Source organism: Hordeum vulgare, chromosome 6H, assembly GCF_904849725.1.
Source record: "Hordeum vulgare subsp. vulgare chromosome 6H, MorexV3_pseudomolecules_assembly, whole genome shotgun sequence".
Classification (NCBI taxonomy): Eukaryota; Viridiplantae; Streptophyta; class Magnoliopsida; order Poales; family Poaceae; genus Hordeum; species Hordeum vulgare.
Window position 1 is genome coordinate 537,432,806 of NC_058523.1, and position 144,179 is coordinate 537,576,984.

Genomic DNA, 144,179 nt, shown 5'->3' on the forward strand with positions numbered 1-144,179 from the left:
CAGCAGGCGGGTGCTGTCGGACAATTTTGTGAAGATGCTGGACGGCCATCGGCCACATAACATGAAGCTGAGGCAGGCCGGCTACGGGCTTCGCAAGCTGTGGGACGTGGGGTGATGTTCGACACCGATGGAAGCATGTACCTAGATCATGGCTGGAAGCAGTTCGTCCGTGCCTACGTCCCGCGGCACGAGCACTTCCTTGTCTTCAGGTACGACGACAACGCCACGTTCGCCGTGAAGCTGTTCGACACGACTATGTGTCGGAGGCGCTACCAGGACGACGACGATGCCAGTACGCTATGTCTCTTCTTCCTCTCCATTAGGCTATGTCTCACACCCATTTAAAAAAACTTTTTTGCATTTGGCAAGGCAATGGGAGCAGGAGCAGCGAGTACTGTGACAGGTGCTATGTCTACGGCAGCAGCGACTCTGGCTACATCAAAAGTAGCAGCGACTCTGGCTACAGCAAAAGTAGCAGCGACAATGGCCTCGCGATGGTGATCCCACAGCTGGGCGTCAGGGCCATGCCAATTGTGGTAGAGGAGTACATCCCACAGCCTGGCCTGGGGCTTCGCCGCTCTAAGCACATCAGGATCATGAAGGAGAAGGTGAAGAAGCAGGAGTGAAGATCTTAAGAACCTGATGGAGCTTTAATATTTATAGTGTAAACCTTTTAAGTACGACAGTGTTGAACTGCTACTGCATTTTTAAGTATGATGGTGGTGTGCCTGATGAAATTTTATGCATGCTCATCGATGAAAGATAAAATTATTTTTTTTGTGCTTGCTCATGGGTGCTCCTTGGTTGGTGTATATAACAACCTAAATTAACCCCTAAACCAGCCCCTTTCAAAAAAAACCTCAGCTTCAGCTAGGTGCTGACGCGTGGATGCCTTTTGATCCCGGTTGGTGTCACCAACCGGGACTAAAGGCCCCCTGCCTGGCCTCGCTGCAGCGGCCACGTGGAGGCCCATCTGTCCCGGTTGGTGTAAGAACCGGGAATAAAGGCCGAGGGCATTAGTAACGACCTTTTAGTCCCGGTTCCAAAACCGGGACAGAAGGCCCTTACGAACCGGGACAAAAGGCCCTTTTTCTACTAGTGTATAAAGCGAATGACGGCCTTTTGGCGTGCTGTTTCGAAAATATTGCCTAAACTTAAACCCCATTCTTGAGCTCAACTTACTCAAGCTAATGTTTCCGTTTGAAGTTCTTCCTTGTGTACATTTTGGGCTTCTGCTTATGGTTTGCTTAATATTCATCCTTCAGGTTACTCCTATCCTTCTCTTGTCAAGGATCTCTGGCTCCCTGGTTGGAAATCTTGAAATATTAATTTTATTTCTTCTATTTTTCAACAACCTCTTGCTAATACTATTATGCAAACTGATATAATTCAAGAGGGCCGTCCATATATTCTTTCTTGGGACCTTTACTCCTAATGGGGAGTATTTCACCAAAAACTATCATAATTCATGGAACCATGCCTACAAACTATCACTTTACGATTTTGTCACGAAAACTATCATTTTCCCCCTAATATGTGACTAAAAACTACCAAGTCTAAAAATGATAATTTTTAGTCACAAATTAGAAAAAATATGGTAGTTTTCGGGACAAAATCGTAAAGTTATAGTTTGTAGGCATGGTTTCATGAATTGTGGTAGTTTTTGGTTAAATACTACATTCAACCAGAGTATATGTCATTTGTCGTGGGTATAAGTCTGACAGTAGAAGTGTAGGGTACGAAAGGATGGGCAGAGCCTTAGCTACGGCGAGGATGTATGAGTTCAGGCCCCTCTACGGTGGAGGTAAAAGCCCTACGTCTCAGTGCTCTTGGGAGCTTAGTGTCGAGTGGATTATAGGATTACAGCAAGTGCCAACCCTTGCACCAGTGGGGAAGGGCGGCTTATATAGAGTGCGCTGCCCTTCATAATGGCCCGGTGAATAGGGGTGGAATAGTGGCAAATAAATGCTTACGTTACAGGTAACGTAAGCCTTAAATGCTAATAATGGTGTATGAAAACGCATGACTGTTGCCCTCCTGGGAGGTTACGATGTACAGAGTGGATTCCAGTTGGTACGTTAAATATGCTCCGAGTGCTCGTCGCCGACTGGATGATGGGGGTGTCCTTAGTTCAGTCGGAACTGTCCAAGGGCCTTATCCTCTGTGAAAGGTAGTCCTTGGGTAGGACCTATAGGGCAGGCCTATGACCTACCCTGGGACTATAACCCCATCATTAGTCCCCGAACGGATCGGGGTTGGAACGATGAAGTGATGTCTGGAGTATGGAACCGACTGGTATGGAAGTGACTTTAGCGTTGTTTGCCTCGATCCATTTTATCCTTTCAACCAGTGATCCGAGTGAATATACCAATGAAACGAACCGTCAGGGACCGAGTGCTTCCACGAAATCTTTCGACGTGACTGGTCAACTAACAGCGCCGGATTTTCCGGGATCCTCAAATTTCGGTTGCCGCGCGCTCAACGGGGATGACGACATCGCCATCGAGTAGGTTTTGCCTCCTCGATTATCGTGCCTTTATCTTCTCCAGTAACCTCGCAGCGGCCGGTTGGGGGGATAAGGTCTCGGGTCCACCTGTTAGTGACCCAGTCGGAAGCCTATTTAAGTCTCCCCGGCTGGATTTCCTGTTGCGCTGCTCAACCTCCTCTCATTAATCTCGCTCCTCCCGCAGTTCTCTGCACACCTCAAGCTTCCTCCTTCCCCTCCTCCTCTGTGGATCCGTCGCCTTCGCCATGACGAAGGGACAAACCAGCAAGCTCGAGTCGCAGAAGAAGAAGAAGAAGGGGGCGGCCCCAACTCAGCGGCGGCAGCGGGCGCTACCGGCGGGTTGGATCCAGGGGGATTTCCTCCCCTCCTCGGTGACGGAGAACGACGTGCTGGAGCTTGTGGAGCATGGCCTGATCATCAACAAGTCCTGGAGGCTGCCGGAAGGCAAGACGGAGCCGGCGCCGAAGGAGGGGGAGCGCGTTCTACTGCTCAGCCATGTGTTCATAGGCTTCTCCTTGCCTCCCCATCCTTCCTTTCGAGGTATCATGACTTACTTCGGGGCGCAACTCCATCATTTTCCTCCGAACGCCATAGCCCACCTCGCTGCATTCGTCACCCTCTGCGAGTGCTTCATTGGATGTCCCCCCCACTGGGGGCTCCTTAAGTATGTCTTCTCCGCTAGATCCCAAACCGTCAAAAAGCTTAGCCAGTCGAACGATAAGACCCATATCCTCCAGCTCCGCGGGGGTTTAGGCTTCCAGAAGAAGACGAAGAGTAGCTACCCCTTCCTCCAGCTATCCGAGTCAGTTAGGAACTGGCAATCATCCTGGTTCTATTGCCAGGACATTGCTTGTCCGAATGCTTCGAGTGGGTTGCCACCTTTTAGCTTAGACCGTTCGGGCCCTCCCAGGAAGCTTGCGCTCTCTAAGGGGGAAAGGATCTAGATCCAGCCTTTGGTCGACGCGCTGATAGCCGTCTTCCACAAGGGAGTCACCGGCATGGACCTGCTGGAGACTTTTCTGGGTCGGCGCATCCAGCCGCTGCAGGCCTGACACCACGCCATGTGGCACTACGCGGGGCCTTCGGATTCCACTCGGTCTCATCCAGAGTGCGTGATCGGGGAGACTGTGAGTGCGTGGGTCCACGGCATCACAGGCGCGTGCGATAACCCCGTGGGAGCCTGGCGGGTGAAGCCCTTCCGCGCCGACAATCCTCCTCCGAATGAGGTGAGTACATCTTGTCGAGTGCTTTTAATCTTCTTAGACGTATTGCTTTTCTTGTCCCGCTGACTGACGTTGCCGACTGTGTTTTGTGCAGGAGTGGACCAACTGGTATTCTGCCGTCTCGAACGGGAATCCAGCCGAGGAAGAGGAGGGCAGCCAGGAGGGCAGCGTGGATAGCGTCGAGTACGTCTCCGACAGTGGGGAGACGGAAGAGGAGGAGGAGGAGGAGGATGGGGAGCAGAGCTCGCGACCCTCACCACCAGAGCACCGAACCAAGCGCCGTCATGACCTTGCTGCTCCGCCGGCTCCTCCAGCGGCTCCGAGTGCTCCGCCAGCTCCTCCCGTGGCTCCGAGTGCTCGGAGTGTGAAGAGGACCAGGGACGCTGCTGCCGAGCTCGTGAACCAGCCGTCCAAGGTGGCCAAACCTAGTGGGTCTAAGCCTCGGAAAGCTTTGCCTCGGATGAGGATCGCTATTCCGGTCGCCTCAGCGTAAGTGTCTTGTTCTTCCTTCAGTATCCGATTGAACTCCTCTTTTTGGGAACTCATGCTTATCCGTCGAGTGGATTTCACTCAACAGAGCTGCTACCTCCGCCACCTCTCTGTCGCGCCAGGACGATGATCCCATGGACACGAATAATGCCACCACATCCCAGCAAGGTACGTTGTCACGGCTCCGAGAGCTGTATTATTGTTTCGCGAGTGCTGTCTTTGATCTTGACCTTTTTCTGTACTTTCATTTTGTTCAGTCGGGCTTCCTTCGGAGGTGATCCATCTGGAGGATGATGACCAAAGGGGGCCGAAGCCAGCTTTGGCGCCTGTCCCTGGGGTTATCCCATCTACTGCCGCTCCCACCATGAACGTGCCGCCGACTGAGACGGTGCCCCTCACGGCGGAACCGACTGGAGCGGAGCTCGGGATGCCCAGGGAGTCTTCTGCCGCGCCGGGTCCGTCAGCTGTTCAATATGACGCCCGACGCCTCCCGGAAGACCAGGTGGGGGCCGCCAAGGACGCCATGGTGCAGGTGGAGCTGATGGTGGGTGACGCCAAGGGAGCGTATGACTCCATCGCGTCTCTGTATAAGAAGAGTTTGGAGCTTCGAGATGACATCCGAGTAAGTGCGCTAGTAAGTGTTTTCATTCCTCTTTGTACCCACTAGGGGTTTCAGCGATACACTCGGATACAGTAGGATGATTTTGCAGTGGGTTCACTCCGAGTGAACCCAGTGGGTGTAGTCCTCGAGACTTCTGCCGAGTGCTTGCACCGGCAGTTGTCTTTGTATGTATTTTCCATAATCTGAACAGATCAGAGCTGATCTGCCCGAATGGTACCAGTGGGGGCACTCCGAGTGCACCCACTGGGTGTAGTCCCCGAGAGTAGTGTTACTCGGGTCGAGTGATAGTAATCTCATAGTGTTGTTTGTTTGTCATGGAGCTCAATAGGGCCGACCTGTTCGAGCTTCATGCTAGTGGGGTCACTCTCAGTGAACCCACTGGGTGTAGTCCCCGAGACCGCTGTTCATTGCTTCCATCGGCAGGGGTCTGAAGAACTTTCAGCTTTGATTGTTTTGTCGTATCTGTCGAGACTTTTTCCTTGTTGAATGTGTCTGATCCTCCTTTTGTGTCTATTCGGCAGAAGACTTGTGAAATGGGATCTGCGTACAATGCTCTGAAGGCTGAGAAGATTCAGCTTGCTGCGGACTTGGAGGTGGCTGTGAATGACCTGGCTGGTGTGAAGGAGGCCCTTGCTGACCAAGAGAAATCTTTCGAGGAGTCTCGGGAGACCAACAAGGCATTGCTAGCCGAAGTAGAAAAAATGAAGAGTCAGAGATCCGAATGGATGGGCCAGCTGAAGGTGATGAACACTCGGTGCATGGCGCAGGAGAACTACGTCAGAACTGGGCAAGGAAGATGGTCGCACTGCTTGGTGGTAAGTTGTTGCCGAGTGCTTCTTGACTTTGGAGTACACTCTGTCGTGCTTACTTTCTGCTTGCCTTTTCTTTGCAGACTTCTGTCGAGACGTTGAGGCTGAAGCAGCCGAAATTGAGCACTCGCTTGTTCCGAATGTTCCACTCGGCGATGAAGCCAACCGGGACATGCTCCGAGCGCATTCTCGCCTTAACAGGGTGGGCCCTTTCATTGGCCGCCTCAGAAAAGTTGTCGGCTGGATCGACAAGGAGCTGTGGCCTAAAGACGACTCCCGGAACGAAATAGATGGGTTGATGACTCGGCTGGATGACGTCCCAAGCAGAGTGCATGCATGGAAGAAGTCTGCCGCTCGGTGCGGTGCGGACGTGGCGCTATCTCTGGTCCGAGTGCACTGCAAGGAAGCCCGTGAAGAAAAACTGAAGACGTTGCAGGTCGCCAACACCAAGAAGCTTCGATTCGAAGATTTCATGGAGACCTTCCTCGACACAGCCACTCGCATTGCAGACGGAATCGACCTTGACACCTTTGTGGAGCCTGCCAGTCCCGGCGACGCTTGAAAAACTTTATGGTGAACGCACATTTACCTCGGTATGCCGAGTGGTATCTGTATTAAACTTTGGCCACTGCTATTGGCCGTCACATTCGTGGTTCGGTGTGGATAATCTTGATTCACACCGAGCCGACTGATCGTAGATCCAACTTGAATTCGAATCGGATCTTTTGCTCTTCTTTCGCTGAGTTTTTTTACACGATTCTGGTTCGTGGTTTTTGTTTGGCGTCTCTTGGTGAAGCCAATGGAAAACATGCGGAGCATGTAGTTGCCAGTTGTCTTCACATCCACATGAGCCTCAATGAGGGTCTGCTAAGCCTCCGAGTGCGCACTCAGAGCGAGCTTTTACTTAGGCGACTCTAGGTCGCGGCTAAGTCTCCGAGTGTGACTGTTAGTGCGCACTCGGAGCGAGATGTTACTTAGGCGACTCTGGGTCGCGGCTAAGTCCTCGAGTGTGACTATTAGTGTGCACTCGGAGCGACTTGTTACTCATGTAGTTGTTAGTTGTCTTCACATCCACATGAGCCTCAATGAGGGTCTGCTAAGCCTTCGAGTGTATCTCGAGTATACACTCGGAGGAAGCTTTTTTACTTAGGCGACTCTGAGTCGCAGCTAAGTCCCCGAGTGTGACTTTTCGTGCACACTCAGAGTGAGTTGTTACTCATGTAGTTGTGAGTTGTCTTCACATCCACATGAGTCTCAATGGGGGTCTGCTAAGCCTCCGAGTGTATCTCGAGTATACACTCGGAGGAAGCTTTTTACTTAGGCGACTCTGGGTCGTAGCTAAGTCTCCGAGTGTGACTTTTAGTGCGCACTCGGAGCGGGGTTTTACTTAGGCGACTCTGGGTCGCAACTAAGTCTCTGAGTGTGACTTTTAGTGCACACTCGGAGCGAGTTTGTACTTAGGCGATTCTGGGTCGTAGCTAAGTCTCCGAGTGTGACTTTTAGTGCACACTCGGAGCGAGTTTGTACTTAGGCGATTCTGGGTCGCGGCTAAGTCTCCGAGTGTGACTTTTAGTGCACACTCGGAGCGAGTTTGTACTTAGGCGATTCTGGGTCGCAGCTAAGTCTCCGAGTGTGGCTTGTAGTGCACACTCGGAGCGAGTTTTTGCTTAGGCGACTCTGGGTCGCAGCTAAGTCCCCGAGTGTGACTTTTAGTGCACACTCGGAGCGAGTTTGTACTTAGGAGACTCTGGGTCGCAGCTAAGTCCCCGAGTGTGACTTTTAGTGCACACTCGGAGCGAGTTTGTACTTAGGCGACTCTGGGTCGCAGCTAAGTCTCCGAGTGTGAATTGTAGTGCACACTCGGAGCGAGTTTGTACTTAGGCCACTCTGGGTCGCAGCTAAGTCCCCGAGTGTGACTTTTAGTGCACACTCGGAGCGAGTTTGTACTTAGGCGACTCTGGGTCGCAGCTAAGTCCCCGAGTGCGACTTTTAGTGCACACTCGGAGTTAGTTTTTTACTTAGGCGACTCTGGGTCGCAGTTAAGTCTCTGAGTGTGACTTGTAGTGCACACTCAGAGCGAGTTTGCACTTAGGCGACTCTGGGTCACAGCTAAGTCCCCGAGTGTGACTTTTAGTGCACACTCGGAGCGAGTTTGTACTTAGGCGACTCTGGGTCACAGCTAAGTCCCCGAGTGCGACTTTTAGTGCACACTCGGAGTTAGTTTTTTAGACCGGAGTCTGCAAACGCGGAAGAATTTTGAATCGGCAAGAAATCAATCTGCTTTGTATTACTTCAATGATACTTGTTCTTTACATTGTCTCCGTCGGCGGTTATGTGTAGAAGCCCTTCAGGAGATCTCCATTCCATGCTCACGGCTCGTCCGTTTCTCTGTCGAGGTTGTAGAGACGATATGCTCCGTTGTTCAGCACCTTAGAGATGATGAAGGGTCCTTCCCAGGCGGGAGCCAACTTGTGTGGTCTTCTGCTGATCCACTCGGAGCACCAGGTCGCCTGCTTGGAATGTGCGACTCCTGACGTGCCGAGCGTGAAATCGCCGCAGATCTTGTTGATAAATTGTTGAGCGAGTCAGTGCCATCTCACGCTCTTCTTCTAGAAGATCCACTCCGTCTTGCCTGGCTTGCTCTGCTTCGGTTTCAGAGAAGAGTTCGACTCGTGGAGAGTTGTGAAGCAAGTCACTCGGAAGGACTGCCTCTGCTCCATAAACGAGGAAGAACGGGGATCACCCTGTAGATCTATTCGGAGTTGTGCGGAAGCCCCACAGCACCGAAGGCAGCTCGGTGACCCATGCGCCGGCGGCATGTCCAACTTCTCGCAGGAGTCGAGGCTTCAACCCTTGAAGAATCAGTCCATTCGCCCGCTCTGCTTGCCCGTTTGTTTGGGGGTGCGCCACAGATGCAAAATCCACTCGGATACCTTGGCCTGTGCAAAAACCTTTGAACCCGTCCAAGTCAAAGTTTGTGCCATTGTCGGTGATTATGTTGTGCGGAACCCCGTATCTGGTGATGATGTCTGTGATAAATTTGATGGCCGTAAGGGCGTCAAGCTTCTTGATGGGCTTGGCTTCAATCCACTTGGTAAACTTGTCGACTGCTACCAGCAGATGAGTGAATCCTCCTTGGCCTATTTTGAATGGTCCGACTGTATCTAATCCCCACGCGGCGAATGGCCAAACAAGAGGAATTGTCTTCAGCGCAGACGTTGGCTTGTGGGACTTGTTTGAATAGAACTGACAGCCTTCACAACGGTCGACCATATCTTTTGCCATTTCATTCGCCTGCAACCAGAAGAAACCAGCTCTGAATGCTTTGGCGACGATTGCCCTTGAGGAGGCATGATGACCGCAGGTTCCCGAGTGAATTTCTTCCAAGATTAACTGTCCCTCCTCAGGGGAGATGCACCGCTGAAGGATGCCTGAAACACTTTCCCTGTACAACTGGCCATCAATGACGGTGAAGGACTTCGACCTGCGGACGATCTGCCTAGCTTGGACTTCGTCTTCTGGTAACTCTTGCCTCAGGATGTATGCAATGAACGACACAGTCCATTCGGGAATGACATCTAGGACCTCCATGATCAAATCAACCACAACGGGGACCTCGACTTCAGTCGGATCTGTTGAGCTCTTCGGTTGCACTGGTTCCTCTGTAAAAGGATCTTCTTTCACCGAGGGGAGGTGTAGGTGCTCGAGGCAGACATCACTCGGCACCGGTCTCCGAGTGGATCCAAGTTTTGCCAATTCATCTCCTGCTTGGTTTTTCAGTCGGGGAACATGGTGAAGTTCCAGACCTTCAAACTTCTTCCCGAGCTTCCTTACTGCGTTGCAGTATGCAGTCATGGTGGGGTTCCTTACATCCCATTCCTTCATCACTTGATTAACCACCAGATCTTAGTCGCCATAGACCATCAGGCGACGGACGCCGAGTGTGATGGCCATGCGCAATCCGTAAAGGAGAGCTTCGTACTCTGCCTCGTTGTTGGAAGAATCAAAATGTATCTGCAACACATACTTGAGTTTGTCACCTTTTGGGGATATGATCACTACGCCGGCGCCGGAGCCATTCAACATCTTGGACCCATCGAAGAACATGGTCCAATGAGCCGAGTAGATGTGAGTCGGTTGCTGTTGTTCTACCCATTCTGCTATGAAGTCAGCCAGAGCTTGAGACATTATAGCTTTCTTGGCTTCGAACTTGATGTCGCAGTATAGCTTCTCCATTGCCCACTTTGCCACTCGGCCTGATGCATCCCGATTGTGGAGAATTTCCGACAACGGAGCATCAGATATGACAGACACCAAGTGGTCTTGGAAATAGTGAGCCACCTTCTTTGCAGTCATGTAGATCCCATAAATAAGCTTCTGATAATGGGGATACCTCTGCTTGGAAGGAGTCAGGACTTCGGAGACATAATATACTGGCCGCTGAACCTTGTACGCTTTGGCTTCTTCTTCGCGTTCGACTGTCAGAACGGTGCTGACGACTTGATTTGTGGCCACGATGTACAGAAGAAGGGGTTCTTTACTGAGCGGGGCAGTAAGAACCGGCTGGGTGGAAAGCAGGGCTTTGAGGTCGTCGAATGCAATTTGGGCTTCGTCTGTCCACTCGAAGGTATCTGATTTCTTCATGAGTCGGTACAGAGGTAACGCCTTCTCGGCGAGTCGAGCGATAAACCTGCTCAAAGCCGCTAGGCAACCTGTAAGCCTTTGAACATCATGTATTCTTACCGGCCGCTCCATTCGGACGATGGTCCCGATCTTTTCGGGGTTGACATCGATCCCTCGTTCGGAAACGAAGAAACCGAGTAACTTCCCGCTGGGAACGCCGAATGAACACTTGGCTGGGTTGAGCTTGATATCGTACCTATGTAGCTTGGCGAATGTTTCTGCCAAGTCAGTCAGCAGGTCGGAACCTTTGCGTGACTTGACTACGATATCGTCCATATATGCCTCCACATTTCGACCGATCTGGTCTAGGAGGCATTTTTGGATCATGCGCATAAAAGTTGCTCCTGCATTCTTCAAACCGAATGGCATAGTGATGTAGCAGAAACACCCGAATGGGGTGATGAAGGCTGTTTTTAATTCATCCGGACCATACAGACGGATCTGATGATAGCCCGAATAGGCATCAAGGAAGGATAGACGCTCGCAACCCGCAGTCGAATCAATAATTTGATCGATGCGGGGGAGCGGGAAGTGATCTTTCGGACAGACCTTATTGAGATGCTTGAAATCGATGCACATACGGAGAGACTTGTCCTTCTTGGGCACCATGACAATATTAGCGAGCCACTCGGAGTGGTGTACCTCGCGAATGAAGTTGGCTGCCAAAAGTTTAGCCACCTCCTCTCCGATTGCCTTCCTCTTGTGCGTGGCGGACCGACGTATGCGTTCTCGGACGGGCCGAGCAGCAGGATCCACATGCAGTGGGTGCTCAGCCAACTCCCTGGGTACACCTAGCATGTCATTAGGCTTCCATGCAAAAATGTCCCAGTTCTCACGGAGGAATTGGATGAGCTCGGCTTCCTATTTTGGATCAAGGGTGGTGGAGATGTTTGTCGGGGCAGCGGCGTCGTCCGTCGGGTAGATGCCGACTTTCTTCGTGTCTCCCGCTGACTGGAATGCGGACTCAGAAGCTGGCTTCTTTGAGCGCATCAGGTCAGCGGGGTCGGCGGTCTTCTTGTACTCATCCAGCTCGAGAATAGCCAGCTGCTGATCGGCAATCCTCGACCCCTGTTGCAGACACTCCTCGGCCCGCTGCCGATTGCCTGTGACCGTAATCACACCCTTGGGACCTGGCATCTTCAGCTTCAAATAGACGTAACATGGACGGGCCATGAAACGCGCATATGCCGGACGGCCCAGAATCGCATGGTATGCACTCTGGAAGTCCACCACCTCGAATGTCAGCTTCTCCTTGCGGAAGTTCTTGTCAGAGCCGAAGACGACATCCAACGCGATCTGGCCGAGTGATTTGGCCTTTCGTCCTGGGACGACTCCGTGGAACTGCATACTGCTCTCGCTAAGTTTGGACATCGGAATGCCCATTCCCTTGAGAGTGTCGGCGTACATGATGTTCAAGCCGCTGCCGCTGTCCATGAGGACTTTGCGCAGCCTGACTCCTTCCACCACCGGGTCGACGACCAGAGCTTGCCTCCCTGGGGTGGGTACATGTGCTGGGTGGTCTGACTGATCAAAGGTGATCGCAGTCTGTGACCACTTGAGGAACGTGGGAGTGGATGGGGTTAGCATGTTCACCTCCCTGTTCACCAGCTTCAGTCGACTCTTGCTTTCCACATCAGTAAAAATAATCAATGTCGCATGGACTTGGGGGAACGGATCCTCCTTGTCCTCATCATCCTGCTCGGTGTCCTTCTCACTCGGCTGCCCTTCACCGAATCCTTGGATCAGGAGGCGACACTGCCGAGTGGTGTGCTTCGGCAATATGGCATTGCCTTCTTCGTCCATCTTCGTGTGGATTGGACACGGTTGATCCAGGATGGAATTCCCAAACTGTCTATTCTTAGGGGTGTACTGAGCTTTCCCCTTTCCTTTGAACTTGGCATTTGTAACGGCTGCTGCCTCTGCCTGCGGAGTGGGTTGAGCTTTCTGCTTCTGCTTCCGATTGTTGTTCCCATCTCCTTCTGCGACTGACTTATGCTTGCCGCTACGTATGCGGTCCTCTCTTCGCCATTTGCATAGTGTGCAGCTATCTCCATCATCTTGCTCATGGAGATGTCGCCTGTCTGACCGAACTTCAGGTACAGATCTCTATACCGCACGCCTGCCTTGAAGGCGCAGACTGCTTGGTGCTCTGTGACGTTCTCCACCGTGTGGTAGAGGGTCGTCCAGCGCTGGATGAAATCGTGCCGGGGCTCGTTCTGCTTCTGGACATAGTGTTGGAGCTCTAAAAGACCAGCAGGGCGCTTGCACGTACCCTCGAAGGTCTTGATGAAGACTCGGGACAGATCTGCCCAGCTATAGATGCTTGACGGAGCTAACTGGTTCAGCAAAGCTCGCGCCGAGCCGTCGAGCATCAGGGGGAGATGTTTCATGGCGATCTGGTCATCTCCGCCACCGATCTGGACCGCCACTCTGTAGTCGTCCAACCAAGTTTCTGGCTTGGACTCTCCTGTGAACTTGCTGATTCCCGTCGCCAATCGGAAGTTGGGAGGGATGTCAGCTGAGCGGATGGCCCGACTGAAGCACTCGGGACCAGAAACCACGGTCCTGCTTCCACTCGGACGGTCTCTATCGTGACCATCACGGTGGGCTCGACTTCTGTCGACCTTCTTCTGGGCGATGTACCCTCTTGCATCAGGCCTTCGATCATGCGCGTCACCGATTGAACGACGATCATCATGATGCCGGGGCCCGTAAGGCCCACCCCGCGGAGGAGTACGCGAATGGCGACGATCTTCAGGATTCCTGGGACGGTTGCCCCCTCTGCGTCGCTGATGAGAGTCGGGACTGAAAACCGACCGATGCGTGTTCGCGTGAACAGAACTGTTGTGGATCCTGTTGTGCGACTCGGAGACCGCCGTATTTTGCTGTTGCGCCGTATGCAACAGGGCACGGATCTGCTCGATTCCTCTACCAGCCTCTGAATCAGTCGGCTAGAGAGAATCGGCTATCCTGGCAGCCGCAGCCAAGTTGAGGATGGGTGTGCGGAACACCTCGACGTTGCTCTGGCGAGTGCGTCGACTGGAAGAACGATGGTGTTGACGACGAGCGCCGCCGGAAGATTCTCCGACCTCATGCTCATTCCGACCAGTCCGGAGGGGACTTTCATGGGAATTGGCCATGAGAACTTCGGCTGCAGGCCCGCGACCTGGATACTCGGAGGGTAGCTCAGTCAGAACTGACCCCAAGCACCGGGATGGCGGCGAGACCACAACCGATTCGAGCACCGCCACTTGAGATGACGCGCTCTGTCGCGTCTGGGCATGTCGCACCCAACGCTGGAGCTGCGGACGACGGGATCGCTTGTTGCGGCGCGTGACGGGGGCGAAGATCGACACCGGGGCCGACGGCTAGAGAAGAAGGACGCTGCGAGAACCGGCACGGAAGTGCGTAGCCCCGCGACTGGGGAGCGCCTCGACGTCGAGGGGCGCATCCCGAAGCCTTGCCGAATCGTCGGCGATGAAGGAGAGGGCACCGAAGAGGATCTCATGACCCATGCACAAATCTCCGCCGGACGACATGACGGAAAGATGAAATCGCAAACTCGCCGGAAGTCGCTTAGACGTCTGCCCCACGGTGGGCGCCAACTGTCGTGGGTATAAGTCTGAAGTAGAAGTGTAGAGTACGAAAGGATGGGCAGAGCCTTAGCTACGGCGAGGATGTATGAGTTCAGGCCCCTCTACGGTGGAGGTAAAAGCCCTACGTCTCAGTGCTCTTGGGAGCTTAGTGTCGAGTGGATTATAGGATTACAGCAAGTGCCAACCCTTGCACCAGTGGGGAAGGGCGGCTTATATAGAGTGCGCTGCCCTTCATAATGGCCCGGTGAACAGGGTGGAATAGTGATGAATAAATGCCTACGTTACAGGTAACGTAAGCCTTAAATGCTAATAATGGTGTATGAAAACGCATGACCGTTGCCCTCCTGGGAGGTTACGATGTACAGAGTGGATTCCAGTCGGTGCGTTAAATATGCTCCGAGTGCTCGTCGCCGACTGGATGATGGGGGTGTCCTTTGTTCAGTCGGAACTGTCCAAGGGCCTTGTCCTCTATGAAGGGTAGTCCTTGGGTAGGACCTATAGGACAGACCTATGACCCTACCCTGGGACTATAACCCCATCATCGTTTATTTGTTCAAGAATATGATGATGGAGTGGATGCATACAACACGAGTCATCTTCTCCAAACCGGCAACAATATCCGCTCCAACTTTGCGTTGCGTTCATTATAATGTATACAAGCGAGATGATTTTCATTCAGTACAATGTATGTATGCCCAAATTAAATGCCAACAACGTAATAAAGCATACGCAACCAAGGTATATATCATTCGACTGTAACCTGTAGGATTGCCTATTTTAGACTAATGGCATGAGAATTTTTTAACCTGTGAGCTAAGCTTGGCTCGAGGTATGGACGAGCCCAAAAAGGTACCTCGGCTCTGTAAGAGCTGAACACATTGCCCTTATACGTATAGGATTAGGAGTTAGGTTGAGTTCTAGTAGTATTTTGTTTGCTAGTCCTAGTCTCGTATAAACGTGTATATAAGCACCGGCAGGGCAAGATCATCGAGAAGCAATACAAAGTATCAGACTCGATACGAGCATGTTGGCAATACATCGATCAGTTTTCTGACGAGTTAGAGTATTTACCCAAAAACTATCACAATTCATGAAACCATGCCTACAAACTACCACTTTACGATTTTGTCCCGAAAACTATCATTTTTTTTCCTAATCTGTGATTAAAAACTACCAAGTCTGAAAAATGATAGTTTTTAGTCACAGATTAGGAAAACAATGATAGTTTTCGGAACAAAATCGTAAAATGGTAGTTTGTAGGCATTGTTTCATGAATTGTGGTAGTTTTTGGTTAAATACTCCCTAATGGAAATTGTTCTTCCAAATCAACTTACAAGTTGTGCTTGCAGGATATTCAGGCTAATCCTAGATCTACTCCTTCTCAAGTTTCTTTGCAGGTTAAAGATCTTCTAAAATTGATTTGGAAACAAAAAATGATGGTGCCCAGAGTAAAGACTTTTGCCTGGAGACTTCTTCAGGAAGCCCTTCCCACAGGTTTGAAAGTTGCTCGCAATTCGATACATATTTCGCAATATTGTTGCTGGTGTGGTCAACAAGAAGATGAGATGCATTTGTTTTTTCTTTGTGAATTTGCTACAGCTGCTTGGTTTTCTTCTCCTTGATGCATTAGAATAGATGCTCTCATTCCTCTCCATTCTACTATGCATACTGTCATTCTTGCTCTTCTCAACGTAAATCATTCCTATGCATCTATTACTAGTATTCTAAACTTCATGTGGTGCTTGCAGTGGCGGAGCTTAGTGTAGACCAACAGGGGCCATGCCCCCCCCCCCCCCACCCTTGATTTTTGCATCCATACAAAAGCATGCTATATCTTAAACCTTAGTGTTTAAACTAGATATTAGCCCTCCCTTCTCTACTAATTTGGTTCTCTTTGGGTAATGGCCCCCTCTTGAATCATGCTCAAGCTCCGCCAGCTTGTGTAAAGCTCGAAATGATCATCTTTTTAATAGGAAGAAGAGTCTTCCTTATCATGTGAATATTGCAGCCAAGGCTCTTGATGTAGAGTGGATTCATAATCTGCCTCCTTCGCACCATAGTCTTGTGAGAGTGTGGCTGACCGAATTCCTGTTTCGGGAAAATCTACCAAGACTGATATTTTGATTGCAGGACCAAGAGTTTATTCTGATGCTACATTTAGATGCAAAAAGATTCTTGGGTTACCTCAAGGCAGCTTAGCTACAGATATTGGAGTACGCATTTGTTTCCAGCGAGACTTGAAGGAAATCAACATTCAGATTCAAGCCTCTTCTATGCTTGAAGATTCTCCCTTGCAAGCGGAAACTTTAGCTCTTCTTTTAACGGCTGAAGTGGCAAAATATCTGGATATTCCTAATCCTAATTTCCTCACTGACTGTTTTTCTTTGGCATCGTTTACAGTTGCAGCTAAAGCATCAGATTCTTCTGTTCCTTGGGCAATTAGGAAAATGTTAGCCGGTTTTTTTTCTTTCACCTCTGATCTGCATGTCGAGGTGTCTCGAGCTTGTGTTTTCTCTTAATCATTCTGATAGTGATGCCCCCTCTATAGCTTTCGTTTCATCACTCTCATTATGATGATCCTCTCTTACTTTTTCTGGATCTATAGATCATCAGGATGATCTTTTGATCAACCTCCCTCTTGTACCCTCTCTTCATCTCTTAGGCAGTGGCCATGTTTTATTTTCTACTATTTTCTACAGGCCTCTGCAATATACTCCCTCCGTCCAAAAATATTTGTCCTAAAAATGGATGAATCTAGACTTATTTTAGTTATAGATACATTTATTATATCCATTTTTAGGAAAAGTATTTCCGGACGAAGGGAGTATGTTGTACATTGCTTTTGAATGAATTTGGCACCTTTTGCTGCCCTGTCTTGTTGAAAAAAATTAAGCGAATGACGTGGTTGTGCATCTTGGTCCTGCTACTCTGTTTTTTTTAGCAGAGTACAATCGAAGTCGCTCACATACACGAGCATACACTCACCCCTATGAACGCACGCACGCACACCCTACCCCTATGAGCATCTTCGAGAGACTAAGCCGGCACATCATCTTGAGCTTGACGAAGTCACCACTGACGCCTTCGTTGTCGACGGGAACGTCTCCTTCCACTGAAAGCACATCGCCGAAAGACCTGGAATAAATCCAGGAAAATGCAAGCATCAACGTCAAGTCTGGGACTTGAACTCTGATGGGCAGGGGATACCATAGTCCTGCTACTCTATTTCGACCAATGAGAATTGATTAGTTTCGACCTCGTCATGAAGCTTGTGGGAGTTACATTCTTCCACTCCTTCTGACCAGATTTGAGGCCATATACAAGAGCCCTCCTCGACATTCTTCTCTATGACGGCAATTTGCTACCCAAATCATGGTCCCCGACATCTTTTCGTCTATATCGACAACGTTTCAGTCATTCCTTTTACATTCATATTCATGCTTGTCGTGACCAGCGCTTTCAAATAAGATCCATTTTGAATATATTTTGATAACTTTTAAAAATATATGTTCAATCTCAGCATTGAAACTTAGTACGAGCGACCGATAAAAAATATTTTGTGTCTACAACCGACAAAAAACATTCTTGAAATTATATCTTGGAAATTGATTAAAACTTGGCAGTTTAAGGTGCAAAATCGTAAGTTTCATCGTTGAAATTAAAACTTTCAGAGTGATTTTACTTTTTACTGTGTCCTTGTGTGGAATTGAACTACTGCTCGAATCGCAAGGCAAAACGAACAGACGGCAAGACTTGGCATGTGTGTGTCCTCGCATTCGCGTGACCCTACGCATTTCCACGAAAACCCCCTAAACAACAACCAACGTTACTCATGAGGCGTCGTTCTTGGGTGCAAAAGGAAGAAAACTTTGACATCAAGAATAAATTCAATAAATTTTAGGAGGAAGACTTTGACATCACGAATAAATTCGAATAAATTTTACTATTTTTTAGATGAATAAGTTATTACTTTTACAACGGTGTTTTTGCACGGATGCTACCATTGCTAATTTATTGCCTATGACTAAACTTAAACAGTCCGTGGCGTGGAAGTACGCACCTAGGCGCGCGGCATCTCTGTTGTGTTGCGGAGCCTTGTCGTTGTCGGGATGCATGCCCGGCACCTTTACGCATGCATGCATGCATGCTTGATTAACCGTGCCTGCCTGCCTACAAACGGAGCAGTCCCCTGCAGTAATGCTACACATATAGTCAATTACGGATTGATTTTGTTTACATGATGACATGACAACAGATGATTGAAGAAAAAGAAAGTGAGGCGGGCCATCCTGATAAAAAATCAGAAAGGGCTGAGATTATTTAGGAAGGATCCGTAATGACCCCGTAAAAGGCCCGTAGGTCTAGAATTATTGCAGTCCCCCGCTCCAAGATGCCCCGCTACGCTTTTATTGCACCCATATCTCCTCGATCGCTAGGGTAGAGGATTATCTCCGCACTGATCACACCTTTTTCCCTTGAAGCAAGCAAGCATCACGCATGTGTGTGTAACTGTACGTACACCCTCTATCTCCATGCATACAGATCCGGGCCCCTCTCTCTCGCTGTCGCACGGCTCCAAGAAGCATCTGGCCCTGGCCCCCGTTTGTGTTGTGTTGCGTTGCTCTCTGTAAACAGTGCTGTCTATACATGGCGTGTCTGCATTCGCAAGCAACAGAGATCGGGAAAGCATATAGTTATAGCCAGCAGTGTCACTTTTCCTTGGTACACACGCCTGTGCCTGGCCTCACTCGCCGCACTTGGAAATTCTGTCCCTGCCATTTCGATGATCCACTCATCCACAGAAGATAGATACCCCTGCGTGCTGCATGCTGCATGCTGCGCCGGCCGGCCACGGGACATATAGTTAGTGGTGCACTCCGCACTGCATTGTTATTCCCAGCTTGCAGCCAAAACTAGCATCCCGAGTTAGCAAGCTGGGTAGTACGTACGTTTAGCAGTAGATAATCAAATGCGCGACAAGCTAACGCGAGGAGGGCCGGCGATGTTGTCAGGCTGATTAGACGGATCGCTGTAGCCTGTAGGAAGGAAGGCCTTAACAGACTAACAGTGAACCCGCCGTGCTACCGTGATTACTCCCTAGCTTAGAGCTTAGACAGTAGGTGTGCACTGCGATGCGATGTGATGCTACCTACGTAGCTTCCCGGCGGAATTGAAGTCGCTGCATGCATCCATGCATGCACGGAAATGGGAATTGATGGTTTGTGTGATGTGATCTCGAAGGACCGAGCAGCCGCTGCGGCTTGGCGCCCTAGCTAGGAGTACTACGTAGGATAGGACCCTGCAGCACAGATATCGCGCTGAAACTTTTCCGGTTAGCTGAGAACTTTTGTGGTAGGCTTTCCGGTTGAGGATGCCGAGGGAGGGAGGGAGGGAGCAGTAAATGGCGGTTCCGTTTCCGGTGGCCTGGGGTGGTAGTAGGAGCTGCTCTTCCCTCCCGACCGTATCAACAAATTGGCAGACGTTTGGCAAAGGGATTCAATGCGTTTTTACTGTATGCTCTGACTCAGCGTTTCCCATGGCCTTGTGATGACAAGCAGATGCAGCTTGCGAGGAATTGGTATGGGGACACGAGGAAAGTTCAATAACTTGCGTTGAGGCCCGTCCAGGGACGGAGCCAGGAATACAACATAAGGGGCCAAATGCACACAAAATATCTGGGAGGAGGCCATATAGGTAATTTTGAGTAAATTTAGGGTTAAATTCATAAATTATCACTCAAATAACAACGTCCACCCATGTTGCACGAGACAACATGGTCCACACGTTTTTATAACCATTCATCTTGCCACATTAACCATATGACATCAATGTAATCATTTAATTTTTTAGACATAAAATATTTGATCTCTTAAATAAAATCCAATTAAAAATATGTTTTCATCATTAAATCCGTCTCGAGAAGATCTTTAAAACTAAAACCCATATTGATATATTCTTATGACTTTGTTTGGGGTTACAAGTCGCCATATGTTTACACGAAAGATGCCATAAGGTTTATAATAAAGTTGCCATGACATGTTTCATCTAATTTTTCCTTCTAATTTAAAGCTACTGTTGTATTTCAACTACTTTCAAGGGCAATTTTTATTAATTGGCCATGACAAATTTTACTAATTAACCACACAAAAAATTAGTTCATGGATCATGCTAATTTTTACTAATTCATCATGACAAATTGAGTTTATAGATCATGGTAATTTTAGTATTTTAACCATAACAATTCTAGTATTTTAAACATGAAAAATATTTTTATATGAACCATGACAAATTTTAATGCGCGTATCATGACAAATTTACGTAATTCATCATGGCAATTTTAGTTTATGAATAATGATAAATTTGAGTCAGTGATCATGCACTTTTAAAATAACAAACGACATATTTTTTTTTTTACTTATGAACCATTTCAAAATAATTTCATGGAACATGACAAGTTTTAGTAATTCATCATGGCAAGTTTAGTTATGTTAAAACATGTCAAGTTTATTTTAAACGTGGAAGAAAAAGCAGTTGAAATATATCATGGCAATTTCAGTGTAATCATGATGATAATTTATGTGCAATAGACATGGCAACTTTTAACTCTAAAAAAGTCGTCGAAACATATCAATATGAGATTTAGTTTTGAAGATCTCGTCGCGACAGATTTAATGGTTAAAATGGTTTTTTTATCTGATTATTTTATTCAAGAGATAAAACATTTTAAAACTAAAAAGAAAAAAAATTATATTGACATCATCAGTTTTGTCACTTGTGCATGCATGTGATGACATGACGCAACATGTAATCATTAATCATGTGGGTTATTGTTGCTCCTACCACACGTGTAGACGTTATCACGACCATAACTTAATAAGGGGATTTTCAAAAAAAATTGCCATGAGGGGCCACGGCCTAGCATACCCCTCCCGGCTCCATCCCTGGGCCCACCTGTCAACTGGTATGGGTATAGCCGACAGGTTGGGCTGGTTGATCTACTGCACCTCTGATTTGAACGGCTAGAAACGTGGGATAACTCAAAATCGCCACCCATGTTGCGTGAATTTATTGTTGGTTTTCACAAATCCACCAAAAAAGATATTATGTGGACTTATGTATTTTGGTTTATTGTTGTCAAAATACCTACTCGTCTCTTGTTTCTTTTATAGATGCATGATTAAAATGGTAGAGTTACAAATACGGATAGTATGTCACAATCTACGTGCATGATTTTTTTTTCATACACATAATATAACACGCCCCGGAAACCTGCTTTCTAGAAATGTGATCTACGTGAGTATCTGAGAGGCCCCACATATTGTTGAAATTAGTAGTGGGTCTTAGGCCCATAAGAGAATTTCAGAAATCTCCAAGGGCCCATGTAGGTGGTGGCATGACAAGGTGGTGGTGGAAAGGTTAGTCCCACCCTGCTAGTGGAGAAAAAGTTGGACCCCTTTATAAGGGTCTCTCTTCTATATGGTATTGGAGAGTGAGAAGAGAAGAAGTCCTCGCGCACTCCTCCTTCGTCGCTCGCCTTGCCACGCAACGCCGCGACGCGACACGGGAAAGAGCCGAGCTCATACCCACGTGCTTATTTTTGCCGGTCAGGAACAGAGAATACGTGATGGATGCGCCACGATCTGAGACGTCGGATCGTGGGTTGTTACCGACTCGGCCGTGGGTTCAGCCCACGTCTCTCCACCCGGCCGCCTATATAAGCAGGCTAACGCCAACCCTAGCCGTCACGAGAATCAGATCACATCTGCCTCACGCGCTCGTTCCTTTGCTGCTGCTGCCGCCGGCGACTCCGTCCCGTTCACCGCGTACACGGTCGATGGAAGAGCAGGTCTCCGAAACCCCGCCTCTCCGGTTCCTGTACGGGAGAGGGGCGATTAGGTTTTTGGGGAGCGATCACGCGACTGCTCGCCTCCGTCCGTCTGCTTCGTCTACGTCCACGTCGTCCTTGTCATCGCCATGGCTGAACCATCCGAGGCCGACCTTCTCGCCCTTGAAGCCGACAAGAAGGCGGCAAAGGATGATGCCGTCGCCAACGCTGCTGCTACGGTCAAGTGGTCGACCGGAGGGTATAATCTGTTTATCCCACTCCTTTCCATTTCAATCATAGCAGTACTACTTGCATGCATAGATTTATCAACTATATGCGTAGTATGTGCTAGATTAGTTAATGATCAGTATGTCATTAGTCTAGTCAATGTCATGCTAGTGATTATCTCGTGGATTAATTTACTCGAAAATTTGCCTATTTACTCAACACATATAAACTAAAGAAAAAACCTAGCCCATGCCGGAGCCCTGAGATAATCAACACCAACACTCACTAGTGGAAAACGGGCCTTTGGCCTGGACCCTTTAGTCCCGGCCTGCCTCTGGGCCGGGACTAAAGGCCCGGCCACGTCGCCCCAATTCCCAATGCCTCCCTCGAGGCTTTAGTCCCGGCCCATAAGGAGCCTTTAGTCCCGGTTCGTGTCCCAAACCGGGACTAAAGGGCTACGCGGTGGGCAGCCCGCATGTGCGCCACCTTTAGTCCCGGTTTGTGTCTCAAACCGGGACTAAAGTCCTCTCCCTATATATAGCACATCCCCCCTCTCCCCTCTTCCTTGCATTTTTCTTGGATGGAGGATTGTGGGTGGGTGCTTGCTCTCCACTTTTTTTGATGCACTAGAGGTGTTTGTTGAAATGTGTGTTAGAGTGATGCCGCTTCAGTTCACCGAACGCAACTACGATATGAGATGCCTGAGCCACGCTTAAACCTCTTCCTCTTTATTTCTACTTATTCTAAAAGGTTAGCAACTATATTTCCTCGTTTAGACCGTGCAGTACTAATTTTTAGGATCGTGATTGTATTTGATATACTGTCGTATAACACAGATGAGTCATCCATGGATGTACGGTGATCGACGCACAACCGCTTACAGAGAAGGCGTGCATTCTTTTCGAGATGCAGCCGATGCGAACAAGCATGGTGGTGGCTATATGTTTTGTCCATGTGTTGAATGTCGGAATGAGAAGGATTACACTTCCTCAAGAGTCATTCAGAGCCACCTGCTTCGGTCCGGTTTTATGTCGGGCTATAATGTTTGGACCAAGCACGGAGAAAAAGGGGTTTTGATGGAAGACGACGATGAAGAAGAAGAGAACGATGATGACAACTACCGATCTATGTTCCCTGAGTATGCTGATACCGCAATGAAAGACAATGAAGAAGAAGATCAAGATGAAGAACGGGAACCAGATGAGCCCGCTGATGATCTTGGCCGGGTCATTTCTGATGCACGGCGAGGTTGCGACACAGAAATGGAGAGATTGCAGTTCGAGCAGATGTTACAGGACCACAACAAATTGTTGTTCCCAACTTGTGAAGATGGCCAGAAGAAGCTGGGTAGCACACTGGAATTGCTGAAGTGGAAGGCAGAGACCGGTGTGACTGACTCGTCATTCGAAAAGTTGCTCGTACTGATGAAGAAGATGCTTCCAAGAAAGAACGAATTGCCCGCCAGCACGTACGAAGCAAAGAAGCTTGTCTTCCCTCTAGGATTAGACGTGTAGAAGATACATGCATGCCCTAATGACTGCATCCTCTACCGCGGTGAGAAGTATGAGAATATGGATAAATGCCCGGTATGCACTGCATTGCGGTATAAGATCAGAAAAGATGACCCTGGCTATATTGAGGGCGAGCCATCCAGGAAGAGGGTTCCTGCCAAGGTGATGTGGTATGCTCCTATAATACCACGGTTGAAACGTCTGTTCAGAAATAAAGATCATGCGAAGTTGTTGCGATGGCACCTGGAAGATCGTATGAAAGACGATAAGTTGAGGCACACCGCTGATGGTCAGCAGTGGAGAAAAATCGAGAGAGAGTTCCCAAGATTTGCAGCTGACGCAAGGAACTTATGGTTAGGTCTGAGTACAGATGGCATGAATCCTTTTGGGGAGCAGAGTTGCAGTCACAACACCTCGCCCGTTACTCTATGTATCTACAACCTTCCTCCTTGGTTGTGCATGAAGAGGAAATTCATTATGATGCCAGTGCTTATCCAAGGTCCAAAGCAACCCGACAACGATATTGATGTGTACCTAAGGCCATTAGTTGATGAATTTTTACAGTTGTGGGCCGAACCAGGTGTACGTGTGTGGGACGAGCACAAACAAGAGGAATTTGACCTTCGAGCGTTGCTTTTCGTAACCATCAATGATTGGCCTGCTCTTAGTAACATTTCAGGATAGTCAAACAAGGGATACAATGCATGCACACACTGTTTGGATCAGACAGAAAGTATATATCTGGACAAATTTAAGAAGAATGTGTATCCGTACAATCGTCGTTTTCTTCCGCCCAAGCATCCCTTAAAGAAAAAAGGCAAGCATTTCAATGGCAAGGCAGAACCCCGGGGGAAGCCTGTCATCCGTACTGATGCTGAAGTATTTGATATGGTCAAAGATTTAAAAGTAATCTTTGGAAAGGGTCCTGGCAGCCAACCTGTTCCTAACGGCCCTGATAAGCGCGAACCCATGTGGAAGAAGAAATCTATATTTTGGGAGCTACCCTACTGGGAAGTCCATGAGGTCCGCTCGGCAATCGACGTGATGCCCCTGACGAAGAATCTCTGCGTGAATATTCTAGGCTTCCTGGGCTTGTATGGGAAGTCAAAAGATACACCGGAAGCACGGGAGGACCAGGAACGTCATAAAGGAAGAGATGACATGCATCCACGGAAGTTTCAAGGGCGTGCCAGCTACGCTCTTACTAAGGAAGAGAAGGAAATCTTCTTCGAAGTCCTTTTCAGTATCAAGGTCCCGACTGGCTTCTCGTCGAATATAAAGGGAATCGTAAATATGAAAGACAAAAAATTCCAAAACCTAAAGTCTCATGACTGCCACGTGCTTATGACGCAATTGCTTTCGGTTGCATTGAGGGGAATTCTACCGGAAAATGTTCGCCTGGCAATTGTGAAGGTATGTGCATTCCTCAATGCAATTTCTCAGAAGGTAATCGATCGAGAAAGTCTATCAGGGTTACAGATTGATGTGGTCCAATGTCTGGTCAGCTTTGAGTTGTTGTTCCCGCCATCCTTCTTCAATATAATGACACACCTCCTAGTTCACCTAGTCGAAGAGATTAGAATTCTCGGTCCTGTGTTTCTACACAATATGTTCCCCTTCGAGAGGTTCATGGGAGTCTTAAAGAAATATGTTCGTAACCGTGCTAGGCCAGAAGGAAGCATCTCCAAGGGCTATGGAACAGAGGAGATCATTGAGTTTTGTGTGGACTTTCTTCCCGACCTTAAGCCGATTGGTGTTCCTGAATCTCGGTATGAGGGTAGGCTGACAGGAAAAGGCACACTAGGAAGGAAAGCAAAAGTATGTATGGACGGGCATTCTTTCTCTCAAGCACACTACACAGTTCTACACAATTCCACCATGGTGGCTCCGTATATCGTGAGACACAAGAGTATTCTATGCTCCGAAAACCCGGGGAAGGCTGACTCTTGGATTAAAGGGGAACACGAGAAGACTTTCGGCAGTTGGTTGCAGACACATCTCATGAATGACGACACCGTTGGAGATGAGCTGTACTGTTTGGCCAGGCCACCATCTTCGACTATATGTACTTTCCAAGGGTATGAGATAAATGGGAATACATTTTACACGGTTGCCCAAGATAAAAGAGCACCAACCAAAATAGTGGTGTCCGCGTTGATGCAACAGACGAGAATGGGCACTCTTTGGAAACATATTACGGGTACATAGAGGAGATATGGGAACTTGACTATGGACCTACTTTTAAGATCCCTTTGTTTCGGTGCAAATGGGTGCAGCTGACAGGAGGCGGGGTAGTTGTGGACCAAAAGTACGACATGACAACAGTGGATCTCAACAATCTTGCGTACATGGACGAACCATATGTCCTAGCCAATGATGTCGCTCAGGTTTTCTATGTGAAGGACATGTCTAGAAAAACGAGAAAAAGAAATCAGCAAAAGAAGATATCGTCCGATGAGCCAAAACGCCACATAGTTCTTTCAGGGAAAAGAAACATCGTGGGAGTAGATGACAAGACAGACATGTCAGAAGATTATAATAAGTTTCATGAAATTCCGCCCTTCAAAGTGAAAACTGACCCAAGCATCCTACTAAATGATGAAGATTCTCCATGGCTACGACCCAGAAGAAAACAGAAATAATAGATAGGAATATTGGTGCAATAATGTAATAATGTATTAAACCTTTTATGTAATGCATGTATGGAATGTACTAAATTTCAAACACTTTTCATTTTCATAGTATCCATGTAAGAGATGAGTTCTAGTTCGAAACCCTGATACTTCGAGAGAGATTGTCCGTTTTGTACACGAAGTGCATCCAGTTTTTGTCGTAGCCCTCTCAACTTTTTAACACATGCTATGTGGGTGAAATGATGATAGCATGCCAACTTTCAACATTTTCAGAGTTCATTTGTAGTGCTTTTCAATTTCAGGGTCAACTAGCTCAAAAAAAATAAGTAAATGCACGAAATATACCAAATGAAGTCAGAAATTGTTAAAATTTTGTGATGTGCCTTTGAATGGTGCATTTTGAACACACAAAAAGTATGGAGTTCAAATAAGTTCAAAAAAATGAAATCCCTTTGTAAGAGATGAGTTCTCGTTCGAAACCCTGATACTTCGAGAGAGATTGTCCGTTTTGTACACGAAGTGCATCCAGTTTTTGTCGTAGCCCTCTCAACTTTTTAACACATGCTATGTGGGTGAAATGATGATACCATGCCAACTTTCAACATTTTCCGAGTTCATCTGTAGTGATTTTCAATTTCAGGGTCAACTAGCTCAAAAACCATTGCAGAACATATGACCAAATTAATACAAGTTCATCATCACATTAAATCCAAAGAACAGTAGTGATCAAATGTTATTATTGCAAAAAATAAATACATAAAGTTCTCTCATAAAACAACATACAACTATGTAAAACATTTAAATGCAACAACAAACGCGATCAAAATCGCAACTAAGGTAACAATTGACCCAACAACATAATGATACCAATCCTCTTTATCAATGGCATATTTTTTAATATTCCTAATCGTCAAGCGCATTTCATCCATCTTCAAGCGCATTGCATCCATCTTCAACCGCATCGCATCGATCTTCATCTTGCGATCATCGATGACATCGGCAACATGCAACTCCAGTTCCATATTCTTATCCTCAATTATTTTCAATTTTTTCTTCAAGTATTTGTTTTCTTTTTCAACCAAATTTAACTTCTCGACAAGAATTTTTATGTGGGTTGGAATTTCCGGTTCACATACCTCCTAGATTAAAAAAATATATGTCACATTGGTCGTCATAATTGACATAAACACTAAATAAAACAAATAGTTATAAAAGATAATATATACCACATCCGAATCAAAGACAGGACGAGGGCCGACGGAGGCGGATACCAAAACCATCGCACGGTGGTGCTCGCGACGAGATCGGCAAGGGGCGATCGACAATGGTGAGGACAGGCACGGGACGACACCCTACGCATGTGCAGACTCTAAGAAGTTAATTTGAGCATTTGAAATGAGCTACACTAGCAGTGACAAATGAAAGGATGAAGTAGCTAACCTTTTAAAACACTTGTGCAGTTGGTGCACGGCCAAACCTAGACAAATATTAAGGAAAATGGAGCTTGGAGGTCGAGCTTGGAGAGGAGAAAGCTTAAGTAGAGTGGCTTGGGCATTTCATCGAACACGTCATGTGCATGAACTAGAGTGGCAAGAGCATGGCATGGTCACACTTCAACAACCAAAAAACAGGGGATATGGTGGGCAGGGGCGAGGGTTTATATAGGCAACACTTTAGTCCCGGTTCTTGCCACGCCCCGGGACTAAAGGCCCCTGCTTCCCGCCTTTTGGTCTGCCGAAAAAGGCCTTTAGCCCCGGGTCGTGGCTAGACCCGGGACTAAAGGGTGTCTTTAGTCCCGGCTCGAGCCCCGAACCGGGACTAAAGGCCCGTGCTTCCCGCCTTTTCGTCTGCCGAAAAAGGGCCTTTAGTCCAGGGTCGTGGCCCCACTCAGGACTAAAGGGGTCTTTAGTCCCGGATCGAGCCCCGAACCGGGACTAAAGATCCACCTGTATAAGCGGGAGTTAGAAAATTTTGAACCCAAATCGTCCATTTCTCTTCTTCTTCCTCTCGTTCTCCTGCCCGGCGCAGCACAGCTAGCGACGAACTCGACGACGCAGTCCTGCTCGCCGCCGCCTGCCGTCGTCCTGCTCGCCGCCGCCTGCCGTCGTCCTGCTCGCCGCCGCCGTCCTCCTCGCCGCGCGCCGCCCTCCTCCTCGCCGCGCGCCGTCGACACCTCCGGCCGGTAAGCCCCACGCCCCCTCCTCCCCAACACTCCGGCCAGCACAAGCAAAGAAGAAAAAGGAGAAGAAAAGAATAAAAAGGAGAAGAAAGGAAGAAAAAGGAGAAGAAAGGAAGAAAAAGGAGAAGAAAGGAAGAAAAAGGGAAGGAGAAGAAAAGAAGAAAAAGGAGAAGAAAAGAAGAAAAAAGAGAAGAAAAGAAGAAAAAGGGAAGAAAGGAAGAAAAAGGAGAAGAAAGGAAGAAAAAGGAGAAGAAAGGAAGAAAAAGGGAAGGAGAAGAAAAGAAGAAAAAGGAGAAGAAAAGAAGAAAAAGGAGAAGAAAGGAAGAAAAAGATTTTCTTGTCATTTAATTCCTATTGTTATTAGGTTTGTGCTAGATTATTAGGGTTAGTAATATGTAGAATTAGGAAAAAGGAAAATAAGAAGAGGAGGAGAAGAAAAGAAGAAAAAGGAGAATAAGAAGAGGAGGAGAGGAGAAGAAGAGGAAAAATAGAAGAAGAGGAGAGGAGAAGTAGTAGAAGAAGAGGAGAAGTAGAAGTAGAAGAAGAAGTAGAAGAAGAGGAGAAATAGAAGAAGAGGAAAAATTAGTTTAGGGTTACAAGAAGAAGAAATATTTTTTTTGTCATTTAATTTTGCTATTGTATAGTGTATATGCTTAAGTGTTAATGGTGTTTCTTAGATTATTGCTTAATTTTGCCATTGTATATGCTTAAGTGTTAATAGTTTAATTTTGCTATTGTATATGCTTAAGTGTTAATAGTTTATTTTTAGCAAGAAAATTAATAGAACTAGTTTAATTTTGCTATTGTATATGCTTAAGTGTCCGGGACTGGGCTCCGCCCGGCTGGTATTTTAGAGTTTAGGTTCTCCTATATAAAACGACACTTCGAAGTTTCCAACCCCTCTTATATAGTTTGTTAGTTTATTAGTTAATCAAATGTCTGTTTTTTGCAGAACTATGGATCCACATATCAAGAACCTCGAAGAGGAAGAACTTCTCGAAGATATAATCAAAGACGGCCCCGACGTTGAACCAGCTGAATCTTCGACATCATATCTAAACGACTCCGGATATGGAATGGAGGTCGAGCGACACGAAGATGAAACCGATGGGGCAGGAGATAGGTCCAATGACGGAGAAGGTGATAGCTCCACTGATGGAGAAGCCGATGAAGAAATAATAAAGTCCGGCGAGGTATACATATGAAGTTCGACAATCACTTGTAATATGTGAAAAATATTGGAGATAGCTCTATGTTGTATACATATACATTCATTTGACGAATGTTTCTCCCTCTTAGGCCTCCACATCGAGCAAATCTACGAAACGAGGCCCGACTAGAATGTTGGATGCACACACGCATTACACCTTTGAGGTGATAATGCCTACGAGCGAACCCAAGCTTCCTAAGAATGCTGCTGACACATTCAAGAAGCAATGCGGAGTTCTCGTTAGGGATCATGTCCCGATCAGCGTTCGGGAGTGGAACAAGCGCAAAGGGGCAGCCGATAGTGACTATGTCGCCGAAAGGTACAAAGATAATCATTGGAATGATCTCATGTCACATTTCAACCTGCCAGAATGTGAGAATGAAGACGCCGCAGACAAACTGAGGGCCAAAGTCAAGCAGTGGACTCTAAATAAGATGCCCGAACTGTTCCGTAGCTGGAAGAAGAAGCTATGGAAAAACTATCTGAAGACAAAGAAAGTGCCAGTATTCGAGGGGTATCTAGCCAAGCAGGCGAATCACTGGAAGGAATTTCAAGAGTACAAGGAGTCAGAAGATGCCCAGGCATTATCAGAAAAGAACAAGATAAATGCCGACAAGAAGAAATATCACCACAAGCTGGGGCCAGGGGGCTATGAGACTGCCATCCCAAAGTGGGATAAGAAAGAGCAAGATCTGATAGATAAAGGCATCGTACGTGAACCACTCCGTGATGAGTGGGAATTGAGAGCAAGAAATTGGTTCCTTGCGCATGGTGGGTCGTACGACGAAACAACAGGGGACTTCATCTACAATGACGATCTTAGGATACCCAGGGAGAATTGGAAAAGGATAGTGAAAGAAATTAAGGAGGGACAAAGAAAGTTCACTGCAAATAGAGATAAAGATTTGCTCACACTGGTCCTCGGCAATGACGAACATGGAGGACGAACGCGAGGCTTCGGTCCATCTTACCCATGGTGGCTTGGGTTTGCCAGAGACCAAGACACTTACAGAAGCCGAGAGAGAGCAAAGAAGCGGCAGCAGGATGAGGAGAATGACAAGTTCAACCAGTTGCTTGCCAGGATTAACGAGCAACAGAAGCAGATTGATGAGCTTAGAGGAGTACCGCGCCAGGAAGATCCTGCACTTGATATTACCGGCGCCCCATCTAAGCGGAAAAGCAGCGTGGCTGAATCTGAGGCCCCGCCCGACGATGAACGAAGAATGATAGAGGGCGGTCCCAGCTACCCCGTGGATGGAATCAAGGAGTCAACATCATGTGAACTCCATCAGAAATTCAAGAACATATCCATGAAGGTGGCCGTCGGACAAGCTTTACCTTCTGGCCCTGATGCACGCTCGCATGGCCATGAGATTCCATCTGGCTTTGCTAAAGTCGGGGTGGATGAAATCATGACGGGGTTTAATGATATGGAGCTCGACATAGCTGGACCCGAAGATGAGAGGACACTCGGAGAAGTACTGGATGGAGTCATCCTATGGGACAAGAACTACATCAAGCTTCCAGGCTCAGCCCCAAGGACAACACCGCCTCCGAGTCGTTGCAGGTCACCTACACCTCCATTACCTCCAAGCCCTCCACATGACGTCGGCCAGCACAACACGAGTCCATCTCGATCACCGCCGCCGGACTTGGGTCGTCCGTCTCCGCCGCCGCCCGCTCCGGATAAAAAGCCTGAGCCTGCCACGGATACAAAGCGGGAGCGTGCCACGAAGAACGCTCCGCCGACGATTCCTAAGCCACAGAGCACCCCAAAGCGCAAACGGTCGCCCCTCCCAAAGGTACGTCATGTTAATCTTCCTATCATACCTTATGATCGTACCCCCGAGGAAAACGCCAGGATAGCAAAGGAACATCATGATGCGCAGATGAAAAAGAAGGAACCCGAGCCCCGCCCGGAATACATCGAGAAGCAAATAGCATTTGCAAAATACTTCACGACCCTTCCATCATAGTATGACTTACACCATAAGCCTGATGACTATACACGCACATTGCAGAAGGAAGTGAAAAAGAGCAGATCACGTGCAAGCCCTCCACATGACGTCGACCAGCACAACACGAGTCCATCTCGATCACCGTCGCCGGACTTGGGTCGTCCGTCTCCGCCGCCGCCCGCTCCGGATACTAAGCGGGAGCGTGCCACCAAGAACGCGCCGCCGACGATTCCTAAGCCACAGAGCACCCCAAAGCGCAAACGGTCACCCCTCCCAAAGATACGTCATGCTAATCTTCCTATCAGACCCTATCATCGTAACCACGAGGAAAACGTCAGGATAGCAAAGGAACATCATGATGCGCAGATGAAAAAGAAGGAACCCGAGCCCCGCCCGGAATACACCGAGAAGCAAATAGCATTTGCAAAATACTTCACGACCCTTCCATCACAGTATGACTTACACCATAAGCCTGATGACTATACACACACATTGCAGAAGGAAGTGAAAAAGAGCAGATCACGTGCAAGTGCAAGTGGGAGCAAATCAAGTTCAACTACAAGCAAGAAAAAAATCAGACGTTCCTCAGCTTGGACAACACGCCAAACAGTCGATCCCACCCCTCAAGGTGTTAACCGAGAATGTTCCCCCTCCGGTGCAGGGGCTAGCTTTGGAAAGAGCAAAGGATTTGGCGGCTGCATGTGGTGTCTTGGTTGAAGAATTGTTGTCTTCCCAAGACGACAGGATACCCAAGGCTGTGGTAGCCCCTAAGCCATAGTTTGTCATGGATGAGCCTTTGGTCAGCAAAGATGATCTCCCAACAAATATGTGTTACTTGCATCAATGGTACTTAAGTGAATCAAAGAATGAGAGAACGATGATCGTGCTGAGTGTCCCATAGGAGTACTACGGCCGCCCCGAACAAATCCATATCGACTTTGATGAACTCTTCCACATGTACAATGGCGACGCCCTCGACAAATCGCTTATGAGTTGCTATTGTCTGTAAGTTTTTCAATTCGTTGTCTACATATAACTTGTTTAGTTATTTCAATTCATTGTCTATATATAACTTGTACTCTATTATGCAGAATGAAGATTCTAGATTGTAAAAGTAAGAGCATCCTAAATATTAGGTTTATTGACCCAGATAAAATACATATAGCGAAGCTAACTAATTATCCCAAGGAGACGGAGGAAAACCTTCTAAGGTTTCTAACAGATCAAAATTTCTGTGACCACTTACTGTTTCCATACAACTTCAGGTGAGGGTCTTTACTCTGTTGTGTCCATTCACTTATAAGTGTAATTGATAAGTTACTGACACACACACACACACACACACACACACAGATATATATATATATACATGTGCAGCTTTCATTGAATTCTGTTGGACATTCAAATTGATAAGGGAAGAGTTGATGCCTTCGACCCATTATCGAGACCCTTGGAACAGTTCCAAAGCCTGCAGGACATGCTCCAAGGGTAATTTCAATCATTCTTGCCCCCTATCGGTCTCTTTCGATGATTTTCTGATATATCAATTAATGAAAAACTTAGCAAATCATTATCCTTGTCGGGCAGGGTTTGGAAGCGGTTCAAGTGCGTGACTCCCGGTATCGAGCATGAGAAGCTGACCTTTAGAGCGGCTCAGGTAAGTAGTAGTATGATATACTTCTATTTTCAATACATTTATGATGCTAGATTATTATTTTGATTATATATATTCTATTCTCGTAAAGTGCGACCAGCAGCCACGGGAAACGCATCTATGCGGATACTATGTTTGCGAGACCATTCACACGTTTACCTCTGAGCACAAGGATCACATATTCGACGTATGCAATGAACATTCACACCTCTATTTTTACCCGTCATTCTTTGTTATCATGATTGATATTCATATTCATCTCCTCTTCTTATATAGCATACGGCCATGACGACGAAGGTCCTACCCGCGATTGCTGTTGCAGAGGAGCTTGCGACCTTTCTGAGGACGGAAGCTATAGATGACAAAGGACGATTTAGTGTAGCTAGGGGCCATTACTCATGTTCGTCCATGTAATCAAATAGACGGGCTCTAGTCCCGATAATTCAGATCTCCATATAATTGTATATATATATGCTCGCTTGTAAGATAAGTTAACCTTATATATATATGTATAATTATTTCTATTTAAATTATATGAAAACTAATTTCCGAACACCAAACGAGGCATCACGTTAATCTCCCGAACACCTAAACCCTAAAACCCTAAAACCCAAAAATAATTTCATTAAAAAACCCCCGAAAATAAGCAAAATCTAAAACTCTTTAGTCCCGGCCCGTGTAACGAACCGGGACTAAAGGTCCTGCCCGTGGGGCGCTACGAGGCGCCCACGTGAAGCACCTTTAGACCCGGCTAGTAATAGGACCGGGACTAAAGGTTAGGCCTTTAGTCCCGCCCCTTTAGTCCCGGCTGGTGAACCGGGACTAAAGCCCCTTACGGGCCGGGGCTAAAGGCTCCGTCCTCACTAGTGACTGTTTGCAGATCTATGCATCTTGCTGCACGGGACGCCCATTTCCCATGATTATTGGATGACATAAACGAAGGAGAGGGCGGTTGCTTGACATAAGTAGATCGTGGCATGCATATCCATACATGCATGCAATTGGGCAAATGGTTTGATTACCACTCCCACGCCTCAATCTCCAGCCGTACGCACTACCAACCATGTGTGAAGTTTCAGAGCAATTCTTCAGAGGATGGACATGGACACATGGCCATGGAACGGAAGTACGCACGGAGTACGTACCACAGCCGTTGAAATTAGGCGGGCCAGCGGGTGCGCGGCACGCGCGCTCGGGTGGACGGATGCACGCACCGGGCGCACAGGAGCGCGCGCCCCAGCTACGCTGTGCATGCCCACAAACACATGGCTCAGATCGACAGGACCATCCACATGCGATGCGACTGCGCAAGCAGAGCACGTACTCGAGCTGGCCAGCAGCCAGATCCTGAAAAAGAGGCTTTTCTCCTAGTATGACAACGTAACTCGCCGGTGAATAATGGCCGTGTGGTGACCATGTCGGCGGTGCATGCTAGGTAGGGACTGTTGTACTACTTGTTCTGTTCGGACGCGACATCATTTCGGACGTCGAAACGGGACGCAACTGAGCTCCAAGTTGCGTTGATCGGCCGGTCGTGAGGTTCACACGAGGCCCGGCACGCATGCATGGGAGACAGCAGCTAGCGCTGCTGCGGGTGCCGCTCCATGATCGGTCGTCCGCGCGTCTACACCTCGTGGTGGCGTTCTCTGTCGACGATCCGGCGTGTGCATGTGCATGTGCATGTGCCCGATCGACCGACGAAAGGCGACGACCTGCTTGCAGGAGTAAGTAGAACTTATCCTCGCACGTTGCCAACTTGCCAATGCCAAGCACCGGATCGAGCGGTCTTGACTCCTGACATGTCGTCGCGTATGGACGGCCGCGAAGGATTCGCGGAGAAGAAGAGCAATGATGGCGAGGGCCACCGGCGAGGCCGGCCCGTGTGCGCCCCTCGCTGGCTCGCACCGCCGCCGCGCGCCAGCGTCTTTCTGCTCGGTCATGCACGCCGGCCACGACCATGCGAAAAAGCAGATACGTTTTCCAAAATCAAAAGCCTCGAGCCGGTACCGCTCGTGGTGCCTGCATGCCTGGATCTGGACGCCGTTGGAGATAAAGATATCGTCTTCTTTTCGAGATAGCGAACCGCTCGTGCCAAGCGGATATGTAAAGATGTCGTGTCCGTGGCGCGTGGTGCCGTGGTATCCGTCCGGGCGTGGGCGCTCTGCGGCCGTTCGAATTTCGACGGCGACCATGCATGCGACTGGCCGATCACGCGGTAAGGAGATGGTGAGTCGACGTAGGTCCAGAACGGTGACAAGGCTCGACGCTTCTCGGTGGGCGTTGAGAGCTATTGGCAGCTCGTGGGGTGAACGTGGAGGCACATAGCCTCGCCAAATTCGCTCTTAATTTAGATGTTGGTGCACATATCTGGCTTAGTTAGCCACCAGATATTCAATGCATTTGTAATGAACTCGGTTATTGATCAATAAAGATGAGCGATGTTGATCCTATATATTTACAGTATAGGTCGGTGAATATCATCGTGTCCCTCCACGCTATGTACACTCGACCGACTAGGATGGGCGTTCGGGTTACCCGAAAAAATCGGTCGGGTAATTTGGGTTTTTTAAAAATTCCGGTTATGAAAAATAAAACCTGAAATATTTTAAAAATATAAGAACCCGATAATTCGGGTTGGAGTTTTCCCGAATTACCCGAATAGGAGAAGAACTTCACATCACAGGAGGCCGCTAGGCGGATGGATTGGCGCGACGCTGCACTTGTGCACGCCCTCAAGGCTCAAGGGAGGTCGTACGACACGACAGAATGCTGCACCACAACAGGGAGGTGAAGGATTGGAGCTGAGCGGCACCCATGTGTCATGATGGCCGCTGTAAAACCTAGAAGTGCACGGGCATTAGGAGAAAGGAAGAAGGAAACGACACCACGACCGAGTGACCTCGCGGCTGGTGACCTGACCTAGATTTTGCTGGGAAGCAAGTAGTGATGGCATTTCTTGGGTTGGGCCTTCTCCATGCATGGAGCATTTTTACTAGGCTGTCAAACAATTCGGGCTATTTGGGTAATTCGGGTAACTTAACCTATTATCCGAATGATTTAATTCGGGTTACCAAAATTGATACCCGATATAGGGATCGTGTTTTTCGGGTTCGGGTTATACGAGTTCGGGTTCGGTTTTTTCAGGTTCGGACTTCGGGTTTCGGGTTTTGTGCCCTTTTAGGTTTTGCGTTTTTTTTTTCACTTTTGGTCAGCCCATTTCGGTTTTGGGAAGGTTCCTACACTGTTTTTTAATTGCTTTTCTTGCTTTTTCTGTTTTGCATTCTGCTTTGTTATTTTTTATTTGTTTCTTTTCTTTTCCAATTTTTTAATTTGTAATTTAAAAAATGTCCCGGAATTTCAAATATTTGTTAGAAAAAAACAGAAAAACGTTCATGTTTTCAAGAATTATTGAAATTTCGAAGAATGTTCCTTTTTAAAAAATATCATGAATTCAAAAAAATATTCGTACTTCATAAATTTATCATGTTTTAAAAATAAGTTCGGAATTTCAGAAAATATTCCCTTTTCAAAAAAATCATGAATTCAAAAATATGCTCAGGAAATTTCATATAATGCTCTTTGTTTGAAGTTTTGTTTGGTATTTTGAAATCAACCTATTTTTAATTTTGGTTTAAACTGCAAAGATTGTTCGGTACTGTCAAAAAATTATTATTTTTCTCATTAATTCAAAAACTATCATGTTTTCAATAAATGTCAAAGATTTTGAAGGTTTGTCCATAGTTTCACACAATTTTTCATGTTTGTCAAATTACTTTTGTAATGTAATAAAATTGCTCGAGTCTTGAAAATTCGTTTGCAATTCTAAGGAAATGTCTTCAGTTTTGCTTATGCAGTTAGCGTTTTAATGTTCAGCCGCACTTCCGTAACCAGTCCTCATCTGGTCCAGTAGCGAGAAATGCGCGCTCACGAGCCAGAGATGGCGAGATCGATTCCAACCGAGCGCACTATTTTCGTCATGCTCACAACAATACAACACTCATGCGAGATGATTCTTTATTGAGCACTGACGATTTTCACTCGCTGATTACTCACAGCTTGACCGCTAACTGAGGACCATTGACTAAACTTGGGCATGGGCAGCCCGCCCTGATGATCCCAGCCTGAACCAGGCCTGAAAAGCCCCGGTCGGTCCAGTTTGGGCTTTGTCTTCAGGACGGGTTCGGGTCGAAAAATTCAACCCCTTGTGCATTTCGGGACGGGATCAGGCCTGGGAAATCAGGTAATTTATAGAAAGCCGTCACCTCACCGAGTTTTGAAATTGATCTTTTTTGTCTCGTCGGACGGGGCTCGAGCCGGAGTATCCTATTATAGTTGAATACAGGCCGTCGGGTTCCCGAAATACTAACTAACCACGGGATAAAACTGATTTTTTGCCAAAAAATCAATGCAACAGTCGGCAAGGACTCAACCACGTCGCAAAAAGCATCGAAATCCTAACTAACCCATGAAACAGAGCATGGTTGTAGCATAGCAAAGGGAGGAGCTAACAGTGGTGGTTTGTGTAGCCGATGTCGAACATCCTCCGTTCGTCGCTTGCGAGCACCATGCACCTTGGTTGGCTAGGAAGCCCTTGTCCTCTGCAGCACGGATGAAATCCAAAGCATCGCTATCGCACATGGATAGAAGGAGTCAGAAATTTTATGGTCAAATCAAGAACGAAATAGCGCATAGTTTGCAGGTGCGTGAGGAAGGAAAGCCATGCAAAAGCATCACTTCGAGGAGTAGAATCCTAACTACAAGAGCATGAATCAACGGCGGGTATATAGCTAACAATAATACCATGTACTCCCTCTGTAAAGAAATATAAAAGCGTTTAGACCACTACTTTAGTGATCTAAACGCTCTTATATTTCTTTACAGCCGGAGTAGTAAACGCCAACAACAGCACTAGTACCATGGCATGTCCAGCAAGGAAACAAAAAAAGGAAAATAGTTTAATCTATGCTAGATACCAACTAAACTAGCCACAGGGCATCCAATGGATTAAGACACGTTCATACTAAACCTACAATATTCTAAGTACCTGCAACAAAAGAGTTGCATAAGCATACTAGCTCGTCGAAGAGGGCATCGCCTCCACCTACCTCTGCCGGATGAGCATGCGGTTGGCCTCCACCTCAGCCTTATCCCGGATGGAATCCAACATGGCCTACTGCTGTGTCATCTCCTCCGATTGGGCGACGGCGAACTCCGCCTCCGCCTCCGTCATGCTCAAGCCAGCCTCCTCCTCTCTGGCCTCCGGCTGCTCCTCCTCCTGTTGTTGCTGTTGCTCGTCCTCCTCATCCTCCTCCTTCGTCTCCGACGAGTCTGGAGGAAGACCCGCAGCAATGCGCACGGCGCGGCGAGCCTGGATCTCCGTCTCGATTTGAAGGCGTCGCTCCGAAGTGAGCTACGTGTAGGTGGTGATGAGCCGCCGGACCATCCCGGCAGAGAGGGAACTACGAGATAAGGCGGACGGGCTCGGGTGGTGGCGGAGAGAAGGATGAGGCGGATGTGCTAGAGCTGGGGTGCGTCGGACGGTTGAATAGCCGGCCCCGACCTCGGGCGGGGAGCCGGCGCGACGCCATGCGGGATTCACACCGCGTCGACGGTCGAGGCGCCCATCGGACCGTCGGGTTTCCCGACGAGTCCGCATGGGGCCAAGCCATCAGTCCGACGTGGTGGGCGTGCCCCGGTGCGCCTGGGCTCCCCCATATCCGCTCCATATTTGAGTTAGAAATGGGGGCTGTCGATCAGCCCGGGAGTTTGAGACCGGTTTGAGAGGCCCATCTGGATCGGTTTTTTATGACAAGGCAGTGACCGGACGGCCTACACGGCGTTTGATGAGTGTTTAAGTGGTTCGGCTGTAGATGCTTTAAGTAGGTATAGATATATACTGCTAATATATTTTAGCTTTATATTCAAGAAGCATAACTTAATTAACATTTCTCTCGTCTCCCATGAATGATCACACATTCAGACTCCCAGTGGCGGAGGGAATGGGGGGGGGGGAGCGGGGGCCAGACCCCCCCCCATGGTTCGCCCCCCAACTAACTGTAGAGGGGACTAGTATTAACATTATGGGCTTAATCATGTGGCTAAAATATTATATATGGGCTTAATTACTCTCAAGCCCAAAACGCAAGGGAAGGAAGCCAGGCTGCATGTATCGCTCCAGGAATCTGTACGTAGCTTTTCTCTGAGATCGCGTTGGGGCACTGCCGCTAGCCCTAGGGTTCCATTGAGGCGTAGTCGCGCCGCCGGCCGCCGTCCTCCGCCGTCGCGCCGCCGGCCGCCGTGCTCCGCCGGTCCGCCCGTCGCCGTGCTCCGCCGGTCCGCCCGTCGCCCGGATAACGCTGCCAGACACCACAACCTAGAGGTAAATTTAATGCTGGTGTCGTTGATCTCAGTATTGGTCTCTTGGATTTGGATAGTTGGATGGCTGCAGGCTGTTGTCGTTGACTCGTTGGGACTTGGGCAGGAGCTTCAACTTGGGATGGCTTTTCTAAGTTTTCTTTACTGTCATTGTGAATTTGTGATGGCTACTGTCTACACTACATGTTCATACATTGATACATATTTACGTATTTATTTTTTACTAATGTGAGAACTCCATAGGTCATGAGGAAGAGGAAGACACCACTCATAAGTAATTTTTTCAAGCTAATTACTACAAACTCTACAGTTGAAAATGCAAATGCAACCATGATGGTAGATGCCATAGATCAACCCATTGGTCATAATGCCACCAATCTCAGTTCAGTTGATATGCCACCCCCTGAGCAAAATATTGAGGCATCTGTGGAAGTTCTAGAACAACAAAGAATCGGAAGCACACCGTTTGAGCGAGACCCTGGAAAGCGCAAACATATTTGAGAACTTCCTCTTGAGAAGCAAAATGAAGCACGGCAATTCTATATTTCTGAAGGTCGTTACATGCCATACATGAGAGAGTATCCATATAATGATGATCCACCAAAACATCGTCGGCGTTTCCAGTATAGTTGGTTTAAGGATTTTGATTGGCTCGAGTTTTCACCTTACACAAAGTGTGCATATTGCTTCCATTGTTTCCTCTTCTCAAGAAAGCCAATTGGAAAGTGCGGCTCAGAAACATTTACTGTATTGGGCTTTGATAGGTGGAAGAAGGTGAATAACGGGAAAGAGTGTGCTTTTTTAACTCATGTGGGTAATGCTGGTTCAGCCCATAACTTCTCGGTTCGTTGTTATGAAAATTTTAAAAACAACATGACTCATATCGATAAGGTGTTTGTGAAAGCATCCGCAAAAACGATTTTAGATGCAAGACTAAGGCTCAAAGTTACAATTGACTCTATCCGGTAAGCAATATTTTTTCCATCTTTTGTTAGAATATTTAAAATATTCTATATGTTGTAGTATCCTAACAAAACAATTATATGATATGATGCAGGTGGTTAACATTCCAGGCTTGTGCTTTTAGAGTCCATGATGAATCTCCAGGATCCATTAACCGGGGTAATTTCCTTGAACTGGTAAAACTTTTGGCTTCTTATAACAAGGAGGTGAAAGATGTTGTCTTGGAAAATGCTCCTGGAAATGCAAAGTACACATCCCTTTTTGTTCAACAGGAAATTCTTAGTATACTTTCTCGGAAGGTGCAAAGAACAATTAGAGAAGAAATAGGTGATAGCAAATTTTGTATAATGGTTGACGAAGCTCGCGATGAATCCAAAAAAGAGCAAATGGCATTGGTCCTCCGGTTTCCCGACACTGAAGGGTTTACACAGGAGCGTTTCGTTGATGTCATTCATGTGAATGACACTCTTGCATTGACTCTCAAGGAGACAATTTGCGCTATCCTAGCAGATAACAATTTAAATGTGGAAGATATCAGAGGTCAAGCCTATGACGGGGCGAGCAATATGCGAGGGGAGTGGAACGGATTGAAGGCTTTAATTCTGAAGGAGTCCCCTTATGCATACTACATTCATTGTATGGCGCATCAACTTCAATTGGCCCTTGTTGCAGCTTCTCGAGAGGTACATGAAGTGCATAATTTTTTTCAACATGCCAATTTTGTCATAAATGTTGTTAGTGCTTCACCTAAACGCAATGATGAGTTACTAGCAAACCAAGCCGCCGAGATTGCACGTAAAATTGAACTCGGGGAGCTTGACACGGGAAAAGGGGCAAACCAGATAGGCTCTTTACAGAGACCAGCAGATACTAGATGGAGTTCACACTTCAAGTCAATTCAGAGCTTAAGGAAGATGTTTGGTGCTACAGTTACAGTCCTGCGAAGTATAGCGAATGATCGTTCGGTCACAAAATATTCCCGTGGAGATGCTGGAGGTGCCCTAAGGATAATTGTTTCTTTTGATTTTGTTTTCATTTTGCACCTCATGGAGAGGATTATGAAAATCACAGATGTCTTATGCCAAATACTCCAGAAGAAACCTTTGGACATTTTGAATGCATTAGATACACTATCGAACACTAAGGTGCTCCTTGCTGATCTAAGAGAAGAAGGATGGGAACCTCTCATAGAGGAGGTTAAGAACTTTTGTACGAAGCACGAAGTTGAGATCCCCGATATGAGTCGCAAGTACGTCCCTTTCCTCTATTTGTATAATAGAATAATATATTAATCACACATGCTTTACTAACACATATATTGTATTTGTAATTTGCAGGTATGTTGATGTTACTAAGTCTCGGAATAAACATAATAACATCACTGTTCTTCACCACTACAAAGCTGATGTGTTTAATGTGGCGATCGATCAACAATTGGTGGAGCTAAATGCCCGTTTTAGTGTTCAGACTACATAGCTGATGACACTCTGCGCATCATTGGATCCAAGGCATGAGTCATTTGACATGTCGAAGATTTGCAGGCTTGGGGAAAAAATTTATCCAGCGAATTTTTCTAGTCAAGAGCAGGCCCATCTGGAGTCACAACTTCCACACTATCAGCTAGATGTTCACAACCATCCAGAACTGAAATCTTCGTCATCACTTGCCGATTTGACCGTTGCATTGCATAAAACAGGTAAAGCTTCTGTGTATCCAATGGTTGATAGATTATTGCGATTGATCATCACTCTCCCGGTGTCAACTGCAACTGCGGAGATAGCTTTTTCAGCAATGAAGGTTATCAAAACACGTCCGAAGTAAAATGGGTGATGATTTTGTTCGACATTACATGGTTGTATACATTGGAAAGAAAATAGCTGCAAAGTTCAATGTTAATGAGATTATTGATTTGTTCGATCGACCGGCTGAGGGGCGTAGATCTTCGTTCAAACTAGTAGAAATGTAGTTTTTTGTTGTTGTAAAGCTTATACTGTTACATCTTTGATACACTACAATATTCAAGACTTTAAATATTTTTAAGTTATGTATTTTGTGTGTTTCAATGTGTTCTTCGCCCCTCTATGTTGAAATCCTGGCTCCGCCCCTGCAGACTCCCGTGAGTATGGTGTGGTGACATGAAAGAGAGCTAACAAGCAAAGCTCTGGAATAATCTCTGCAAGGAGAAGAAGAGCAAAAACATAATTATTTACCATCCGGACAACCATTATCCTATTATTCCGATACGGACAACCAACTCTACTTTCCATGCTAGTATGCTACTCGTCAATGCACCCAAATAAATGAACACAATATATACAAGCAGTGCTATATATCACTAGTAGAAAACGGGCCTTTGGCCTGGACCATTTAGTCTCGGAGTGCCTCTGGGCCGGGACTAAAGGCCCGGCCACGTCGCCCCAATTCTCAATGCCTCCCTCGAGGCTTTAGTCCCGGACCGTAAGGAGCCTTTAGTCCCGGTTCGTGTCCCAAACCGGGACTAAAGGGCTACGCGGCGGGCAGTGATGGTGGCAACCGTTCGTATCCCCCTTTAGTCCCGGTTGGTGGCTCAACCCGGGACTAAAGGGCTAACACGTGGCTTGCCGTAGTGGGGCGACCGTTGGCATACCTCTTTAGTCCCGGTTGGTGGTTGAACCCGGGACTAAAAGCCTAACACGTGGCCTGCCGTAGTGGTGGCAACCGTTTGGTATACCTCTTTAGTCCTGGTTGGTGGCTCAACCCGGGATTAATGGCCCAAACGGTTTGCATCCCATGTCGTTTCAGGCGATGAAAAGCACGAACCGAAGCGTACAGTCGCCATTTCTCTGTTCTTCTTCTCTCCGCGTCGCCCTCTCCGTTCTTCTTCTCTCTCGCGTCGCCCTCTCTGTTCTTCTCCTCTCTTCTTCCCTTCTCTTCTTCCACCATGCCAACTATCTTTCGTGAGGTGGTCGCGCATGGCGCGACGAAGCTCCGTGTCGTGTACACGAACCTGAGCACGGAGGTGCCGTATTTCCTTCAATAGTTGAAGGAACGATGGTTTAACCACGCACCGGATCATGAGAAGTTCTTCGGGCTTGATCTGGAGTACATGGCCGATCAACGTGGTGTTGCCGTCATCCAAATATGCTTCGCAAGCCATGTCTTGATCTTCCAATGGGCGAAGTAAGTTTTGAGGCTTTCTTTGATCCAAGATAATCCCTCCCCTAGGGTCACTACTCCCACGTTCACATGGATTTTGTGTATTTGTGTATCTGATTAAGTAGCGTAGTAGATTTTGTGTATTTGTACATTTGATTTAGTAGTGTAGTACGTGTGGAATTAGTTTTAGTAGTGTAGTATCCGATTATATTTAGTAGAAATTAATTTGTTAGTGTACAATTTTTTAGTGTTCAATATGTTTTAGTGTTGAATAGGACATGCTACTGTTTTGTGTTGATTTAGTAGTGTAGCTAGAGTCCGATTATACTTAATATTATATTTAGTAGGAATTGATTTATTTGTGTTCATTTATAATTCAGATTGGATCGAATTTTGTCAATCCGATAAGACTTAGTTTGTAGTTTGGATTTACTAGTTAACAAGCTTTCTTTTGTTTGCATATTATGCATAATGTCCATAATCTATCATAGTGAATTCCACGTATAAGTTTATTTGTTTCTATCATAGTTGGTTCCCTTCAAATAGTTGTAGTGAAACAATTTTGATTAGTTGAAGGGGAGCACAATCTAATTTGAATAGTTTTCCATAATCTGAAAAATCGTATTAGAATGAACTAGTGTTTAATATGTTCCATTGGAATCATAGTTGGTTCGCTTCAAATAGTTGTAGTTAAACAATTTTGATTAGTTGAAGGGGAACACAATCTGATTGGAATAGTGTTCCATAATCTGAAAAATCGTATTAGAATGAACTAGTGTTTAATATGTTCCATTGGAATCATAGTTGGTTCGCTTCAAATAGTTGTAGTGATCTCTCTAGGTTCCATTGCATATGTTCTATATGAATCCTAAAGATAAGTTTCTCTTTAGTTGTAGTGAAACATGTTTCCTTATTGCAGCAGTATGTAACATTTGGTCCATTTTAATTTGTTTCTGTTGCAGGAGTGACAATCATTGTCCAGGACTCATGGAGTTCCTTCGCAGCGACGTCACTTTTGCTTCCGATGACATAAGGAACGACAGGCTGAAGATGAGGCACAGCTTCGGTATTGAGATACCAGCTGGTTGCCTCGTTGATATCCAAACGATAATCAAGCTTCAACATGACAGGACTTCGATGGCTCGTATGGCAGTTGCCTTGATCGACGATTCATATGCTGATATGAAGACCAGTTTCCCAAGGTCTCAGCACAGACTTTGGGAGAAGGGCCCACTTGATGATATCAACATTGAGTATGCAGCAAAAGATGCATATGTTTCATACGAGTTGTACTGCAAGATTCGAGTCGTCCACTATGGCCAGCGTCATCTCGAGGAAGGTGGACATTCTGATTCAGATGATTCAGACGAGTAGTGTTCTTAACGTCGAACACTTGTATATATATCTATTGTAGCTATTATTATGTACTGTTTGGACTAGTATCATGTACTTCTTGGACCAATTTATATATGTCTAGTTTCTGTTTGTGCCATTATAGTTTCCAAATTTGAATGGTTTAGCCCTTTCTAACTTCATTTGCTACTTTTGAATGGTTTAGCCCTTTCTAACTTCATGGTATCATACATTTCGACCACATATATATACAAAAAGTCTTCAGTTCAAATAAGTTCAAAAAATGAAATCCCTTTTGTAACAGATCTGTTTTTGATTAAAACAATCACTTCTCCTTCTTCTCCTTGTGCTAGATATTGGTTATGCACTAGGGGAAGTAGGAGTAGCGACCATCATCGATGGTTGAAAAATCAGGTGAGCTAGTGTCCATCATATATGAGAGAAGAAGAAATCCCTTCGTGATGTGCCTTTGAATGGTGCATTTTGAACACACAAAAATTATGGAGTTCAAATAAGTAAAAAAAATGAAATCCCTTTGTAAGAGATGAGTTCTCGTTCGAAACTCTGCTACTTCGAGAGAGATTGTCAGTTTTGTACACGAAGTGCATCCCGTTTTTGTCGTAGCCCTCTCAACTTTTTAACACATGCTATGTGGGTGAAATGATGATAGCATGCCAACTTTCAACATTTTCAGAGTTCATTTGTAGTGCTTTTCAATTTCAGGGTCAACTAGCTCAAAAAAAAAGTAAATGCAAGAAATATACCAAATGAAGTCAGAAATTGTTGAAATTTTGTGATGTGCCTTTGAATGGTGCATTTTGAACACACAAAAAGTATGGAGTTCAAATAAGTTTAAAAAATGGAAATCCCTTTGTAAGAGATGAGTTCTCGTTCGAAACCGTGCTACCTCGAGAGAGATTGTCAGTTTTGTACACGAACTGCATCCAGTCTTTGTCGTAGCCCTCTCAACTTTTTAACACATTCTATGTGGGTGAAATGATGATAGCATGCCAACTTTCAACATTTCCAGAGTTCATCTGTAGTACTTTTCAATTTCAGGGTCAACTAGCTCAAAAAAAATAAGTAAATGCACGAAATATACCAAATTAAGTCAGAAATTGTTGAAATTTTGTGATGTGCCTTTGAATGGTGCATTTTGAACACACAAAAAGTACGGAGTTCAAATAAGTTTTAAAAAATGAAATCCCTTTGTAAGAGATGAGTTCTCGTTCGAAACCCTGCTACTTCGAGAGAGTATTGTCAGTTTTGTACACGAAGTGCATCCCGTTTTTGTCGTAGCCCTCTCAACTTTTTAACACATGCTATGTGGGTGAAATGATGATAGCATGCCAACTTTCAACATTTCCAGAGTTCATTTGTAGTGCTTTTCAATTTCAGGGTCAACTAGCTCAAAAAAAATAAGTAAATGCACGAAATATACCAAATGAAGTCAGAAATTGTTGAAATTTTGTGATGTGCCTTTGAATGGTGCATTTTGAACACACAAAAAGTATGGAGTTCAAATAAGTTTAAAAAAAATGAAATCCCTTTGTAAGAGATGAGTTCTCGTTCGAAACCTTGTTACTTCGAGAGAGATTGTCAGTTTTGTACACGAACTACATCCAGTCTTTGTCGTAGACCTCTCAACTTTTTAACACATGCTATGTGGGTGAAATGATGATAGCATGCCAACTTTCAAGATTTCCAGAGTTCATTTGTAGTGCTTTTCAATTTCAGGGTCAACTAGCTCAAAAAAATAAGTAAATGCACGAAATATAACAAATGAAGTCACAAATTGTTGAAATTTTGTGATGTGCCTTTGAATGGTGCATTTTGAACACACAAAAAGTATGGAGTTAAAATAAGTTTTAAAAAAATGAAATCCCTTTGTAAGAGATGAGTTCTCGTTCGAAACCCTGCTACTTCGAGAGAGATTGTCAGTTTTGTACACGAGCTGCATCCAGTCTTTGTCGTAGCCCTCTCAACTTTTTAACACATTCTATGTGGGTGAAATTATGATAGCATGCCAACTTTCAACATTTCCAGAGTTCATGTGTAGTGCTTTTCAATTTCAGGGTCAACTAGCTCAAAAAAAAAGTAAATGCACGAAATATACCAAATTAAGTCAGAAATTGTTGAAATTTTGTGATGTGCCTTTGAATGGTGCATTTTGAACACACAAAAAGTATGGAGTTCAAATAAGTTTAAAAAAAATGAAATCCCTTTGTAAGAGATGAGTTCTCGTTCGAAACCCTGAGTTCAAATAAGTTTAAAAAAAATGAAATCCCTTTGTAAGAGATGAGTTCTCGTTCGAAACCCTGCTACCTCGAGAGAGATTGTCAGTTTTGTACACGACCTGCATCCAGTCTTTGTCGTAGCCCTCTCAACTTTTTAACACATGCTATGTGGGTGAAATGATGATAACATGCCAACTTTCAACATTTCCAGAGTTCATTTGTAGTGCTTTTCAATTTCAGGGTCAACTAGCTCAAAAAAAATAAGTAAATGCACGAAATATACCAAATTAAGTCAGAAATTGTTGAAATTTTGTGATGTGCCTTTGAATGGTGCATTTTGAACACACAAAAAGTATGGAGTTCAAATAAGTTTAAAAAAAATGAAATCCCTTTGTAAGAGATGAGTTCTCGTTCGAAACCCTACTACTTCGAGAGAGATTGTCAGTTTTGTACACGAAGTGCATCCAGTCTTTGTCTTAGCCCTCTCAACTTTTTGACACATGCTATGTGGGTGAAATGATGATAGCATGCCAACTTTCAAGATTTCTAGATTTCATTTGTAGTGCTTTTCAATTTCAGGGTCAACTAGCTCAAAAAAAACAAGTAAATGCACGAAATATAACAAATGAAGTCAGAAATTGTTGAACTTTTGTGATGTGCCTTTGAATGGTGCATTTTGAACACACAAAAAGTATGGAGTTCAAATAAGTTGAAAAAAATGAAATCCCTTTGTAAGAGATGAGTTCTCGTTCGAAACCATGCTACTTCGAGAGAGATTGTCAGTTTTGTACACGAAGTGCATCCAGTCTTTGTCGTAGCCCTCTCAACTTTTTAACACATGCTATGTGGGTGAAATTATGATAGCATGCCAACTTTCAACATTTTCAGAGTTCATTTGTAGTGCTTTTCAATTTCAGGGTCAACTAGCTCAAAAAAAAAGTAAATGCAAGAAATATAACAAATGAAGTCAGAAATTGTTGAAATTTTGTGATGTGCCTTTTAATGGTGCATTTTGAACACACAAAAAGTATGGAGTTCAAATAAGTTTTAAAAAATGAAATCCCTTTGTAAGAGATGAGTTCTCGTTCGAAACCCTCCTACCTCGAGAGAGATTGTCAGTTTTGTACACGAACTGCATCCAGTCTTTGTCGTAGCCCTCTCAACTTTTTAACACATGCTATGTGGGTGAAATGATGATAGCATGCCAACTTTCAACATTTCCAGAGTTCATTTGTAGTGATTTTCAATTTCAGGGTCAACTAGCTTAAAAAAATAAGTAAATGCACGAAATATACCAAATTAAGTCAGAAATTGTTGAAATTTTGTGATGTGCCTTTGAATGGTGCATTTTGAACACACAAAAAGTATGGAGTTCAAATAAGTTTAAAAAAATGAAATCACTTTGTAAGAGATGAGTTCTCGTTCGAAACCCTGCTACTTCGAGAGAGATTGTCAGTTTTGTACACGAACTGTATCCAGTCTTTGTCGTAGCCCCCTCAACTTTTTAACACATGCTATGTGGGTGAAATGATGATAGCATGCCAACTTTCAACATTTCCAGAGTTCATTTGTAGTGCTTTTCAATTTCAGGGTCAACTAGCTCAAAAAAACTAAGTAAATGCACGAAATATACCAAATTAAGTCAGAAATTGTTGAAATTTTGTGATGTGCCTTTCAATGGTGCATTTTGACCACACAAAAAGTATGGAGTTCAAATAAGTTTAAAAAAAATGAAATCCCTTTGTAAGAGATGAGTTCTTGTTCGAAACCGTGCTACTTCGAGAGAGATTGTCAGTTTTGTACACGAACTGCATCCAGTCTTTGTCGTAGCCCTCTCAACTTTTTAACACATGCTATGTGGGTGAAATGATGATAGCATGCCAACTTTCAACATTTCCAGAGTTCATTTGTAGTGCTTTTCAATTTCAGGGTCAACTAGCTCAAAAAAATAAGTAAATGCACGAAATATACCAAATTAAGTCAAAAATTGTTGAAATTTTGTGATGTGCCTTTGAATAGTGCATTTTTAACACACAAAAAGTATGGAGTTCAAATAAGTTTAAAAAAATGAAATCCCTTTGTAAGAGATGAGTTCTCGTTCGAAACCCTGCTACTTCGAGAGAGATTGTCAGTTTTGTACACGAAGTGCATCCAGTCTTTGTCGTAGCCCTCTCAACTTTTTAACACATGCTATGCGGGTGAAATGATGATAGCATGCCAACTTTCAAGATTTCCAGAGTTCATTTGTAGTGCTTTTCAATTTCAGGGTCAACTAGCTCAAAAAAAATAAGTAAATGCACGAAATATAACAAATGAAGTCAGAAATTGTTGAAATTTTGTGATGTGCCTTTGAATGGTGCATTTTGAACACACAAAAAGTAAGGAGTTAAAATAAGTTTTAAAAAATGAAATCCCTTTGTAAGAGATGAGTTCTCGTTCGAAACCATGCTACTTCGAGAGAGATTGTCAGTTTTGTACACGAAGTGCATCTAGTCTTTGTCGTAGCCCTCTCAACTTTTTAACACATGCTATGTGGGTGAAATGATGATAGCATGCCAACTTTCAACATTTTCAGAGTTCATTTGTAGTGCTTTTCAATTTCAGTGTCAACTAGCTCAAAAAAAAAAGTAAATGCACGAAATATAACAAATTAAGTCAAAATAGCAAAATAGATAATAGTTTGGATAGTCAGAATTATTAATTATGAAAATAAAAAATAGTTTTGCATTATTTATTCAATTTGAAACACTTTTCATTATCATAGTTTTGTCAAATTCTCAAATATGCAAAAAGAATTTTTAATAAACATAGTTTTCAATTGAAAATAACAAAATAGATAATAGTTTGGATAGTCAAAATTATTAATTATGAAAATAAAAAAAATAGAAACTATATTCGAGATCATAGAGAAAATTCAACCTAAATTCTCATTTGAATTTAGATTGAATTTTCCCTATAATTTCTAATATAGTTACAATTTTGAGTGAGTTTAGGCCCGTAAGCCTGCTTTAGAGAGGAGCTCGATGGAGAAGCTGGGACGGGGGCTTATAAACAATTGTTAGTCCCCTCGCTGGGCGAGGTGGGACTAAACTTATCGTACAGTCGAGGAGGGTCTTTAGTCCCGGTTGGAGCCACGCCCCGGGACTAAAGACCCCCTTTAGTCCCGGTTGGAGCCACGCCCCGGGACTAAAGACCCCCTGCTTCCCGCCTCTTGGTGTGCCCGAAAAGAGGCCTTTAGTCCCGGGTCGTGGCTCCACCCGGGACTAAAGGGGGTCTTTAGTCCCGGCCCGAGACACGCACCGGGACTATAGATCCACCTATATAAGCGGGACTTCGAAAATTTCCAACCCAATTCGTCCATTTCTCTTCTTCTTCCTCTCGTTCTCCTGCCCGGCGCGGCACAGCGACGAACGTAACCGACGCCGTCAGGCTGCCAGCCGTCGGCCGTCCTCCTCACCACCGCGCCGTCCTCCTCGCCGCCGCGCCGTCCTCCTCGCCGCCACGCCATCCTCCTGGCCGTCGCACCGTCCTCCGCGCCGTCCTCCTCGCCAACACTCCGGCCAGTAAGCCCCCCGCCCCCTCCTCCCCAACACTCCGGCCAGTATAGAAGAAAAGAAGAAAAAGGAGAAGAGAAGAAGAAAAAGGAGAAGAAAGGAAGAAAAAGGAGAAGAAAAGAAGAAAAATTAAAGATTTTTTGTAATTTAATTCCTATTGTTATTAGGTTTGTGCTAGATTGTTAGGGTTAGTAATATTTAGAATTAGGTTAGGGTTACAAGAAGAAGAAATATGAACAAAAATAAGAAAATAAGATTAGGAAAAATGAAAATAAGAAGAGGAGGAGAAGAAAAGAAGAAAAAGTGTATATTGTATAGTGTATATGCTTAAGTGTATAGTGTATATAGTGTATAGTGTATAAGGAGAGGAGGAATTTTGCTATAGTGTATATAGTGTATAGTGTATAAGAAAAGAAGAAAAGAAGAGGAGGAGAAGAGAAGAAAAGAAGAGGAGGAGAAGAGAAGAAAGAAGAGGAGGAGAAGAAAAATGAAAATAAGTGTTAATAGTTTAATTTTGCTATTGTATATGCTTAAGTGTTAATAGTTTATTTTTAGCAAGAAAATTAATAGAACTAGTTTCTTTTTTTAGTTCATTTTACGATGCCTATCCCGCATCCTCGTCTACAAGAGTTCCACGTAACCGGACCCCGGGGTTCCCGAAACGTTTGGATCGTAGCGGGACCCAAAATCAATGACTAATAGCAAAAAAACTGGCCACAATAGGCCAAAACTGCGACTCTTTACGAGTTCCCCGTTACCGGATCCTGAGGTTCCCGAAACGTTCGGATCACAGCAGGACCCAAAATCAGTGAGTAAGCATGCAAAACTGGCCAGAATAGGCCAAAACTGCGAGTTTTGACGAGTTCCACGTAACCGGACCTCGGGGTTCCCGAAACGTTCGAATCGAAGCGGGACCCTAAATCAGTGAGTAATAGCATACAAAACTGGTCAGAATAGGCCAAAACTGCGAGTTTTGACGAGTTCCACGTAACCAGACCCCGGGGTTCCCAAAACGTTCGAATCGAAGCGGGAACCAAAATTAGTGAGTAATAGCATACAAAACTGGCCGGAATAGGCAAAAACTGCGAATTTTGACGAGTTTTCCGTAACCGGCCCAAGGGTTCCCCAAACATTCAGATCACATCGGGACCCGAAATCAGTGACTAATAGCATAGAAAACTTGCCGGAATAGGCCAATACTGCGAGTTTTGACGAGTTCTTCTTAACCGGACCCGGGGGTTCCCGAAACGTTCGAACCGCAGGAGGACCCAAAATCAGTGACTAATAGCATAGAAAACTAGCCAGAATAGGCCAAAACTGCAATTTTTGACGAGTTCCACGTAACCGGACCCCGGGGTTCCCGAAACGTTCGAATCGAAGCGGGACCCAAAATCAGTGAGTAGCATACAAAACTGGCCGGAATAGGCAAAAACTGCGAGTTTTGATGAGTTTTCCATAACCGGCCCAAGGGTTCCCCAAACATTCGGATCACATCGGGACCCGAAATGAGTGACTAATAGCATACAAAACTGGCCGGAATAGGCCAAAACTGCGAGTTATCACGAGTTCCCCGTAACCTGACCCCGGGTTCCCGAAACATTCGGATCACAGTAGGACCCAAAATCAATGATTAATAGCATATAAAACTGGCCACAATAGGCCTAAACTGCGATTTTTGACGAGTTCCCCATAACCGGATCCCGAGGTTCCCGAAACGTTCGGATCACGGCAGAACCCAAAATCAGTGAGTAAGCATACAAAACCGGCCAAATTAGGCCAAAACTAGGAGTTTTGATGAGTTCCACGTAACCGAACCCCGGGGTTCCCGAAACGTTCGAATCGAAGCGGGACCGAAAATCAGTGAGTAATAGCGTACAAAACTGGCCAGAATTGGCAAAAACTGCGAGTCTTGACGAGTTCCACGTAGCCGGACCTCGGGTTCCCGAAATGTTCGGATCGCAGCGGGACCCAAAATCAATGACTAATAGCAACAAAACTGGCCAGAATAGGCCAAAACTGCGATTTTTGACGAGTTCCCCGTAACCGGATCCCGAAATCAGTGACTAAAAGCATAGAAAACTGGTCGGAATAGACCAATACTGCGAGTTTTGACGAGTTCTTCGTAACCGGACCCCTGGGTTCCCGAAACGTTCGAATCGAAGCGGGACCCAAAATGAGTGGGTAATAGCATACAAAACTGGCCGGAATTGGCAACAACTGCGAGTTTTGACGAGTTTTCCGTAACCTGACTCCGGGTTCCCGAAACATTCGGATCACAGTGGCACCCAAAATCAATGACTAATAGCATACAAAACTGGCCACAATAGGCCTAAACTGCGATTTTTGACGAGTTCCCCATAACCAGATCCCGAGGTTCCCGAAACGTTCGGATCACAACACGACCCAAAATCAGTGAGTAAGCATACAAAACTGGCCAGAATAGGCCAAAACTGCGAGTTTTGACGAGTTCCACGTAACCGGACCCCTGGGTTCCCGAAACGTTCGAATCGAAGCGGGACCCAAAATCAGTGAGTAATAGCATACAAAACTGGCCGGAATTGGCAAAAACTGCGAGTTTTGACGAGTTCCAAGTAACCGGACCTCGGGGTTCTCAAAACGTTCGGATCGCAGCGGGACCCAAAATCAATGACTAATAGCATACAAAACTGGCCACAATAGGCCAAAACTGCGATTTTTTACGAGTTCCCCGTAACCGGATCCTGAGGTTCCCGAAACGTTCGGATCGCAGCAGGACCCAAAATCAGTGAGTAAGCATACAAAATTGGCCAGAATAGGCGAAAACTGCGACTTTTGACGAGTTTCACGTAACCGGACCTCGGGGTTCCCGAAACGTTTGAATCGAAGCGGGACCCAAAATCTATGAGTAATAGCATACAAAACTGGCGGGAATAGGCCAAAACTGCGAGTTTTGACGAGTTCCACGTAACCGGACCCCGGGGTTCCCGAAACGTTTGAATCGAAGCGGGACCCAAAATCAGTGAGTAATAGCATACAAAACTGGCCGGAATAGGCAAAAACTGCGAGTTTTGACGACTTTTCCGTAACCGGCCCAAGGGTTCCCCAAACATTCAGATCACATCGGGACCCGAAATTAGTGACTAATAGCATAGAAAACTGGCTGGAATAGGCCAATACTGCGAGTTTTGACGAGTTCTTCGTAACCGGTGTTGGGGAACGTCGCATGGGAAACAAAAATTTTCCTACGCGCACGAAGACCTATCATGGTGATGTCCATCTACGAGAGGGGATGAGTGATCTACGTACCCTCGTAGACTGTATAGCAGAAGCGTTAGAGAACGCGGTTGATGTAGTGGAACGTCCTCACGTCCCTCGATCCGCCCCGCGAACAATCCCGCGATCAGTCCCACGATCTAGTACCGAACGGACGGCACCTCCGCGTTCAACACACGTACAGCTCGACGATGATCTCGGCCTTCTTGATCCAGCAAGAGAGACGGAGAGGTAGAAGAGTTCTCCGGCAGCGTGACGGCGCTCCGGAGGTTGGTGATGACCTTGTCTCAGCAGGGCTCCGCCCGAGCTCCGCAGAAACGCGATCTAGAGGAAAAACCGTGGAGGTATGTGGTCGGGCTGCCGTGGAAAAGTCGTCTCAAATCAGCCCTAAAACCTCCGTATATGTAGGTGGGAGGGAGGGGACCTTGCCTTGGGGCTCAAGGAGCCCCAAGGGTGTCGGCCGAGTCCAAGGGGGGAGGACTCCCCCCCCCCAAACTGAGTTGGACTTGGTTTGGTGGGAGGGAGTCCCCCTTCCTTCCCACTTCCTCCTTTTTTTTCTTTTCCTCTTGATTTTTCTTCTCTTGGCGCATAGAGCCCTTTTGGGCTGTCCCACCAGCCCACTAAGGGCTGGTGTGCCACCCTCAAGGCCTATGGGCTTCCCCGGGGTGGGTTGCCCCCCCGGTGAACTCCCGGAACCCATTCGTCATTCCCGGTACATTCCCGGTAACTCCGAAAACCTTCCGGTAATCAAATGAGGTCATCCTATATATCAATCTTCGTTTCTGGACCATTCCGGAAACCCTCGTGACGTCCGTGATCTCATCTGGGACTCCGAACAACATTCGGTAACCAACCATATAACTCAAATACGCATAAAACAACGTCGAACCTTAAGTGTGCAGACCCTGCGGGTTCGAGAACTATGTAGACATGACCCGAGAGACTCCTATGTCAATATCCAATAGCGGGACCTGGATGCCCATATTGGATCCTACATATCCTACGAAGATCTTATCGTTTGAACCTCAGTGCCAAGGATTCATATAATCCCGTATGTCATTCCCTTTGTCCTTCGGTATGTTACTTGCCCGAGATTCGATCGTCAGTATCCGTATACCTATTTCAATCTCGTTTACCGGCAAGTCTCTTTACTCGTTCCGTAATACAATATCCCGCAACTTACACTAAGTTACATTGCTTGCAAGGCTTGTGTGTGATGTTGTATTACCGAGTGGGCCCCGAGATACCTTTCCGTCACACGGAGTGACAAATCCCAGTCTTGATCCATACTAACTCAACTAACACCTTCGGAGATACCTGTAGAGCACCTTTATACTCACCCAGTTACGTTGCGACGTTTGATACACACAAAGCATTCCTCCGGTGTCAGTGAGTTATATGATATCATGGTCATAGGAACAAATACTTGACACGCAGAAAACAGTAGCAACAAAATGACACGATCAACATGCTACGTCTATTAGTTTGGGTCTAGTCCATCACGTGGTTCTCTTAATGACGTGATCCAGTTGCAAGCAACAACACCTTGTTCATAATCAGAAGACACTGACTATCATTGATCAACTGGCTAGCCAACTAGAGGCATGCTAGGGACGGTGTTTTGTCTATGTATCCACACATGTAAATGAGTCTTCATTCAATACAACTATAGCATGGATAATAAACGATTATCTTGATACAGGAATTATAATAATAACTACATTTATTATTGCCTCTAGGGCATAATTCTAACAGTCTCCCACTTGCACTAGAGTCAATAATCTAGCCCTCACATCACCATGTGAATTACATTGTAATAAATCTAACACCCATACAGTTCTGGTGTTGATCATGTTTTGGCCGTGGAAGAGGTTTAGTCAGCGGGTCTGCTACTTTCAGATCCGTGTGCACTTTGCATATATTTACATCCTCTTCCTCGACGTTGTCGCGGATGAGGTTGAAGCGTCGTTTAATGTGTCTGGTCTTCTTGTGAAACCGTGGTTCCTTTGCTAAGGCAATGGCACCCGTGTTGTCACAGAACAAGGTTATTGGATTCAGTGCGCTTGGCACCACTCCAAGATCCGTCATGAACTGCTTCATCCAGACACCCTCCTTAGCTGCCTCCGAGGCAGCCATGTACTCCGCTTCACATGTAGAATTTGCTACGACGCTTTGCTTGGAACTGCACCAGCTTACTGCACCCCCATTAAGAATAAATACGTATCCGGTTTGCGACTTAGAGTCGTCCGGATCTATGTCAAAGCTTGCATCGACGTAACCTTTTACGGCGAGCTCTTCGTCACCTCCATATACGAGAAACATCTCCTTAGTCCTTTTCAGGTACTTCAGGATATTCTTGACCGCTGCCCAGTGATCCACTCCTGGATTACTCTGGAACCTACCTGCCATACTTATGGCCAGGCTAACATCCGGTCTAGTGCACAGCATCGCATACATGATAGAACCTATGGCTGAAGCATAGGGGACGGAGTGCATATGCTCTCTATCTTCATCAGTTGCTGGGCACTCAGTCTTACTCAATCTCGTACCTTGTAAAACAGGCAAGAACCCTTTCTTGGACTGTTCCATTTTGAACCTCTTCAAAACTTTATCAAGGTATGTGCTTTGTGAAAGTCCTATCATGCGTTTTGATCTATCCCTATAGATCTTAATGCCTAGAATGTAACCAGCTTCTCCTAGGTCCTTCATAGAGAAACTTTTATTCAAGTAACCTTTTATGCTCTCCAAAAACTCTACGTTGTTTCCAATCAGTAATATGTCATCCACATATAATATTAGAAACGCCACAAAGCTCCCACTCACTTTCTTGTAAATACAAGATTCTCCAACCACTTGTATAAACCCAAATGCTTTGATCACCTCATCAAAGCGTTTGTTCCAACTCTGAGATGCTTGCACCAGTCCATAAATGGATCGCTGGAGCTTGCACACCTTGTTAGCATTCTTAGGATCGACAAAACCTTCGGTTTGTATCATATACAACTCTTCCTTAAGGAAACCGTTAAGGAACGCCGTTTTGACATCCATCTGCCAGATTTCATAATCGAAAAATGCAGCTATTGCTAACATGATTCTGACGGACTTAAGCATCGCTACGGGAGAGAATGTCTCATCGTAGTCAATTCCTTGAATTTGTGAAAAACCCTTTGCCACAAGTCGAGCTTTATAAACGGTCACATTGCCGTCAGCGTCCGTCTTCTTCTTAAAGATCCATTTGTTCTGAATAGCCTTGCGGCCCTCAGGTAGTACCTCCAAAGTCCACACTTTGTTCTCATACATGGATCCTATCTTGGACTTCATGGCTTCTAGCCATTTGTTGGAATCTGGGCCCACCATTGCTTCTTCATAATTTGCAGGTTCATTGTTGTCTAACAACATGATTGACAAGACGGGATTACCGTACCACTCTGGAGCAGCACGTGATCTCGTTGACCTGCGTGGTTCAACAGAAACTTGAACTGGAGTTTCATGATCATCATCATTAACTTCCTCCTCAACCGGCGTCGCAACGACAGAGGTTTCCCCTTGCCCTGCGCCACCATCCAGAGCGATGAGAGGTTCGACAACCTCATCAAGTTCTATCTTCCTCCCACTCAATTCTCTCGAGAGAAACTCCTTCTCGAGAAAAGCTCCGTTTTTAGCAACAAATACTTTGCCCTCGGATTTGAGATAGAAGGTGTACCCAACTGTCTCTTTTGGGTAACCTATGAAGACGCACTTTTCCGCTTTGGGTTCCAGCTTTTCAGGCTGAAGCTTTTTGACATAAGCATCACATCACCAAACTTTAAGAAACGACAACTTTGGCCTTTTGCCATACCACAGTTCGTATGGTGTCGTCTCAACGGATTTTGATGGTGCCCTATTTAAAGTGAATGCAGCTGTTTCTAATGCATAACCCCAAAACGATAACGGCAAATCAGTAAGAGACATCATAGATCGCACCATCTCTAATAAAGTACGATTACGACGTTCGGACACACCATTACGTTGTGGTGTTCCAGGCGGTGTTAACTGTGAAACAATTCCACATTGTCTTAAGTGATCACCAAACTCGAAACTCAGATATTCACCCCCACGATCAGACCGTAGGAACTTGATCTTCTTGTTACGATGATTTTCCACTTCACTCTGAAATTGCTTGAACTTTTCAAATGTTTGAGACTTGTGCTTCATCAAGTAGACATAACCATATCTACTCAAATCGTCAGTGAAGGTGAGAAAATAACGATATCCGCCGCGTGCCTCCACGCTCATCGGACCACACACATCGGTATATATGATTTCCAATAAGTCACTTGCACGCTCCATTGTTCCGGAGAACGGAGTCTTAGTCATCTTGCCCATGAGACATGGTTCGCACGTGTCAAGTGACTCAAAGTCAAGTGACTCCAAAAGTCCATCAGCATGGAGTTTCTTCATGCGCTTTACACCAATATGACCTAAGCGGCAGTGCCACAAAAATATGGCGCTATCATTGTTTACTCTAACTCTTTTGGTCTCAATGTTATGTATATGTGTATCGCTATCAAGATTCAATATGAACAATCCTCTCACATTCGGTGCATGACCATAAAAGATGTTACTCATAGGAATAGAACAACCATTATTCTCTGACTTAAAAGAGTAACCGTCTCGCAATAAACAAGATCCAGATATAATGTTCATGCTCAACGCAGGCACTAAATAACAATGATTTAAGTTCATCACTAATCCCGACGGTAGCTGAAGTGACACTGTGCCGACGGCGATTGCATCAACCTTGGAACCATTTCCTACGTGCATCGTCACTTCATCTTTCGCCAGCCTTCGTCTATTCCGCAGTTCCTGTTTCGAGTTGCAAATATGAGCAACAGAACCGGTATCGAATACCCAAGCACTACTACGAGAGCCGGTTAAGTACACATCAATAACATGTATATCAAATATACCTGATTTTTCTTTGCCCGCCTTCTTATCTACCAGATACATGGGGCAATTGCGCTTCCAGTGACCCATACCCTTGCAATAGTAACACTCCGTTTCAGGCTTAGGTCCAGTTTTGGGTTTCTTCGGCGGATTGGCAACAGGCTTGCCGCTCTTCTTCGAATTGCCCTTCTTGCCTTTGCCGTTTCTCTTGAAACTAGTGGTCTTATTCACATTCAACACTTGATGCTCTTTACGGAGTTCAGACTCTGCGACTTTCAGCATCGCAAACAACTCGCCGGGAGACTTGTTCATCCCTTGCATGTTGTAGTTCAACACAAAGCCTTTATAGCTTGGCGGCAGTGATTGAAGGATTCTGTCAGTGATAGCCTCTTGCGGGAGTTCAATCCCCAGCTCAGCTAGACGGTTTGAGTACCCAGACATTTTGAGCACATGTTCACTGACAAACGAGTTTTCCTCCATCTTGCAAGCATAGAATTTATCGGAGGTCTCATACCTCTCGATCTGGGCGTTCTTCTGAAAGATAAACTTCAACTCCTGGAACATCTCAAATGCTCCATGACGCTCAAAGCGACGTTGAAGTCCCGGTTCTAAGCCATACAAGACTGCACGTTGAACTATTGAGTAGTCCTCCTTACGTGCTAACCAAGCGTTCTTAACATCCTGATCAGCCGTAGCGGGTGGTTCATCTCCTAGCGCAGCATTAAGGACATAATCCTTCTTCCCAGCTTGTAAGATTAGCTTAAGATTACGAGCCCAGTCTACAAAGTTGCTTCCATCATCTTTCAACTTAGCTTTCTCTAGGAACATATTAAAATTCAGGATGACTGTCGCGTGAGCCATGATCTACAACACAAATATATTCAAAGTGGACTTAGACTATGTTCAAGATAATTAGAGTTTAACTTAATCAAATTATATGCTAAACTCCCACTCAAAAAGTACATCTCTCTAGTCATTTGAGTGGTTCATGATCCACTTACACTATCCCAAGTCCGATCATCACGTGAGTTGAGTATAGTTTCAGTGGTAAGCATCCCTATGCTAATCATATCATCTATATGATTCATGATCGACCTTTCGGTCTCATGTGTTCCGAGGCCATGTTTGCACATGCTAGGCTCGTCAAGCTTAACCCGAGTGTTCCGCGTGCGCAACTGTTTTGCACCCGTTGTATGTGAACGTTGAGTCTATCACACCCGATCATCACGTGGTGTCTCGAAACGACGAACTGTAGCAACGGTGCACAGTCGGGGAGAACACAATTTCATCTTGAAATTTTAGTGAGAGATCACCTCATAATGCTACCGTCGTTCTAAGCAAAATAAGGTGCATAAAAGGATTAACATCACATGCAATTCATAAGTGACATGATATGGCCATCATCACGTGCTTCTTGATCTCCATCACCAAAGCACCGGCACGATCTTCTTGTCACCGGCGCCACACCATGATCATCCATCAACGTGTTGCCATCGGGGTTGTCATGCTACTCATGCTATTACTACTAAAGCTACATCCTAGCAAAATAGTAAACGCATCTGCAAGCACACACGTTAGTATAAAGACAACCCTATGGCTCCTGCCGGTTGCCGTGCCATCGACGTGCAAGTCGATATTTCTATTACAACATGATCATCTCATACATCCAATATATCACATCACATCGTTGGCCATATCACATCACAAGCATACCCTGCAAAAACAAGTTAGACGTCCTCTAATTTTGTTGTTGCATGTTTTACGTGGTGACCAAGGGTATCTAGTAGGATCGCATCTTACTTACGCAAACACCACAACGGAGATATATGAGTTACTATTTAACCTCATCCAAGGACCTCCTCGGTCAAATCCGATTCAACTAAAGTTGGAGAAACCGACACTTGCCAGTCATCTTTGAGCAACGGGGTTACTCATAACGATGAAACCAGTCTCTCGTAAGCGTACGAGTAATGTCGGTCCAAGCCGCTTCAATCCAACAATACCGCGGAATCAATAAAAGACTAAGGAGGGCAGCAAAACGCACATCACCGCCCACAAAAACTTTTTTGATCTACTCGAGAAGACAACTACGCATGAACCTAGCTCATGATGCCACTGTTGGGGAACGTCTCATGGGAAACAAAAAATTTCCTACGCGCACGAAGACCTATCATGGTGATGTCCATCTACGAGAGGGGATGAGTGATCTACGTACCCTCGTAGACCGTACAGCAGAAGCGTTAGAGAACGCGGTTGATGTAGTGGAACGTCCTCACATCCCTCGATCCGCCCCGCGAACAATCCCGCGATCAGTCCCACGATCTAGTACCGAACGGACGGCACCTCCGCGTTCAGCACACGTACAGCTCGACGATGATCTCGGCCTTCTTGATCCAGCAAGAGAGTCGGAGAGGTAGAAGAGTTCTCCGGCAGCGTAACGGCGCTCCGGAGGTTGGTGCTGACCTTGTCTCAGCAGGGCTCCGCCCGAGCTCCGCAGAAACGCGATCTAGAGGAAAAACCGTGGAGGTATGTGGTCGGGCTGCCGTGGAAAAGTCGTCTCAAATCAGCCCTAAAACCTCCGTATATGTAGGTGGGAGGGAGGGGACCTTGCCTTGGGGCTCAAGGAGCCCCAAGGGTGTCGGCCGAGTCCAAGGGGGGAGGACTCCCCCCCCCCCAAACTGAGTTGGACTTGGTTTGGTGGGAGGGAGTCCCCCTTCCTTCCCACTTCCTCCTTTTTTTTCTTTTCCTCTTGATTTTTCTTCTCTTGGCGCATAGAGCCCTTTTGGGCTGTCCCACCAGCCCACTAAGGGCTGGTGTGCCACCCTCAAGGCCTATGGGCTTCCCCGGGGTGGGTTGCCCCCCCGGTGAACTCCCGGAACCCATTCGTCATTCCCGGTACATTCCCGGTAACTCCGAAAACCTTCCGGTAATCAAATGAGGTCATCCTATATATCAATCTTCGTTTCTGGACCATTCCGGAAACCCTCGTGACGTCCGTGATCTCATCTGGGACTCCGAACAACATTCGGTAACCAACCATATAACTCAAATACGCATAAAACAACGTCGAACCTTAAGTGTGCAGACCCTGCGGGTTCGAGAACTATGTAGACATGACCCGAGAGACTCCTATGTCAATATCCAATAGCGGGACCTGGATGCCCATATTGGATCCTACATATCCTACGAAGATCTTATCGTTTGAACCTCAGTGCCAAGGATTCATATAATCCCGTATGTCATTCCCTTTGTCCTTCGGTATGTTACTTGCCCGAGATTCGATCGTCAGTATCCGTATACCTATTTCAATCTCGTTTACCGGCAAGTCTCTTTACTCGTTCCGTAATACAATATCCCGCAACTTACACTAAGTTACATTGCTTGCAAGGCTTGTGTGTGATGTTGTATTACCGAGTGGGCCCCGAGATACCTTTCCGTCACACGGAGTGACAAATCCCAGTCTTGATCCATACTAACTCAACTAACACCTTCGGAGATACCTGTAGAGCACCTTTATAGTCACCCAGTTACGTTGCGACGTTTGATACACACAAAGCATTCCTCCGGTGTCAGTGAGTTATATGATCTCATGGTCATAGGAATAAATACTTGACACGCAGAAAACAGTAGCAACAAAATGACACGATCAACATGCTACGTCTATTAGTTTGGGTCTAGTCCATCACGTGATTCTCCTAATGACGTGATCCAGTTATCAAGCAACAACACCTTGTTCTTAATCAGAAGACACTGACTATCATTGATCAACTGGCTAGCCAACTAGAGGCATGCTAGGGACGGTGTTTTGTCTATGTATCCACACATGTAAATGAGTCTTCATTCAATACAATTATAGCATGGATAATAAACGATTATCATGATACAGGAATTATAATAATAACTACATTTATTATTGCCTCTAGGGCATAATTCCAACAACCGGACCCCGGGGTTCCCGAAACGTTCGAACCACAGGAGGACCCAAAATCAGTGACTAATAGCATAGAAAACTAGCCAGAATAGGTCAAAACTGCAAGTTTTGACGAGTTCCACGTAACCGGACCCCGGGGTTCCCGAAACGTTCGAATCGAAGCGGGACCCAAAATCAGTGAGTAATAGCATACAAAACTGCCCGAATAGGCAAAAACTGCGATTTTTGATGAGTTTTCCGTAACCGGCCCAAGGGTTCCCCAAACATTCAGATCATATCGGGACCCAAAATGAGTGACTAATAGCATACAAAACAGGCCGGAATAGGCCAAAACTGCAAGTTATCACGAGTTCCCCGTAACCTGACCCCGGGTTCCCGAAACATTCAGATCACAGTGGGACCCAAAATCAATGACTAATAGCGTACAAAACTGGCCACAATAGGCCTAAACTGCGATTTTTGACGAGTTCCCCATAACCGGATCCCTAGGTTCCCGAAACGTTCGGATCACAACAGGACCCAAAATCAGTGAGTAAGCATACAAAACTGGCCAGAATAGGCCAAAACTACGAGTTTTAAAGAGTTCCACGTAACCGGACCCCGGGGTTCCCGAAACGTTCCAATCGAAGCGGGACCCAAAATCAGTGAGTAATAGCATACAAAACTGGCCGGAATTGGCAAAAACTGCGAGTCTAGAAGAGTTCCACGTAACCGGACCCCGGGGTTCCCGAAACGTTTGGATCGCAGCGGGACCCAAAATCAATGACTAATACCAAAAAAACTGGCCACAATAGGCCAAAACTGCAATTTTTTACGAGTTCCCCGTAACCAGATCCCGAGGTTCCCGAAACGTTCGGATCACAGCAGGACCCAAAATCTGTGAGTAAGCATGCAAAACTGGCCAGAATAGGCCAAAACTGCGAGTTTTGACGAGTTCCACGTAACCGGACCTCGGGGTTCCCGAAAGGTTCGAATCGAAGCGGGACCCTAAATCAGTGAGTAATAGCATACAAAACTGGCCAGAATAGGCCAAAACTGCGATTTTGACGAGTTCCACGTAACCAGACCCCGGGGTTCCCGAAACGTTTGAATCGAAGCTGGACCCAAAATCAGTGACTTATAGCATACAAAACTGGCCGGAATAGGCAAAAACTGCGAGTTTTGACGAGTTCTCCGTAACCGGCCCAAGGGTTCCCCAAACATTCAGATCACATCGGGACCCGAAATCACTAACTAATAGCATAGAAAACTGGCCGGAATAGGCCAATACTGCGAGTTTTGACGAGTTCTTCGTAACCGGACCCGAGGGTTCCCGAAACGTTCGAACCGCAGGAGGACCCAAAATCAGTGACTAATAGCATAGAAAACTAGCCATAATAGGCCAAAACTGCAAGTTTTGATGAGTTCCACGTAACCGGACCCCGGGGTTCCCGAAACGTTCGAATCGAAGCGGGACCCAAAATCAGTGAGTAATAGCATACAAAACTGGCCGAAATAGGCAAAAACTACGAGTTTTGATGAGTTTTCCCTAACCGGCCCAAGGGTTCCCCCAACATTCGGATCACATCGGGACCCGAAATGAGTGACTAATAGCATACAAAACTGGCCGGAATAGGCCAAAACTGCGAGTTATCACGAGTTCCCCGTAACCTGACCCCGGCTTCCCGAAACATTCGGATCACAGTGGGACCCAAAATCAATGATTAATAGCATATAAAACTGGCCACAATAGGCTTAAACTGCGATTTTTGACGAGTTCCCCATAACCGGATCCCGAGGTTCCCGAAACGTTCGGATCACGGCAGGACCCAAAATCAGTGAGTAAGCATACAAAACTGGCCAAATTAGGCCAAAACTGTGAGTTTTGAAGAGTTCCACGTAACCGAACCTCGGGGTTCCCGAAACGTTCGAATCGAAGCGGGACCCAAAATCAGTGAGTAATAGCGTATAAAACTGGCCAGAATTGGCAAAAACTGGGAGTCTTGACGAGTTCCACGTAACCGGACCCCGGGGTTTCGAAACGTTCGGATCGCAGCGGGACCCAAAATCAATGACTAATAGCAACAAAACTGGCCACAATAGGCCAAAACTGCGAGTTTTTACGAGTTCCCCGTAACCGGATCCCGAGGTTCCCGAAACATTCGGACCGCAGGAGGACCCAAATCAGTGAGTAAGTATGCAAAACTGGCCAGAATAGGCCAAAACTGCGAGTTTTGACGAGTTCTTCGTAACCGGACCCCGGGGTTCCCGAAATGTTCGGACCGCAGGAGGACCCAAAATCAGTGACTAATAGCATACAAACCTAGCGAGAATAGGCCAAAACTGCGAGTTTTGACGAGTTCCACGTAATCGGACGCCGGGGTTACTGAAACGTTCGGATCGCAGTGGGACCCAAAATTAGTGAGTAATAGCATACAAAACTGGCCACCATAGACCAAAACTACAAGTTTTGACGAGTTCCACGTAACCGGACCCCGGGGTTCCCGAAACGTTTGAATCGAAACGGGACCCAAAATCAGTGAGTAATAGCATACAAAACTCGTCAGAATAGGCCAAAACTGCGAGTTTTTATGAGTTCCCCGTAACCGGACCCCGGGTTCCCGAAACATTCGGATCACAGCGGGACCCAAAATAAGTGAGTAATAGCATAGAAAACTGGCCGGAATAGGACAAAACTGCGAGTTTTGATGAGTTCTCCGTAACCGGACCCCCGGGTTCCTGAAACGTTCGGACCGCAGGAGGACCCAAAATGAGTGACTAATTGCATACAAACCTAGCGAGGATAGGTCAAAACTGAGAGTTTTAACGAGTTCCCCGTAAGTGGACCCCATGGATCCCGAAACATTCGGATCCGAGGAGGACCCAAAATGAGTGACGAATAGCATACAAACCTAGCCAGAATAGGCTAAAACTGTGAGTTTTGACGAGTTCTCCGTAACCGGACCCCAAGGTTCCCGAAATGTTCGAAACGTAGGAGGACCCAAAATTAGTGACTAATAGCCTACAAACCTTGCCGGAATATGGCAAAAAATCATTTTTGCCGGAATTAGCACCACACGCGCGTGATATAGGAAATTTTTGCTAACCGGCGCGTGAAGCACTTCAGCGATGGGCCGACCCATCTAGAGATCATATATGTGTTTTAGTCCATGAACTTTTTTGAAATCAGTGAAATTTTAAGAAACTTATGAAGTTTTATAGAAATTGGTGATTTTTTAAATTGGTGAACATAATTTAAAATTCATGAAATTTTTCAAAATGAACGAACCATTTTTAAAAATTGATGAAATTTTCCAAAATCAAAGATTTTTGGGAAGTCTGTCAACTTTTTGAAAATCCATGAACATATTATGAAAATCGGTGAACTTTTTTCCATAATCATTGAAAATCGGTGAACATACTTTAAAATTTGTTAACTTTTTCAAATCAATGAACTGTTCTTAAAATTTGATGATTATTTTCAAAATCGATGATTTTTCAAATTCTGTTCACTTTTTGAAAATCCATGAACATATATTAAAAATCGCTGAACATTTTTTCATAATCATTGAACGTTTTTATATTTTTAATGACCACCCACACCCTACATGGGCCGGCCCACAAGGACGGGCGCTACACGCGCCACATAGAAGCTCCCCTGAAGGTGCCACATAGGAGTTCCTGATCAAATGCCTTTCTTCGGCCGGGCCAGGCTCGGGCCTAGACTTTGCAAGTCGGGTTTCGACCCGAGGAATGCCCAGGTCTACCATAGACTATTGCCTGTTGAATTTCACGAAAAATATTTAGCAAAGGAAAAAGTAAATAAGGAAAATCATATCAATTTACTCAAATTCAAAAAATGTTCATGAATTTCTAATAAGTTTGAGGAGTCAAAAAATTGCACGAGTTTAAAAAAAAGTTCACATATTTGTGAAACTTTATGATTTTCATTAAAAAATCATAAATTTTGAAAACAAATCTTGGATTTAAGAAAATTGTGTATTTTCAATATTTTTCAGAATTTTAAAAAACCCTTCATGGGTTCAAAAAAAGATCATGTGTTTTGAAAAAAAGTTCACGTGTTCAAAAAACTTTCATGCATTTGAAAAATGTTTAGGATTTTTTGCAAAATTATGAATTAAAAGGGAAAACAAAAAAACAAAAAAAAGGAAAACCATCAAAAACCTACTTCACAAAATGCCATAGAAAACCGACCCAAAGGAAACGGAGGGAACCTTCGAGAATGTTTCTAGAAGGTTCCCAAAACAGGTCTAGTAAAGACTAGTATGGGCTGACCGATTAATCACGTAGCGAAGCCCCTCTATGTGATGCGTACCCATAAGCCTAAAACAAGCGGGTAAGGAGTTAAATATGGTTCGGGACGGGTGTCGCATGCAAAAGTTTTATGATTTTGGGTCGATGTGGGTTCGTTTCATCCTCTTTACTAGACTAGCTACAACGAGGCCACACTAGTTGGAAGCGTGGAACTGAATAAATCAGTGCACCGTTTGTGCTAACGGGTTCTTAGGCATGACGGCGATTCAAAATCGGAAGAACCCATGCTACTACTTTTAAGAACCAAGTTCTAGTGACATGAATTCCCAGGAATAGGGATGTATTTCTTTGTGATTGCTCAGAGAATGAAAGTATTTCCCAGTCTATATTTCTTTCGACCTACTTTCCCTTTGTATAGTTCATCTTGTAGCGAAACTAAGGAAATAATACATAGAGGGTAAGTTCCAACTCTCATGATACCTTGGATTGGATCCAAAATCGAAGTCCATGAGTGGATAAGTGATTCAAAGGAAGGAAGCATTTGAGGCTGCGCTCGCCCTTAAGAACACGTGGTATTGGTGTGATCATTAATACTCACTCCTCTAAATGTCTTCCCTCTAGGAGCAAAATATGTTTTTGTTCATGAGAGGAAGGAACCCAAGACATGGTGAGACATGAAGCAAGGCTTGTAGCACATGTCTTCATCGTTTATGATGAAACATATTATCTTGTTGTAGTGAAATAATGTTTCGGTATTTGATATCCCTAGGAGTGAATAAAGAATTTGTATATCCAACTAATGGATTTTCTGACTTCAGAGGTGTATGACTCACGCTGATTCAGATATCTATATGATAGTCTTGAGAGAATAAAGATTCTGAATTTCAAAGTTGATTGCAACACGTATTGCGTAAATATCTAGAAGCCATTACATGACTTAAAGCAGATGGGAAAGATGTGGTACAACTGACTGATTGAGTTCCTTTCTTGGAAGTATTACTCAAACAATGATGAGTTCTCTTGAATTTTCACAAACAAATCCAAAGAAGGATTCTCTATCATTTTTTATATATGTTGATGATGTGAAAAACATTGAAAGTACACAAGAAAAACACGAGACAAGTAAATCATCTTATGACAAGGTTCGATATGAAATATTTGGTCGAGAGCAACATTTTCTGACTTTGGACTTGACTGTATTCATTCGGAAATACTTGTTTATTAGTCTACATTTATCCAAAAGATTGTTGAAAAGTTTAACATGGACAAGTCATATCCACCAAAGAACTATGGTTGTGAGATCTCTTAATTTAAAGAGGAAAAAATCCATTTATACCTAATTGTAGTGACGAAGACATGTTTGGGAATTGAATATTAATATCTCAGTGCAATGAGAGCACTAACGTATATAGCAACTCTACCAAGCATGACATAAAGTTTGCACTAAATTTATCGACTAGATGCACATAAATCATACAAACTTTAATGGTCGAATCCACTAATCATTGCTTTTCATGAAGCATCATTTAAATGTACATGACGTCTTAGGATGAGGAACTTTGTTGAAAGTTCAAGAGGGGTTGGTTAACTTGAACTACCTGTCATTATCTATTAAGATAATGTTGTTTGTATTACGCAGATGTAGACAAGTTATAAACAAGAATCTTAGAATATGTATTGCTCCAAACTTCTTTAATTCCATGATTTGCAAAGAAATGTAAGCTAAATATCTTTCAAATAAAGTCATTTTATAATCGCGGCAATTTCTTCACAAAGTTTTATCAAGTGTTTCTTCCAAAAATATGGTAACTGAAACAATACAAGATGACTTGGTTATTTGTGAGGTTCAGGGGAAGTGTGCTCCTCAGCGATAACTTGGTCAACATCTTAGGATCCTCACATTTCATGTACATGATTTTTGAGAAGTATCTCTCAAGATGATTGATTATTCTTAATTAATGATGTTCATGCATTTGTACAATTATAACCAATAATGAGAAGAGCCTAGTGTTCATTGCAATCTACCCCCGTGTAAGCAAATACTCCCTCCGTTCCTAAATATAAGACCTCTTAGAGATTCCACTAGGAGACCATATACGGAGCAAAATGAATGAATCTACACTCTAAAATATCTCTATGTACATCTGTATGTAGTTCATAGTGTCATCTCTAAAAGGTCTTATATTTAGGAACGGAGGGAGTATAAGACTACGAGAGAGTATTTCACAACAACAACTATAGTTTCTATCATTTGTCACGTGCTTTCTCTAACCAAGAGAGGTTATGGAAGCGCCTCTACACCACTTTAGAGCTGGAACATACGCTTGCAATCACGCTGATGCGAAGTGGGCCACTGCCCATTTGCTTCGCTCGGTAGCGATTGCTGGCTCGAGCAGCGTAGTCCTTTCTTTGAAAAATCATTACAGTTAGAAAACTAAATCTGTTTATAACAGATTAAAAAATATCATCTTGCCAAATTTGAAACAACTGAAGAATTCAAAAAAATGTTTTACATTTGAGAAAAGTTCATGAATTTTAAAAGCAATGAATTTTCAAGAGTTCATGAATGTGACAAAAGTTCATAAATTTGAAAATAGTTTATGAACTTGAAAAAGGCACATAAATTTGGATAACATGTTCATGGATTTGAGAAATGTTCATAAATTTGAAAAAGGTTCACAGTTTTAAAATGTTCACGCATTTGATAAAAAGCTTGTGGATTTTAAAATGTTCGCGAGCTTGAATAATGTTCATAGATTTCACGAATTAAAAACAATTTCATTAATTGGAAAAAGGTCATCGATTTTTTTGAAAAATCATGAATTTCACGGATTAAAAAGACGTTCGTAAATCTGAATAAAAGTGGATTTGGGAAAAAGTTCTCGAATTTGAAAAGACAAGGATTTTTAAAAATGGTTTCACTGATTTGAAAAGAGTTCATCGATTTTGGAAAAAAATAGTTCATAGATCTTAAAAAATGATCATAAAGTTGGGAAAAGTTTGTGTCGATGAACATATTAATGCATATGAAAAGTCTTCGGAATATGAAAAAAAGGTTCATGAATTTGAAGAATGTTAGGTGTTCTCAAATAAGGTTCATAAATTTTTAAAAAGTTTCAAATTTGAAAAAAATTGCGCTTGTAAGAAAGAAAAAGGGAAAAGAATTAAACAAGACAAAGAAAAAATAAGAATAAACAGGGGAAAGAAACGGGAAAAATAAAAGGAGAATAAAACGCAAGAAACGAGCAAAAAAAACACTTGCGGGTGAAAGGACGTGGATATCGCCTAGGGGGGTTGAATAGACGCTTTAAAATAATTATGTTTATGCTTGAACAAATACGAAATAAAACTAATGTTTAATTATTGAAGCACAAAACCTAAAACAACTGGACTTACATATGTGCACCAACAACTTATGCTAAGCAAGATAAACAAGTAAGTGATAGCAAGATATATAAGGGGAAATAGTATGGCTATCACAAAGTAAAGTGCATAAGTAAAGGGGCTTGGGTAAGAGATAACCAAGGCTTGCGGTCTTGCGGAGACGATGATGTATCCCAAAGTTCACACCCTTGTGGATGCTAATCTCCATTTGGAGTGGTGTGGAGGCACAATGCTCCCCAATAAGCTACTAAGGCCACTGTAATCTCCTCACACCCTCGCACAATGCAAGATGTGATGATTCCACTAAGGGATCCTTGAGGGTGGTCACCAAACTCATACAAACAAGGTTGGGACAGTCTCCACAACCTAATTGAAGGCTCTCAACAACACCCCGAAGCTTCACCACAATAGACTGTGGCTCCAAGATAACCTCAAATGCTCGGGGCAATCTCCACAACCTAATTGGAGACCGTGATACTTACATGGAGATTTACACCACAATGATTGAGCTTCGAGGCACCACCAAGCTTCTAGGATGCCAAAACAGCCAAGAAGAATAAGCTCTAGGGTACAAAGCACCCAAGAGTAATAAGCTTATCAAACTTCACTTCCACGTATCACCGTGGAGAACTAAAACCTATGCACCAAATTCAATGGCAAGGGCACACAGAGTGCCCAAATCCATCTCTCCTAGATCCCTCCACAACAATTAATGCTACGGAATAAAATGCGAGGAAGAACGAAGAAGAACACGAAGAACTCCATGATCTAGATCCAAGGGGTTCCCCTCACATATAGGAGAAAGTGATTGGTGGAATTTTGGATCTAGATCTCTGTTGCGGAACGTTGCATGGGAAACAAAAAAATTCCTACGCACACGAAGACCTATCATGGTGATGATCATCTAAGAGAGGGAGATCGGATCCACATACCCTTGTAGACCGCTAAGTGGAAGCGTATATAACGCGGTTCATGTAGTGGAACTTCTCCGCGATCCAAATCACAGCCCGTCCCGTAATATCATCATGATCCGTCCTGCGATCCCATCACGATCCATCCCGATCTAGTGCCGAACGGACGACACCTCCGCGTTCAGCACACATACAGCTCGATGATGATCCCCACCTTCTTGAACGAGCAAGATGGGGCGGAGAGGTAGATGAGTTCTCCAGCACGGCGGTGTGGTGGTGGTGAACTAATCCAGTAGGGTTTCGCCTAAGCACTGCCGAACTAGACTAGAGGAGAAATAGATCTAGAGAGAAGTAGAGGGAGCACGTGGCCATTAGGGTTAGCTCTCCCCTCCAAATCCTCTACTATATATAGGAGGGAGGGAGGGGAGGAGGCAGCCAAATAACCGTCTAGGGGTTCGGTCGAACTAGGAGGAGGTGGAAGAGTCCACCTCCAATCCTACTCCTTGTAGGATTCCTCCCTTCCCCGCTTAGATTTCTTTCCTTCCCATCTCCAATCCACCTTAGGCTTTGGTGGGGGCTTCGTCCAACCCACTAAGGGATGGTCCACGTCCTCCCACAGCCGATGATACCCTTTGTGGTGGGTGGGCCCACCTGGTGGACCCCCGGTACCCATTCGTCACTCCCGATACACTACCGAAAATGCCCGAAACTTTTCTGGAGTTCAAAAACCACTTTTCGATATATCAATATTTACCTCCGGACCATTCTGGAGCTCCTCGTGACATCAGGTATATCCGGGACTCCGAACAACTTTCGGTCACCAACACCTATAACTCAACTATACTGAAACGTCACCGAACATTAAGTGTGCACACCCTGCGGGTTCGAGAACTATGTAGTCATGACCTGAGACTTTTTCCGGTCAATATCAAATAGCGGGACCTGGATGTACATATTGGCTTCTACATATTCTACGAAGATCTCTATCAGTTGAGCCTCTATGTCAAGGATTTTGTTAATCCCGTATGATGTTCCCTTTGTCCTTCAGTATGTTACTTGCCCGAGATTCGATCGTCGGTATCTCCATACCTAGTTTAATCTCGTTACCGGCAAGTCTCTTTACTCGTTCTATAATACAAGATCCCGTGACTAATTCCTTAGTCACATTGCTTGCAAGGCTTGTTGTGATGTTGTATTACCGAGTGGGCCCCGAGATACCTCTCCGTCGCACGGAGTGACAAATCCCAGTCTTGATCCATGCCAACCCAACAGACACCTTCGGAGATACCTGTAGAGCACCTTTATAGTCACCTAGTAACGTTGCGACGTTTGATACACACAAGGTATTCCTCCTTTGTCCGTGAGTTGCATGATCTCATGGTCATAGGAACACATACATTGACATGCATAAAACAGTAGCAATAAACTGACACGATCATATGCTACGTGTCGGGACTCCGATCCTAGGTCATAGGAATCCAGCCTGTAACACATCGCATCTCTTTGTGGTCTCACGCACGATTAACCCCACGGCTGCAGCCTTACCTTAGCCGGGACCGTTTGTGCCTTTTGACTCGCGTATGCCATTGTGTCGCTAGTAATCCAATGACAAAGAACCTGGATCGACATGTCTAGTCATAAACCAAAGTGGCACTTCCGCACAGGGACAAGCATACATGACCCAGCAAAGCAGGTGTCGGTCACCAGCGAATGTAGACGAGTCGTAGCAAGCTACAAGGACTCCATTACATCGCGTGACATTTCCCCAAAGGGGACAGACACAGCAGCTAAGAAGGACACACGCCTGTCAACCAATATGTCCGGAGCAGTAGCGAGCTACCATGGCTCGTTGGATCACAAAGGGGCATTTCCCTGTAAGGAATGCTACTGGAGTCTACGACTAGGTAATCGAACCCCATACATATCAAGTACGACACACGTACGCATGGCATACCGATATGTATAGATACATCGATGGCATCACAACATAACCATAAACATACAAGCTTTATTTAAGAGGCTCGGAAGAGCCACACAAATAATATTACACAGTAGGGGTCTCACGACCCATCATAACAGTCATTCAAGTTACAAGCCGGCGGAAGTAATTAAACTGTCTGAGTACACACAGATGAAACTAAAAGGCACATGGCCTTACCATACTACAGACCCACCCTAGGGCCAGACCGTAGCTAGGACACCAGCTACTCGTCATCGTCGATGTCTAGGAAGAACCCTCCATTAGGGTCATTAACAACCTCTGCAACAATTATTAAGCAACCATGAGTACGGAGGTACTCAGCAAGACTTTAGAATAACTATCTACTCATGCAATGTATCAGTAAGGAATTGTGGGGTTTCATGCGGAAAGCCAGCATTTGACTCGTGGCTAGACAACTTACATTTTAAAACAATTTTTGACAACTTGATTTCTCGCACACGAGTCCACTAGCACCACAACAATACTCCATCCTGGAATCATTCTGTTTCCATACGGAAATGCTGTCCACGACACTCACGCTTATCTTGACAGTTTTATGAGTAGCCATTGAAGTTATCTATGAACAACATATGTCTCCAAGTAGTCCATATACGCGGACGCGGCTATTCGAATAGATCATAACCCTGCAGGGGTGTACTTCTTCACACACGCTCTCACCACTTATCGCCATGTGCACGTCTTGCACCTCGGCAACCTTCAAGCGGAAGCCTAGCGAGGGAGTCGGCCATGACCGTTAACCACACTAATACTTACTCCAGGTCTATCGCCTATTTGAGGGTAACCCGCACGGAAGTCCGGCCGAGGCTTCCGCCACGGCCCCAAACGATGTGCGCAGGGTTCCCAAGCCCACCATCCGGGTGCCACTTGGTACACCGTGCCACTGCCTACCGCATCACAGCCCACCTCTCAGGTCAGCACTATGCACGGCCTCCAGCATGACTATAAACACCAGAAACTACTTGCAACTCCTGGACCGAGTACTAAGCGATTAATAAGTCGAGCGGGGTCATATTTCAGGGCCCAGCATGTGGTAGTATCTCATCTTGGATTACATACACGGAACTCAGTTCCTAAGGACGGTTCCAATGAAACAACCCGCCATGTACTCCTACATAGCCTTTCACCGGTACCTTTACCAAATCAGGTTCAACACACAACCTTTACTTACTGAACACATTCTCACAATTCTGTTCATCTCCCAGATGACAGACCATACACAACTCTAAGCATAGCATGCATAGCAGGATAAGGCACATCATGGCTCAAGCAACTACTAGGTATGCGAGGTTGCAAGGTTCAGCTATTTACTGTGACAAGGACAGGTCATGCAAAGGAAGTGGGTTCAACTAATGTGACAAAAGCATTTGAAGCATTTGATCCTAATGCAATAAGTAAGTGCAGGAGCGAGAACATGGGATTTATCGGAATGATCAAAATGGTTGCTTGCCTTGTTGCACAGAGGAGGGACAATATCTGTCAGTCGGATATTCAGTGGAATCCGGAGGAGCGGAGCCTACCGAAAGAAATGACAACAATCAATAACAATCATATGCAACAAGATGATGCATGAGCATGGCATGAGGATGCAAGGTGGTATGCTAAAATAGCTAACATTTATTAGGTTTGAAGTTGATTTGAATCAGATTCAAATATCACTTCAAACGAGGTATTCTCGAATACCATTTTAATTGATTCGACCTGATGCTCAGATCAACTTGTTTTTAACATGCATGGAAATGATATGTTGAGTTGCTGGTTGTGATTGAACAATGTTTGATCAAAGCATTTGCAGTGGAATTCAAATGATTTTCAAATTCCATCTCCAAAGCATTTATAAAATTTAACTTATTCATTATTCTATATGTTTGGTCCAGTAACATTTTCAAACATGTTTGGAAATGACATATTCAGATTCCTTGGATTTTTCTGATACTTTTTCATATATAAATTATTTTCATTGGAGTTACAGATTAATTTCTATGATTTTTAGAAGTTTTGGCATTTTTCTGGAATTCTTTTAAATCAGAAAATCTTTACTGCATCAGCATGACATCAGCAGGTCCAACTGGCCGTTGAAGGTCAAACCTGACCAGTGGGACCCAGTGGTCAGTGACTCTGGTCAGTTTTAGATTAGTTTTAAACTTAATTAGCTAATTAACAGTACTGGACCCATATGTCAGTGACTTATTAGATTAATTAATTTTATTTTTGTTAACTAAAATATCCAGAGGCTGGCCCCACACGTCAGTGGCTCAGGCCAGCTGAGATCCACCGGTGGCGAGGTCGTCCTTGCCGGCGGTGAGCCTCTGGCGACCACCAGTACGGCGGAGGGGCTCGGAAACGGCGCACAAGGGGCCAAACTGTGCGCGGAGAGCACTAGAGGAACGACACGTCTCCCGCAGGTTCATTTTTGCACTTAGCCGGGGCTGATCTGGACGGAGATGACGCCGGCGACGAGCTTGGCGGCGGCCAAAGTTCGGGCGTCATCGGGGTCATCGAAACAGAGGGAGCTACGCACGGGACTGAGCTCCTACGGCATCTACGCGACGGCCTGAAGCTGCTGGTGGCCTCAGAAGGACGAGCTGATCACCGGAGGGCTACCGGCGACGAGCTCCCGCGGCGGATCACGTCGGGCTCCGATGAAATCATGGCTAGAGGAAGGGATCGAAGGGGGAAAGTTGGGGAAAGCTGCGGAAGCTCACGGGGAGTGCAGTGGTGGCGCTAGCTTGCTCGGGGACGGCCTCGAGAGGGAGAACGCCGGCGATGAACTTCGGTGACCCGAGGAAGAAGACGACTGCGTCTCATCTTTTCACTGTGTCTCGGCGTCGGGATCATGGCTAGAAAGCTTCACGATGTTGCGGCGGACCTATTGCACGGCTCAGGAGGGAAAGAGGTAGGCTAGAACGACGGCGAGCTCGAGCTCTGCTCGGGCTCCAATGGCGGCAGTGGGGAACGAGGCAGAGGGGGAGAATGAGGAGAGGATGAGCTCGGCACGTCTCGGGAGGGTTATCCCCTCGCGTGCGAGCGCGAAGCGGCGGCCAGGCAGGCAGGGAGCTGCGTGGGGGCACGCGGTGTCGCGGCGGCCACCTCGTGCTCCTACTGGCGAGGAGGAAGACGACACGGAAGCTCGGCCTGGGTTGACGTGAGCGACAGGTAAGTCTTTCCTCATTTTTTTCTGTTTTGTTTCTGTTTTGCTAACTATTTTGATTTGCTATTTATTTCAGCTCCAAAATAGTTTATAAAATTATTTTGAACACACCAGAATATTAGTTGGAATATATCCAACCATTCCTGAAGTTTTCAACATTTTTGAAAACTTAAAGTTTTTGAATTCAAATTTTAAACTTGAATCGAGTAGCTTTTTGCATTTATTTAAAATGCCAAATGTATTAAGAAAAATGGTTTTCTTCATTGCTTATTTGCTTTCAAGAATTATCAGAAAAGTTGAACTTTTCTTGAGGCCATTTTCGGTTCGTTGATTTGAACAACTTTATAATTTCTTTGAATTTGAGAAGTGACTAGGGTTTTTGAGTTTTTCTTCACCACTTGCTTTGTTCTTGTTGAAATTTTCTTTGATGCAATGCAAAGAAGATATGAGCACAATGCTAACTTGATTAGGGTTTCAGGGATGTGAAAACTCACCCCCGGGAATAACGCAGGATATTCAAGTCGGAGACGATCCTCTCTTTCCCAAGTTGCCTCCTTTTCAGAATGATTTGACCATTTAACTTTAAGAAACTTGACGTTTTGACGTCGAGTGGTACGCTCAGCTTGATCAAGAATACGCATAGGGTATTCTCGGTATGAAAGCTTATCTTGGAGATCAAGCGTTTCATGGTCCACTTCACGGATAGGATCCGAAAAGGAACGCCTGAGTTGCGTGACCTGGAAGACATCATGAACCTTGGAAAGATGCGGAGGAAGTTCCAACTTGTAGGCAACTTCTCCTCATTTGGCAAGAATGCGAAAAGTACCAATGTAAGGAGGATCCAACTTGCCCTTGATACCGAATCGATGGGTACCCTTCAAAGGTGTAACCCAAAGGTAAGCCTTCTCGTCAACTTCAAAGGTCACAGCCTTATGATGACGATCATAATGGCTCTTTTGACGAGACTGGCCTGTTTTCAACTTTTCACGAATAATGCGAACCTGATCTTCTGCATCCTGGATCATATCCGGGCCAAAGAGTTGCCTCTCTCCGGTTTCTGACCAATTAAGAGGTGTTCGACATCTTCGTCCATAGAGAACTTCAAAAGGGGCTTTGCCTAGGCTTGATTGATAACTATTGTTATAAGAAAATTAGGCGAATGGAAGGCACTTCTCCCAATTCATACCGAACGATATAACACAAGCTCGGAGCATATCTTCAAGGATTTGATTCACTCTTTCTACTTGACCACTTGATTGAGGATCGAAAGCAGTGCTAAAAGATAAGTGAGTCCCCATGGCATTCTAAAAACTATCCCAGAAGCGAGAAGTAAAGATACTCCCACGGTCTGAGTTAATCTCCAGGGGAACACCATGCAAAGACACTATTCGAGAGAGATATAACTCTGCTAGCTGGCTAGCTGTTATGCTCTCACGAACTGGAAGAAAATGAGCTACTTTGGAGAGACGGTCAATGACCACAAAGATAGCATTATTTCCTTTCTTGGTCTTGGGAAATCCGGTAATGAAATCCATACTGACTTTATCCCATTTCCATTCAGGAATAGCTAAAGGTTGAAGGGTGCCAGCAGGCCTTTGATGTTATGCCTTAAGTCGACGACAAACGTCGTAGTTAGCAACGAACTCAGCAATTACTCTCTTCATCCTAGTCCACCAGAACCTCTGTCGTAGGTCCTGATACATCTTAGTACTACCGGGATGAATGGTGAGAGGAGAATCATGGGCCTCCTTAAGGATTAACTGCCTTAGATGTGGGTTCTTAGAAACAACTAGACGATTCTGGAAGAACACAACACCTTGATCATTCATGGAGAATTCATTAGCGTTTCCGCTAATAATATTCTCCTTGATCGGTGATATACCCTTGTCACGCTTCTGGCCAGCTATAATTTGATCCCTAAGGGTAGGCTTCGCCACCAGGGTAGAAAGGAATCCTTGAGGAGCAATATGAAGATTTAACTTCCGAAATTCCTCATAGAGATGTGGTTAACCTTGTTGTAGCATCAAGTTGTTACAGTAAGATTTACGACTTAGTGCATCAGCCATAACATTGGCCTTCCCCGGGGTGTAAGTTATCCCTAAGTCGTAATCCGAGATCAACTCAACCCACCGTCTTTGCCTGAGATTCAAATCCGGCTGGGTGAAGATATATTTCAGACTTTGGTGATCAGTGAATATTTCACAACGATTACCCAGAAGGTAATTTTGTCAGGTTTTTAGTGCATGGACTACAGCTGCAAGCTCAAGATCATGTGTGAGATAATTATCCTCATGTGGATGCAACTGTCGAGATGCGTATGCAATCACATGACGATCTTGCATGAGGATGCAACCTAATCCTTGTCGCGAGGCGTCGCAATAGATAACAAAGTCCTTAGAAAAATCTGGTGGTAGCAACACATGTGCGGAAGTCAGGCGTATTTTCAGTTCCTGAAAGCTATGCTCACACGGTGGTGTCCACTCGAACTTTTTATCTTTCTTGAGGAGTTCAGTAAGAGGCTTTGCAACCTTGAAGAAATTCTCGACAAAGCGGCGATAATAGCTTGCTAGACCAAGAAAACTCCTAACTTGCTTAACCGATTCAGGTTGAGTCCAATCAAGGATGGCTTGAACTCTCTCGGGATTGACAACAATACCCTTACCAGAGATTACGTGACCTAGATAGGTCACTTCTGGTAACCAAAATTCACATTTTCAAAACTTGGCATAAAGGCGATGCTCTCGAAGTTTCATCAATAGCAGCCTTAGATGCTCGGCATGTTCTTGTTCGTTCTTCGAGTAGATGAGAATATCATCAAGGTATACCACGACGAATTTATCCAAATACTCCATGAAGATTGAATTCATCAGACGAGAGAAGGTGGCTGGGGCATTGGTTAAACCGAAGGACATGACGGTGTATGCGTATTGGCCATAACGAGTGACAAAAGCCGTTTTTGGAATGTCCCCGTTCTTGATCTTGATTTGATGGTATCCCAACCTCAAATCCATTTTGGAGAAGACTGAGGATCCAGCGAGATGATCATATAGGTCGTTGATCCTGGGGAGCAGATACTTGTTCTTTATGGTGACCAGATTAACTGGTCGGTAATCTACAACCATCCGATCTGTTCCGTCTTTCTTCTTGACGAATAGGACGGGGCAAGCCCAAGGAGAAGAGCTAGGACGAATGAAACCTTTATTCAAGGCCTCATCTAGTTGCTTCTTAAGTTCGGCTAGCTCCAAGGGTGCCATCTTATATGGTCTTCTGGCTATTGGAATAGTTCCCGGAACAAGATCTATCACGAACTCTACATCACTGTCAGGTGGAATTCCTGGCAGTTCCTTTAGAAAAACATCCGGAAAGTCACGGACTACCGGAATGTCTTCAAGTTCCGGAAGAGGGTTGGCATTGAGGGAATAGAGTTGGCATTTGGCAACTCGAGTAGAGACATTGACTATCTCACCCGAGGGATGGGTAAGCTGAACATTTCTATAATGAGTATCAATCTTGGCATAATGAGCTGACATCCAGTCCATACCCAAGATGATATTAATATCCGAAGATTTCAGGGCTATCAATGAGGCTAGAAAAACTAGCCTGTCTACTAGAATTTCATTGTCATAGGTTATCCTAGAGGTTTGCCACCTTCTACCAGGGGTTTGGACAACCAATGGAATTGGCATATCACAAAAAGACATGTTATGCAAGTGTGCATAACTTTCTTAAATGAAGGAATGAGAAGACCCAGTGTCAAAAAGAACAGACGCTGGGTGATGATTAACAAGAACCGTACCCAGTATGACGTCGGGATCCTGTGCAGCTTCTTCTGCTGAGACATAGTTCACACGGCCACGTGCAGGAGTTGGCTTCACATAGTAAGCTTTGCCCGACTTGCCTTGCCCGACGGACTTTCCGGGTTGCTTGGCACCCACATTCTGAGGACACTCACGGGAATAGTGCCCGGGTTCTCCATACTTGTAGCATATCACTTGGTTGGCACGTGGTGCAGCATTGCTAGCTGGACCAGCATAGGTTTTTGCTGGAGGGTTGGTCTGATTTGTCTGAGGCGCCACATAGGATGGCCTCGGAGTGTATCTTGGCGGCAGAGAACTGTTTGGAACCCACAGCCTGCGTTTTGGAAACGCGGAACCAGATGACGAGCCAAAGTCACGGGAGTGCTTCTTTGTGGCTTCAAAGTCGGTATGACCAGTCTCGGCACTGATCGCCTTGTTGACCAGGGCTTGGAAGCTTGCACACTCGTGGAGGCACAGATCACGACGAAGCTCAGGGCTCAGACCCTTACGGAATCTTGCTTGCTTCTTGGCGTCAGTAGACACCTCCTCTGTTGCATAGCGGGCGAGGTTACCGAACTCGCGGCTATAGGCATCCACAGTCAACTTTCCCTGGGTGAATGCACATAACTCCTCTCTCTTTCTGTCCATCAGGCCCTCTGGAATATGGTGCAGACGGAAGGCTGCACTAAAGTCTGCCCATGTGGCTGATGGTTCAGCAGGACGCATAGCTTCAAAGTTCTCCCACCAAAGATTGGTGGGTCCTTCTAGAAAATACGCCGTGAAGGTCACCTTGTTGGCCTCAGCAACATTCGCAGAGCGGATCTTACGTGAGATACTGCACAACCAATCATCAGCGTCGAGGGGATCGACGGAGTGATGGAACTTTGGAGGATTCACCTTCACAAAGTCATTAAGGGACACTGCAGCATTCCTAGGTTGACGAGCCGTATTCTGCTCAATACGCTCTAACAGTCGGTTGGTCTCCCTTTTGTTCCTCTCTGCCTCAATCATCACTTCCACCAGAGAGGGCGGGTGAGGCAGGTCTTCCTGCGACGCTTGAATACCCTCGCCTTGCTCATGAGCAAGGGCACGATTCAACCTCGTGAACACCATCCTGACAAACAAACTCACAACTTAGACCAATATCATCATCAATACTAGCTATGGATTAAGAATGCACTGAACACATGGAATGTGGAAATGAATATCCGAACAACATGGTAACAAGCAACTGCTATATATACACCATGGTTCATACACACCCTTACATAGTTCAGTACAACCTTAACCGAAGAGCAAACTACTGAAATTATGATACTACTCATCAGAGGCTTACAAGCTTCCTATACATTATTTATCTAGGCCTCCGGAATTCATTTAACCACAAGCATACTTCACAAGTCACACAGGACTGTGAACGTGCGGCTACTACCATACTATCCTTCCACTCACGGCTCAGGCATCCACATAGAACATCTCATAAAGATTGCCTCCATGGCCTGGAAGCTCAACCTGCGGATCAGGAGATATTCTGGCCTGAGATCCCTGGGATCCATAAGGACACGGATGTGGCCTTGGTCCCCTGACTGGTGGTAGTAGGGGTCCCCGAAGAGGGGTGACTCCTCCTATAGCTGGCCAGTCAACGTGGGCCGGAAGATGGGTTCTAACAGGGTTCAGCATCTCCATATCTCCGTACCCTGTCTAGACTACCGGTGCCAGCTGCATCAAAGCCGTCCACAGACGGGCACGTGTAGCATAAAGCTCCATGCGGAGAGCACGAGCGTCCCTATCTCTGTTCTCTAGCATCTCAGCAGTGGACTGCAGTACCGGATCCTCCATAGAGGAATCAAAATAGACCCCGCTCAGGTATCCCTCTTCACCTGGCTGAGAGGCAGGAACATAGCAGAACTCTGAATTCTGCAGCAGTGCATGTCTCGCCCTCATAATGGTCAACATTGAGTAGGCAGGATCTGGTACTGCCATGTCAACAGTGACTCCCAACCCATAGGACCAATGGATTGGCTCCTCAGCTCCAGGGTAGTCTGGAAATACCCTAACAGTGCAGATATACTGGCTCTGGTTGAAGTCTCGGTACTGTTCCTCCACTGTGTACTCTGGGTACCAGCGGTAACTGCACACCGACATCACCCTGACCAGCATGGCCGTATGACCCGGCACATCAATGCACCTGGTCAGACGTACCACCTGACGAGAAGGACGGCCAGGCATCTGAAAATAGAGAGTAATGCAAAAGCATTAGAGCTCTAAATGCAAAATTGGGCGGCATAACGGCTGTAAATGCTCAAAAACAATTTTGAGACAACCCAAAAATAGAATAGCGTAACCACTCAACTATCAAGTTCAATTCTCTCATCATCAAACTTACTTCCTTTTTCCTAGGGATAGAAGAAACCCAATATAACTCTCGACCCGTAGTCTTATAATCTACCGATCAGAAACACGAGCCTAGAAGAAGATGAGTAACCTAGTCCTTAATTCCCGCAGAAAAGACGAGGATGACCAGAATAGAATAACTTGAGAAGAGAACAAGAGTCTTACGTTTCCTTCCATAAACTATTCCCTTATATATAACTAAAGCAATTCTAGACTCAACTTCGACCAGTTTGGCTTAGTAGTCCTACAGTCAGTCAGGCTGTGATACCAACGCTGTCGGGACCCCGATCCTAGGTCATAGGAATCCAGCCTGTAACACATCGCATCTCTTTGCGGTCTCATGCACGGTTAACCCCACGGCTGCAGCCTTACCTTAGCCGGGACCGTTTGCGCCTTTTGACTCGCGTATGCCATTGTGTCGCTAGCAATCCAATGATAAAGAACCCGGATCGACATGTCTAGTCATAAACCAAAGTGGCACTTCCGCACATGGACAGGCACACATGACCCAGCAAAGCAGGTGTCGGTCACCAGCGAATGTAGACGAGTCGTAGCAAGCTACAAGGACTCCATTACATCGCGTGACATTTCCCCAAAGGGGACAGACACAGCAGCTAAGAAGGACACACGCCGGTCAACCAATGTGTCCGGAGCAGTAGCGAGCTACCATGGCTCGCTGGATCACAAAGGGGCATTTCCCTATAAGGAATGCTACTAAAGTCTACGACTAGGTAATCGAACCCCATACATATCAAGTACGACACACGTATGCATGGCATACCGATATGTATAGATACATCGATGGCATCACAACATAACCATAAACATACAAGCTTTATTTAAGAGGCTCGGAAGAGCCACACAGATAATATTACACAGTAGGGGTCTCACGCCCCATCATAACAGTCATTCAAGTTATAAGTCAGCGGAAGTAATTAAACTGTCTGAGTATAGACAGATGAAACTAAAAGGCACATGGCATGACCATACTACAGACCCACCCTAGGGCCAGATTGTAGCTGGGACACCAGCTACTCGTCGTTGTCGATGTCTAGGAAGAACTCTCCATTAGGGTCATTAACAACCCCTGCAACAATTATTAAGCAAACATGAGTACAGAGGTACTCATCAAGACTTTAGGATAACTATCTACTCATATAATGTATCAATAAGGAATTGTGGGGTTTCATGCGGAAAGCCAGCATTTGACTCGTGGCTAGACAACTTACATTTTAAAACAATTTTTGACAACTTGATTTCTCGCACACGAGTCCACTAACACCACAACAATACTCCATCGTGGAATCATTCCGTTTCCATACAGAAATGCCGTCCACGACACTCACACTTATCTTGACAGTTTTATGAGTAGCCATTGAAGTTATCTATGAACAACATATGTCTCCAAGTAGTCCATATCCGCGGACGCGGCTATTCGAATAGATCATAACCCTGCAGGGGTGTACTTCTTCACACACGCACTTGCCACTTATCGCCATGTGCATGTCTTGCACCTCGGCAACCTTCAAGAAGAAGCCCAGCGAGGGAGTCGGCCACGACCGTTAACCACACTAATACTTAGTGTAGGTCTATCGCCTATTTGAGGGTAACCCGCACGGAAGTCCGGCCGAGGTTTCTGCCACGGCCCCAAACGATGTGCGCAGGGTTCCCAAGCCCACCATCCGGGTGCCACTTGGTACACCGTGCCACTGCCTACCGCATCACAGCCCACCTCTCAGGTCAGCACTATGCACGGCCTCCAGCATGACTATAAACACCAGAAACTACTTGCAACTCCTAGACCGAGTACTAAGCGATTAATAAGTCGAGCAGGGTCATATTTCAGGGCCTAGCATGTGGTAGTATCTCATCTTGGATTACATACACGGATCTCAGTTCCTAAGGATGTTTCCAATGAAAGAACCCGCCATGTACTCCTACATAGCCTTTCACCGGTACCTTTACCAAATCACGTTCAACACACAACCTTTACTTACTGAACACATTCTCACAATTCTGTTCATCTCCCAGATGACAGACCATACACAACTCTAAGCATAGCATGCATAGCAGGATAAGGCACATCATGGCTCAAGCAACTACCAGGTATGCTAGGTTGCAAGGTTCAGCTATTTACTGTGACAAGGACAGGTCATGCAAAGGAAGTGGGTTCAACTAACATGACAAAAGCATTTGAAGCATTTGATCCTAATGCAATAAGTAAGTGCAGGAGCGAGAACATGGGATTTATCGGAATGATCAAAATGGTTGCTTGCCTTGTTGCTCAGAGGAGGGACAATATCCGTCAGTCGGATATTCGGTGGAATCCGGAGGAGTGGAGCCTACCGAAAGAAATGACAATAATCAATAACAATCATATGCAACAAGATGATGCATGAGCATGGCATGAGGATGCAAGGTGGTATGCTAAAATAGCTAACATTTATTAGGTTTGAAGTTGATTTGAATCAGATTCAAATATCACTTCAAACGAGGTATTCTCGAATACCATTTTAATTGATTTGACCTGATGCTTAGATCAACTTGTTTTTAACATGCATGGAAATGATATGTTCAGTTGCTGGTTGTGATTGAACAATGTTTGATCAAAGCATTTGAAGTGGAATTCAAATGATTTTCAAATTGCATCTCCAAAGCACTTATAAAATTTAACTTATTCATTATTCTATATGTTTGGTCCACTAACATTTTCAAAGATGTTTGAAAATGACATATTCAGATTCCTTGGATTTTTCTGATACTTTTTCATATATAAATTATTTTCATTGGAGTTACAGATTAATTTCTATGATTTTTAGAAGTTTTGGCATTTTTCTGGAATTCTTTTAAATCAGAAAATCTTTACTGCATCAGCATGACATCAGCAGGTCCAACTGGCCGTTGAAGGTCAAACCTGACCAGTGGGACCCAGTGGTCAGTGACTCTGGTCAGTTTTAGATTAGTTTTAAACTTAATTAGCTAATTAACAGTACTGGACCCACATGTGAGTGACTTATTAGATTAATTAATTTTATTTTTGTTAACTAAAATATCCAGAGGCTGGCCCCACACGTCAGTGGCTCAGACCAGCTGAGATCCACCGGCGGCGAGGTCGTCCTCGCCGGCGGTGAGCCTTCGGCGACCACCAGTACGGCGAAGGGGCTCGGAAACGGCGCACACGGGGCCAAACTGTGCGCGGAGAGCGCCAGAGGAACGAAATGTCTCCCGCAGGTTCATTTTTGCACTTAGCCGGGGCTGATCTGGCCGGAGATGACGCCGCGACGAGCTTGGAGGCGGCCAAAGTTCGGGCGTCATCGGGGTCATCGAAATAGAGGGAGCTACTCATGGGACTGAGCTCCTATGGCATCTACGCGACGGCCTGAAGCTGCTGGTGGCCTCAGAAGGACGAGCTGATCACCGGAGGGCTACCGGCGATGAGCTCCCGCGGCGGATCTCGTCGGGCTCCGGTGAAATCATGGCTAGAGGAAGGGATCGAAGGGGGAAACTTGGGGGAAAGCTGCGCAAGCTCACGGGGAGTGCAGTGGTGGCGCTAGCTTGCTCGGGGACGGCCTGGAGAAGGAGAACGCCGGCGATGAACTTCGGTGACCCGAGGAAGAAGACGATTGCGTCTCGTCGTTTCACTACGTCTCGGTGTCGGGCTCATGGCTAGAAAGCTTCAGGGAGTTGCGGCGGACCTATTGCGCGGCTAAGGAGGGAAAGATGTAGGCTAGAACGACGGCGAGCTCGAGCTCTGCTCGGGCTCCAATGGCGGTAGTGGGGAACAAGGCATAGGGGGGGAATGAGGACAGGATGAGCTCGGCACGTCTCGGGAGGGTTATCCCCTCGCGTGCTAGCGCGAAGCGGCGGCCAGGCAGGCAGGGAGCTGTGTGGGGGCGCGCGGCGTCGCGGCGGCCACCTCGTGCTCCTACTGGCGAGGAGGAAGACGACAGGGAAGCTGGCCTGGGCTGAGGTGAGCGACATGTAAGTCTTTCCTCATTTTTTTCTGTTTTGTTTCTATTTTGCTAACTATTTTGATTTGCTATTTATTTCAGCTCCAAAATAGTTTATAAAATTATTTTGAAGACACCAGAATATTAGTTGGAATATATCCAACCATTCCTGAAGTTTTCAACATTTTTGAAAACTTAAAGTTTTTGAATTCAAATTTTAAACTTGAATCGAGTAGCTTTTTGCATTTATTTAAAATGCCAAATGTATTAAGGAAAGTGGTTTTCTTCATTGCTTATTTGCTTTCAAGAATTATCAGAAAAGTTGAACTTTTCTTGAGGCCATTTTGGGTTCATTGATTTGAACAAGTTTATAATTTCTTTGAATTTGAGAAGTGGCTAGGGTTTTTGAGTTTTTCTTCACCACTTGCTTTGTTCTTGTTGAAATTTTCTTGGATGCAATGCAAAGAAGATATGAGCACAATGCTAACTTGATTAGGGTTTCAGGGATGTGACACTACGTTCATAATTTGGGTCTTGTCCATCACATAATTCTCCTAATGATGTGATCACGTTATCAAGTGACAACACTTGTATATGGTGAGGAAACCTTGACCATCTTTGATCAACGATCTAGTCAACTAGAGGCTCACTAGGGATAGTGTGTTGTCTATGTATCCACACATGTATTCGAGTTTCCAATCAATACAATTCTAGCATGGGTAATAAAGGATTATCATGAACAAGGAAATATAATAATAACCAATTTATTATTACCTCTAGGTCCTATTTCCAAGAATCTCCTCTCTCTTTTCCCTCAAGAACTAGCAAGAATCATTGGAGGGATTGAGAGTTAGAAAGTTCGAAGAAAGTCAACAATGGGGGGGGGGGGGAGGGCGAAACACGAGCTCAATGGATAGGGACCATTGGGGAAGAAGGCCCCGTTAAATAGGCTCCCCCGAATCCAACCGTTATACCCACAAGTCGTGCTCAAGCGGTACTACTGCTCTGGGGAGCGGTACTACCACTTAGCACGGTCAAAACAGCTCAACGAGACAGAAAAACACGAGTGTAGTTCTGCGAGAGAGGTAGTACCGCTCGGGGGAGTGGTAGTACCGCTTGAGGGGTAGTACCATTCGGGGGAGAGGTAGTACCTCTTATCAGAGGTAGTACCTCTCATGGAAGCGGTAGTACCGCTTGAGAGATACTACCGCTCAGAACTAACGCTCGAGAAACCGCTGAGTCCGACACGAAAAGTGTCAAGACCCCGAGGCAGCGACACTGGTGAGGGTACTACCACTTGAGAGCGGTACTACCGCTAACCTAGGCGGTACTACCTCGGATAAGAGGTAATACCTGTCCCCCGAACGGTACTACCTCTCAAGCGGTACTACCACTCCCCCGAGCGGTACTACCGCTTGGAACTTTCCAGGATGAAAAGCATGAATACTAGAACGACCATAACTTTTGCATACGAGCTCCGAATTGAGCAAACTCAAGCTTGTTGGATTCAGGACGACAAGAGCCATCCAACAGTGACAAAATTTATCTTAAGAAGATGCAGTATAAAATGCAAATGATATGGAGATGATAAACCTCTATGAGAGAAGAACCGACAAAAACTCCAACATCGAAAACATCATAGAAGATGCATATGGACTCTGTTTTCGATGAACTCGAGCTTGTCATGAAGATGACCATAAGCCCAAGAAGCCAAATAGATAAAATCCAACCAACAACCAAGAAAGATGATGATGCCAAGAATGCATGGTTTGAGCTCTGAACGAACGATACGATCGAGCTACTCACTTGAGAGCCCCTTTGATAGTACGACAATCTATCCTATAACCTAGGCTCCCAACTACCACGTGAGATTGATAAAATAGAAAACCTATCAAGCGCAAACCTATAACTTGCACATAGTCCACTTGAGCTAGATGATGACGATCTCAACTTTCTCACGATGGACCACCTTTCTTGATTGCGTTGGCTCGATGAAGACTAGTTTATTGATCCCCCATATCCACTATGGGTGAGCCACACTTCAGCACATCTTCACAAGTCCATTGCCACCAAAATGGATTGCAAGCTTCAAACATGATCTCTTCGTGATGCTCCACTTGAACTTGCACACCGCAATCTTGATGACGATCACCACTTGATGTCATCCTCCATGGTTCATATGAGATATCCCTCTTGACGCAAGCCCATGGAAACACACCTAACCTCATATAGAACTCTCATGAAGACCATGGGTTAGTACACAAAGCATAATGGACACTACTTACCATACAATGGGATCACTTGATCCCTCTCGGTACATCTTGTACGCTTTGTGTGTTGATCAACTTGATTCACTTTTTGACTTAGTCTTGATAAACCTTGTGTCTTTATGACCAATCTTTGGATAAACCCTTAAATACCACCTTGGTAATCATATAAACTCCTTGAAATCAACATATGGACTTCAGAAAGTGCCTATGGACAAATCCTTCGAATATAACTCAAGGAAACCATTAGTCCATAGGGATTGTCATCAATTACCAAAACCACTTAGGGAGAAATATGCTCTAACAACATGGAAACTTATAGAATCTTCCTAAAACCGGTATGTGATGGTTACAGGAAGCTTCATAAAGGTGGGAGATTTTTTGGCGAAAAACTGCCTAATGGGCCGACCCAACGTGATCGAAGGGTGTGTGTGCCAGTTTGCGAACAAACTAAAATTGGTGCAATGCCCTCTCGCGAGGGCTCTCTCTTCATCTCAACGACGGTGACGGTCCCACCATAGACACCTAATCTGCCTGCTATCCTCCTCCCGCTGGTGATTGTTGGGGATCGGCGGGCCCTGGCAGGGGTACGGGACGCGGGATTGCTAGGGTCCACACCTCCTCCGGATTGAAATAACTCGCGGGGCAAGAGAACTAATGGATAAGAACACATCTAGCTCGGTTTCTGCTACTACCGACGTGGAAGAAATAATGCAAAAATTAGGATTGAAGGAAGATGATCTACAAGATGTTATGGTGGAAGATGGTGAACTACCGGAGGAGACAACTCGATGGATGGCTCTCGCCAGGGCTGCATGCGAATAAGTCTTATAGCCAACATTGGTTTTACAAGAACATCAGGGTGGATTGGGACTTGGCACATGCGGTGAAGATCGGCCACTCGAAGACCATCTTTAAACGTTGCAATTCTCTTGGCTTGGTGAGTGGGAACGGGTGATGGTGGAAGGACCTTGGACGTTCAAAGAAAAAGCAGTGGTTATGGCACATTATGACGACTTCACGAAAGCTTGGTTAATAGATCTCATCAAGATAGACATATGGATGCAGATCCACAACTTACCAGATGATTTTTTCTCCAAAATCAAAGCCTTGTCGGCGATGGTAGGAGAGTTCATCTATGTTGAGCCAAAGTCACAAGATTTTGAATGTAATTTTGCCCGTGTTCTTGTGAAGATCCTTGTCAACAAGCCTCTCAAGAACGCCATCTCCTTTGTGGTAAAGAAGAAAGATACCTACCATAGGGAATTTTAAGGGTGAAGTATGGAAGACTATGAGATTGGTGTATGATTTGTGGAAACATCGAAAGATGGCAGAGAGTAGTTCATGTACGCTTTGTAGTGCTCCTGATTCATGGAGGCATTCCTTTGTGGATTGTACTTTGACTCGCCATATTTGTGCTTTAGTTGACGGGGGGGTATGTAGATCAGTTGAGAGCATCAAGCGAACCAGCAACAAAAGCATGGCTTTTCTTGATGATCCATGTATTATTGCAAGATGCTTTCTTGAAGCTAGCCATGACCTTGTGGGCTACATGTATGATCTCTACTACACAACTTTATTCTTGTAGACTGCCTCCAAATGCAGAGTTTTGTAGGACAATAGCAATTTTTTCTGAAGTGGATGACCTAAGGTTTATCAATTCGTGGGAGGTGTTGGATGAAGATAGTCCCTCAAACAACCCTGCAATCAAATAAAAGAAATCTCTTGTGTCCCCAACACACCCAATACAATGGTAAATTGTATAGACACACTAATTCGGCGAAGAGATGATGATACAAGTGCAATATGGATAGTAGATATAGGGTTTTTGTAATATGAAAATATAAAATACAACAAGGTAAGAAGTAGTAAGAGTGAGCATAAACGGTATTGCAATGCTTAGAAATAAGGCCTAGGGTTCATACTTTCACTAGTGCAATTTCTCAACAATGCTAACATAATAGAATCATATGATCACCCCTCAACGTGCGATAAAGAATCACTCCAAAGTTCATAAGTAGCGGAGAACATAAGATGAAATTGTTGTAGGTAGTTGATCTATACTACACAACTTTATTCTTGTAGACTCGCATTGGGCCTCCAAGCGTAGATTTTTGTAGGAGAGTAGCAATTTTCCCTCAAATGGATGACCAAAGGTTTATCGATCCGTGGGAGGTGTAGGATGAAGATGGTATCTCTCAAGCAACCCTGCAATAAAATACAAGAAATTTCTTGTGTCCCCAACACACCCAATACAATGGTAAATTGTATAGGTGCACTAGTTCGGCGAAGAGATGGTGATACAAGTGCAATATGGATGATAGATATAGGTTTTTTGTAATATGAAAATATAAAAAAGCAAGGTAACAAGTGGCAAACATTGAGAAAAAACATTGTATTAATGCTTGGAAATAAGGCCTAGGGTACATACTTTCACTAGTGCAATCTCTCAACAATGCAAACACATCTGGATCCCTCAACGTGCAACAAAGAATCACTCCAAAGTTCCTATCTAGCGGAGAAAAATAAGATGAAATTGGTGTAGGTAGTAGAACCACCTCAAAGTTATTCTTTCCAATCGATCTATTCAAGAGTTCGTACTAAGATAACATCAAGCTATCCTTTCCGTTCAATCTATTCGAGAGTTTGTACTAAGATAACATCAAGCTATCCTTTCCGTTCGATCTATCTAAGAGTTCGTACTACAATAACACCAATGATGCATATCAATCGACCCTAATGTCACCTAGATACTCCAACGTAACCTCAAGTATCCGTGGGTAAATTATGCGACATGCATTAAACAATTTCAGAGCTATTATATTAAATCCAACACAAAGAACGTGCAAGGAGCACCCCAAGATTTCTATCGGAGAACATGGTATGAAAACGTGCAATCAACCCCTATGCATAGATCCCGAAGGTCACCGGAACCCGCAAGTTGATGCCTCAACATATATCAAGTGAATCAATAGAATACCCCCAATGTCACTACGGGTATCCCATGCAAGACTTACATTAAGTGCTATCATATCAATATGCTCAATCCAACATGACGAGATCTTAAAGGAAAAGATTCAATTCATCACAACTAGATGGTAATGGAAATACATAATATGATCCAACTATATTAACAAAGTCCGTGTTCTTGAGATCGTGCCATCTCAAGAACACGAGAGAGAGAGAGAGAGAAAGAGAGAGAGAGAGAGAGAGAGATTGAACACATAGCTACCGGTATATACCCTCATCCTCGAGGGTGAACTACTCCCTCCTCGCGATGGCCTCCGCCGGATGACGAAGATGACCACCGGTGATGGTTTTCCCTCTCTGACAGGGTACTGGAATCGCTCTAGATTGGGTTTTCAGTGATACAGAGAGTTGTGGCGTCGAAGCAGAAGTTCTCTCTTTACTTCTAGGGTTTCTGGGATTTATAGGATTTTTCAGCGTTGGAATCACACGCAACGAAGCCACGTGGGGCCCACAAGCCATCAGGGCGCGACCAAGGCCCAGGTCGCGGCCTGTTGGCTTGTGCCTCGGTGGTAGTGCTCCTCTGGTGGTTCTTCGCTCCAATGTTGCTCATATGTTTCAGAAAAAAATCATAAAATAGTTTTGCACGATTCCGAGAACTTTCATTTTGTGCACAAAAAACGAGACCACGGTAATTCTGTTGAAAACAGCGTCAGTCCAGGTTAGTTCTAAATAAATCATATAAAGTGCATCAATACCATATAAAGTTATGATAAACATAGGAAAATATGACATGAATACTTCATAAATTATCGATACGTTGGAGACGTATTAGTAGTAGAACCATCTTAGAGCTATTATTTTCGATTAATCTATTGAGCTATTCCTATAAGTGCAACAAATTGCCACAGAGTTCGTTCTAGAATAACACCTATGATACACACCAATCAACCATAATGTCACCTAGATACTCAAATGTCACCTCAAGTATAAGTGAGTTAATTATTCGAGATGCATCAAACAATTTCAGATTCATCATATTCAATCTGACACAAAGAATTTCAAAGAGTACCCCAAGATTTCTATCGGAGAAGGCAGGAAAAGAACGTGTATCAACCCATATGCATAAATTACCCCATTGTCACCACGGGAACCCACAAATTAAGTACCAAAACATATATCAAGTTAATCAATAGAACACCCCATTGTCACCATGGGTATCCACATGCAAGGCATACATCAAGTGATCTCAAATCCAATATTAAATCCGACATAATAAAACCTCAAAGGGAAAGATTCAATTTATCACATCAAGATACCAAGGGACAAACACCATATGATCCAACTATATTAACAAAGCTCGTAATACATCATGATCGTGACATCTCAAGAACACGATATATATATATATATATATATATATATATATATATATATATATATATATATATATATATATATATATATATATATATATATATATATATATAGCTACTGGTACATATCCTCAGCCCCGAGGGTGAACTACTCCCTCTTCGTCATGGGGACCACCGGGATTATGAAGATGGCCTTCGGTGATGATTGCCCCCTCCGACAGGGTGCTGGAATAGGGCTCTGGGTTAGTTTTCTTCCGTATAGAGGCTTGCTACAGCGAAGCGGAAGTTCTAGGTTAACTTCTGGTGTTTTTCCAATATATAGGAATTTTCAGAGTTGGAAGCACGTCAAACGGAGTCATGAGGTGGTCCCAAGCCATCAGGGCGCACCCAGGGGGTGGCTGCCCCCTGTTGGCTTGGGGGCACCTGGTGGCTCCCGTCTGGTGGTTCTTCGCTCCACTATTTCTTATATGTTCCAGATAAAATCATCAAAAAGTTTCACACGATTTTGATAACTTTTATTTTTTACCTAAAAACAACACCATGATAATTCTGCTAAAAATAGTGTCAGTTTGGATTAGTTCCAATTGAATCATATAAAGTGCATCAATACCATATAAAAAATTGTAAATATAGGTAAATATGACATGAATACTTTATAAATTATCGATACGTTGGAGACATATAAATGGACAACGCGTGGAATGGCGATACACGAATGCATCTTATAGAGCCCCACGGGAACTCATGCTTTCATCAATCCCTTCATGGCGGAGCTGTAAACCATTAGAGACAAGCCGCAAGTGATGTCAAATACGAGTTCGAATCGGCAGGTATCGAGAGGAATTGTTAGAGCAAGGGCTCCCCCGCTAGGGTTTGCCAAAATACACATGGATGCACGAGTCTTGAAGTATCATAGAAGGGGCTCGACGACACGAGTATGTCGCGATGAGAAGGCAACTATCTAGGAAGATCATTACAGGCGGTCTCTCGTGTGCACGATGCAGTCACCTTAGAGCCGATAGTTTGCTGCGAATCTTTTGAGCTCGTTGAAGATTTGGCGCTTCACAATTTTTTCATCATTTGGGATGCCAAACAAGTGGTAGACGATATAAACAGGAACATCAGAGGCATACTTGAATCGATCGTAACTGAAATTAAAAGCTAGTGCTCCTGGTTTCAACTGCAGAATCACTTATAAAGGGTGGCATTCAAACACAGATTCTCGTAGTCTTGCACAAGTTTTTCTTAGTTTAGTTTAGAGGCACCACCTATGGCTTCTGCAACCCCTTGATCCGTTTGTATCACATAAACTATGGTCTTAGATGAATAAAATTATGTTCATCCAAAAAACTAAAACTGGTGCATAAGGGACCTTCTATTCAACGACCCACGCGGTAGAAACCTCGCGTGCACACCCTCCCCTCGGCTCCCCTTGGGGCCTTCTCGGCCAGGCCATGTGCGGGCCATTACGCCCCTGTCTTTCATTTTGTTTTTTTTCAATAATTTGGGATATCAAAAAGTTCTAAATTGTCTCAAAAAATATCAAAAAGATCTAAAGGTCAAAAAAATTGTATTTTTTTCACAAAAACATTCATAAATTCCTAAATTTTCATGATTATAAATAATATTTGGGAATTCAACAAATGTTCACGAATTAAAAAATGTATATTATTCAATAAATGTTGTTGATTTCTAGAAAATGCTTTCGATTTCGTAAAAAATGAATATTTAAAAGAATCTCCTCATATTTGTAAAAATAATCATGAATTTTAATAATGTTCACAATATAAAAATATATTTATGTTTTTGCAAAAGGGATATTATTTCAAAAGATGTATGAATATGGAAGATGTTTGAAAATGAAAATTAGAAAAGTAAATAAAAATAAGAAGGTAAAAAAAATAAGAAAAATAAAAACATGAAAGCAGAAAAAAAAGGTAAACACCGAAATGAAAAAAGGAATTGGACTGGCCCATATGAACACATGGTACGTCAGGAGGGTTCGGACAAGCGATGTGCGCCAAATATGAGTTGCCATGGGAGCTACTATTCGCCAGTTTAGGCACTAGGAAAGTTCCTTTGCGCCCATGCACCAACGCTGGTGCAACAGCCCACGTATATTTCACATTTTTCTAGTTCGCTCAATTGTATTTGGCAAAACATAACGAAATATTTAGCAATAAACAAAACATTCTTGAAAAAAGTTTGTCAATTTTTTTAAAATATATGGACTTAAAAAAGTTCATCAAACTTGAAAAATGCTCATGGTATTTGTAAAAAAAGTTTATCATAATTTAAAACGTTCATAGAAAATTAAAAACATTCTTTGAATTTCAATAAAAGTTCGTCAAATTTCGAAAAAAGGTCATTGAAGTGAAAAAAGTTCATCAGCTTTGAAAAAGATGGTCAAGAACTTTTTTTGTAAAAAGTCACAGATTAAAAAAAGAAAAAGAAAAAAACGAAACGAAATGACGAGACGAAATAACAAGCAAAACGAAGTGGGCGTACATGAGCTGGCGAGTGGCCTCATGGTTGCTGTGGTCCCTTCGAACTGATTTCATTTGTCTATGTTTGTGTACGCACAAAAGTTACAATCTTATTGGTATATACTCCCTCCGTTCTTAAATATAAGACCTTTTAGATATTGCACTATGAATTATATACGGATGTGCATAGACATATTTTAGAATATACATTCACTCATTTTACTCCCTATGTAGTCTCCTAGTGTGATCTCTAAAAGGTCTTATATTTTAAAACGGAGGGAGTATATATTTATTCAAGTAATGATGTTATTTATAATATTGTACCTATATTTATAACTTGTCATATTATTTATATGTATTTATCCAGATGGTTTGTTTGTAGTTGTCAAAAACATTTACACTCTTGTTGTCTGTTTGAAATTGTGTCTAGTTGTTATTTTTATTTCATACAACTTGCAAACAAATTATGTTTTAATTATCAGTTTTAAATGTGTCTAGTTGCCATTTTTAATTTCATATAGCTTGCCAAATAAATACACTCTAGTTGTTAGTTGTAATTATGTGGTTACCATTTTTATCTCATGCAGCTTGAAAACAAAGTATACTCTAAATGTCAGTTTTAGTTGTGTCTAGTTGCCATTTGATGCTATTCTATTTCGTATAGCTTGGTAAAAAAAATACATTCTAGTTGTCAGTTGTAATGATGCGGTTGCCATTTTTATCTCATACAGCTTGAAAACAAATTACACTCTACATGTCATTTTTAATTGTGTCTAGTTGCCATTTTTTGTTTAGCAAGGGTTGAAAGCCATGTGGCGTGCGCGTGTTTTGATAATGAATCGACGTGTTGGACCATCATTTTTATCGACACGGATCCAAACAGACAACGACGAACGAAATGTATCATCCCGTTGAAGTTACTCAGATCTAACCCTTGTGTTTGAATACTTTAGGGCTATTTGAGTTTCAAATAGCCTAAACTAACTTTAACATGAATCCAAAGAAGGCCTACGTACTGTAGACTGTAGCTGAATACTGCAACGCGCGAGCACAATGTAGTGCAGTCATCCTTATAGGGCTGTTATCCGTATTGTAATGCTTTCATTATAATGTGATAGCGACGAAATCCAACACTAACCAGCCGCATAAAAACGTTGATGTGTGCATGTTTTTCTTTTGATTTTTCTTTGATCTTTATCTTTAGAGGTCTCGCCGTCGGCGGCGCCGGCGCCCGGGCAGCCGCGCGCGCTACCGCTCACGTTCTTTGACCTCGTCTTCTGGGACTTCCCGCCCATGCAGCGCGTATTCTTCTACGGTAGCGTGGAGCAGGACCTCCTCGATGTCCCGCGCTTCCTCCGCCGCGATCTGCCCCTCCTCAAGGCGTCCCTGGCCGCCGCGCTGCACCGCTTCTACCCGCTGGCCGGGAGGCTGCCGTGCGAGGTGCCCGCCCAGCCCGAGGTCGCGTGCTCGATCGGGCGGCGGCTCTGTTCGCCTCACGGTGGCGGTGGGCGGCGATGACTTCCGCAACCTCGCGGGCGACCACCCGCGTGACACCGCGAGGCTCCGGGCGCTGCTTCCCCTGCTGCCGAGCCGCGGCGAGGGGTCTCGGGGAGTCTTCGCCGTGCAGGTCACCGTGTTCCCTCGCGCCGGCATCCGCGTCGGCACCACGCTGCACCACGCCCTCGCCGTGTTAGACATTGTATTATCCCGTATACACATGGTATATGTATAAACCATGTGTATCACGTTGTAGGCGTGCGTGGGTAGGTTTAAGTTGGGGATGTCTTGTTAGGATCTATTTCTTGTGTTTAAACTTGTAGATAAGATAGATCTTAACTCCTTGTTGTAATCTTCTTGGCCTTGTGCCCTTTATTAACACGCACGCGTCCCTGCTAACGCATACGCTTCAAGCCCTCCTATTCTCACATGGTATCGAGCCTCTCTCTTCCATCCATGTCCAACCTATCCTCCTCTACCGCCGCCGTCATGTCTTCTTCTTCTTCTTCCTCCCTCGCCGCCCTCGGTCACACCATCACCGAGAAGCTCTCCCGAGACAACTTTCTGGTGTGGTAAGCTCAATATCTTCCCCACATCAGGGCCGCCGGCCTAATGGGATACCTTGATGGTACTTCCATGGCGTCCCCTACCGTTCTTGAATATGAAAAGGACGTCTCCGGGAAGAAGGAGATGGTCTCCACTCCAAATCCCGCCTACATCATCTGGTATACTCAAGATCAGCAAGTTCTCACCTTCCTGCTGGCCTCGCTTTCTCGGGAGGTTTTGCTGCAAGTCCACGACATCACCTCCTCCACCGGTGTCTGGCACATGATCCTGCAGCTGTTCGCCTCTCAATCTCGTGGGCGCGTCATGCAGCTTCGGGGTCAACTCTCCACAACTCGCAAGGGCGATCTCTCCGCGTCTGCCTACTACACCAAGATGAAGGGCTTCGCCGACGAGCTTGTCGCGGTTGGAAAACCAGTTGATGAAGATGAGGTGGTGTCCCATCTACTCCACGGATTGGATTCAGATTACAATTCTTTTGTATCTGCAATTTCCACCCGTGTTGCGGCTCATAATCCCATTGGCCTTGGCGAACTCTACTCCCTGCTGCTCTTCGCTGAGGCCCGACTCGAAGCACATAACACCACCCTCTCACACTCCCTGAACCTTGCATCGAAGGGGGGGTGGCCGTGGCTCTCCCGCTCGATCTGTAGAAGGGCAGGACCTTCGGTTCAGTCCCGGTGGGAGCGCGCCTCCTCCAGGACGCGGTGCTGCACCGTCTCAAGGGCCTCTTGGTCCCCTTGTTTGTCAAATCTGCAAACTTGATGGACATGGGGCGTGGTCCTGCAAAAAGCGCTTCGACAAGACCTTCAACAACAATCCCAAGCGTCGTGACAAGTTTACAAACACCGCAACTGCCTCCTACGGTGTTGATACCAACTGGTATCTCGACACCGGTGCGACAGATCATGTCACTGGAGAGCTGGAGAAGCTGACCGTGCGCGATCGCTACACTGGACCGGATCAAATTCACAATGCAAGTGGCCAAGGTATGGAAATTACACATGTTGGTCATGCACTTCTTCCTACTCCTCATGAATCTCTCAAACTAAACAATATCTTACATGTCCCTGCCGCATCCAAAAGTCTTCTTTCTGGTCATCAACTTACTAAAGATAATCATGCGTATCTTCTTGTTTACTCCGAGTTCTTTTCTATTAACGGTCAGGAAACGGGGAGAACAATACTTCGAGGTCCAAGTAAACGTGCGCTATACCCCATTGCTGGCCAGTCGGTAGCACATGGACGTCAAATTCTTGGTGTCATCAAGCCATCTACTTCTAGGTGGCATAGGCGCCTAGGTCATCCATCGATCCAAGTGGTGCAGCAAATTCTTCGTCAAAATAGCCTTTCTATATCCAATAAATCCGATCATCATCTTGTGTGTGATGCATGTCAAATGGCCAAGAGCCACCAATTACCTTATTCTCGTTCAACTAGTGTTTCCCAAGCTCCTTTAGAGCTAATTTTTTCGGATGTATGGGGTCCTGGTACTCTTTCCATTGGTAGACAGAAATATTATGTCGGTTTCATCGATGATTTCAGCAAGTTTAGTTGGATTTATCTCATTAAAAATAAATCTAATGTATTCCAAAAGTTTCATGTTTTCCAAGCTCTAGTTGAACGCTTATTTGATCGGAAAATTATTGCCATGCAAACTGATTGGGGTGGCGAGTACCAAAAGTTAAAACAATTCTTTGAACACATTGGTATTACCCATCATGTTTCATGTCCCTATGCTCACCAACAGAACGGTTCTGCTGAACGCAAACACCATCATATTGTTGAGGTTGGTCTATCCCTTTTAGCACATGCATCCATGCATCTAAAGTTTTGGGATGAAGCATTCCTCACAGCCGTCTACCTTATCAATCGTGTTCCTAGTCGTGTTATTCATAACCAAACTCCCTTGGAACGTCTTTTTGGCACCAAACCCGACTATGCCTCTCTTCGTATTTTTGGCTGTGCGGTATGGCCTAATCTCCGACCTTTTAACAAACACAAGTTGGAGTATCGCTCAAAACAGTGTGTTTTTCTTGGCTATAGCGCCCTTCACAAAGGCTATAAGTGCCTTGATGTTTCCACCGGGCGTGTTTATGTTTCTCATGATGTAATTTTTGATGAACATATCTTTCCCTTTGCCGCACTACATCCTAATGCAGGTGCTCAACTGCGCAAAGAACTCCTGCTTCTTCCTCCCCTACTCCTTAACCATCCACCTATTCCGGCTCAGGAGGAAGTACATACTAACAATGTGACAATTTCTGATACTATTGGGCCTAATTCTGATGCAAGTGTGCAGGAATCTGTTCACAACAGCGCTGGCGATGGTCATGATTTTATGTGTGCAGACTCTCCCGCAGGTGTAGCAGCCATAGAAGATCCGGCGGGAGCGTCAATGGGGGCTGATTCCCCTGCCAACCCTGCCTCGGGATCGGTCTCCAGGGCTGTTGTACCACACACCCCCGCCTCGGGATCCAGTGGCGCCAGAGAATCCTCGCAGGTCTGTGCGCCCAACCACCTCCCGCCACGTCTCCCGACCGGGCCTCGGGTTCGGGCCACACCGCGTGGGCACTTGGTGGATTGGATGTCTCCACCTCGGGTCTGGTGCGGTCCCTCGTCCACCCACCCGACCAGCACCACGTGGACCCTTCCTTGGTCGCTATCGACAACACCCCGCTGTCGCCCCGCCAGGAGATTCTGCCGCCACCTCCTGGTCCTGTCGGCTCTGTATCCGATCTGTCGGACCATGTGGTGCCTTCGGACTCGCCGGCCTCCCCGGGTGCGGCAACCTCGGCTGTCTCCTCCGACTCTCCTGTAGCACGGCGCCTCCATCAGCAGCTACTTCCATCTCAACCACCACCGTCATCCACCCGTGTCAATACACGGTCACGCAGTGGTATTGTTAAACCTAAAGAATTTACCGATGGCTGTATTCGTTGGGGTCCTTTTTGTGCTACAGGTGAACCATAGAATTTAAAGTAAGCTCTTGATCATCCAAAGTGGAAAGAAGCTATGAATGAGGAGTATCGTGCACTCATGGACAACAAAACGTGGCACTTGGTCACACCTCGCGCAGGTACAAATATTATTGACTGCAAGTGGGTATATAAGGTAAAACGCAAATCTGATGGCAGTATTGATCGCTATAAAGCACGTCTAGTTGCAAAACGGTTTAAACAACGTTATGGTCTTGATTATGAGGATACTTTCAGTCCCGTTGTCAAAGCTGCTACCATCAGATTGGTTCTCTCTCTATAGCTATCTCTAGAAATTGGTGCATGCGACATTTGGGCGTTAAGAACGCGTTCTTGCATGATGTTCTGGAAGAGAATGTCTTTATGAAACAACCACCTGGGTATACGGATCCAAGGTTTCCGCACTTGGTCTGTAAACTTGATAAAGCTTTGTATGGCCTGAAACACGCACCTCGTGCATGGTACTCTCGTTTGTCCTTCAAGCTTCCGTCTCTTGGTTTTCTACCCTCCAAGAGTGATACTTCACTGTTCTTTTATTCTCGGAGTGGAGTTACTATTTTTATGCTCATATATGTTGATGACATTATTGTTACCAGTTCTTCTGTTCAAGCAGTTGAAGCTCTTCTCAGTGATCTTCACATGGACTTTGCCCTCAAAAATCTTGGTTCCTTGCATTATTTTCTTGATATTGAGGTAACTTCTAGTGATGATGGTATTGCTTTATCCCGAGGAAAATATTTGCTTGATCTTCTTCAACGAGTAAACATGAATGGTTGCAAACCTGCAAGTACTCTTTTGTCTACTTCAGAAAAGTTGTCCTTGTTTCATGGTCATCCTCTTGAAGATGTGGATTCTACCAACTATCGTAGCATTGTAGGTGCTCTACAATACTTAACTTTGACTCGACCAGATATTTGTTTTTCAGCCAACAAAGTCTGTCAGTTCTTGCATGCTCCCACCTCTGTTCACTGGACTGCAGTCAAGCGCATTCTTTGTTATTTACAAGGCACTATCACTCATGGTCTTCGTATTTCTAAGTCTGATTCCATGTTAGTCAGTGCCTTCTCTGATGCAGATTGGGCTGGTTGTCCTCATGATAGAAAATCCACTGGAGGTTTTGCTGTGTTTGTTGGTAGTAATCTGGTATCTTGGACTGCACTTAAGCAACCTACAGTTTCTCACTCTAGTACAGAAGCTGAGTACAAAGCACTTGCTAATGCCACTGCCGAGGTAATATGGGTACAAAATCTCTTGACTGAGCTGGGTATCTCTCATCCTTAGTCTGCCTCCCTCTGGTGTGACAATCTAGGTGCTACCTACTTATCTGCGAATCCTATTTTTCATGGTGACAAAGCATATTGAAATTGATTATCACTTTGTGCGTGAAACGATTGAGGGGGTTCAATATCAGGTTCATTCCCACTGGTGATCAATTGGCTGATGGGTTTACTAAACCTCTTACTCTTCGCCAGTTGGAGGTTTTTCGTCGCAATCTCAACTTGGATAAGTTGTGATTGAGGGAGAGTGTTAGACATTGTATTATCCTGTATACACATGGTATATGTATAAACCATGTGTATCACGTTGTAGGCGTGCGTGGGTAGGTTTAATTTGAGGATGTCTTGTTAGGATCTATTTCTTGTGTTTAAATTTGTAGATAAGATAGATCCTAACTCCTTGTTGTAATCTTCTTGGCCTTGTGCCCTTTATTAACACGCACGCGTCCCTGCTAGCTTCAAGCCCTCCTATTCTCACACGCCGACGGCTCAAGCTACGTGCACTTCGTAAGTATGTGGGCGGCCATCCACCGCCGCCTCGTCAGCGCTGACAAGAAGGTGGTGGACGTCGCGGCGCCGCTGTTCGACCGCGGCGTCGTGCGCGACGACGCCGGGCTCCGGGAGGCGTTCGTCCGCGACCACCTCGCAGCGAGAGGCGACGGGCGGCTGGATTACTGGGACCTGAGCAGGCGGCCGGGCGGCGGCGGCGTCGTGCTCGGTACGTTCCGGTTCACGGATGAGCTGCTAGCCCGTCTGGGGAAGCCCGTCGAGTCGGAGACCTCGGCGCGGTGGTGCTCGCCGTATTCGCTGGCGTGCGGCGCCGCGTGGGCCGGCATCGTGCACGCGCGCGGTGGCGACGGCATCAACTGCAATGTGCGGCATCAGTTTGGGTTCGTGACCGGGTGCAAGCCCCGCACGATCCCGCCGGTTCCGGGGAACTACTTCGGCAACTGCGTGGAAGAGGAGGATGACGACGGCAGGGGTCTCACGGCTTCGGCGGCTTCGGCGGCCATCTGGCACGCGATCGAGAAGCTCGCGGAGCAGGTGCGGCTCGTGCGGGAGTGCGCGGCGGCGCGCGCGGTGACCGTGGCCGGGTCGCCGAAGCTTGGGATTTACGCGGCGGCGGACCTGGGCGCCGGCCGCGGAAGGTGGAGATCGTCTCCGTGGAACGGACGGGCGCGCTGGCCCTGGCCGAGAACCTCGACAGCGGCGGCGGCATCGAGGTCGGGGTGGCGCTACCGTGCGGGGAGATGGAGGCGTTCCGCGCGTTCTACGGCGACCTCTCGCCGGCCTCCGGTGAAGCTTACAAAGACCGCGCGTTCTACGGACGGGCACGTACGCGAACGCGACACGGTGGGTGGTGACAGCGAGCGCAACTGTAGAGACCGCTCGCCACCTTTTCGACGCGGGACACAACACATGACGAGCTGGAGCAGGCGGATGGATGCGACGTCTCCTGCGTGCTCCACCAGCTCGTGCTCCGCGAGGGACACTACTGTCCGTGTGATGCAGAGCGTATGAACTGCTGTGTCGATCGTGAATATCCATCATGCAGTGCCATCACACTTGTCGCACACAATGTGATTGCAAAGGCGTCTTGCTTGAGTTGATCGCTTCTCTTTTGGTCTCGAACTTTGCATGAATGCACGACCGGATGCCCGAAATGGACAACAGAAATACCATAGCCGTACTTGTAGAAAGCATTTCCAATTTTTTTTTTAAAACTCCCATGAACGCGTTTTGGTAGGCCACATCAAGCCCAACCAGGCTCCGGCGCGCTGACTTGTTTGGTTGCGTAGCCCAACGTAGAAACTGGCCCGCAATAAATTTAAAGCGTTTTCAGCTTGGCTCGTGGGAAAGGATTATCCTATTCGCCGCTATGTCTGAAGTGGTGTCGGGATTTCGCACAAAGCAGTGAGGGGAACGATTTTAAACGGGCTGACCCATTTAGCGGCTTGAAGCATCTGGTTACAGCCGGTTTTTCCCGGTTTTGACAAACTTTTAGAAGGTTTTTCAAACTGATTTTTTACTTTTTAATTTACTCTTTTTTATTTTCTTTATTCCTTTTCTGTTTATGTTTTAAAAAATGTTCTAGATTTTTTAAAAAAATGTTTTTTGACTTTTCGAAAATGTTCAGTATTTTCAAAAAATGTTCTCGATTCTAAAAATGGTTTGTGTTTTCGAAAAATTGTCATCGGTTTTAAAATTTATTCTTACAGTTCAATTTTTTTCTCAATTTCAAAAAATGTTCGTGTTTTCAAAATTGTTCGCGGTTCGAAATTTGTTCGGGGTTTCCGAAATTGTTCTCCATTACAAATTTTTTTTCTCAAGATTCAAAAAATGTCCGTGCTTTAAAAAATTATTCACACAAACAAATTTATTCAGGATTTTTCATAAATGTTCTAGGTTTCAGAGTTTGTTATCAAGATTCAAAAAAAGTTCATGCTTTAAAATCTGTTCACTCTTTCAAATTTGTTTGGCATTTAAAAAAAAGCGTTTCAAAATTTAGTTCTCAAGATTCAAAAAGAGATCGTGCTTTAAAAAATTGTTCGAGACTCCATATTTGTTTGGGGATTTTCAAAATTGTTCACCGTTTAAAAAATATTGTTCTCAAGATTCAAAAAATGTTCGTGCTTTAAAAAATTGCCCGTGCTTCCAAATTTTTTCAGGATTTTTCAAAAAAAATCACCGTTTCAATAATTGTTCTCAAGATTCAAAAAATATTCATGCTTTAAAAATGTGTTCGCACTTTCAAATTTGTTTGGTTTTTTCAAAAAAATTCTCCGTTTCAAATTCTGTTCTCAAGATTCAAAAACAGTTCGTGCATTAAAAAATTGTTCACGCTTCCGAACTTGTTTATGATTTTTCAAAATTGTTCTAGGTTTTAAAATTTGAATTAAAGATTTCAAAAAATGTTCCTGCTTTAAAATTTTGTTCATGCTTTATTCTTATTTTCGTGTTTTAAAATGTTCATGTTTTAAAAAAATGATGGGAAATTCAACATTTGTTCGTTTTCATAAAAAATAATATAAAAAAAGAACCCAAAAGGAAAAAAAGAAAAGGAAATAAGTAGAAAAGGAAAAAAAGGAAAAAAAAGAACTGGGCCGGTCCAGTCGGGCGAGCAGACGGTGCGTTCGAGCAACTCCCTGCCGCAGAATGTGGCAGGTAGGAGCTCTCCGCGGGAAACGTTCAGATCGGGCCAGTGTAATTTACACTATCGAGAGGTTGCGAGCTGAGCCTAATGTTGTTGGAAATATGCCGTAGAGGCAATAATAAAATGGTTATTATCATATTTCCTTGTTCATGATAATCGTCTATTGTTCATGCTATAATTGTATTAACAGGAAACAGTAATACATTGTGAATAAATAGATCACAATGTGTCCCTAGCAAGCCTCTAGTTGGCTAGCTCGTTAGTCAATAGATGATCATGGTTTCCTGATCATGGGCATTGGATGTCATTGATAACGGGATCACATCATTGGGAGAATGATGTGATGGACAAGACCTAATCCTAAGCCTAGCACTAGATCGTATTGTTCGTATGCTAATGCTTTTCTAATGTCAAGTATCTTTTCCTTCGACCGTGAGATTGTGCAACTCCCGGATACCGTATGTGTGCTTTGGGTGTATCAAACGTCACAACGTAACTGGGTGACTATAAAGGTGCACTACGGGTACCTCCAAAAGTGTTTGTTGGGTTGGTACGAATCGAGATCGGGATTTGTCACTCCGTGTGACGGAGAGGTATCTCTGGGCCCACTCGGTAGAACATCATCATGAGCTCAATGTGACTAAGGAGTTAGTCACACGATGACGTGCTACGGAACGAGTAAAGAGACTTACCGGTAACGAGATTGAACAAGGTATAGGTATAACGACGATCGAATCTCGGGCAAGTTCTATACCGACAGACAAAGGGAATCGTATACGGGATTGATTGAATCCTTGACATCGTGGTTCATCCGATGAGATCATCGTGGAGCAAGTGGGAGCCACCATGGGTATCCAGACCCCGCTGATGGTTATTGGCCAGAGAGGTGTCTCGGTCATGTCTGTCTGTCTCCCGAACCCGTAGGGTCTACACACTTAAGGTTCGATGGCGCTAGGGTTATAGGGAATTGTTATACGAGGTTACCGAAAGTTTTTCGGAGTCCCGGATGAGATCCCGGACGTCACGAGGAGCTCCGGAATGGTCCGGAGGTAAAGATTGATATATAGGATGGATGGTTTCGGATACCGGAAGTGTTTCGGGCATCACCGGTAACGTACCGGGACCACCGGGACCACCGGAGGTGGCCCCGGGAGACCACCGAAGGGGGGCAACGACCCCGGGAGATAAGGTGGGCCAAGTGGGGGTGGGAACCAGCCCCTAGGTGGGCTGGTGCGCCTCCCCACTCAGCCCATAGCCCAAGGGAGAGAAAAGGGGGAGGGGCAAACCCTAGGCCAGGTGGGCCTAAGGCCCACCAGATGGTGCGCCACCCCCTCCTCCCCCTCTGGCCGCCGCACCTCCCATCTGGGGGGGCTGCCGCACCCCCTAGGATGGGAACCCTAGGGGTGGCACCCCCTCTCCCCTCCCCCTATATATATCGGGCACTTTTGGCCATTGAGACACACGGTTTTTCCCTCTCTCTCGGCGCAGCCCTCCTCTTCTTCCTCCTCCTCTGTGCCGGTGCTTGGCGAAGCCCTGCCGGGAGACCTCGTCTCTCCACCGACACCACGCCGTCGTGCTGCTGGAGTTCTTCCCCAACCTCTCCCTCCTCCTTGCTGGATCAAGGTGCGGGAGACGTCACCGGGCTGCACGTGTGTTGAACGCGGAGGTGCCGTTGTTCGACACTAGATCGGAATCGCTACGAGTACGACTCCATCAACCGCGTTCTAGCAACGCTTCCGCTTAGCGATCTTCAAAGGTATGAAGATGCTCTTACCCCTCTCTCGTTGCTGGTCTCTCCATAGAAAGATCTGAATATGCGTAGGAAAATTTTGAATTTATGCTACGTTTCCCAACAAATGTAGCCAACAAAACGACGTTACAGAAAATGGTCTAGAGCTTGTATGCATTTAAATAGGCTCCATTGAGACATACTTCAGTAGCCAGCCTTCACGGAGAATATAAGCAAACACGCCACAGATTATTATCGAATGGTTCACACATCTCCCGGCAAAAGAAAAATGGTTTACATATTTAAAGCCATCTTCAACGCTGCCCTAGAATCGGATTCATTATCCGTCCGTGTACATGGATACGAAAGCCTGTAACGTATCCTATCCATCAAATGTTTTCCCATGTTTGTCTGTGTTTTTTTATAAGTCCCCATCACTCCAAAATAACTATAGATGAGCATCATTCTTTAAGAAGCAAAAAAGCACAACGCTAGTTCAAATTTAAATATTACAATCCAAATAGTAAGTTTCAAATAAAATAATTAAACTTGAATTCAGCTTATGTTCTAGTTGCCCCCTTTAATCGCCGACAGATGGTCGTCAGATCATTCTTAAGCTGCTCATGAGTTGCTCGACATCGAATCTGTTGATTCATTTAGACAAACTCCTCAAACATTGCGGATTTTAAATTGTATGTTGGATGCAATCACTCATGTTCTCCAATCTCAGACCTCCGACCGCTCCTTCATCCTCATCCTCCACAATCATGCATGATGATACAATATATTTTTGCAGGTCCTCAAACAACTGCAAAACAAGCTTGTCGCACTTCAAATGCCCACTCCACGTTATTTTTACCTCCCTGTCTTTGGGCAAAGTGAGCTCTTTGTGATCAACTGGCTGAGAGATAGTCCTCATGAAGGTCGCACACAGAGGATAGATATCGTGAAAATAGCCTATGTTGTAGTCAAAACCATTGTACGTATAATTGCATAGATGAGGTCGTCCTTCAGTCAACCTAACAAACATTGGATACCAATGTATCACGTGATATCATTATGAGACCTAGACATGTCAAAGAAAACGTGTCAAATAAAGAGCTCTTGTGATGCAATTGCTTCAATAGTGTGGCGGGCTTCTAAACACACTTAGGAAGAGAGTTGCACTTTCACCTTTCCTCTCCGCCACCATTATCTTTATAGTCACCATCCAACTCTGGAGAGGAATTGTTCTACGACTTCCTATGTTTGGAGGAGCCTCGTGAGTCCTTCATTTCCACTTCTCATTCTTCCAATACATTCCAACAATGTTGGAGGCGAGTTGATTTGCCCTTCGACTTGGCCATAGGTAAATCTCTGAGTGTGTCCGGCTCGGTAGGCACGTGAGTTTTGCCCTCCATTGAGATGAAGGGTGGAGGAGGCGAATGTGGGGCATCACATATTCTACCTGTGTTTCCTCGTTATGGGGCGTTGCGGTGTTTGCGGGGGAGGCCATCACCCTAAGTTGACGACACTGGTGGAGGCATATACGATGTATCACCTCTGTGCCTGAATCATCAACGACGGGCAGGGACGAAGCTAGATAGAATGTGTAATGGGGTCATCTCTATGACAGTGGGGTCATGTTCTATAGATGTACAGTGATTAGTACTTAGTTAATGAAGGTTTTACTAATTTCATTGGGGCCAATTGACCCCACTGCTAACAAGGCAGCTCCGTCCCTGACGACGGGGTGGAGGAGGTGCTGACCTAGGCAGTGGTGGCGTGCCCTCGAGGCCGATGGAGGAGCAAGAGGCGCGATAGATGGGGAAGTCGTGAGATCCACCTCTAAACCAAGGGAATGAGATGCGGGGGTCGATGTGATGCACATGGCATCATCGAAGGGGACCGGGGACGGGCGGAAGTAATGGTACAATGAGTTTGTGGGAAATCATTAGTGAGAAGGGAAAGACGATCTCATGACTTCGGCGTGGAATGATTGGCGACTTGGATGGATCAACCTTTTTAAACCGAAATCGTTATGCTCATGGTTGTTATCCAACACATATGACCTCTGTGCTAAAGTTGGTGTAAGTATTTAAACAATTTTTTGTAAGAGTGTATTCTGGTTTTCACCCCTTATTTTGGCATTTTTGCCACTAATGCTCGTGGTTGTTATCCAACACATATGAACAGTCTACTAAAGTTGCTCTAAGTATTTAAACAATTTCTGTAAGAGTGAATTATGGTTTTCATCCCTTATTTTGACATTTTTGACACTAATGGTCCCATTTAGCGAGATTTTAGCCGTTTTATCCTGTTTAGCAAATGTTTTGCCACGATTTACCCTATTTGAATTTTGCGAGCATTCTGACTGACAGATCCAAATTGTCAGGTCCATTGGCATGCCACATCGACTGTTTTCTCATGCGTACATTTTCACTCCGCTAAACCGGTCCTTGCAGCTTCTCCCGACCAGGCCGGACCCGATGGAGATTGCTTGCCTCACGTCAAACACACAACACCCAAGTCGGTCGCGCGCCACACTCGTTCCCAATCAATTGCATCATTAGTATAGGTCTCCGACCACACACACCTATCAGGCTTGCTCGAACCTAGGGTTATGGATTACCAGGCAGCGACCCAATTTTATACCTCCTCGAGTAGGGTTGTATGACCGCAACATCAAGGCAAGAAACGACCCCGTGGAATCCGACGGCTCCGTCAAGCTCGCTTACGTCGGCATGGGTGCATCCATGTACGTGACCCCATCAGGTTATGCTGAGTTGTTCTTCGTACTTTGACGACATAGCAGGGCCACATCAAGTTGTACTGAGTTGATGGCGGGTCTATGGCGACAGTTGGTCCAAGAAATAGCGAGCTTGGTGAACAAAAATCACTATAAGTCCTAGCCCATTTCACATGATTTTGACCATCTTTATCATAGCAATTTGTGTATTTTGGAATTTTTCTAACTCATGCATTGGTCGGTGAGCCGTTTGATTCAGACAGAATTAAAATACTTATTAAGAGATCATGTATATACACTGTCATCCTTTTGCATCGGGCCGACCAGGTTGCGAGAAGCCGCGAGGACCGGTTTAGCATGGAAAAAATAGGCAGGAAAAAACCGTCGATGTGACATGTCAGCTGGACCTAACAAAAGACCTGTCTGTCATAACACTCTAAAATTTTAGACATGATAAATTATGGCAGAACTTTTATAAAATGAGTTCTCCTATATGGAGTAGTTAGTGCCAAAAATGTCAAAACAGGGAAAAAATGGAAGTCCATGTAAAGGACTTTTGACCTCTATTATGGAAGGAAAATAGTAGTGTAGCTGCAAGACCGCACGTTGTCTTTGTGGCAACCTACTCGGCGTACGGCAAGTACACGCCGCACTGGATGTGGCTGCCGGACGCACGTCGACCGGGAAACTAACTCCGTGGATCGTCGTGCTCATCCACTCGCCGTGATACAAGAGCTATGGTAGCTCAGCTTCAGCTTAACCTGCCGATGAGCGCGCAGTTTGAGCAGTGGGCCGTCGGCGCGAGGGTCGACCTCGTCGTCGACGGTCACGTGCACGAATAACGACCGGGTGTCCAATAACAACCAACGCCAGGTACAACATTATGGACGGTGAGGTGCGCGACACCCGGGGCCGACGCGCGTCCGTGCACATCACCATCAGCGACGGCGGTGACATCGACGGTCTGCTATGAATGTAAGTTTCTCAAACCAAATAATCCAACATTAATCACGTGGTTCTCTGCATATACAGAGTGCATCGGAGATACTCCTAGATGTAACAACACTCAAGACATTAAACACGAATGAAAAATGAATGAAAAAGAGTACAGCATATAGCAGAGGAAATGATGAGAGTTACAGCAGAGGCCGTATTGCTCAGTGCACGTGGTCCGTTCATGCTTCACTCACAAGTTGGGGTAGCATTTAATATCCACGGAAGGAGGCTTTGGGTGCAGTTGCACGGCGTTACTAAACGCAGACCGGACTTGGAGCTTCACTTGTTCAGGAGATTCCTTCTCTTTGCACCATACAGTTAAACTGATCTGCTGGAGGCCCAAGAGGTGCTCGATGCCGACTGGTGCAGCTCCACCCCACGACGTCTCATCGAGTTCCAGACTGAGCTCTCGTACCTTGGGCATAGCTCCTGCCTCGAAACCCAGATATGGCGTAACATCTTCTTGAGAGAAGAATGTAAGGCGCTCCAGAAGTGGGAATAATCCCTTGCTGACGATTACAGCCCCTGCTTTTGGGCATGTCACGACTCTAAGGTAGAGGTAGACGAGGGATGGCAGTGCTCCAAGAACAGTAATCGCATCAGTTTTCGCCTCCCTAACATATAATTCCAGGCTATGTAGGCAACTGAGATCACCGATCCATTTAGGAACTCCCAACATCTTCCAGCTGTCAATGTACATTTCCTCGATAAGGGCGGGAGGATCTGGAACTGAGCCTAAAATGTCGTCCTTATCATCATGATTGCCTACGATCTTGAGATATTTGAGGTTGCGTAGCTTACAAATAGAAGAGGCGAAAGCATCAAACTTCGCCGCCTTCTCCAGCAGATTGCACTCAGCACCATCGTAGCTATGAAGCTCCAGACTCCTCAGATTAGTCAGCTTACCAAGGCCCTCAAGAGCCTCCAGCGAACTCCTCTCCAGTCTGAAACCATCGAGTGTGAGAAGTGATTCCATGATCCCGATCCTTTCAGGTAGCCCTATAATCCCATACAAACCCATTCTCAGATTAGACAAGCGGGGCAAGTGCTCTATGTCTGACGGGATGCTTCCATTTGGTACATCCAACGTATCCAAATGCACAAGCCCCCGAATTTCAGCGGGAAGCTCTGCATAGAAATAACCTGAAACCTTTAAATACCGCAGTTGAAACAATTGGCTGATAGCAGTGAGGTCCAGACGTGAACTCTCAGAGAAATATGAGCATTCAAAGGATAACACACGGATATACTTTAACTCAGAAAGACGAGGTATGGACTTGCAATCTCCGAACCACACCAATGACCGAACTTGTGATATGCTATCTGAAATAGTCCATGATATTGTTTCACTTGTTGTTCTATCAACACGTGAGATCAGGGATAACCGACGGATCTTGGACGTGCAGTCACGCAATCTTGTCATGTCTTCAGAAGTATATGCCACACTACTGAAATTGTCTTCTGCACACTTGTTTAGGATCAAATCCAGCATCATATCATGTACTTTGCAACACAGTCCCCTGTAGTTAATTACAGGCTGAATCAGGCTTCTATTGACTAGCTCATTGAAATAACTTATTCCAATATCCTCCAAAGTTTTTCCATGTGAATTACCAACCAAGCCTTCGGCTATCCATTTTCGGACTAGATCATCCCTCATAATCTCATAGTCTTCTGGATACATACCAAGGTAAAGAAAGCAAGTGCGGAGATGAAGAGGAAGATTCATATAGCTGAGGTTTAATATACTCCTCATCCCTTTCAGTGTGGGGTTTATGGCAAACTGAGCACCCAGAGAATTCCGTATGTTCTCCCAGTCATTCCTTGATCTTTCTTGACGACATGCTAATAGGCTAGCTATCGTAATGATTGCAAGTGGCAGCCCGCCACACTTCTTCAGAATTTCATTTGAGACTTCTTCATAATTAGATGGACACATGTTTTCAGGCCCAAATACTCTGTTCATGAATAACCTTCTTGAATCTTTAGACCCAAGGGGCTTCATTTTGTAAATTTGCTCACGTTGATAAGAACATGCTGAGATTGCAACGTCTTCCACTCGTGTGGTTACTATTACTCTGCTCCCATTACAATTTGGTGGGAAGGCACTTCTTATAATCTCCCATGCTTCTTGATCCCACAAGTCATCGACTATAATAAAATACCTAGTGAATATGGTGTTATATGCATTAGAAGACAACTAAAAATATTGCAGGTGAAAGCATCAATACAATTAAATGAACTTGGGAAAAACATAAACTGAAAAGACACTGGGATTTTTTAGGTAAATTGAAAAGAAAATGTCAGTCTTAAGGATACATTCGACATATTTATGTTATATTCAACACAAAATAAAAACAATAATCGCTTGGTGTGCTCAAATTTGGACATCGAAATAGTGGGTTTACATATATTTTTCCATGAAAACAGATTATTGCCAATTTTCCGTAACAAGTCGTTCTGGTGCTTTATGATGACACATCCATAACTGAGAGCTGTCAACATGGGACACATTGTATTTCTTTATTGACAATTCATCACCTACATAAACTCCTCATACAAATGCTACTTGGTACTTAGGTCTTCCTGTGGGTCTAATTTAAACATTTGCCGATCTACATACAAATGTGACAACTACTTTAGTGATCTAAACACTCTTATATTTCTTTAGGTTTTGGGAGAGGGGGGGCTGGTATTTACTAAGAACCTACAAGCTCAGTACAGTGGCATGTGAGCAAGTCATGATTCGGACATCAGTTTTGCATAGTGATCTAATAATATCATGTCTAAACGGCTATAGTAATGAACAAATCAGTGATCATTTGGCAGTTTAAACTATAATTATGTGGACTAATTTAGTTTCATTTTCAAAAGGGTGGGGAACTCACAATCTATACTTTACTTCCGTATTCTAATCTGGTATCATTAACATGTACATCCGAGGGACAAATGACCTAGGGGATGGATCGATATAATTTTCTATGTCTAGACGAAATGGAATGGACTTGATCAATTCTGCAAACTGGTATAGTATCATGTATAAACTGCTAACAGGCTAGTGTTCGAAACTTTAATTCTGTATACATTACCCATGGACTGACTCCTGATCTTGGAGAGCAACTTGACTCTTAGGCATTTTTGTACTACTCCCTTGGTTCCCGTATGTAAGACATATTTTGACTTCTCAAATCCTTGATCAAGAATTAATCTAATAATGTGTGAGATTTATTACAACAAATTGATTCATGTTGTAACATATGAGTTTGACCATGAATGTTAGATCCGTGTTGAAACACACTTTGCAATTCTGGTGATTTTATAATGTTCTTCTTTGTACAAAACATTCATGGTCAAACTCATATGTGGACAACCGAAATACTCATTTCATTTGGTAACATAGGGTTTATCCTTAAATCAGGTTAACCTTTTTATATTTTTTGTTAAACGATGATTCATAACTATTCCATAGAAATGCAAGAATGCTTTTAGAAGTAAAGATCTAACTATACCTCTTGTTTGCAAGGTGTTCTCTAAGTTGACCGATGATGTCTTGCACCTCACAAATACCAGATAACTCATTTATCCCAAGCTTTAATCTTAGGCTATTGAGAAGCCGTGGCATGTCTGGTTTTTGAGAGACGGGAATAAATGCCTTACAGTCAAATTGCCCTTCGAGATCATCATACACCTGATTAGCAAGGGTGGTTTTACCAAGTCCTCCGAATCCCACGATGGACACCACCTTGAGTTTCTTCTCGGTGACGGTTAACAAACTGAGAACCTCCTTCTTTGGGCCATCAGTACCCACTAGTCCAGCAACATCTTTGTAGATCACTGAAATCCGCGGATCTATATCCACAGAGCCACAACTAGTATTGCAGTTGTCAATCTTGTACCTGAAATTGATTTGAATGTTAAAGGAGGATGTTACAATTGCATATCTTTCTCATAAAAGAATTGTGCCTTAAACCATGTTCTTAGTTGAGGCGTTTCTTGAGGTGCACTGCTCGATTTGCGGGATGAAGATTTGTCCGCAACTTTGAGATAGATTATCTAGGGGCGCACATGTGGCAATGCCACGACGCATCATAGTTTCCCTTGGATGCCTTTAAACTGTTTGGCATGTCTATGTTCGATGACAACAATTCTTTCTGTTTTGAATTTGAATTTGAACTAATGAATCTTGACAACTTGAAATGTTGTCAAATTATATGCGGATTGCGGCACAATATGTATGTTCGGAATATTGCGGTAGAATGTGGTTTACAAACATAGTTTGTGTATAATATAAATGAGAAATGGAGAAAAAATGAATAGGAAGTTGGGAGCTGTGATTGGAGTACCATGCAAAACATGAAGTACTTCAAATAGTGAGACCTCCTGCATGGTGTTCATAGTTTTAAATAGCCGGCTATAGCCCCGCTATAGCCCCGCTATAGCCTTTTCAGTAGGATGCCGCTAAATGGTATCACGTACAAATATGCCGCTATAGCCCGATATAGCCCGCTATAGCTGATTTTCAGGTCTGCTGCTATTTGCCATAGCCCGCTATTTAAAACATTGATGGTGTTTGGAAGTAAAATTTGGAGGCTATGCTTGAAGTTACTCTTAGGAAAAACCTTGTCAGGTTTATTGTCGGATACACAAAAACATAACCATGACATCATCTATGTTGTGTTCATAACATGGAAGGGAAATTAATAAAAATACTTCACCTTCTAATACAAAAGATATACAACATTTTGTGGACAAGAGCAGCCAATCTTGAGGTACCTTATTCGCCGTTCATTTGCCTCTACTGCAAGAGCCTTGAGGTCTTCGATCTGGCCGGCAATCCGGTGATGCACCCTCAGCGTCTTCAGACGCCGAGACATCCTCTTCATGAAACCTGCACCGGCGTTGGTGTGGGCACCTCCAGTATCCTGCATGAAGTCATCGATGCAATTCTCCATGTCGTAGGCCATCTCCCTGACATGATCCCTCCAGTCCTTGGTATCTGGCTCGAGCTTTTCCATGAACTCCAGCTTCTCAAGGGCAGCATTCATGGCGCTGAGCTCGTCCCTGAGAAAAGACACCTCCTTCCTCACTCCTTTGAGCTTCTTGTACTCTTCACCCATCAGGGTGGTGAGCTTGCCGATGAGGGGATTCATCACCCCCGCCGCGGCAGTCACGATTGGCGTTGCCATCTCGAGCTTACTCTCCTTCCACTCTTGGTTAACTAGCGTTGGTGTGCAGTGTGCGCCTGAGAAGCAAGCAAAGGCTGGTGAAGAGAGCTGCCTAGCTTGATGGTGTCATCTATATGCTACTGCAATCCTTTAAATTCATATTATTTTCCTCCTCGAGATCCACATTCATTAGTTAATGTAAACAGTCTGCAGACAGCACTGAAAATTAATTATTTACGCTGCATCGGGGGAGCATTTCTAGACGATGGAGCGTGCAGTGCAGCGTGGAGTTGTTTAAGCCAAGACGATGCTTATTGTCTGGCTCTTACAAATTAGATCCAGTACAACGTTATTACAAAGTAGATCCAGTACAACGTATGTGCATGGGGTATGCTTCGGCCACCCTGCCATAAGCTACGTTTGTCTGCGGCTAGCTGTAGAGGGTGCTTGAATCCAAAAGACTAAAACTAGTCTCTTTAAGAGGCCAAAGTTCCAAGTACCCCTGACTAAAGAGAGGCTAAAACTAGCCTTGAGGCTAAAATCTTTTAGTCAGGGGTACCCACACTAAAATGTGCATTAGTCCTCTCTCTCCTCATTTAACTCCTCATGCAAGTTCTGGATTGAAGAGTTTGGAGGATAATAAATGCTCATTAACTTGATTTTAGTCTCTTTAATACTTAGATCCAAGCATGGGTGGGGCTAGCAAATTTTAGTTTCACTACTTTTAGTCATGGGACTAAAACGTATCCAAGCACCCTCGTAGTACGCACATCCTTGATGCAGAGAGTAGAACGATGCCTGGTGAATTCCATGGTAAAAATCTAAAGTTCTATCCTGCTGTAATCCTTGATTCGACCACCAGTGGCGCGGTATTATATTTCCCCAAGATTTGCGGCAGCTTTTTATTTATTTTCGAGAGATTCGCGGCAGTACACTCCAAGGAGAGCTAGCTGCGTGCTGTACCTTTTGCAAATTGTTTAGTTAATTAATTGTCACCTATAGATTCACGTCAGGTTCTTTTAACGCGACCATATATACGCAAGAATCTGTATGTTTGACAAAGCGTACGTACACGATACCTTTTGTTGGCTCTTTGTTAATGTGTACTCCTCTATCCTGTTCATGGCGCTGGCAACGGTCAGGACCAGCACCGCGGGGCTGTGCGAGCTTCACGCCCCTTGATCTCTTGTAGTATACCGCTTCACGCCCCTTCGTCTACCGCACCAGTGTGTGGTGCGCCGGCAACACCCACGTGACCCATCGGCGAGCTCCTTCGCCCACATTACCAGGATGGTACTGTCGGGGACGCCTTGAGCCAGCGATCGCCTCCTCCTCTTGGTCCATGTCGACAGCCGACCTCAAGGGCACGCCTGCCTGTGGGCGTGAGCTTTGCCTGACTATTGCTTGCTACTCCTATTTGTAAACTATGTTGTGATTTTTTTCAAAAAAGAGGCGAGATACGGTACAGTAGAGATTAATATTTACTTCATTAAAAAACAAAGTTACTGAACCAATAGGAGAACCAGGCAAATGTTCGTTTTCAACGCCTGTAGAGAAAAGAGCACGCAATTGCACCTAACGCGGACAACATGATTGTCAATCCCCTTAAACTTGTTACTTGCAACCTATAAGTAGTGATAGATAGATAAATTAATAAATATAAATGCAAAATAAAAAGAAAGTAAATAATGTAAGCAATATTTTTAATGTTTTTAAAATTTTATTTGTGAAGATCCGGGTGCCATAGTTTTTCCTAGTGGCATCTCTCTCGAATATAACATACAATAGGTAAACAAATTACTATTTGGCAATGATAGAAAAGCGTAGTGTTATATAATATTTATTCATGGCAATGATCATTACATATAGACATCACGTCCGTAATCAAGTAAACCGACTCTTGCTTGCATCTACTACTATTATTCCACTCATCGAACGCCATCCAGCATGCATCTAGAGTATTAAGTAAAACAGAGTAACATCTTAACCAAGATGGCATGATGTAAACAACGTAAATCCAACTAATATGAATAAACCACATCGTTTTATCCTTAATGGCCGCTATACAAATACATGTCATGTCCCTTTCTATCTTTGGGATTGAGCACCGCAAGATTGAACCCATTACAACACACCACTCCCGTTGAAGATAAATTGATCAAGTTGATCAAACCAAACCAATAGTTTGGAGAGAATTACGAAGCTATCATAATCATGCATATAAGAATTCATAGATGACTCACATACATTTAATGAATATTCTAAATATAAACCCGTAATTCATTGGATCCCAAACAACGCACCATAAAAAATGATTACATAAGATAGATCACTGCGGGAATCGCGGTGATCTTGGCAATGAAGAATATAGAGAGACATAGCCATCTAGGTACTAAGTACGGACCGTTAGGTGTGTAGTAAACTACTCGCATATCATCATGGGAGCAGCAAGGTTAATGTAGAGGCCCTCTGTGATTGATCCCCCCTTCAACAGGGCACCGGAACAGGGCTCCAGATGAGATCACGGTGGAACAAAGACTTGTGATGGGTCGCTCTCTGGTGTTTTCCCACGAAAGAGAATTTATAGGAGCGAAGATAGGGCCGGAGGAGCTGGGAGGTGGCCCCAAGCCATCAGGCGCGACCATCCCCCTAGGCGCACCCTGTTGGCTTGGGGGCACCTCGTGTGCCCTCTGGTCTCCTTCCGAAGCTTTCAGGTCTTATTTTTGTTCAAAAAAATCATCAGAAAGTTTCGTTGCATTTGGACTCCATTTTATATTGTTTCCCTGAAAAGCCAAAAAGATGCAGAAAACAGCAACTGGCTGGGCACTGGATTAATAGGTTAGTGATAAAAAAAATATAAAACAACAAATATATGAATATAAAGCATTCAAGATTGATAATATAATAGCATGGAATGATTAAAAATTAAAGATACATTGAAGACGTATCACTACTCATTCACCGAAGATCACGATGGAAGAAGGAGTTGCCCCTCACCATTCCCCATCAACAATGTAGTTCATTGGCATGTCCTGTGAGATTCACCGGCCGCACGCATCAGGGGAATTACCCGTGGCTAGACCCGGCGTCCCAAGACATAACCCGGACGGACCAAAGGACTTGTAACTGGGTCATGCTGAACATTAAAGGCGCCGACTCTCTGTGGACTGGACCCTAGAACGAACCCGGCCTGGAAAGACTCATCCTGGAGAGAAGACCCGCCCCGAAAAGAAGACCCGGCCTAGGTAGACCTGGACCGAAGAGGAGACCCATCTTGAGAATACCCGGCCTAGGTAGACCCGGACCAAAGAGAAGACACATCTTGTGAAGATCCGGTCCGGAGAGAAGAACCGGCCTGGGAAGATCCGACCCGAAGAGAAAACCCGACCGAGCTTGATCGGTTCGGAAGAGAAGACCAGGCTTGCTATTGTCAGCTCAACAAAACGTGCAAAAGATGAATACCTCCTAACTTGGAAGGCACCAAAGACCTACAAGACTTAGAGTAGGACTCTTAATACGGGTAAAACCTGCAATCTATTGTATAGCAATCTATTGTATAGACTCAGCCTATTATATAAAGAGAGCCCCTAAGTGACCAAAAGGACAAATTAGAAACCCTCGAGTTATTGGTAGTAAAACAGCATCCTTGTAATCGATATCATCATCATCATCAATAGCTATCAATCAGGATGTATGCTTTTACCTCCACCTCGAGGGGCCAAACCTGGGTAAAACTCGCGTCTTCCGATTCCGACTAACCCCGTTCAAGCTACCACCTAGCAGCAATGGCCTCACACCTAACTGCTCCTATAAGGACATGTGCCATGACAAAACCACGACACCGTGTATGTGTAGTTTGGCGCCTCGCCCTGTCTCGTGCCTACTGCTTCACGGGATCCAAGATTGAGGAGTGAGGTGTTGGAAGGGCTGTCGTCCAACCATGTTGGATCCATGTGTCCTCGGGCGCCACTACCAACCACGTCGCATCGCCACTCCTCGCCGCTGCACACAAGCTGTCTCCGATGAAGGGTCCTTGATGGAGGAGGATCTTGATAGCGCCGAGCCCGACCACGGTGGCCACGATTGCAGGCACGTGAACCAGACATCGAGCCTAGTCCAACTGCGTGCACACCATGATGGGTGTCGCCTCCTCCCTGATGGCCTCAACAGGTGCCACCCCTCGTGGTCCTATGGCTCAGAAAGTACTTCTTGTCAACAAGGAGTGCGATCACCGGTGGGTGAGGCGAGGCTCTGCCGATGCAGGGAGGTTGCTCGTGACGGAGAAGAATGACGGGTTTGGGGAAAAATTAGATACTAAAATGTGGGTTGCACATATCATAACATTCGACATAACGCATTTTAGTGCTAAATGCATCTGTTTGAGTGACAAGTAATATGAATCAAAGCGTGTAGTTATTATAAACCCTAACGCCAATTGTGATGGTTTTTCCTATTTACTCATGAAAAACATGATGCGATAATAGTATCGTGTTATGAAATTCAATGCCAGATAAATCTTGTACACTCGATGAGATTGTAAAATTTATAAATAAGATGGCATTACGATATTATGCTATGATACCATGCAATAAAAATGTAGTAACTATGGTGACATCATAAACTATGATACTACTTTATGATCGATCCCACCCACTATGAAAGGACTAAGTGGTCTGTAATATACCTTCTTTAGTTAATTTGTTAATTACTTTCCACCATATAGAATCACACCGACTTTTAACCAACTGTCTCATCAGTACTTTTTACTAAATTTGCCACAAAACTGTAGGTATGAATGAAGAAAAGAAGTGGTACTCCCTCCTATCCATTTTACTTGTGGCTGAAGGGATGTATCTAGACGTATTTCAGTGCTAAATACATCCGTTCAAACGACAAGTAATACAGATCGGAGGGAGTAGGTTTTACAAACCCTAACACCGATTGTGGTGATTTTTGCTATTTACTCACATGAAAAAGATGATATGATAGTAGTATCATGTTATGATATTGTATCAGAGTACAAACACGAGAAAAAATAATGTCAGATAAGTCTTGTACACTCGAGATTCTAAAAATTTATAAATAAGATGGCATTACGGTATTATGCTATGATACCATGCAACAAGAAGGTAGTAACTATTGTGGCATCATACACTATGATACTAGTTTTTTATCAGCACCGCCCGCTATGAAAGGCCTAAGAGCTCTTCATACTATATCTTCTTTAAATTAATTTGTTAATTATTTTTCACCTTGTATAAAGCTAGAGTTAACCTAGCTATTACTCCCTCCGTAAAGAAATGTAAGAGCTGATTATCTAAACGCTCTTATATTTCTCTACGGAGGTAGTACAATCATATGCACAAATATGTATGCATATTCATGTGTTGTATGGTCTGATAAACCCCAGGTAGACCATGATTTTTGTTAGTTCCTCATCTTTTCACACACTGTTTTTTTATTCTAGCAAATTATTAACTTTATATACCTTTTAACTAGACCTTTTGTGATTGGGTTAGTTGATTAATTATGATCCTATAGAAGGCCATGGTTAACCTAGTACTGCAACCATATGCAAGAATATGTATGTATGTTCCTATGTCGGGTGGTTTGATAAGCCAGGGGTAACCTAGTACTACAACCATATGCAAGAATCTGTATGTATGTTCCTATGTCGGGTGGTTTGATTAATCCTAGGTAGCTCGTTGTTTTTGCACACTCTTGTTTCTCTTCTTTGCTAATTAAGATTAACCTAAATATGTACACTCTAATGAGAGCTTTGTACTACAAATCTTGTATACATTGTTTAGTTCATTAATTATCCTATAGATCCACGCCAGGGTTAAATAGAATATTGCAACTGTATGCAAAGATCTTTATCTATGTTGAGGTGTCAGGTGGTTTAAAAAAAGCGTAAGTAGGCAATATTTTTTTATGGCTCCTTGTTTTTTCGGTATGCTTTCTCATCCTTGGAAATTAAGATCTGATATTTTCCCTTTTTGTTACAAAAACTAAGAGTTGGTGGTCTAGTTTGGCATATAAAGATGAAACTATCGGGTCACAATTTTGTCTCTCTACATACGCCACATAAAGTGTGCAATGAAATTGTTTTTTTCTAAATGTAACAATTTTCAAATGATAAATATTTTGATGTGATGGAAAATGAATTTAAATACATGCTAGAGTCATGCTACATGTGTACAACATTTTTTTTTTTGACAAGAAAAAAATCATCCATCGAAAATGAAGAAGAAAACACCTCATACAAGAAGCCACCATAAAGCTACGCAAAAGTGAAAAATCAAATGACATATGTTTGTGTGCATGTACGTGCTACCATTTATGATGGGTGGTTCAGTGTCCAAGTATGGTTGTACTTGTACGCTATGAGCATGCCTACTACACTACCTTTATTGGGTACTCAAGATAATGCAATAAAAGAATCAATCTCTTTGAAACAGTAACACACATTTTTAAGTGTAACTTCAACCACTATCTAGTTGGTATTGCATGCATATGTATAAAAACCAATGTTTTAAATAGCGGGCTATGCTAAATAGTGATGGACCTCAAAATCAGCTATATTGAAGCTATAGCGGGCTATATCGGTATATTTATACATGATTTCATTTAGCGGCACCCTTCTGAAAAGGATATAGCAAAGCTATACCAGGGCTATAGCCTAGTCGGCTATTTAAAACTATGATAAAAACTGAACTATGTGCAATACCAAAACATATGGTATTGAGTTATCAAACGTAAATATTTAACAAGATTTCAGTAATCAATACATATTTGGAAGGTTAATGAGCAATTGTCTAATATGTAGTATGTCAAAGAACCAATGGGGTGCTTGTATTTGAGCATACATATCATTGTGAAAAAATACTACATAATCATTACTAAAAAGTGGTAATAAATTTCATCGCCAAAGTAGTGGTTGTGGGCTAATTATCGTAATTAAAACCTTATTGGTGTGTTGTGACCAAGCATTTATATCTAGGCCGATACGACCGATATATAGGTTGATATATCATATTTGGGGCTCTACCGATATAAACATAACATATCATTTGTAAATATCACGTTCAGACATATCATGCAATATGGGCTGAAATATCAACCTATATGACCGATATCTGGCCCGATACGTCCACTCATATAGACTGATATGTAGATGGCCGAAATTCTTTATAAGAAAGCAATGAAAATAAGATTATGCATTTACAACTTCACCATATTCTGAAACTCACACATCATGTTTTATACATATGCATATAGAACGTATTGTTTTGAATTTTATAGTAATGATTTTGTGAATCTTTCTTAATAGTATCTTAATTAACAAGGTAACAAACTAGGAATATAAAATTGTTATGCTAAAGCATTGACATCATACATTTTTTTACTAGAAAGACAGGTTTTTAGTAAGAATAATTTAAAAAATCCACATGTGTTTCCTCCGATATATCACCCGATATCTGGCAACCGATATTTTGAAGCCAAACCGATATGAACCCGTTATCCGATATTTTGAACCTTGGTTGTGACTATATTAAAATGTTACATATTTATCATGCAAAATAAATATGAATCACCCCCCCCCCCCCCAATCCAAAAAAGAGTGATGTGTGTCACACCAAGGGCAACGTATGAGGCAATTCTATAACCAATACTTTAGAAGAATAGACTAGGGCATATGCTTGGCCGTCCCTCGTGGTGAATGAGGGGCTGATAGTGGAGAAGCAAAGGATGAGGGGTAGTAGAAATGTAAATAAAATGAAGGATGTCATGAATCCTTTGATACATAATTGTGAAATTTACAATTTTAAGGATGTCTGAGAAATATTTATATGTGTAGGATAGAAAACAAACACTAAAAAATGACAGCTTAGAAGGAATAATTCATCAATCAACTTACAAATAAAGACTCCCCTCAAATAGATACTTACCCACATAGAAGCACATAGGAGAGATGCAAGCGCCATTACTGAATGTATAAAGTAAAAAAATACATCATGTTACATTCACCATCTCTGACGTTTTTTAAAACTAGAGCCTTTTGGGATCTATCCATTCATTAAGAAGAGAGTTGCCCGGTTTATCAGCGAAAAAAGGGCCAAAAAATGTTACAACACACCTGAACATACATAGGACACCATTGTCCGATCTAACGTGTGTTTGATAACTATTTAATGCATCCAAAAAGAGAACACATGTGAGTATGTTATGCAAACAAATGATGAACTGGAACAATCTAGGGATGCCGATGCACATGTCAACAATACAAAATTTTACAATAAATTTATACGAAATTGACATGTTTATACCAGCTGAATTCCAACCAAGAACTAAAATAAACCAAATTAACAAACTGATTTTCAATTCATAAAATGTGGACCAGTGTGAACTTAATATATGTCAAATGTATCAGCTATATATAATAAATGCATTGATTCGATGTTAATAAAAATGGTCGAAGAAGTAACACAATAGCTGCCAATGGTCGAAGAGTATCGGTGGACAGGGGCATTGGTCCTCCAATGATATTTGTTTCAAGAGAATCCGAAAATAAATATGTGAAAACTTATACATATTTGCAGTGGATCTGTAAAATTTCCTTTAAAAAAATTATTTTTTGCAAGCTGCACAAAAATAACAAACTTCCGGTCCAAAAACAACAAAAAAGGGCCCATTTTCATTTATGTTTTTGTTTTTTATCTATATGCCACGTATGAAAGTATATTGTTATGAACTTTTTCCTCAATATGTTATATATGTATTTGTGTATGTATAATTTTTTTTTACTTTTTTATGATGTGGAAATATGTTTTTTTAAGTCCACCCTGATGCCCTGGCTCCATTTGCAATTTAATTGACATTGCACTTGCTATGATAAGACAATAGAACAAGACAACATAAAATCTAGGTACATGTCTGCAATATCTTGCAATCAATTATTGGTGGAAAATTTCTCCTAGTTACACTAGTGGGGACGGGGCCTTTAGCCCCGGCCCGTAAGGGGCTTTAGTCCCGGTTCACCAACCGGGACTAAAGGGGCGGGACTAAAGGCCTAACCTTTTCGTCCCGGCCCTCTTACAAGCCGGGACTAAAGGTGCTCCACGTGGGCGCCTCGTAGCCCCCAGGGGCAAGCCCTTTAGTCCCGGTTCGTTACACAGACCGGGACTAAAGATTTTCAGATTTTGCTGGTTTTTGGGTGTTTTTTTTTGAATGAAATTATTTTTGGGTTTTAGGGTTTTAGGGTTTAGGTGTTCGGGAGATTAACGTGATGCCTCGTTTGGTGTTCGGGAATTAGTTTTCATATAATTTAAATAGAAATAATTATGCATATATATATATAAGATTAACTTATCTAACAAGCGATCATATATATACAATTATATGGAGATCTGAATTATCGGGACTAGAGCCTGTATATTCGATTACATGGACGAACATGAGTAATGGCCCTTAGCTACACTAAATCGTCCTTTGTCTTCTATAGCTTCCGTCCTCAGAAATCCCGCAAGCTCCTCTGAAACAGCAATCGCGCGTTGCTCTGGTAGGACCTTCGTCCTCATGGCAGTGTGCTATATAAGAAGAGGAGATGAATATGAATATCAATCATGATAACAAAGAATGACGGGTAAAAATAGAGGTGTGAATGTTCATTGCTTACGTCGAATCTGTGATCCTTGAACTCAGAGGTAAACGTGCGAATGGTCTCGCAAACATAGTATCCGCATAGATGCGTTCCCCGTGGCTGCTGGTCGCACTTTACGAGAATAGAATATATATAATCAAAATAATAATCTAGCATCATAAATGTATTGAAAATGAATAGAAGTATATCATACTACTACTTACTTGAGCCGCTCTAAAGGTCAGCTTCTCAGAAAAGTTACCGGGAGTCACGCACTTGAACCGCTTCCAAACCCTGCCCGACAAGGATAATGATTTGCTAAGTTTTTCATTAATTGATATATCAGAAAATCATCGAAAGAGACCGATAGAGCGCAAGAATGATTAAAATTACCCTTGGAGCATGTCCTGCAGGCTTTGGAACTGTTCCAAGGGTCTTGATAATGGGTCGAAGGCATCAACTCTTCCCTTATCAATTTGAATGTCCAACAGAATCCAATGGAAGCTGCACATGTATATATATATATGTGTGTGTGTGTGTGTGTGTGTGTGTGTGTGTGTTGTGTGTCAGTAACTTATCAATTACACTTATAAGTGAATGGACACAACAGAGTAAACACCCTCACCTGAAGTTGTATGGAAACAGTATGTGGTCACAGAAATTTTGATCTATTAGAAATCTTAGAAGGTTTTCCTCCGTCTCCTTGGGATAATTAGTTAGCGTCGTTATATGTATTTTATCTGGATCAATAAACCCAATATTTAGGATGCTCTTACTTTTACACTCTAGAATCTTCATTGTGCATAATAGAGTACAAGTTATATATGTTGGGTAACGTAGCATAAATTCAAAAAAATTCCTACGCATGTTCAGATCTTCCTATGGAGAGACCAGTAATGAGAGAGGGGTAAGAGCATCTTCATACCTTTGAAGATCGCTAAGCGGAAGTGTTGCTAGAACGCGGTTGATGGAGTCGTACTCGCGGCGATTCCGATCTAATGCCGAACAACGGCACCTCCGCGTTCAACACATGTGCAGCCCGGTGACGTCTCCCGCACCTTGATCCAGCAAGGAGGAGGGAGAGGTTGGGGAAGAAGTCCAGCAACACGACGGCGTGGTGTTGGTGGAGAGGCGAGGTCTCCTGGCAGGGCTTCGCCAAGCGCCGGCAGAGAGGAGGAGGGAGAGGAGCAGGGCTGCGCCGAGAGGGAGAGAAAACTGTGTCCTCCAAAGGCGAAAGTGCCCACTATATATAGGGGAAGGGGAGAGGGGGTGCCACCCCTAGGGTTCCCACCCTAGGGGGTGCGGCAGCCCTCCCAGATGGGTGGTGCGGCGGCCAGATGGGGAGGAGGGGTTGGCGCACCCACTGGTGGGCCTTAGGCCCACCTAGCCTAGGGTTTGCCCCCCCTTTTTTCTTACCCTGCGCCATGGGCTGAGTGAGGAGGAGCACCAGCCCACCTAGGGGCTGGTTCCCACCCCCACTTGGCCCACCTTACCTCCCGGGGTCGTTGCCCCCCTTCGGTGGTCCCGGTGGTCCTGGTACGTTACCGGTGATGCCCGAAACACTTCCGGTGTCCGAAACCATCCGTCCTATATATCAATCTTTACCTCCGGACCATTCCGGAGCTCCTCGTGACGTCCGGGATCTCATCCGAGACTCCGAACAACTTTCGGTAACCTCGTATAACAATTCCCTATAACCCTAGCGTCATCGAACCTTAAGTGTGTACACCCTACGGGTTCGGGAGACAGGCAGACATGACCGAGACACCTCTCTTGCCAATAACCATCAGCGGGGTTTGGATACCCATGGTGGCTCCCACTAGCTCCAGATGATTTCATCGGATGAACCACGATGTCAAGGATTCAATCAATCCCGTATACGATTCCCTTTGTCTGTCGGTATAGTACTTGCCCGAGATTCGATCGTCGGTATACTTATACCTTGTTCAATCTCGTTACCGGTAAGTCTCTTTACTCGTTCCGTAGCACGTCATCGTGTGACTAACTCCTTAGTCACATTGAGCTCATGATGATGTTCTACCGAGTGGGCCCAGAGATACCTCTCCGTCACACGGAATGACAAATCCCGATCTCGATTCGTGCCAACCCAACAGACACTTTCGGAGGTACCCGTAGTGCACGTTTATAGTCACCCAGTTACGTTGTGACGTTTGATACACCCAAAGCACTCCTACGATATCCGGGAGTTGCACAATCTCACGGTCGAAGGAAAAGATACTTGACATTAGAAAAGCATTAGCATACGAACAATACGATCTAGTGCTAGGCTTAGGATTGGGTCTTGTCCATCACATCATTCTCCCAATGATGTGATCCCGTTATCAACGACATCTAATGCCCATGATCAGGAAACCATGATCATCTATTGACTAACGAGCTAGCCAACTAGAGGCTTGCTAGGGACACATTGTGATCTATTCATTCACACATGTATTACTGTTTCCTGTTAATACAATTATAGCATGAACGATAGACGATTATCATGAACAAGGAAATATGATAATAACCATTTTATTATTGCCTCTAGGGCATATTTCCAACAGTCTCCCACTTGCACTAGAGTCAATAATCTAGTTACATTGTGATGTATCGAACACCCATAGCATCATGGTGTTGATCATGTTTTTCTCGTGGAAGAGGTTTAGTCAACGGGTCTGCAATATTCAGATCCGTGTGTACTTTACAAATATCTATCACTCCACTCTGGACATGGTCCTGGATGGAGTTTTTGCGGCGCTTGATGTGCTTCGTCTTCTGGTGAAACCTGGGCTCCTTGGCTATGGCAATGGCTCCAGTGTTATCAGAGAAGAGTGTCATAGAACCCGACGCACTTGGAACCACTCCAAGGTCGGTGATGAGCTCCTTCATCCAAATTCCTTCATGAGTCGCTTCTGAAGCAGCTATGTACTCCGCTTCACATGTAGATGCTGCCACGACTTCTTGCTTGCTGCTGCACCAGCTCACTGCCCCACCATTCAACACATATACGTATCCGGTTTGTGACTTATAGTCATCCGGATCTGTGTCGAAGCTTGCGTCGACGTAACCCTTTACGACGAGCTCTTCGTCACCTCCATAAACGAGAAACATTTCTTTAGTCCTTTTTACGTACTTAAGGATATTCTTGACCGCTGTCCAGTGTTCCGCACCGGGATTACTTTGGTACCTCCCTACCAAGCTTATGGCAAGGTTTATATCAGGTCTGGTACACAGCATGGCATACATTAGAGAGCCCACGGCTGAAGCGTAGGGGACAGAACTCATCTTCTCTCTATCTGCTGCCGTGGTCGGTGACTGAGTCTTACTCAATCTCATACCTTGCAAAACTGGCAAGAACCCTTTCTTTGAGTTTTCCACATTTAACTTCTTCAATATCTTGTCAAGGTATGTACTTTGCGAAAGACCTATGAGGCGTCTCGATCTATCTCTATAGATCTTGATGCCTAATATGTATGCAGCTTCTCCAAGGTCCTTCATTGAAAAACTCTTGTTCAAATAGGCCTTTATGCTCTCCAACATCTCTATATCATTCCCCATCAATAATATGTCATCCACATATAGTACGAGGAAAGCTACAGAGCTCCCACTCACTTTCTTGTACAGATAGGCTTCTCCGTAAACCTGTATGAACCCAAACGCTTTAATCACCTCATTAAAGCGAATGTTCCAACTCCGAGATGCTTGCACCAGCCCATAGATGGAGCGCTGGAGCTTGCACACTTTGTTAGCACCCTTAGGGTCGACAAAACCTTCTGGTTGCATCATATACAACTCTTCCTTAAGGCTCCCGTTAAGGAACGCTGTTTTGACGTCCATTTGCCAAATTTCATAATCATAAAAGGCGGCAATTGCTAACATGATTCGGACTGATTTCAGCTTCGCTACGGGAGAGAAAGTCTCTTCGTAGTCAACTCCTTGAATTTGTCGAAAACCCTTTGCGACAAGTCGAGCTTTGTAAACGGTTACATTACCGTTTGCATGAGTCTTCTTCTTGAAGATCCATTTATTTTCTATGGCTCGCCGTTCATCGGGCAAGTCCACCAAAGTCCATACTTTGTTCTCATACATGGATCCTATCTCGGATTTCATGGCCTCAAGCCATTTGTTAGAATCCGGGCCCGTCATCGCTTCTTCATAGTTCGAAGGTTCACTGTTGTCTAACAACATGATTTCCATCACAGGGTGGCCGTACCACTCTGGTGCGGAGCGTACCCTTGTGGACCTTCGCGGTTCAGTAGTAACTTGATCGAAAGTTCATGATCATCATCATTAACTTCCTCTTCAGTCGGTGTAGGCACCACAGGAACAACTTCTTGCGCTGCGCTACTTTCCTGCTCGAGAGGGGGTGTAATTACCTCATCAAGTTTTACCTTCCTCCCACTTACTTCTTTCGAGAGAAACTCTTTCTCTAGAAAGGATCCGTTCTTGACAACAAAGGTTTTACCTTCGGATCTAAGATAGAAGGTATACCCAATAGTTTCCTTAGGGTATCCTATGAATACGCATTTCTCCGCTTTGGGTTCGAGCTTTTCTGGTTGAAGTTTCTTCACATAAGCATCGCAGCCCCAAACTTTAAGAAACGACAACTTAGGTTTCTTGCCAAACCATAGTTCATACGGTGTCGTCTCAACGGATTTAGACGGTACCCTATTTAAAGTGAATGCTGCAGTTTCTAATGCGTATCCCCAAAATGATAGCGGTAAGTCGGTGAGAGACATCATAGATCGTACCATATCTAATAAAGTGCGATTACGACGTTCAGACACTCCGTTGCGCTGCGGTGTGCCAGGCGGCGTCAGTTGTGAAACGATTCCACACTTTCTTAGGTGTGTGCCAAACTCGTGACTCAAATATTCTCCTCCACGATCAGATCGTAGACATTTAATTTTTCTGTCACGTTGATTCTCAACCTCACTCTGAAATTCCTTGAACTTTTCAAACGTCTCAGATTTGTGCTTCATCAAGTAGATATACCCATACCTACTCAAATCATCGGTGAGAGTGAGAACATAACGATAACCGCCGCAAGCTTCAACGTTCATTGGACCACACACATCAGTATGTATTATTTCCAATAAGTCGGTTGCTCTCTCCATTATTCCTGAGAATGGAGTCTTAGTCATCTTGCCCATGAGGCACGGTTCGCATGTGTCAAATGATTCAAAGTCAAGAGACTCTAGCGGTCCATCAGTATGGAGCTTCTTCATGCGCTTAACGCCGATATGACCAAGGCGGCAGTGCCACAAGTATGTTGGACTATCATTATCAACTTTGCATCTTTTGGTACTCACACTATGAATATGTGTAACATCACGATCGAGATTCATCAAGAATAAACCATTCACCAGTGGAGCATGACCATAAAACATATCACTCATATAAATAGAACAACCATTATTCTCTGACTTAAATGAGTAGCCGTCTCACATTAAGCAAGACCCTGATACAATGTTCATGCTTAAAGCTCGTACTAAATAACAATTATTAAGGTTTAAAACTAATCCCGACGGTAGATGTAGAGGTAGCGTGCCGACGGCGATCACATCGACCTTTGAACCATTCCCGACGCGCATCGTCACCTCTTCCTTGGCCAGTCTCCGCTTATTCCGCAGTTCCTGCTTTGAGTTGCAAATGTGAGCAACAACACCGGTATCAAATACCCAGGAGCTACTACGAGCGCTGGTAAGGTACACATCAATAACATGTATATCACATATACCTTTAACGTTGCCGGCCTTCTTGTCCGCTAAGTATTTGGGGCAGTTCGGCTTCCAGTGACCTTTTCCCTTGCAGTAGAAGCACTCAGTCTCAGGCTTGGGTCCGTTCTTTTTCTTCTTCCCGGCATCTGGCTTACCGGGCGCGGCAACAGCTTTGCCGTCTTTCTTGAAGTTCTTCTTGCCCCTGCCTTTCTTGAAACTAGTGCTCTTGTTGACCATCAACACTTGATGCTCCTTCTTGATTTCTACTTCTGCAGACTTGAGCATCGAGTACAACTCGGGAATGGTTTTCTCCATCCCTTGCATGTTGTAGTTAAGCACAAAGCCTTTGTAACTTGGTGGGAGAGACTGGAGGATTCTGTCAATGATAGCATCATCCGGAAGTTCGACTCCAAGTGAAGTCAGACGACCGTGTAACCCAGACATTTTGAGTATGTGCTCACTGACAGAACTGTTCTCCTCCATCTTACAGCTGAAGAACTTGTCGGAGACTTCATATCTCTCAACACGGGCATGAGCTTGAAAAACTAGCTTCAGCTCTTGGAACATCTCATATGCCTCGTGTTGCTCAAAACGTCTTTGGAGCCCCGTTTCTAAACTGTATAACATGCCACACCTGACCAAAGAGTAGTCATCACTCCGCGCTTGCGAGACGTTTAGAATGTCCTGGGCTGCTGCGGGAGCGGGAGGATCACCTAGCGGCGCATTAAGGACATAAGCCTTTTTAGCTGCTTCAAGGATGAGCTTCAGGTTGCGAACCCAGTCCGCATAGTTGCTACCATCATCTTTCAGCTTGTTTTTCTCTAGGAATGCGTTGAAGTTGAGGTTGACGTTCGACATCTACAATATTTATAAAGAAAACTTTTAGACTAAGTTCATGACAATTAAGTTCATTTAATCAAATTAAGTATGAACTCCCACTTAAATCGACATCCCTCTAGTCATCTAAGTGAAACATGATCCATGTTGACTAACCCGTGTCCGATCATCACGTGAGACGGACTAGTCACCATGGTGACCAACTTCATGCTGATCGTATTCAACCATACGACTCATGTTCACCCTTTCGGTCTCTTGTATTCGAGGTCATGTGTGTACATGCTAAGCTCGTCGAGTCAACCTAAGTGTTTCGCGTGTGTAAATCTGGCTTACACCCGTTGTATGCGAACGTTAGAATCTATCACACCCGATCATCACGTGGTGCTTCGAGACAACGAACCTTCGCAACGGTGCACACTTAGGGGAATACGTTCTCGAAATTTTAAGAGGGATCATCTTATTATGCTACCGACGTTTTAAGCAATAAGATGTAAAACATGATAAACATCACAATGCAATCATATAGTGACATGATATGGCCATTATCATCTTTGCTCTTTCGATCTCCATCTTCAGGCATTGCATGATCATCATCGTCACCGGCGTGACACCATGATCTCCATCATCATGATCTCCATCATCGTGTCTCCGTGAAGTCGCCACGCCAACTACTACTATCACTACTACTATGGCTAACCGTTAGCAATGAAGTAAAAGTAGTAAGCACATGGCATTGCATCTCATACAATAAATTAAGACAACTCCTATGGCTCCTGCCGGTTGTCATACTCATCGACATGCAAGTCGTGAAACCTATTACAATAACATGATCATCTCATACATCATACATGCAACATCACAACTTTGGCCATATCACATCACATGTCAAACCCTGCAAAAACAAGTTAGACGTCCTCTAATTGTTGTTGCAAGTTTTACGTGGCTGATTTGGGTTTCTAGCAAGAACGCCTTCTTACCTACGTGACAGCCACAACGATGATATGCCAAAGCTATTTACCCTTCATAAGGACCCTTTTCATAAAATCCAATCCGACTAGAGTAGGAGAGACAGACACCCGCTAGCCACCTTTATGCACGATGTGCATGTCTGTCGGTGGAACCAGTCTCACGTAAGCGTACGTGTAAGGTCGGTCTGGGCCGCTTCATCCCACAATACCGCCGGAAAAGAATAAGACTAGTAACGGCAAGCAAATTGACAAACCATCGCCCACAACTTTTGTGTTCTACTCGTGTAAAGAATCTACGCATAGAAAACCTGGCTCGGATGCCACTGTTGGGTAACGTAGCATAAATTCAAAAAAATTCCTACGGATGTTCAGATCTTCCTATGGAGAGACCAGCAACGAGAGAGGGGTAAGAGAATCTTCATACCTTTGAAGATCGCTAAGCGGAAGCGTTGCTAGAACGCGGTTGATGGAGTCGTACTCGCGGCGATTCCGATCTAGTGCCGAACAACGGCACCTCCGCGTTCAACACACATGCAGCCCGGTGACGTCTCCCGCACCTTGATCCAGCAAGGAGGAGGGAGAGGTTGGGGAAGAAGTCCAGCAACACGACGGCATGGTGTTGGTGGAGAGGCGAGGTCTCCCGGCAGGGCTTCGCCATGCGCCGGCAGAGAGGAGGAGGGAGAGGAGCAGGGCTGCGCCGAGAGGGAGAGAAAACTGTGTCCTCCAAAGGCCAAAAGTGCCCACTATATATAGGGGAAGGGGAGAGGGGGTGCCACCCCTAGGGTTCCCACCCTAGGGGGTGCGGCAGCCCTCCCAGATGGGTGGTGCGGCGGCCAGATGGGGAGGAGGGGTTGGCGCACCCACTGGTGGGCCTTAGGCCCACCTGGCCTAGGGTTTGCCCCCCCTTTTTTCTTCCCCTCCGCCATGGGCTGAGTGGGGAGGCGCACCAGCCCACCTAGGGGCTGGTTCCCACCCCCACTTGGCCCACCTTACCTCCCGGGGTCGTTGCCCCCCTTCGGTGGTCCCCCAGGACCACCTCCGGTGGTCCCGGTGGTCCCGGTACGTTACCGGTGATGCCCGAAACACTTTCGGTGTCCGAAACCATCCGTCCTATATATCAATCTTTACCTCCGGACCATTCCGGAGCTCCTCGTGACGTCCGGGATCTCATCCGGGACTCCGAACAACTTTCGGTAACCTCGTATAACAATTCCCTATAACCCTAGCGTCATCGAACCTTAAGTGTGTAGACCCTACGGGTTCGGGAGACAGGCAGACATGACCGAGACACCTCTCTGGCCAATAACCATCAGCGGGGTCTGGATACCCATGGTGGCTCCCACTAGCTCCACGATGATCTCATCGGATGAACCACGATGTCAAGGATTCAATCAATCCCGTATACGATTCCCTTTGTCTGTCGGTATAGAACTTGCCCGAGATTCGATCGTCGGTATACCTATACCTTGTTCAATCTCGTTACCGGTAAGTCTCTTTACTCGTTCCGTAGCACGTCATCGTGTGACTAACTCCTTAGTGCACGTTTATAGTCACCCAGTTATGTTGTGACGTTTGATACACCCAAAGCACTCCTACGGTATCCGGGAGTTGCACAATCTCACGGTCGAAGGAAAAGATACTTGACATTAGAAAAGCATTAGCATACGAACAATACGATCTAGTGCTAGGCTTAGGATTGGGTCTTGTCCATCACATCATTCTCCCAATGATGTGATCCCGTTATCAACGACATCTAATGCCCATGATCAGGAAACCATGATCATCTATTGACTAACGAGCTAGCCAACTAGAGGCTTGCTAGGGACACATTGTGATCTATTCATTCACACATGTATTACTGTTTCCTGTTAATACAATTATAGCATGAACGATAGACGATTATCATGAACAAGGAAATATGATAATAACCATTTTATTATTGCCTCTAGGGCATATTTCCAACAATATATAGACAATGAATTGAAATAACTAAACAAGTTATATGTAGACAACAAATTGAAAAACTTACAGACAATAGCAACTCATAAGCGATTTGTCGAGGGCGTCGCCATTGTACATCTGGAAGAGTTCATCAAAGTCGATATGGATTTCTTCGGAGCGGCCGTAGTACTCCTGTGGGACACTCAGCACGATCATCGTTCTCCCATTCTTTGATTCACTTAAGTACCATTTATGCAAGTAACGCATATTTGTTGGGAGATCATCTTTGCTGACCAAAGGCTCTCCCATGACAAACTGTGGCTTAGGGGCTACCACAGCCTTGGGTATCCTGTCGTCTTGGGAAGCCAGCAAATCTTCAACCGAGATACCACATTCATCCGCCAACTCCTTTGCTTTTTCAAAAGCTTGCCCCTGCACCGGAGGGGGAACATTCTCGGTTAACACCTTGAGGGGTGGGATCGACTGTTTGGCCTGTTGTCCAAGCTGAGGAACGTCTGATTTTTTCTTGCTTGTAGTTGAACTTGATTTGCTCCCACTTGCACTTGCACGTGAGCTGCTCTTTTTCACTTCCTTCTGCAATGCACGTGTATAATCATCAGGCTTATAGTGTAAGTCATACTGTGATGGAGTGGTCATGAAGTCTTTTGCACATGCTATGTGCTTCTCGATGTATTCCGGGCGGGGCTCGGTTTCCTTCCTTTTCATCTACGCATCATGTTGTTCCTTTGCTATCCTGGCGTTTTCCTCGGGGGTACGATCATAAGGTCTGATAGGAAGATTAGCATGAGGTACCTTTGGGAGGGGCGACAGTTTGCGCTTTGGGGAGCTCCGTCGCTTAGAAATCATCGACGGAGCGTTCTTGCTGGCACGCTTCCGCTTAGTATCATGTGTGGGCGGCGGCGGAGACGGACGACCCAAGTCCGGCGGCGGTGATCGAGATGGACTCGTGTTGTGCTGGCCGACGTCATGTGGAGGGCTTGGAGGTAATGGAGGTGTAGGTGACCTGGGACGACTCGGAGGCGGTGTTGTCCTTGGGGCCGAGCCTGGAAGCTTGATGTAGTTCTTGTCCCATAGGATGACTCCACCCAGTACTTCTCCGAGTGTCCTCTCATCTTTGGGTCCAGCTATGTCGAGCTCCATATCATTAAACCCCGTCATGATTTCATCCACCCCGACTTTAGCTAAGCCAGCTGGAATCTCACGGCCATGCGAGCGTGCATCAGGGCCAGAAGGTAAAGCTTGTCCGACGGCCACCTTCATGGATATGTTCTTGAATTTCTGATGGAGTTCACATGATGTTGACTCATTGATTCCATCCACGGGGTAGCCGGGACCGCCCTCTATCATTCTTCATTCATCGTCGGGCGGGGCCTCAGATTCAGCCACGCTGCTTTTCCCCTTAGATGGGGTGCGGGTAATATCAAGTGCAGGATCTTCCTGGCGTGGTACTCCTCTAAGCTCATCAATCTGCTTCTGTTGCTCGTTAATCCTGGCAAGCAACTGGTTGAACTTGTCATTCTCCTCATCCTGCTGCTGCTTCTTTGCTCTCTCTCGGCTTCTGTAAGTGTCTTGGTCTCTGGCAAACCCAAGCCACCACGGGTAAGAAGGACCGAAGCCTCGCGTTCGTCCTCCATGTTCGTCATTGCCGAGGACCAGTGTGAGCAAATCTTTATCTCTATCTGCAGTGAACTTTCTTTGTCCCTCCTTAATTTCTTTCACTATCCTTTTCCAATTCTCCCTGGGTATCCTAAGATCGTCATTGCAGATGAGGTCCCCAGTTGTTTCGCCGTACGACCCACCATGCACAAGGAACCAATTTCTTGCTCTCAATTCCCACTCATCATGGAGTGGTTCAGGTACGATGCCTTTATCTATCAGATCTTGCTCTTTCTTATCCCACTTTGGAATGGCAGTCTCATAGCCCCCTAGCCCCAGCTTGTGGTGATATTTCTTCTTGTCGGCATTTATCTTGTTCTTTTCTGATAATGCCTGGGCATCTTCAGACTCCTTGTACTCTTGAAATGCCTTCCAGTGATTCGCCTGCTTGGCTAGATACCCCTCGAATATTGGCACTTTTTGTGTCTTCAGATAGTTTTTCCATAGCTTCTTCTTCCAGCTACGGAACAGTTCGGCCATCTTCTTCAGAGTCCACTGCTTGACTTTGGCCCTCAGTTTGTCTGCGGCGTCTTCATTCTCACATTCTGGCAGGTTGAAATGTGACATGAGATCATTCCAAAGATTATCTTTGTACCTTTCGGTGACATAGTCACTATCGGCTGCCCCTTTGCGCTTGTTCCACTCCCGAACGCTGATCAGGACGTGATCCCTAACGAGAACTCTGCATTGCTTCTTGAATGTGTCAGCAGCATTCTTAGGAAGCTTGGGTTCGCCCGTAGGAAATATCACCTCAAATGTGTAATGCGTCCGTGCATCCAACTTTCTAGTAGGGCCTCGTTTCGTAGTTTTGCTCGATGTGGAGGCCTAAGAGGGAGAAACATTCGTCAAATGAATGTATATGTATACAATATAGAGCTATCTCCAATATTTTTCACATATTACAAGTGATTGTCGAACTTCAAATGTATACCTCACCGGACTTCTCCTCTTCACCGGCTTCTCCATCAGTGGAGCTATCACCTTCTCCGTCATTGGACCTATCTCCTGCCCCATCGGCTTCATCTTCGTGTCGCTTGACCTCCATTCCAACGTCCTGGTTTAGATATGACGACGGAGATTCTGCTGGTTCAACGTCGGGGCCGTCTTTGATTATATCTTCGAGAAGTTCTTCCTCTTCGAGGTTCCTGATATGTGGATCCATAGTTCTGCAAAAAAACGGATTCTCTTAACCTTTGTACCAAAAAAGAATTATTCTATCAGGAACTCCGTTCCAAAACAACTTAAGTCCCGGGTCGTGGCTCCACCCGGGACTCCTAGATTTATGCATAGTATTCAAAGTAGGAGTACTTTTCCAATTTGTGCATTCAATAAGCAAAACCAAATCGTAAAATAAAGTAGTATTCAAATTAGCATGCATTCAATTATAAGCTAATACATCATCACTTTTGTCCGTACATCGTCGAATATTATCACTAATACTCCTCGAATATTATCATACATATAGCATCACTAATACATCTAGAACCGTAGCGCCCGACGGGTATCGGCGCGGACGGTGGACACCCAAAGAGAAGGAACCATCACAGGATCATAGCTCCAGTGAGATCCCCCGAAGAACCTGCCAGGTATGCTCGAACCTGCCCTCCAACGCAACCATGTAGCGACGGACGTGCTCATCCTCCTCGCTGACACGGTGACGTACCACCTCCGCGGAGTCCGGAAGCCTCGGCACCCTCACTGGCCCACGCGACCGCCACCAAACAAGGATCGGGTCAACGACGGGCTGGCTCCTCACCAACCTACGCCCCCCGGAAGGTAGCACCTCCCAATACCAGCCGGGTGGAGCCCAGTCCCGGACAGGGCCCCTCTGATCAAGCAAGTGTCCTCCGCCGAGTCGACGACGAGGATGCGGGATAGGCATCGTAAAATGAAATAAAAAAATAAACTAGTTCTATTAATTTTCTTGCTAAAAATAAACTATTAACACTTAAGCATATACAATAGCAAAATTAAACTATTAACACTTAAGCATATACAATAGCAAAATTAAGCAATAATCTAAGAAACACTATTAACACTTAAGCATATACACTATACAATAGCAAAATTCCTCCTCTTCTTATTTTCATTTTTCTTCTCCTCCTCTTCTTTTCTTCTCTTCTCCTCCTCTTCTTTTCTTCTCTTCTCCTCCTCTTCTTTTCTTCTTTTCTTATACACTATACACTATATACACTATAGCAAAATTCCTCCTCTCCTTATACACTATACACTATATACACTATACACTTAAGCATATACACTATACAATATACACTTTTTCTTCTTTTCTTCTCATCCTCTTCTTATTTTCATTTTTCCTATTCTTATTTTCTTATTTTTGTTCATATTTCTTCTTCTTGTAACCCTAACCTAATTCTAAAAATTACTAACCCTAATAATCTAGCACAAACCTAATAACAACAGGAATTAAATGACAAAAAAATCTTTTTCTTTTTCTTCTTTTCTTCTCCTTTTTCTTCTTTTTTTCTCTTTTTTCTTCCTTTCTTCTCCTTTTTCTTCTCCTTTTTCTTCTTCTCTTCTCATTTTTCTTCTTTTCTTCTATACTGGCCGAAGTGTTGGGGAGGAGGGGACGGGGGGCTTACCGACCGGAGGTGTCAACGGTGTGCGGCGAGGAGGACGGTGCGGAGGACGGGGCGACGGCGAGGAGCATGGCGCGACGGCGAGGAGGACGGCGCGACAGAGAGGAGGACGGCGCGGCGGCGAGGAGGACGGCATGGCGGCGAGGAGGACGGCAGGCGGCGACGAGCAGGACGACGGGCAGCCTGACGGCGTCGGTTAGTTCGTCGTTGTGTCGCGTCGGGCAGGAGAACGAGAGGAAGAAGAAGAGAAATTGACGAATTGGGTTGGAAATTTTCGAAGTCCCGCTTATATAGGTGGATCTATAGTCCCGGTGCGTGGCTCGGGCCGGGACTAAAGACCCCCTTTAGTCCCGGGTGGAGCCACGACCCGGGACTAAAGGCCTCTTTTCGGGCAGACCAAGAGGCGGGAAGCAAGGGGTCTTTAGTCCCGGCTCGTGGCTCCACCCGGGACTAAAGGGGGTCTTTAGTCCCGGGGCGTGGCTCCACCCGGGACTAAAGCCCCTCCTCGGCTGCACGATAAGTTTAGTCCCACCTCGCCCAGCGAGGGGGACTAACACTTGTTTATAAGCCCCGTCGCAGCTTGTCCATCGAGCTCCTCTCTAAAGCAGGCTTACTGGCCTAAAATTATTGAAAATTGAAACTATATTCGAAATTGTGGAGAAAATTCAATATGAATTCAAAGTGAATTCAGGTTGAATTTTGTCCATGATTTCTCATATAGTTTCAATTTTTTTCTATTTTCAAAATTAATTATTTTGAATATCCAAACTATTAACTTATTTTGTTATTTTCAATTAAAAACTATGTTTATTAAAAATTCTTTTTGCATATTTGAGAATTTGACAAAACTATGATAATGAAAAGTGTTTGAAATTGAATAAATAATTCAAAACTATTTTCTATTTTCATAATTAATAACTTTGACTATCCAAACTATTATCTATTTTGTTATTTTCAATTAAAAACTATGTTTATTAAAAATTCTTTTTGCATATTTGAGAATTTGACAAAACTATGATAATGAAAAGTGTTTCAAATTGAATAAATAATGCAAAACTATTTTCTATTTTCATAATTAATAATTTTGACTATCCAAACTATTATCTATTTTGTTATTTTTAATTAAAAACTATGTTTATTAAAAATTCTTTTTGCATATTTGAGAATTTGACAAAACTATGATAATGAAAAGTGCTTCAAATTGAATAAATAATGCAAAACTATTTTTTATTTTCATAATTAATAATTTTGACTATCCAAACTATTATCTATTTTGTTATTTTCAATTAAAAACTATATTTATTAAAAATTATTTTTCCATATTTGAGAATTTGACAAAACTATGATAATGAAAAGTGTTTCAAATTGAATAAATAATGCAAAACTATTTTTTATTTTCATAATTAATAATTTTGACTATCCAAACTATTATCTCTCGAAGTAGCAGGGTTTCGAACAAGAACTCATCTCTTACAAAGGAATTTCATTTTTTTGAACTTATTTGAACTCCATACTTTTTGTGTGTTCAAAATGCACCATTCAGAGGCACATCACAAAATTTCAACAATTTCTGACTTCATTTGGTATTCTTCGTGCATTTACTTATTTTTTTTGAGCTAGTTGACCCTGAAATTGAAAAGCACTACAAATGAACTCTGAAAATGTTGAAAGTTGTCATGCTATCATCATTTCACCCACATAGCATGTGTTAAAAAGTTGAGAGGGCTACGACAAAAACTGGATGCAGTTCGTGTATAAAACTGACAATCTCTCTCGAAGTAGCAAGGTTTCGAACGAGAACTCATCTCTTAGAAAGGGATTTCATTTTTTTGAACTTATTTGAACTCCATACTTTTTGTGTGTTCAAAATGCACCATTCAAAGGCACATCACAAAATTTCAACAATTTCTGACTTCATTTGGTATATTTCGTGCATTTACTTTTTTTTTAGCTAGTTGACCCTGAAATTGAAAAGCACTACAAATGAACTCTGAAAATGTTGAAAGTTGGCATGCTATCATCATTTCACCCACATAGCATGTCTTAAAAAGTTGAGATGGCTACGACAAAAACTGGATGTAGTTCATGTACAAAACTGACAATCTCTCTCGAAGTAGCAGGGTTTCGAACGATAACTCATCTCTTACAAAGAGATTTCATTTTTTTGAACTTATTTGAACTCCATACTTTTTTGTGTTAAAAATGCACCATTCAAAGGCACATCACAAAATTTCAACAATTTCTGACTTCATTTGGTATTCTTCGTGCATTTACTTTTTTTTTTGAGCTAGTTGACCCTGAAATTGAAAAGCACTACAAATGAACTCTGAAAATGTTGAAAGTTGGCATGCTATCATCATTTCACCCACATAGCATGTGTTAAAAAGTTGAGAGGGCTACGACAAAAACTGGATGCAGTTCGTGTACAAAACTGACAATCTCTCTCGAAGTAGCACGGTTTCAAACGAGAACTCATCTCTTACAAAGGGATTTCATTTTTTAAACTTATTTGAACTCCATACTTTTTGTGTGTTCAAAATGCACCATTCAAAGGCACATCACAAAATTTCAACAATTTCTGACTTCATTTGATATATTTCGTGCATTTACTTTTTTTTTGAGCTAGTTGACCCTGAAATTGAAAAGCACTACAAATGAACTCTGAAAATGTTGAAAGTTGGCATGCTATCATCATTTCACCCACATAGCATGTGTTAAAAAGTTGAGAGGGCTACGACAAAAACTGGATGCAGTTCGTGTACAAAACTGACAATCTCTCTCGAAGTAGCAGGGTTTCGAACGAGAACTCATCTCTTACAAAGGGATTTCATTTTTTTGAACTTATTTGAACTCCATACTTTTTGTGTGTTCAAAATGCACCATTCAAAGGCACATCACAAAATGGACAATCTCTCTCGAAGTAGAAGCGACCCCCACAATAAGAGACGACATTCTTCTTCTCTCATATATGGTGGACACTAGCTCACTTGATTTTTCAACCGTCGATGATGGTCGCTACTCCTACTTCCCCTAGTGCATAACCAATATATAGCACAAGGAGAAGAAGGAGAAGCGACCCCACAACAAAAGTGGTTCCGCGGCACGCCACGTGGTTCCGCTGCACGCCACATGGGACTAATGGTCTTTCATTTTTAAATGATTGTTTTAATGAAAAACAGATCTGTTACAAAAGAGATTTCATTTTTTGAACTTATTTGAACTGAAGACTTTTTGTATATATATGTGGTCGAAATGCATGATACCATGAAGTTAGAAAGGGCTAAACCATTCAAAAGTAGCAAATGAAGTTAGAAAGGGCTAAACCATTCAAATTTGGAAACTATAATGGCACAAACAGAAACTAGACATATATAAATTGGTCCAAGAAGTACATGATACTAGTCCAAACAGTACATAATAATAGCTACCATAGATATATATACAAGTGTTCGACGTTCAGAACACTACTCGTCTGAATCATCTAAATCAGAATGTCCACGTTCCTCGAGGTGACGCTGGCCATAGTTGACGACTCGAATCTTGCGGTACAACTCGTATGAAACGTATGCATCTTTTGCTGCATACTCGATGTTGATATCATCAAGTGGGCCCTTCTCCCAAAGTTTGTGCTGATACTTTGGGAAACTGGTCTTCATATCACCATATGACTCGTCGATCAAGGCAACTGCCATATGAGCCATCGAAGTCCTGTCATGTCGAAGCCTGAATATCGTTTGGAGATCAACGAGGCAACCATCTGGTATCTCAATACCGAAGTTGTGCCTCATCTTCAGCTTGTCGTTCCTTATGTCAACGGAAGCAAAAGTGATGCCGCTGCAAAGGAAGTCCATGAGTTCTGGACAATGCTTGTCACTCCTGCAACAGAAACAAATTAAAATGGAACAAATGTTACATACTGCTGCAATAAGGAAACATGTTTCACTACAACTAAAGAGAAACTTATCTTTAGGATTCAAATAGAACATATGCAATGGAACCTAGAGAGATCACTATAGCTATCCAATGGAACCTAGAGAGATCACTAGCTATATGCTATTTTCATGACTATGACATATCATATTGCTATCCAATGGAACCTAGAGAGATCACTAGCTATATTCAATTTTCATAACCTTGGATCAAAGAACACCGCATAAAATTGTATCACTACAACTATGATTTCAATGGAACATATTGAACCAATCAGATTTTTCAGATTATGGAACACTATTCCAATCAGATTGTGTTTCCCTTCAACTAATCAAAATTGTTTCACTACAACTATTTGAAGCGAACCAACTATGATTCCAATGGAACATATTAAACACTAGTTGATTCTAATACGATTTTTCAGATTACGGAACACTATTCCAATCAGATTGTGTTCCCCTTCAACTAATCAAAATTGTTTCACTACAACTATTTGAAGGGAACCAACTATGATTCCAATGGAACATATTAAACACTAGTTGATTCTAATACGATTTTTCAGATTATGGAACACTATTCCAATTAGATTGTGCTCCCCTTCAACTAATCAAAATTGTTTCAGTACAACTATTTGAAGGGAACCAACTATGATTGAAACAAATAAACTTACAATGTCATTATCTTGGATCAAAGAAAGCCTCAAAACTTACCTCGCCCATTGGAAGATCAAGACATGGCGTGCGAAGCATAGTTGGATGACGGCAACACCGCGTTGATCGGCCGTGTACTCCAGATCAAGCCCCAAGAACTTCTCATGATCCGCTGCGTGGTCAAACCATCGTTCCTTCAACTGTTGAAGAAAACACTACACCTCCATGCTCAAGTTCGTGTACACGACACGGAGCTTGGTCGTGCCATGTGCGAGCACCTCATGAAAGCTAGTTGGCATGGTGGAAGAAGAGAAGGGAAGAAGATAGGAGAAGAACA

The 144,179-nt window shown here is 44.6% G+C and overlaps 1 protein-coding gene and 1 pseudogene across 1 annotated transcript; one reads left to right on the forward strand and one right to left on the reverse strand.

The window, feature by feature from the left end:
* Positions 1-40,850: 40,850 nt before the first annotated feature.
* On the forward strand, positions 40,851-103,886 carry LOC123405799 (annotated as a pseudogene).
* Positions 103,887-110,694: 6,808 nt separating this feature from the next.
* On the reverse strand, positions 110,695-115,897 carry LOC123402826 (disease resistance protein RGA5-like). Its single transcript, XM_045096784.1, has 3 exons — positions 115,485-115,897; positions 114,221-114,607; positions 110,695-112,876 (listed from the first exon to the last, which is right to left on the reverse strand). Exons 1-3 carry the CDS (start codon positions 115,895-115,897, stop codon positions 110,902-110,904), a joined length of 2,775 nt encoding a protein of 924 aa, XP_044952719.1. The 3' UTR covers positions 110,695-110,901.
* Between the last annotated feature and the right edge of the window lie 28,282 nt (positions 115,898-144,179).

Coding starts and splice junctions, on each gene's coding strand:
- LOC123402826 (XM_045096784.1), bottom strand. CDS start 115,897: ATGGCAACGCCAATCGTGACTGCCGCGGCGGGGGTGATGAATCCCCTC. Junction 114,608..115,484: donor GCAAATGAACGGCGAATAAG/GTACCTCAAGAT, acceptor AATCAATTTCAG/GTACAAGATTGACAACTGCA. Junction 112,877..114,220: donor GAACACCTTGCAAACAAGAG/GTATAGTTAGAT, acceptor CATATTCACTAG/GTATTTTATTATAGTCGATG.